We start from the raw sequence: 118652 nt of genomic DNA, 5'->3' as shown, positions 1-118652 counted from the left end.
CTTCTTGTGTTGAGGTTGCGTGGGAATACTCTGGGGGCTTGCACTACCTTTTCATTGTGAACCTGGCCAGACCCCTGACAATAGAGTAGAGGGTGATTGGAATTACCTAAGGAAAATTACAAAACTTTGATCAGGTGACAAGATAACAAAAGATTTATTTAGGGGATGTTTTAACACCTTGCCGCCAATGCTCTTTTCTGTTTCTGTGTTTACATTTTTTTTCCTCACCTTTAAAAATCCATAAAATTCTTTGAAATATAAGGGCTCGTTTTGTGCGTAGCAAATTATGTTTCCTGGTGTCAGTATTTTAGTAAACAACCAGTTAATTTGAAGAGGGATCCGCCCATGAACCCTCTTCAAACATCCTTGACGACATATGACACCCCATTACGATACTTATCATTAACGTTTTAAAGGAAATTGGTCATTTAATTTAACCTCTACAATTCACCACTACTGCTTTGTAGAGGTTAACATCCTTTCCCCCAGCACTGCGCAGCCGCAGAGAGTTGCAGGTGGGGGATTTGGGGCGGTAGAAAGCAGGGTAGTGGTTTCCCCCATCATAATACTTCAGCCTCATTTAAATAAATATTTAATTAATTTTTAAAATGAAGGAGCCTGTTAATCCAAATAATAGAGGTATGCTTGCATTAAGGATGCTAATCTCTAAATCACTGATGGCGAACCTTTTAGACATTAAGTGCCCAAACTGCAACCAAAACCCACGTATGTTTTGCAAAGTCCCAATGCGACAATTTAAGCAGTAACTTAAGCAGATTTAAATTGAATAGGCACCTTAGGATATCAATACAGTAGAAAGAAGGAGAAGAAGTTTGGATTATCATTGTAGCTTCCTTTTAGGGTTGCGTGGGACTGCATGAGGCCTTGAGTCCTGTCTGAAAATATCTGTGCTGGGGTGATGGCGTGGGTGCCCATAGAGAGGGCTCTGAATGCCACCTCTGGCACCCGCACCTCAGGTTCGCCACCACTGCTCTAAACAGTTCATGTTTGGTATTAATTCTATGTTCCTGGGTAGAACATGATGGGAACGAATGCAGCTTGAGGTAATTCTAGGATCTAAATCTAAAATTGTTGCCAGAATGTTGAGTAAGGTAGTCAGGAAAAGGACCAGGCATTTGCCATGGGCAAATATGGATTGTCATCCTCAAAAATAATTCAATATATAATAAAAGTGTTAGGAACTTGATATAGAATTCATGCTGCCCTAATAACATTTTAACACTAAAATGTTTCTGGAAAACAAAAAAAGTTTTACAAAACAGGCAAGTGGAGAGTCCACTGGTTTGCTTCCCTCTGACTTCTCCATGGCCAAAAGAGCATTTTGAATCAGGCAAATTTATTTTGGGTGGTTTTATTTGCATGACATCATTCACTTTAAAGGAAATCTACCATATGATTTTATGCATTATGAAACAAACATACCTTGAGAATGCTGTAGCTACACTCATGCAGAAAAATATCTTGTTTAATCCCTGAGTTGAACGGTTTTGCTGAAAAAACTATTATAAAATTCAGGACCTTGAAAGCTGAATTGTATTCAGCCTGCTGGTAATAAACACATTACATGAAGCTTCCTGAACTGTCTAGACAGGATTAATCAACCTGAGCTGGATCACTCATATCCAGCAGCTGGGGGATGGTGCAGCAAATACTTCTGCCTGTTAGGCACAACACAGTGATTACATCATTCTCTGGAGCAGTGCATACTTAATGTACGAGGAGAAGCGCCGGAGCCAGGCACAGCAGCGATAGAGCCTCATTATCATAATTTTATAATAGTTTTTTCAGCAAAAGCACTTGGCTCAGGGATTAAACAATATATGTTTCTGCATCAGTGTAGCTACAGCATTCTCAAGGTATGTTTGGTTCATTATGTCAAATCAAATGGCAGATTTCCTTTAAATGGGTTTGCCCTTGAAGAGAAATTAAAGAAAGTTCTGAAATTTGAACCCCCTAGTGATGTTTACACAATTATGTTTTTGGTCACATCACTCAGTGTAAAATTCAGCAGTGTGGGCAGGGACTCTCTGAACAGACATTTTATGGTCCCTCAATGCTGTGTGCTGACAATGTGCTTAGATTATCAGGGTACAGGGTTTAGCTACACTTTCATTTAGCTTATGAACAGTCTGCTAGTATTTGACACATAGAAAAGAGAGATGAGACAGATCATGAGATGGATATAGGACACAATGAAACACTCAGCTCTCTTATCTCACCTATAACACTCAGCTCTACTATGCCTCAACCTCCCCAAGGATAAAGACCTTATCTTGTCTGTAGTTTGTAGTGTAAACTTTGCACACTGCAGCTTGCTAGCAGGAAGTGCCCGTTTCTGTAGTTTGTCTGAGCTGGTCTTGGAATGCAGGGGGAGGGCAGGAGGCAGAAAGAACTGCAGGACCGATAAAGACAGGTTGAAATATATGTAAAATGTATTTTAGTGTTAACAGTGAATGAGAGAATGTGTTATATTATTGTCTTCCGTAAGAATCTTGTCTTCATGGAAATACCCCTTTAAGCACCAGGATTGTAATAGCTTTACAGGAACTTGGGCCCAGGCACTGGTGCAGACCAGTATCATATTCCTAATGTCCCCACATGCCAGGCTTACAGAACGTCAAACAATGATTTATCTTGTGTATGTACAGAATATTAAGACATTATCTGTCACATATAAATATGCTTACTGTTCCGGATACACCTAATGCAAGGAAATACACACGAGGTCACACACTATATAAAGCATGTTCCTAGGCATCCGAAAGTTATGTAGAGACAGGTAGGTGTCAGTAAGTCAAAATAGATGCCATCACATGATCTAGAATATATCCTGATATTGTATAATTTACACAACGTCTTGCTGGTAAATTGATGTAAAACATGAAGAAACATGAATTTAGGTGCTCTGGACTGTTTTACATATGAAATTAAACTTATTTTCAACAAAGTATCTGATTTGGGGATGTTTGTGGTCCTTGACTAAAAGGTATTTACGTTATCAAATGTGTCAAAAAGTAGAGTAGCGCTCCTTTTAAGTGTATCCACAATTTACACCCAAGTGCTGATCAGTTTAACCCTTTCACGACCCGTGACGTAATAGCACGTCACGGGTCGGCCGCGGGTGCATGGAGAGGGCTCACGCGCTGAGCCCTCTCCATAGCCGGTAAGTCTTTGCTGCATATTGCAGCAAAGGCTTACCGGTAACACCCGCGATCGGTGCTAGCACCGATCACGGGTGTTTTCACCTCGATCGCCGCCGGCGGCTTCAAAAGCATGGCGGCGCGTGGGCGCCGCCATCTTTTCGAGGATCGCCGCTCCCCGTGACGTCACCGGGGAGTGGCGATCCGTCGCCATGGTAACCTCGGGTCTCGCGAAGACCCGAGGCTACTTCTGGTTAACCCATGCATTACAATGTGCTATCAGCACATTGTAATGTATGAGGAGTAAAATCCCCATATACTGCCATACTGTAGTATGGCAGTATATGATAGGATCGTGCAGACCCCCTAGGGTTAAAGTACCCTAGGGAGTCTGAAAAGTACTAAAAATAAAAATAAAAAAAAGTTAAAAAAAAAAGAAATTATAATAAAAAACCCTAAAAACTCAAATCACCCCCCTTTCCCTAGAACTGATATAAATATAAATAAACAGTAAAAATCATAAACACATTAGGTATCGCCGCGTCCGAAAATGCCCGATCTATCAAAATATGATAACGTTTTTTCACTGTGTTTAATCCCGTAACGGAAAATCGCGCCCAAATTCGAAAATGGCACTTTTTTTGTCATTTAAAAAAATTAAAAAATTCTATAAAAAGTGATCACAAGGTCGTACAGTCCTAAAATTGATAACATTGTAAACGTCATCAAAATCCGCAAAAAATGACACCACCCACAGCTCAGTACACCAAAGTATAAAAAAGTTATTAGCGCCAGAAGATGGCAAAATCCCCCAAAAATTTTTTGTACAGGAGGTTTAAATTTTTTTAAATGTATGAAAACATTATAAAACCTATACAAATTTGGTATCCCCGTAATCGTACCGACCCAAAGAATAAAGTAGACATGTCATTTGGGGCGCACAGTGAAATCCGTAAGATCCAAGCCCACAAGAAGGTGGCACAAATGCGTTTTTTTTACCAATTTCACTGCATTTGGAATTTTTTTCCCGCTTCCTAGTACACGGCATGGAATATTCAATACCATCTCTATGAAGTGCAATTTGTTACGCAGAAAATAAGCCGTCACACAGCTCTGTACATGGAAAAATAAAAAAGTTATGGATTTTTGATCATGGGGAGTAAAAAATGAAAATGAAAAAACAAAAAAGGGCCAGGTCCTGAAAGGGTTAAAAAAAAAAAAAAATCTTTATAGTGGTTAAAGCTCTATTTTTATTCTTCAAAGTCCACCCTAAAAACATGATGAAAAATTATTTAAAAAATAAATTACCTGCAGCACCCGAAATGTTTACCACATCCTCTTCACACACAATATAAAGAATTATCTCAAATGACAGTTACAATGTAAAGAAAGATCTCTAGCATAGGAAAGTACATACGTATCGACTTGTGCTGACCTGCAAATAGCATAAGTCTACGGGACTATGGTGGTTTAAAGTGTCCAGTGCATTGTGGCTGTTGGTCCCCATTCTTACTGGACAACTTGGAGAGGTGAGATTTGGCACGGCTCCCTTCATAAAGCTGCTGTCAAATGTCTTGCTGGTCCTCCAGTAACCCCAATAGGCTCCTGGGGGAACTCAGCCAAGAACTGCAGATGTCACCAAGTTCATTAAAGGTCCTAGGCAGAATTCTGCTCTGAATCAGAAAAATCTAACGCTTAACAGCTACAATTATGTATTTGGAAAATTAAGACCAAAATAATTTACCTATTTAGAGAAACAAAGTGGTTATTTAGATTGACATTTCAGTAAATGTCCTTCACCCATGTGAAGCAATGGAATTGCAGGAATGACACCTCCCTAAGAAGCACATGTATGAGCTGTATACTTGACTGTGGCAGTGACTTGGTAATCTTTCTTTGAATGCAAGCGCAGAGGTGATATCATTGACCTGGAAGCTCCAATAAGGGTGTGTAGTAGTTTACGTTTGTGCAATTAAAATAGAAAATTTTTAATGTACAGTGGCATTATTTACTAAGCTTTAAAGGAAATCTACCACCAAAAGCAAGCATGATAAGCCAGGGACACTTACACTAGATACCATGACTGTAGAACTTTTCTTAGTTTTGTTATTCATGGCCTCCTTTCTTCTAAAATCTACTTTTGTGCTGAGAAAGCACAAGGGAGGGTGAGATCTACTCCTGTACAGTTTAACAATCTGTAAAGCCAGGGATCTTCTAGAATGATTTTAAAAGATGATTTTGTATGGAAGGAGGCCATGGATAACAAAGAAGATTACTAAAGTCACAGTGCCTGGATCTATGAGTAAGTGATCCTGGTTTATCATGCTTGATTTTGATGGTAGATTTCCTTTAATCGATCCGATTTCTTATCTATCAGACACCTGGAAGGTTAATATAAGCCCCTCCTCATATTATTGTTACTAACCTTGCATGCTTCTTTATCCTCTGTAAACTATACAATGGATGAAACTAGAAGCAGAAAGCTCTGTCCATTGCATTGCAGTCCATCTAGAGAATCAAGAAATCCCTTTATAGAGACATAAATATACAATGATAGTATGCAATAAGGCAACATATCCTTAAATTATGTTGTAGGGAGGGGTCCTTCCATGCTTGTATATTAAATAAATAAAAATTAGCATGCTATTAAGAGTGTGTAGAGTTCAAGGAATACAGGACAAAGTTAAAGGGGTTGTCCGAGAGTTCTTAAAAAATATAAGCCAGGCTTGGGCGGGCTTTTTAAAAAAAAAATAAACATGTACTTGCCTCCTCCATCGCTCTCGATATTCCGTGTCACGTTCATATGCCCCTGTTATTTTACAGGGGCATAGAAGCTCTGCTCAGGGAGCTTCCGGCCGGCCAAGTTGACCAGCCACGCTGACTGTCCCTATCTATAAATTACAACAAGGGATCTATGTATAGGCAAAAAATATATATGAGAGAATTTTATTATTAGATTCAGACATAACATGCAATGATTAAAAATGTTTGCGCGCGCAAACAACAAAATATACATTCCTATAAATACCCCTATCTCCCCTTCAGCCTCTCAACTTTTATCACTAACTTCCTCTTTAGCACTCTCACAACACTCTGATTCTCCTACTCAACAGAAGGGAAACATCCTAGAACTGGTCTTTGTTCAACCCTCTTCAGTCCCCAACTTCACTAATACTGCCTTTCTATTCTCAGACCACAAAAACTCCTCTCTTTTACTGTTAATAGTTGCTCTCCTTTACAGAACCTGCCCACCTATTGCACTTACCGGAACACATGTGCCATTGATGCTCAATGTCTCACAGAAACTTTGAGGTCATCACTGTCCCCCATCTCCTCTCTCTCCTGTCCTAACCTAGCTACTAACCATTATAATCACATCTTATAATTGAGCTGGATGAGGTGACACCTCCCTCAGTCCGAACATTTCATCACAGTCGTCAGCAACCTTGGCATACGCCCCAAACACGTTTCCTTCAGCAGTGCTCCAGGAGTCCCGAACATCTGAGGAGAAAATTGTGCACATCTGAAGACTTTCCGCAGTTTAAATTCTTACTTACAGCTTATAACACCTCCCTCCATCTCACAAAACAGGTCTATTTCACTAATATAATATCCTCTATCTCTAACAATCCTTAAAGGCCCTTTGATGCTCTTCATTCCTTACTAATACCAAAGGTTAGACCACCTGTTACAAACCTTGGGGCTGAAGATCTGGTCACCTACTTTAAAGATAAAATTGACTGTATTCGCCAGGAAATATCCCAATCCACCAACTCCATTAATCCACTTCCCTTTGCTACTTCATCCTGTTCACGCTCTTCCTTTGAGCCAGTCACAGAGGAAGAAGTGTCCAGGCTCCTCTCCTCAGCGCGCCCCTAGTGACCCCATCCCCTCACATCCCATACAGTCTCCATCCCCAGTGGTCACTTCTCATCTCACTAAAATCTTCAACCTCTCTCTTCTGGTGTCTATACCTCTTCCTTCAAGCATGCTGTTGTTACCCCATTTCTAAAGAAAGCTTCTCTGTACCCATCCAATGCTACTAACTTCAGACCAGTCTCTAATCTCCCTTTCATCTACAAACTCCTGGAAAACCTGGTCTATTCTCGACTAAACCACTCCCTCTCATCTAATTCCCTCCTTGACCCCCTACAATCTGGTTCCCGCTCTATGCACTCTACTGAAACAGCTGTTTCTAAAGTTTCCAACGATCTTGTCACTGCTAAATCCAAAGGACAATATTCTCTCCTCGTTCTACTGGATCTATTGGCAACGTTTGAAAATGTGGATCACCAGCTCCTCCTCAGGATGCTTCACTTCATTAGACTGAAGGACACTGCACTCTCTTGGTTTTCTTCCTATCTCTCTGACCGCACCTTCAGTGTCTTCTTTTCTGGATCTTTCTCTTCTCCTCTTCCTCTCACTGTCGGGTTTCCTAAGGGCTCAGTCCTAGGTCCTCTTCTCTTTTCCATCTATACTGCCCCCATTGGACAAACCATCAGCAAATTTGGTTTTTCCTTTAATAATTTTTATTGAGTCAAAGTAATATTGTTAAATGCATAAAGTGATACAAGAAATAGACTCCTCTTTATTTAGGGTACACATTTTTCTTTCCTGGGTGTTGACAGGATCATTACAGACAATTACCTTTTTAAAACATTATTACAATGTAAAACAACATGAAAAATTAACTCCTGAAAAGATTCACACAGGACCTTTAATACTTCTCTCAGTTATCGATCACTGGTAAGTCTTGAGGGCAGTATGTTGGGATATTATGAACACATTTTTATTGTACAAAGGAACATAACCTTATGTTTAGTTTAAAAGGTTTTGTTGATTTTTTTCTACAATTTGGTACCAGGGGTCCCCCATGATGTAGCGGGCACTAAGAGATCTGTTTCTGAGAGCTAGGGTTCTTTCCATATGGGGCAGCATTTCTTGTAGGTTTTTTTATAGTTGGTGGTTGGGGTGATTTCCATGCTCTTGCTAGGAGGAGTTTTGCAGTTTGGGTGATGTGTCCTATTAATTTACGAAATTTATGGGGAATTTTCTCTAAGCCTAATTTGGTTTTTAGTATCTTCTTTATGCTGATGATACCCAGCTATGTATTACTAATATTACTCCTACCTTCCTGCAGAACACCAGTGACTGTCTCTCTGCCATCTCTAAAATCATGGCCTCTCTCTTCTTGAAACTTAATGCTTCCAAAACGGGACTTCTTGTCTTTCCACTGTCTACTAACCAACCTAACTCTGATCTCTCCATTTCTGTCTGTGATGTCATTATAACCCCGAGGCAGCAGGCCAGCTGGACTCTGTGGACTCTGACCTCGCCTTTGCACCGTATATTCAATCTGTTGCTCGCTCTACAGCTTAAAAATATTTCTTACAACTGAAACCTCTAAAACATTAATTGTCACTCTTGACTAGACTACTGTAATTCCCTACTAATCGGTCTTCCACTTACTAAACTCTCTCCTCTACAATCTATCCTCAATGCACAGACGCCTCCAGTCTGGGCAAGTCACTGTACTTGTTGCTCGTCTCCTTCTGAATACAGTTTAAGTTAATAACCCTCATCCACAAAGCTCTTCATAATGCTGCACCCCCTCCTCTCTCACCTCAGTCTATCGTCCAACCCGTTCTCTTCAATCAGCTAGTTATCTTAGATTATTCTCTTCCTCAATTTGAACTTGCCACTCACGTCTCCAGGACTTCTCCAGAGCTGCACCAATTCTCTGGAATGCCCCACCATGGCCTATCAGACTAATACCCAATGGTTCAAACGTTCTCTTAATACGCATTTATTTAGGCAGGCCCCTCACAAACTCGCTAACTCCATGCAACTTTAACTCTTTATTAACCAATTCTGGGTACTCCCCCTGTCATGCAGAAAATGCTTCTCTGCAGTACCACTGACTATGGATTTTGTATATAAGATGGCAGCTGATGACTGGTTCAAGCAGCAGAATTTATTATTTATTAAATTATTTTTATTCCATCCCCTTATAAAAATGACTGGACCATTATGCAAGCTCTTATACCTCTTTTGTCACCCCCTCACCTTCATAGACTGTAAGCTCTTGCGAACAGAGCCCTCACTCCTGTTGTTTCACATAACTATTACTGTTACTCTGTAATGTCTTATTTTATTTGTATGTTGCCCAGAATCTGTAAAGAAGTATATAATTTGATGGAGCTATATAAATAAATAAAGATTATTATTACTATGTGTATGGAGGAAGAAGAATTTATCAGACAAGATAAACTATTGCGCCAAGATGTTACAGGGATCTAAGATAATAAAGCAGACAGGGTACCAGGGATGTAACTACCACAGTAGCAGGTGCTACGGAGCCCGCAGTATCAGGGAGCCTGACCCAGAGGCATTTATAGGTGGTGGTAAGTGGACATATTTGATTTTAGGAGTAGGTGAAATTTAGGCTGGTTTCACACCAATGTTGGAAAACCTGATTTTTTACCACCCTATACCACTCCATACCTGATGATGTTCTGCATCAATCCAGCACTGTCTGCCCCATGTCTGAAGCATGCTGGTTTTTACTTCACCCCCAAATTTCAACTTACATCGCCATGGCCACTGTACATGCCTAATGGTATACATGTTATTGTCAGATACTATAGAAAAGCAAGGTGGTGGTTTGCAGTGGTGAAATGGCCTGACCCGTAATATATTATAATTTTTTATTTAAGAAAAGCCCCAAACACAGTTAAATCTTATGGCAGAGACGCACCAAGGTTCTCGGTTCTCAGAGAGCCTAGCTACACCTCCTTGGCAGTTACTGTGCCCTTTATGAAGGTTGCCAAGGGGCCCACACTATTCTAATTACATCCCTGTACGATACTCACATAACCACTCTTAACATGTTGGGGGACTCCCTTTGAGACAGCAACCATTTAATATGCCCTAACTATTAATATCGTTCTAGGTGAAGTTCCAGACACCACCTAGTACACCTTTCATTGTGTGACAGGAACATAAAGATTAAATGGGAATTACATAGTTAGAATGGTTGAAACATTACATATGTTCATCAAGTTCAAAGTAGTGAGGTGTCTAGCTTAAAATAATAGTGGTAGGTTGATTAGATTGTAAGCCCCATTGGGGACAGGGACCGATTTGGCAAGCTCTGTGTAGCGCTGCGTAATATGTGTGCGATATATAAATATAGCAATTATTAATTATTAAAGTTATGTTTTAACTGACTTGGAGTATTTAACTATTTAACTACTTAAATAATAAACAAAATATTAAAGAATATTAGAAAGATAAAAAGATAACGTGCCTTATGGGAAATATAGTCTATTAGCAAGATGTTCTATTTAAATATTAGATGTGATTCCTTAAATCTAAGTCATTTGCTTTGTTTGTCATATACAATGACCTTTACACTGTATCTACATTATGATGTTCATGAATCATTCTCCAATTATAGCTTAGTTTTGAAGGATAAGCTAAATTATGTGCTACAACTCCTGATGTCATGGTGCAATAAACTGTGGGCAGGACAGTACAATCTAGATATTGTTCAGATATTGTTCAGATATTTTCTAAGGTAAAAGCTATGACATTCTTGTCAATAGCTTTATTACCGCTTTATTTCTAATCCTTCCATCAAGCAAATTCAGTGTGTTTGGTGTTTCAAGTGATTTTTTAGAGCTGTACACTACTGAGGTACAACTATTGTCCTCTTCAGGGGTATCCAAATGTGGCTCCTGTATTCCAGACGAGTACTACGGCTCCGCTTGCTTCTCTGCTTGATCCAAACAAAAATGCCTACCATTATAAAAACTTTAAAGGAAATCTACCATTTTTTTATGCATTATGAACCGAACATACCTTGAGAATAGCTACACTGATACGGAAACATATCTTGTTTAATCCCTATAAATGTAATTATGTACAGCAGCCAGCAGTCCTGAATTTTATAATAGTTTTTAGAGCAAAACCACTTGGATCTGGGATTAAACAAGATGAGGCTCATTTACTAAGGGTGCGGGGAGCGCATTTTCGTCGGGTTTCCTGACTATTTCCGTTTCGCATTTAACAGGGGATTTTGGTGCACGCGATTGGATTTTGGCGCCTCGGCCCAGGCTTGCTCGCGACAATCGGGGGGCAGGTTATCGGACAACCCAACGGATTCGGACTACAAGCGAACATTTTGACTAGGCCAGACGTGTATCCACTCCCTGAACCAACAAAAACAAGGCTGGCACTGGTAGTCCAAAGTGTAATAGAGATTGGTCATGCATCAAAAATACATATCAAAAAATATATAAAGAACAAAGGGATGCAATAGTGACCCAAATATACAAAAATCTTTATTTGAATAGAAACAACATACATAAGATAAAAGCATCTAAAAATGCAACCAGATGCGTTGCATAATCCACCGTGCTCCTGAAAGTACTGAGCAGGGCTACAGTGACAATCCCCTCCAAACACTGCCTATAAATATATAGGTACACAGAGAACAAGCCAATTCAAAAAAGTCAAACAATATACACAAATCCAAAAAAGATCCCTGTAAAGACCTTGACACAGTATATGAATGTACACATCACATCAATATCCAATGCTGAATATTCAAACAAATTCTAGATAAAGTGCAACAGTATAGCAGCAAAAGAGGGTCAAGGCATGTGGAAAAGAGGAAATTGCTTTCCACATGCATCTGGTTGCATTTTTAGATGCTTTTATCTTATGTATGTTGTTTCTATTCAAATAAAGATTTTTGTATATTTGGTCACTATTGCATCCCTTTGTTCTTTATATATTTTTGAGATGTATCCACTCACTAGGGCGCGCGCTGGCTCTTCTGGATTTAAAGGGCCAGCATCCTTCTTATTGGCACTGCCATTTTCGGCTCTACTATATAATCCGGCAGCTCCCAGCATCCCCTTTTGGATCTTCAAGTCATTATCCCTGAAGTGAAAGCCCTCCTGTGTGTATCCAGAGGTCCCGTTCATCTGCGTTACCCAAGGTCCCGTTTCCTGTGTGTTTCCAGATGCCCCCTTGTGTGATCCGTGTCCAGTGGTCCGTATCCTATGGTCTGTGTCCGGTGGTCCGTTCCTCTGTGTTCCTGGGTTTCCTGTGGTGGTGCTGTATTCCTGTGGCGGTCCTGTATTCCAGTGGCGGTCCTGTATACCAGTGCCAGTCCTGTATCCCAGTGCTCTTCCCGAGGTCCTGCCGTCTGGAGGTCCTGCCTTCCTGCCATACTGAGGTCCTGCCATCCTGAGGTCCTGCCTTCCTGAGGTCCTGCCATCCCTGTGTGCCCTATGGTCATTCCTGTGGTCCGTTCCTGCCCAGCGCTGTCTTCAGCCTGAACCACCGTTACCAGTATTTCCCTGTGTTCCTGCTATCATTCCAGGCTCGGACTGTTACCTTAGCTGCCGCGGCTCTGATACCAACCCCCGCGGTGGTCCAGAGGGTCCACAGACTCTTTCTACAGAGACTCTCTGACAGTTCACCCCTCTGAATTGTGACGATGGTAAATTGTCTTTAAAACTTACAATTGTATTGTACAACGAAAACTTTACTCCAATTTTTTCTTGCCTACTAATTAGAGATGGGCGAATCGATTCTAACGAAGGGGAATTCATTAAGAATTTCAGGAAAACTTTGGTTCGGCACAAATCCGGAGTTTACAGTGATTCATGGGAACAAATTTTTTTTCCCCTTTATTACTGTCACGGGTGTTCCCGCTATCCATTTTGCGGATCGCGAGTACACCCGTGCTCCGCTGGCTGCCTGTCCCCATCCCCCTGCCCTCACTTACCTCTCCTGACTCCTGGCTGTGCTCTGGGTCCCAGCGTGCAGGCCTCCAGCCTCCATGCTCCTGCTGCTAGGGCACGCGCACGCTCACTTCTCTGAACTCAAAGGGCCAGCATCCTTCCCATTGGCGCTGGTTACTTCCGGGTTTCCTATATAACCTGGCGGCTCCCTTCACTCCCCGCCGGATCTTCAAGTCTTCCCACTGAAGTGAAAGCCTCCTGTGTGTATCCAGAGGTCCCGTTCATCTGCGTTACCCAAGGTCCCGTTTCCTGTGTGTTTCCAGATGCCCCCTTGTGTGATCCGTGTCCAGTGGAACTCTGGGAAGGGGAAACGAACACTCTCGATCACATGTGCAGACATGTAAGCCAATCAGCGACTGGCAGGCATATGTGACGTCACAGCCCTATAAAAACAGACGGGCATTTGCAATCCCGTCATTTCACACTGCATGTGCTGTCTCTAGCGTCTAGCTGCTTGTACTCATTAGCTGATGGAGTGATTTTTGCTCAAAATACAGGGTGTCCATTTTGGGAGATCTGTTTACCCCAAATTTCAATTCTTTTTTGTTGCTAAAGTTGATATCAAGAAATCTGTGTCAAATCAACATAGTTGCTGGAGTGATTTTTGCTCAAAGTCCAGATTGTCAGTTTTTGGGGTTCTGTATTTCAAAATACAGTATTTCAAAATTTCAATTCTTTTTTGTTGCTAAAGTGCCGCCACCTCCACACTTTGTCATTGTGCAACTCTGTGGCCTACCACATTGCTGCCACCTCCTGCTGCTGCTGCTGCTGCCGCCACCTCCTCGCTCTGTCAATGTGCCAGACTGTGGCCTACCATGTTGCTGCCACCTCCAGAATTTGTCACTGTGCCACTCTCTGGCCTCATGCTGCTGCCGCCACCTCCACCCTCTCTCATTGTGCCACACTGTGGCCTACCATGTTGCTGCCAACTCTAGAATTTATCATTGTGCCCCTCTCTGACCTCATGATGCTGCTGCCACTACCTCCACCCCGACATTCTGCCACTCTGTGGCCTTCAATGTTGCGGCCACTTCCATAATTTGTCATTGTGCCACTCTGCGGCCTACTCATGCTGCTTCCCGCTGTCTCCCTGGAACACCATGTGATTTCCATAATCCTGTTTTCACCCTCCATCGCTCTATGACGTTACCATTATGTTTGGTTTTACCCTTCATTTCATCAGAAGGAATGAAAAGCTTCAGGATTGATAACCAAAAGTAGGAGTGGATACAGAACACAGAGGACATGCAAATATCCCATTTACTGGCCATCTCTGTTTTGGATCAACTCCTGTTTGTTTTTGTCTTTAGCAATACTGATGGATTATTGACCCATTGAAAGCGGACACTGACGGATGAAAAGAAATGATCAGTGACGTTAATGAAAAATTACTGCAGACACCCTCTGCACTCTTTTGGGGGGTTTCTACATGTATCACTGTTTAACAGAACAAGTCGTAATCTATGGAATCATCTGATGTCAGTGTAAAAAGAGTGCACTCTTTGATGTTATAGTGGGATCTTGGCCTTCAGCTCAGTCCTTTTGAGCTGGCACAGACGTTACCTTGTCAGGCTGCGTTCCCGCTTCGCTTACTTGGTCAAGTTGGCCTCTGTAAGTACCCATGGAATTGAAGAGTGAAGCGATTCTAAGAGTGGTGCCTGTCATGTGCGTGTCATACTAAAACACAGCATTGTTTGAATACCAAACCACGCTCCCTATGCATATTTAAGCATGGCACAACGTTCTACAACACCCTACAGGCTCTCTGCAGCCAGGAAATACCTGTTTTTTTTAACGTGATTCGCCATGATTCGATTTGGGCCAAATTGAATTTGGCAGAGAATTTGGGGAACTCAGCGAATCAAATTTTAGAAAAATTTGCCCATCTCTACTTTTAATAAATTTGCTCTGAGAGAAATATAGTGAAGTCTGTATTATGATGGCAATAACTTTCAGATCTACTAAACCAAATTTATGTTCTTACAAACTTATTTGGCTTTCTTCTTTATCTCATTTTTTTAAGAATAAAAAAGAGAACCACAACATTACAGTTTAGACTCTGCACCTTAAACAAACAATGTGTGCATTCACCTAAAGACGTTCAGGTCAAGACTTATAACAAGCTTCACACGCTGAGTAAGCTGACAAAACAAGCAATGGCCAACTTTAGGAAACAGGAAACACAATCCATCTGATCAGTGGAGTGGTAATTAGCAGTGTCATCACTAAATGTTGCATGAAGAGTCACTCTAAATCACATTGCTCTGTATCAAGTGATTAATCACATGTTCACATACCTCTACAAGAAACAGCCGCCCAATCAGGATTCATAACAGCTGTCTATAGAGCTATTATTCATGAGTCACATCTGCCATGTGAAGGTATAGTTGCTGCCACATTATATCTGGACTATAGCTATTTTGGCACACTGGCATATTTTTAATGTACTGTGTGTCATTAAAGCCCCAACCCTTTATTTTCATGTGAATTATCAAAATGTCCAAAAAAAAGTTTAAAATACTAGATGCTGCAGAAGAGCATTGTAAACAGGTTTTGGGTACGCATTGCTCTAAAATTATGGATTGTAGATAATTGTTTTATTAAACAATAAAATCTAAAAATATCACATGGTAAGTATTCAGATCCTTTGCTGACTTTCATATGTTTTCCACTGAAGAGCGGTTTCTGTCAGCACACTCTGCCATAAAGCCCCAACTAGTGGATGGATGCAGTGATAATTGACTTTGTCAAACTTTCACCCTACTGCATCACTGGAGCTCAGCCACAGTGATCTTTGGGGTTCTTCATTACCCATCTCACAAGGTTCTTCTCCCACCATTACTGAGTTTGGCTGGACTTCTATTTAAGGATTATGGAGGCCACTGTGTTCTTAGGAACCTTGAGTGCTGTAGAAATTCTTCTTTAACATTGGCCAGATTTGTGTCTTGCCACTATTCTGTCTCTGAGGTCCTTGGGCAGTTCCTTAGACCTCATGATTCTCGTGTGCTCTGACATGCACTGTGAGGTCTTATATAGATGGTGCGTTCCTTCCCTAATTAAGTTCAATCAGTTTTATTAAGCACTGCTTGAATTTTAGTCTTGTTTAATAAATTAGCAAAAATATCTACATTTCATTTTTTTCTGTCAATATGGGGTGCAGAGGGTACATTAATGAGCAAAAATAAAAAACTTTTAGAGTTTACCAATTGGCTGCAAAGAAACAAAGAGTGGAAAACTTATAGGGGTCTGAATACTTTCTGTACCCACTGTATATGTAATGTAATTTGGACATTTCCCAAGTATCTAGTAATGTCAAGAGCCAGACCTTCTTTTAATAAAATGTACATTTTCCCTACTCTGTAGGTTGCAGAAAATGCACATAATTAACATTTTGTAACAAAACAAGTACCGTATGTACTGAAAACCCCTAACTCGGCTTATACTCGAGTCAAAAGAAAACCAGAAAGTGTACTCACCGACGCCCCCCAGCAGGTCCTCTTCCATACATAGCGGCTCTGGCATCAATTCTGTGTCCCGGTCCGTCGCAGGCATCGCGACGTCAGCCGCATGCTGACATTCTAATGTGTGCACCGGCATTGGTACACACTATGATGTCAGCAAGTGGCTGATGTCAAGGTGCCTGTGATGGGACCACGCGGGGACACGGAGCAGATGCTAGAGCTGCGATGGATAGAAGAGGACCTGCTGGGCGGGCGTCGGAAGGTGAGTACACTTTTTGTTTCCTACAGGCTCTTGGAAAGTTGGAGGCTGGAGCGGCTCTTGGAAATCCGGAGGGTGGAGCGGTAGCAGCCCTGGAAAGCTGCAGAGGCTGGAATGTTTCTTGGAAGGCCAGAACAGCTGCACTGGGAAACAAACCTTCTGCACAATTTGGGGTTGCCAACAAATTTGGATACAGGACCACCACAGGAACACAGGACCGCCACAGGAATACGGGATTGCCACAGGAATACAGGACAGCCGCAGGAATACATGACACACAGGAAACTCAGGAACATGGATAAACACTGGAGTACAGGCTCACAGAGGAATCCTGGAAACACTGGAACATGAAGGAACACTTGGATACACAGGAGGGCTTTTACTTCAGGGATAAAGACTTGAAGATCCGGCGGTGAGTGAAGGGAGGTAAGGGTGAGCCGGAATAGCCAGCGCCGATCAGGGGGACGCTGGCCCTTTAAATCTTAGGGAGCTGGTGAGCGCCCTAGTGAACCGGGACGCGCGTGGCCCAGTCATGGAGCCAGTGGCGTAACTAGGAATGAGTGGGCCCCATAGCAAACTTTTGCCTGGGCCCCCTGTCCCCTCGCCGACCACAGCACTTCCTCCCACCCCCTGCCCATTTTAAACATATACAATATATATAGGGTTTTTGAATTGTAATTATACAGTTTTAAAAGTAATTACAATAAGGGATTAGAAATGATGCAACAAACACCTAAAAGGACCTACTTCACAAATAAAATGCCCCAGCAGCCTCCATTTTTCAAATAAAATGCCCCAGCAGCCTCCATTTTCAAATAAAATGTCCCAGCAGTCTCCATTTTCTAAATAAAATGCCCAAGCAGCCTCCATTTTCAAATAAAATGCCCCAGCAGCCTCCGTTTTCAAATAAAATGCCCCAGCAGCCTCCATTTTTTAAATAAAATGCCCCAGCAGCCTTGCCTAACAAGTAAAATGCCCCAGCAGAAGCCTCCCTTTACAAATAATAAACTTATATACTCACCCTCCGGTGATCGAGTCTTCTTACTTGTGTCTTCACGACCAAAATAGCGACTCGGCTCCTCAAGCTCCTCCATGCTAAACCGCACGCCTCTGGTCACGTGAGTGACATCAGGTGGCTTCAATCACATGACAAGGGGCGCGCAGTGCATTCCGGGGTGAGCCGAGCCGCCATTTATATACTACAGGGGGCTGGCAGGCTATACACTACAGGGGCTGGCAGGCTATATACTATAGGGGCTGGCTATATACTAAGGGGGCTGGCAGGCTATATACTACAGGGAGCTGGCTGGTTATATACTACAGGGGGCTGGCTGGCTATATACTACAGGGGGCTGGCTGGCTATATACTGAGGCGGCTGTGACCAATGCATTCCCCACCCTTGGCTAATACTCGAGTCAATAGGTTTTTCCAATTTTTTGTGTTAAAATTAGGGGTTTCGGCTTATACTCGGGTCGACTTATACTCGAGTATGTACGGTAGCTTTTATCATGACAGTCCGTTTGTTCCATCTCAAGTGACACAAGAATTTCTGGTGTCAGCTTTCCACACACTGGGGGGAATTTATCATTATGCCAGCTCCTTGGGACTGTTCAATGGGGGAGATGCATTCTTTTCTTTTTGTCTACGTTTGGGGTTGTTTTGGCGCAGTTGTGGTGCAGTTGCTGTTTTGTGACTTCCCATTGCGCCAAATGAACAAAGGACAATGCAAGCTACCTTTGACATAGACGCTGCTTACACCAAATTCATTCTACTTTCATAGCCAAGTTTTCACAGTAGGACTAAATTCATACATTGCAACTTTCCGTATAAGCACCAGTTTTGACATAGATTGACAGCAGTCGCCCCCACTGGTCTTTGTGCTGTCACTTGTGATGTTTTTTGTGAGTTTTTATGTGACTTTTGCAAACAATCCCCATAACGTAAGACACTGCCAACAGATTTATTAAGGGACAAATTCCACTTTGATGAACCTGATGCGCAGCGGAACTCCAAAGACAGACTTAGAACTGATGCAAAGCGCTGCCTAATGATGACTGTGATAGTTCTCTGTCTGTCTTTATAGCTACCCTGCTCTTCAGATTTATTTAAGTGGTGTTGGCCCTTTAGTTAATCTTTTAGGGCAGCACGGTGACTGAGTGAGTAGCACTTCTGCCTTGCAGCACTGGGGTTCTGGGTTCGAATCCCACCCAGGTCAACATCTGTAAAGAGTTTGTATGTTCTCTCCGTGTTTGCGTGGGTTTCCTCCGTGTACTCCGGTTTCTTACCACACTCTAAAAACATACTGTTAGGTTGTTTAGAGCCCCATGGGGACAGGGACCAATTTGACATGCTTTGTTCAGTGCTGCGTAATCTGTGTGAGCTATATAAATAAAATAATTATTATTATAATTTATTATTAGAAGTGTCTGGGATTTTTTTTTAATAATTGCTAAATAATAGTAACAACAGTTGGGTGACCTTGTGATTGTTGAGCTTAATTTGCGATTATTAAAAAAAATTGCAAGCAATAAATTCGGTTTACACTGCGTTGCATTAGCAGTGGTTCTAAGGGGTGGAAAAAGTCCCAGCACATACTGGGATTAATCAAACCATGATAAACCAGGGACGCTTACTCATAAATACAGGTACAGTGGCTGTGGAAATCTTCTTACATGTGTTAACCATGGCCTCCTTCCTTCTAAAATCAACTTTTAAAATGATACTAATGAGCCTGAGGGGCTCTGGGGGTGTTTTCAGAACCCCTCAGTGATGTCTTTTCACATATATAGATTTAAAGATTATATAATATTCATCCCATATAGACCATGAGCCTTTTTCACTTGTGCAAGTTAAGTTTATAGTTGTGCCTTTCATACTTAATTTTTTTCATCTTTATGTAATGTATGTGAATCCCTTTACAATTGCTACAACACCCCTTTTGTGGCGCAGCTGCGCTGACCTCCATGCAACACAAACTAGGGGACGTGCTGTCGGTCGGTCCGACTGATTCAGACCCAGCGCCGTTTTTAACTTGCAAATTGTGTCGCATGCCCTATGTTAAAGGTGCACCACAAAAAAGATGGTGTACTCTGTCGGGTCAGTGCAGGGAAGCGACATATTCATGATTTCTGGCGTACGATCTTAGTGAATTGCCGCACATTATACACGGAAATAGCACTCTTAGTGCATTTTCCAATTTTCTAAGTAAATGTGCCCCAATGAATACATTATCACATATTCTAAATGCATTAAGTAAACAAGTAAAAGGTTTCCATCAGTTCACACATTTATTTTATCATGTTTATGCACCTGTTATTGTGATCCAAAACCCAAAGTGGAGAGTATACAAATATTAGAAACGTTGCAGCATTAAACAGTTGCACTGTATGGAATTTATCCAAATGTTTTTCTGTTGATCCATAGCATGTCATTTATCTGCTTTGCAAATCTCCCTCTCCTGTACAGCAAAATTGTGACATAAAAAGGAATCACAAACCAATCAAGGAATGGGCAAATTACTGCTGGTTAAATGGCCGTTTTGTAGAAAATAGTTACATATTGCTTTAATCTAATGACCTTCTAGGGATCTTGATTCCTAACATTTCTATAAGCTTCGTACAAAGGTCCTAAAGAGTATTTTACTAAATATATCATGGTTATCACTAGGCTTGTACAACCCCTAAACTTCAGATGACCCAAGCTAAGGTTTCTGAACATGTGTTGATTTTGGGTAAACATTGCAATTAAAAATAAAAAATAGATACCGTAATACTATATGTATATGTGCCATATGTATGTACCTATATTTAGATGGTTAATGATTAGGGAGCATGAGTATTTATGGCTTCACCTGTTAAAGTCTAGACAAACCAGTCTTTTAACAAGAAATCAACATTACCTCACTAAGTTCAAAGGTCAACCATTTATACAAGGATTTGGGAGGATTTGACCATTTGCTGCAATATCATGAGGACTAAATTATATAACCATGCTATGGATTGTAATCTCCGGACCTGATCTGTCCAGCATTTTGATAATAATCAGGATTTACGTGACAAAATGAGCATGCAGACTCCGATATCTCAGATGAGAAGAATTGTGTAATTAACACCATGACAAATATAAGTAATGATTATTGTCTCACAACAAGGATTAAGATACCTTTAATGTGTACTTTAAGTGGAAACCTGACCTCAGCAACTGGGACATTAAACTAAGGTCAGGTGAGCTTCACAGTTATTTGATAGGCAGCCAAACTTTAGGAAAACAAAAACATACTTTTCTTCTGAAGTGCGCTGAGGCTGAGCAGCAATACTATACACAAACTATGGGCAAGAAGGACGCTTTACTTTTAAAGCGTTGGGGAAGTGTTGGGGAAAGGGTGCTTTCACAAAGTGCTTTGTGTTACTTGTACACTGATTTTTAATCATTGCTAATTTGGCTTCTGAGTTCAATGAATTACCCACTATCCAAGATTCAATCCTGCATGGCCCTCCTTATACGTAGAACAGTATTAGGACAGATTCACAGCTCCAGTGACCAGTCCATTTTTGTGTCCTATTAGTGAAACAGAAAACACTGATACAAAAGGTTAACAGATCCATTACAGATTCCTTTCACAATATGTTTGCCTATGGTTTCTAAAATAATACAGTAGTTACTATCATTATTCAATGATCATATGGTAATTTCTACACTACAGCCACACACTATCTGCACGTGAACGAGTGCTGTTCTTGAGCCGCAATGGATTCATGGTCTTTTTTTTGGGTCCATTGTATAATCTATTGCTGAACTGTAACTCCACAAAGACGATCCTGCTTGTCATCCATATGATTATCTGTTTATCCATGTGGATCTGCTAAAATAAACTGGCAAATGATGTCACTAGCATAAACCAACATCTTGAATGGTCACATGATTGTGTTAACTGTAAAGTGATCCGCAAATACAGACTGCACCTAAATGTCATCCGTATGGTGTCTGTATATTTAAAATTACCATAGACTTCAATGAGAAAGATCACACCACAAGCAAGGGCAGGAAGTGGGCCTGATCTAAGTTTTCTGCAGCCTCCAGTTAAAGAACATCTATCACCAGGATCAAGGATTGTAAACCAAGAAGACTGACATACTGGTGTGTGCCCCGTCTGGCAGGATCCACTTTGCTTTTAGCTTCTTTTGCACTTGTTTTCCAAAATAAAAGGCTTTAAAAATGAGACTAAAGGGCTACAGGTTCCATTAAAACCTATGGAGCCCAGAGCCCTTTAGGCTCAATGCATAATTGTAAAATCCTTTTTTTTGCAAAGACCAGGAAATAAGAAGCTAAGAGAATACTGGATCCTACCAGAGCGAACACACCCTAGCATTATATGTAGCATTAAAACCATTAACTTCTTGCCATTAACTAGCATCTGAATAATAACACATCTGAATAATAACCCATTTTTCGGAGTAAAAAATAATAAGAGATCCCGTCTCATTTTTGCAGAAACACAACAACATCTCAAAAGGGCAGCGAGTGGAGACTGTGATAGATAATAAAAAACCTTAACCAACCACTATAACTTCCTAGCTGTTTTCAGTATATCTGTTTTACTGCTTTGTCTACATTTAAACCTGCCTGTGCCTGACTCTTCCACCTCGGTTGCTGCACTTGTTTTTTACATTAAAATATTTACAAAAAGTTTTATTCCCATATGATGTTATATTATTGCTCTCCAGAAAGGCATTCAGGCCATGTCGAATCATCAGCCATTACAACATCCTGCGGCAAAGAGTTCCATAGTCTCACTGCTCACAGAGTAAAGAATCCCCGTCTATGGAGATGGTAGGCGTAGAGGATGCCCCATCTCCTAGCCACAGGCCTAGGTATAAAAATATCTTTAGAAAGTGCCCATTCAGATATTTGTACATTGTAATAACATTTCCCCTTAAAAAAGAAAGTGCTTCAGCACACAGAGATCCCGGATTAAAGATACAAATAGTACCTACAACTAGACTGCGCAAATCACATAATGAAAATATCAAAGGATCAAAACTTTAGATGAAATCCAAAAATATAAACATTATTAGATACACAAAAACAATTCCATTATCACTATGTCATAATTTGATATCAAATAGGTGATCAATAGATACATCCAAGAATAATCCCTTTAGTTTTGATTTTATGTTTAAATTAAAGGATTTTGCGGAAGTGAAGTCTGCATCTACATTCACTGTCCATTTTGCATATTTTACAGACAACCATTTGTTGTCCAAACAAGTCTTTTAATGTTATTTAAGCAGAGCTGCCAGCAGGAGGTCGCCAGAAACAAATGGCCCTCTCTATTTTACACTTTATTTTGTATACAGTAAATGGTTTGCATACATATATGTATCTGCATAGCAAAGAAAGTTGTAGGATGTTGTTATTCTTTTCATATGCTACATCTGCGTCAGACACACAGGCAATAGTCTGCTACTCTTGCACTTCATTTACTGTACTTAATTCCTTAAGTTTATTTTACAACATTTTTCAAAAAACCCAACAACAAGCCATTGATAAAAAAAACATAACAAGAAGCTAATGAACAGAAGGGGCAAGACACAAAGAAAGAGTGAGGGAATCAGGTGGTGTTATAACAAAACGGATTAAAAACGTGGATGAAGGTAACCATGCACAGGCAGACAGCAGAGGTGTCATAAGGAGTCCCTAGAGCAAAGAGTGCCAAGATGCCAGTACAGAATCAAAGTCAACAATTTTATTATGGAGCAGTGCCATTAAATATGCCATGGTGCCTCCTGTATCCTAGTGCACAAATCATAAATGGAGGGTTGGCTGTTTGTTTTCACCTAGCTGAAATGAGACATCTAGTAGCCATAATGAGACGGAATCACAGTTTAGTTGAGTTCTTGAGCATAAGGGACATTTAATAGCCAAATCAAGGATCTAATTGCACATCTATGTCAAGTTCGATGTAGAGTTCTCATCCTCTTCCTGAAGGGCACAATGATGGAGCAAGACCAAAAAGCATGTGGTAGCATTGGCCCCCTGAGCCACACCATCAGCACACATTATGGGTAGTGGGTTAATTTTATGTAACTGGGCAGTTGCATGGTACCAAAACATAAGCAACTTATACGGGTTTCTTTGCACACATGAAGATGTCTTATTGATACCAGATCAAGAATCCTCCAGACTCCTATATATCACCAATATATGACTAGTAGACACTCAAATGCTGTGGGCATAGCCATAGAGAGAATGAAGAAAGAACTTAAACTCTAGATCGCCAAAGATGGAACAGGGAGGGCGGTTAAATTTATTACTCCATTCCTCAAACTGTAGAGGCCCTAGACCTATAGTCAGCAGTCTCACCAATGCAAAATAAACCACTGGCGTGACAGGGTCTGGTTATACTTCCTGTTAGGCTTCAAGGTAACAACTCTTGTAAGTTCCATAGGCCTAATAATGGTGAAGCCACTGGGATATGGGGCATAACTCATAGCTACACATTAGGGTGGGTTGGAGCACTCCAAAGCTTTTTTATCTCCATAGGCAGGCATAAATAATGTGCAGTCCTACAATATATAAATATCCAAGAATGGCAGGGTCTCAAAATAACAGAGCTTTGGCAAAGCAGTCACTAGCTGCTTTGCTGCCAAAAAGGGAATATGTATACCATTTGCTTCCGTGGTCTAAGGGAGTGGAACAAGTGCATTCAATTCTGGGAGTAGAAATATTCATATAAAAGTTGGTATTGAGTTTTCCCCTAAATAGCACAAGATCAGGTCCTGTCATTGATAATTATAGTTAGAGTAAGGAAGAGTCACTGGATTACAGATATATGAATGGAGGGGGCTTTATATGTACACGTATTGACCTTGTAACCAGTCTACCAAACTTATTAAATATTCTATGGGGATTGGGGAAAATAATGAATACGAAGCCAGAGTCTGAAACAAAAAGGGCCATCCTAGGCAATCTCAGAATCTAAGCTCAGTAGGAGGGCTTCCCCACCCATCCTGTTTTCAATGGGCTTTTTCACACTTCAGTTTTTTTCACTTAGAACCTGTTCTTTTTGTGTTCACTGACAACATTGATGACCTGATCAGTGGAAAAAAACTGAAGTGTGGAAAAGCCCGTTGAAAAGTATGGTTCAGTAAGGCATCAGTGAAAATCACTGTAGTCAGGAAGAGAAAACCAATCTGTATGTGTCCATAAGCCAAAATGGGTTCAGTGAGAAATCAATGACGTGAAAAAAAACATCAATGAGAAACCACCCTTACTCCTACCAACTTCTAAAGAGTCAAATCTGAGAGGGTAGCTAAATGCTTCCAGGGAACTCAATCGTAGCTCCTGTTACTTCCTTTCAGTCAGAGAGTCATGTGTGTCAGAGAGGACCAAAAATAGTTCGTCCAGTTGGATCTACTAACATGTCCAAGGACCTGAATATTCCCCAAAAAAGTCTATTCAAGTCCGAGTACCATGGGGCAAGGAGAAAAACTATATGGAGGTTATCAACATGCTACAAGTTGAACAAAGCATGTTTCCTAATGAGCATCCAAAATTATCTGGAGATTTGGAGGAGCACAAAGCATAAAATACATTCATTAGTTCTGAAAAGTAGACTTTGAAGACCCCGCAGTAGCAGGGCAGCAGGAGGAAATCTGGACAGTTGCTGTAAATTGTTGAAGACATTTTGGTCCAAATAATGTGCATTAGACATTGAACAAGGCAATTAAGGTACCCTGTAGGAAACCATGGACTATCACACATCTCCCCCTGGTATAAGACAACATATGTAGTGGGCATGTAGACACAATAAACCAACCCCTTGTCTCCTCTACCCCATAGTCATATAGGAAGTTGAAACAGAACCTCTTGTGAAATCTGATGCTGGATCATAACAACTGACACCTCATCTCTAAGGCCGCAGTCACATGTTGCGCTAGCATTGTGTCCATAACGGACGCTAGCGCACAGGGGGGCGGGCCTCGGCCCGTTTGCATATGCGTTTCCTGGGAAACGCATGCAATCGATAACCCGATGCACACGTTGCGTTTACATTGTGTTTTGAAACATATTACAACAGCTGAGGAGAGGTGAATTACATTGCTGTTAACATTGTGTTTACATTGCATTTTGTGAACACAAATTGTAACAGTAATGTATTGAGGCAAATCACCTCTCCTGTTGCAATGTGTTCCAAAACTCAATGTAAACGCAATCAAAACGCAACATGTGAATGCGGCCTAATCTGCAACTAGGAAAAGCGGATCCTGATTCGAGGTTTCCCCAAAAAAGTACGGTTGTGCCAATACAGATATAATTTATCATAAATCCAGTACAGAATTAGAAAAGACTTTGTTGTTCCAGAAACAAAGCTACACCTGTCTAGAGGTTGTGTGTGATACTGGAGCTCAACTTCATTAAAGTAAATTGCATTGAGAAAAATTTGTGCTATTTTGAGTGTGAATACGATTCTAATGATGTGAATTTGAATAAAATTGGATTTTATTTTCCAACATGGGGTCCTAGTGATGAATAGCTTAAGGAGGGCCTAAAAACAATAAATATCGGCCCACTGATTAGTTATCCAATAGTTATCATATGTGTAGAACAATCTGTAACATATTATAGTGATCAAATAATAATCTTGGCATAGGTATAAGCAAAGATGACTTTAGTCAAGCTATGACCTGTTGGAGCAGTTTACATCAGCTAGGGCTAAGTACTCATTAACATTTATTTACATTTCACTCATACGTGCATTCACAGTCATGAGCAATCTCCATAGAGTGTAAGATAGGTGGGCCTAGCACCCAGTGTAAGGTTTCACAGATAGTGGATGGGGGAAGGGTACTCTTACAAAACAACTACATAGACATGCTAACTAGCTCGTCTCATTCAACTTTCTTTTAAGAAGAAATGTTTGAAATGTATATCAAAACAAAAGCAGACAAAAAATATAGATTTAAACATAGGTTAATCCTCTTTTTTCTGGATATGTGATTTCTATTGAATATTTATAATTTTATAATTGTATAATTTTACATTCGCATACATCTATTGTGACATAAGGGCTGCGATCCTATATAACAATGGTGTGTATGTGTACAAGAGGACATTACCTCATATGCAGACTCTATTCATACATTAACCAACAGTTATAGGGTCTCAAATATAACAGTTCAAACTTTTACCTGATTATCATTTAGTGGTCAAAATTAGGTGAATTGTCAAAAACTCATAGTGTACCCAAACAGCATAGCACGTGGTGCCAAAGTGTCATAGTCATAGTCATTCTAGACTTGTAAGCAGAAAGATTTACCACAGAAGTTACACAATAGGAAAGTGGAAATTCAGATCCTGGCTCCATTCCTGCACGTGTCTAGCTTTTTGCTTATTTACAATAGACGCAGCAGATTTATCTGAAAATTTGGCTTGTTTCTGGAGCACTGTCTGCATGATAGCGGCAAGATGCAATGTCAGCATATAGAGTTCTGTAGGACTGTATGGCTAGCATGATAGGTTACATAAGACCTGACATAACATATGGATATATATATATATATATTAACAATAATATATATAACATTACAGAGGTTCATACACAACTTATTATTTTTATTTGTTAACTCCACCGCTGTTTTTGATGCAGTCTTTTGAGTCAAAGCTACTTGTTGCTTTAAAAGGAAAGATGAAGGGGTTAAAGGGGTATTCCCCCTTTAAATCTCTTTATATGGATCCACTTATGGCTTTGGATCACAAAGAAAACTGTAGAATTCCTGTTGTCCACCATGTGCTTGTGGGATTTACTGGACCGAACCTCATCATTTAAGAGAACTCAGCAAGTCACTTCAGTTGGTTGATTCTAGGTTCTGAAGCATGAACCCAGCAAGAGTATGGAGCTAGATTGTGCAACCATACTTGCTTGTTAGGTAACAGTCTTAAAACTGTTTTGGAAAAAAAACACCCAAAATGAATAATTTACCCAAAAGAAAGTCAATAATACTGAAATTAATTTTTTATTTCAATCTTATTTTATTTGTCCTAACACTGAAGGGGAATGAGTTCCAAAACAAGTCATATAATAAGGCCAGTGACAGGCTCGGTGTATATAATCTATAGTATAATATATATAAACATTCATATCGTACAGCGCTGGCCCCGCCCCTCGTCTGCACACCACAACAACAAGGCGAGTCACGCGCTGCTCAGTCACATGAGCCCCGCGGGCAAAGCATTGACCAATCATGGAATTGATGGGCGGTGCCAGGACCTCACTATATAAGAACGCCGGGCCGGTCAATGCCTGTATTCCCAGAAAGTGATCCTGCATCGAGGTAAGTCAGCTGGGGGGTCTGGGCGGGGGAAATAGGGCCGCTGCTTCGTGGTGGTTTTTGGAATATGTTTTGTTGGTTGTTGTGTCCCTGCGGTAGCGCTGCCCCGTTACATGCCTGTATGGTATGGAGGCGCCCTGCGTTCTTCATCTCTGCTGCCCGATGGCTGTTAACCCTTAGCTGCCTGGGATATGGCTCAGTAACCCCCTCGCCCGCCATAAATTTGTCAGGATGTCCCAGTTTCCCGGTGCCGCCTGAGTGCGCCCCCCTCCTCTCAGGATGAGTCAGCTCTTATCCGCCTGGATGTACATACAGCTGATATAACATGGAGCTTCCTGTCCCGTGCAGGTGGGGGCTGGGTGCTGTTTGTGTACTCATGGTGGGTGCTGGGGGAGGGGGCCGGACTGTCCCACACATCCTCTCCTCCTTGTGCTCCATGTTTTATTACTGTCTGGGATAGTCATGGCGTCTGCATTTAATGTTGGCCTTGAGTGAAGTGACCAAGAAGCTTGGCTAATAAACAATTCATTATAGATAACTGCATTATTATGGTTTCTAATGTAAGTTTCTTACCTCTCCAGCAACCATGACGCTATACATACTCGCTGCTGTAGGGCTTTGTTTCGCCTCTGTTCTGGCTGCTCCTATGATTGACCCGGCGCTGGATTCCCACTGGCAGCAGTTCTTGAGTTATTATTCCAAAACCTATGAGCCAGTAAGTATCCAAGTCTTACAAGTTGTGAGGTTATTTGCTACTATATGCAGGCAGTAAACTTACTAAACATGTAACATATTGTAGTAGGAATGTATAATTCTCCGCAAGCTTTGGTGGATTAGCCTTGAGGCCTATAAATGGGGTAACTATTGACTGTGAACTGTATTCAGTCCACTTTAGTGGCAGTTAAATACTGATCTTTGCTTCTTGAAATACATTAAAAGCAATGTCATCCAGTGTAAAGAATCCAATGTTTTATTAAAACATTTTCAGGTGATTGTTTGCATTAAACCCCAATACCTAGAAAGAGTAGACATGACCTCTGCATCCCTGTATAAACTCTTTTATGAATGGATTAAAAAAGCATTAACATGTTCTGTTACTTGCCCTATTTAGTAGCAAATATTGCCACAGGGGGGCGGGGGGGATTGCCTTATCACGAGAATAGAGGTCCTGTTATTACTATCTGAATGAAGTGGTAGGTCAAGCTGCAGTTCTATTTAATGCCATGGGTGTATTGGAAATGGCTAAGTGCTTGGCCATCTGTCACTCAAACTGTAAACTACCTGAGCTCTCTGGCAATTTTAAGGCTCCCACAGTGTATTGCCGTGGCAGGGTGCATGCCCAACCTGCATCTTCACTCAGTTGGTGAGAGCAGGACCCCTGTTCTTGTAACTGGTGGTATATTATCTCCTCTCCAGTGTATAGTCAATCAGATCTGGTACATGTTATTTAAGGGAATATGTTTGAGTATCATACCACCATTGCAGTACAAATAATCCCTTTACAATGTACTATTGTGGCTAAGGTATGCAGATTTTTTTTTTTCTGTAGGGAAAACTTGATCATGTTTAGTAAAGTTAATTTTTTTTTTTTTTTTTTAATCCAAATATAAAGTTCAATCCTTTAGATTCAAAGATGCTAGGCCTTAGCTGGACTAGTTTAATGTACCATGCATAGGATACACTTGATATTTGGGTTTTCTGGCTTGTAGTCAAAGACATGATGTGTACTTTATTTAATACTTTGAAACATTTTGTTAGGTTTCATTAGCAATCGAGTGCTCATTCATACCTGTCTCTTACAGAGGGAAGCCAGCTGGAGGCGAATTATATGGGAGAAAAATCTGAAGGCTATTGAGATGCACAACATAGAATTTTCATTGGGCAAACATACTTACAGGCTTGGCATGAATCACTTTGCTGATATGGTGAGTACCCCTGCTTCTTGGGATAAACATGTAGTTGAGTGTTGTTGGACTCTCTGCACCAGCAGAAACTGGAAGCTGTGTTTTGCCCCTACAATAAGCCGCACATGGTCTGTGATAAATCTCCTTTATGTCCACTTGTAATATTTGGAATGTTATAAATATTGTGGTTTCTGTATGGTAAAATCTAACTCTCGCCTTTCAGACCTCAGAAGAGTTTGGACAGCTGATGAATGGCTATAAACACAAGCCTGACAGGAAAAGAGGATCAACATTTATGTCTCCAAATAACTATGAACCCCCCAGGAGTGTTGACTGGCGCAAAGAAGGATATGTAACACCTGTTAAAGATCAGGTATATTGATGGCCTCTACTAGTGAACTTTAGACTTCAGACTGCATGAATGCAAGCTGCTTTTATGCAGATTGTTGCAAAGTCTGTCAGCTATGTCTTTCTAGATTAGTTTGGTATTTGTAGGGAGCTGATGTGTTGGGCACACTTTAAGGCATTTTTTTTGTCTTGTTTTTTAGGGTCAGTGTGGCTCATGCTGGGCTTTCAGTTCTACTGGAGCTCTTGAAGGCCAACACTTCAGACAGACTGGAAAACTAGTGTCCTTAAGTGAGCAAAATCTTGTTGACTGCTCTAGACCAGAAGGTAATGAAGGTTGCAATGGTGGTCTTATGGATCAAGCTTTCCAATATGTTCTGGACAACAAGGGCATTGATTCTGAGGAGTATTACCCATACATTGGCAAGGTAAGCCCGCTCTAGCCATTGCATGCAAGAACTGATCTTTCAGCACTTTCACACTGAGCAGTACTGACTTTGTCTGTCTAATTCAGGATGACCAAGAATGTAAATACAATGCAAACTACACTGCTGCAAATGATACTGGCTTCATGGATGTACAGTCTGGAAGTGAAAAGGAATTGATGAAAGCCGTGGCATCAGTAGGTCCTGTGTCTGTGGCAATCGATGCTGGACATCAGTCATTCCAGTTCTATCAAAGTGGTGAGTATCCTACCAGGCTTGTATACATACATCTGGAGAGAAATGAATGTTGTATCCACTTTTACTGAAAATACTTTGTTTATAGGTATCTACTATGAGCCTGCCTGTAGCAGCACAGATCTAGATCATGGTGTCCTTGTTGTTGGCTATGGATTTGAAGGAGAGGATGTTGATGGAAAGAAATACTGGATAGTTAAAAACAGGTAGGTGGTTTCCTTATATTGACAACAGGGCAGCTAGCACTGACAACCCATTGTGTGGTTTTTAAGGTGACTGAAAAAATGTACTCTGAATAGGACTTGATGTAGCTATACCTGGAATACTGTTTTCAACTAGTTTCTAAAATTAACATGTGTCTTTCTTTTTCTCCTAGCTGGAGTGAAAAATGGGGCAACCAAGGTTACGTTTACATAGCCAAAGACAAAGGAAACCACTGCGGAGTTGCCACTGCTGCTAGCTATCCTCTAGTGTAATTTTACAGACTTTATTTTAAGACACTAGGCACCTGTTTCCTTTTTACTTTGAGTTTTAACAGTTGTGACTTCTGCAGGATCACAACTTTGTGCTGGGAACCTCACCTTTAAAGCTGCATTGTTTTAGTACTGTTTTTTTTATTTTGTGATTAATGTTTTTATATTGTAAAATAAAATGGTTTAAACCCTGTACATATTGTCTGCTATTTGCAACTTGGCTTACAGATGACAAAACTAATACATAGGATGTATATAGTTGTAGAGGGCTAAAATTACAACCTGCAGTAATTTACAACTAAATTTCACTTCCCACCTAACTGATGTCATGAGGATGCCATTAACTCCTATATATCTGTATCAGAACAGTAGGTCTGTCATCTTAAAATGGACTCTTCCCTTTAAAATATTATGAATGGTTTAATGCCACTGAAATAAGTCATGAACTGTACATTTCTGAACCAACTTTAATAATGGAGATCTGTTTCTGTAGCTCCTAAAAATCTAAGATTTAAAGGAGACCTAGTTTTGAGAGTTTATAACTTCTTAAATGCTCTATTCCTAATCGCAGGATTTCAGCCAGGGGTAAGCATTGGTGCAAGGGCTACATTTTATTGCTCAAAGTTGAGTAGCACTAGTAACCAGCACTGCAAAAGAGAATAACAGTACAGCAATAAATACTGCATTATGAGCAGACAACTATTAATGGAAACCCCATAGCAGACAATCTTTACTTTTTTTTTTCCTGGCTACTTCTGTTCCCTGATCTGTCCTGCACTGGTTGTATACATTCACAACTACTTGGCAGTTGTGCAAGTACTTGTTGGCATATCTAAGTAGGCTGCCTGTAAACTGGGTTGTCTTCTAAGTGTCTGCGCTCTGTATGTACATGACGCTTCTCTGCTACAGAGGGAAAACCACTGGGAGGGATTGCCCTTGAAAACAGGGTTGTGAAGTCGGAAGTTTAGCTTCTAACTCCGCAGCCCTACCGCTACCACACAGGTCCACAGAACAATGCCCATGCTGTGTTCCTTTCTTTGCGGCGTTATGGCTTCTGTTTTGAAACCGATTGTCAAAACACTCATTGGTGAAGTGGGGTCAGATAATGGGTGTTCTCAAGGAGACATTGCCAATTAAGGCCACCTTAAAGCCATAGATGCTCCACAAGGGAATTCTGGGAAGAATGCAAATAAGTTTTCCAAGGTGTTAAATGGAAAACAATGCCTCCTTTTGCTACCTTGAAACATTGGTGTGGACAGGCTAACCTCTTCCTGAAGCAGAGTTGAATTGAGGTTGCCCTCACTTCCCATGATGCCTTATGTTCTCACATTCAGTAATTTAGCAGTGAAACCAGCAAGATTCCTACAATTAAATCTAATAACCACTGCATGATATACTTACAAGATGTATCAAGTGAATAGCCAGTTCACTTTTAATACATGGAGAATCATGTAAGGGCATTGTCTGTGCTGTCAGCACTAAGGGTTAATAGTTTCTCCACACTGCAGAAAGTTCCAAGAGTAGAAGGTTGGGGAGGGGGCAGAAGAGTCTGACACATGAGGTGCAAGAGTTAAAGTTGCAAAGGACTGTGATTTGGGGTGGGGGTGATTGATTTCTGGTAGATAAGGCATACCCTCTATGTAAACATAAGATTCCAGCTCACCTCAAGCCCTCTTGTACATGGAACCGGCACGGCACCCACCTTGTCTGAGAAGGTACTGGCAACAATAATTCACATATTCAAAATGATCTTCCTCCCAAAATTTCTATACCTTTTCCATGCTTGTCCTATACTGCTTCCTAAGAGCCTGTTTAAATGCATAGATGGCATTCTCAGGTCTTCCTATTGGCAGGGTGGCGCCCCGCGCTGATGCTTCAGGCGTTCAAGTCTAGGGGTGGGCTGGCTGCCCTGGATCTGTATCTTTATTACTTGGCTTCCCAGCTTGTATATGCCCGGTGGTGGATAGATATAGACATGGGTAATGCAGCTGCTGCACTGACTGGAGCCCTGGTAGGTTCCTACGAGGCCCTTACAAACCTGCTGTACAGATATAAGTCCCCATCTGATACCCCACTTCCCCTATGTACGGTAGCGGTGTGCTGGCGTAGGGCGCAATCCCTGGTAGAACCGAGCAGCTCTCCCCCGCTCTCGCCTAGGACTCCATTGTGGCTCAATCCGTGGCTTTCTCACTTCCTCTCCCACCCAGGCTGCGCAATGTGGGGGGCAGCGGGGGTGAAATTTGTAGGCCAGCTCTTATCCCCGGATGCAGAATTACTCAGCTTTAACAAGATAAGGGAGAGACATACTGTCCCCAATACGGCCAGCTTCCACTACACGCAACTGCGACATGCATTCAAAGCCCAATTCGGCTCCTTCAGCCTGACAGTGAAATTCTCCAAACTAGAGACTCTGATGAGTACCCCGAACCTCCCTAAGCCACTACTCAGTGCTATGCTCTCCTACAAAAGTCCAGACTGTTTGATAGAGCCCGTGAATGCTGGAGACAGGATATCCCTGACCTGTCGGATGATGACTGGAGGGAGGTCGAACTGTCCTACTTCACATCTGTAGTGACTGCGAGGGACTTCCTAATCCAGACTAAATCCTGCATCGAGTATATTTTACCCCTGCTAGACTATTCCGCATGGGAGCTATGCCCAATGATCTTTGCTTTCGCTGTCAGGCAGAAGTCGGATCCTTTCTGCACTGTCTGGTCCTGCCCTAGGGTTCATGTCTTCTGGTCCAAAGTGCTGGAGTTCCTAAATCTACACTTTGATTTCCCACGATTAACCGGTTAAGGACCGGGCCCTTTCCTGTTTTTTCATGTCCATTTTTCACTCCCCACCTTCAAAAATCTATAACTTTTTTATTTTTACACGTAAAGAGCTGTGTGACGGCTTGTTTTCTGCGTAACAAATTGCACTTCATAATGATGGTATTAAATATTCCCTGCCATGTACTCGGAAGCGGGAAAAAAATTCCAAATACAATGAAAATGGTGAAAAAACGCATTTGCGCCATTTTCTTGTGGGCTTGGATATTACGTCTTTCACTGAGCGCCCCAAATGACATGTCTACTTTATTCTTTGGGTCGGTACGATTAAGGGGATACCAAATTTGTATAGGTTTTATAATGTTTTCATACATTTACAAAAATTAAAACCTCCTATACAAAAATAATTTTTTTGATTTTGCCAACTTCTGGCGCTAATAACTTTTTTATACTTTGGTGTACGGAGCTGTGGGTGGTGTCATTTTTTGCGAAATTTTATAATATTTTCAATGATATCATTTTTAGGACTGTAGGACCTTTTGATCACTTTTTATAGATTTTTTTAGATTTTTTAAAATGGCAAAAAAGTGCCATTTTCGACTTTGGGCGCTATTTTCCGTTACGGGGTTAAACGCATTGAAAAACCGTTATCATATTTTGATAGATCGTGCATTTTTGGACGCGTCGATACCTGATGTGTTTATGATTTTTACTGTTTATTTATATTTATGTCAGTTCTAGGGAAAGGGGGGTGATTTGAAATTTTAGTTTTTTTTATTATAATTTTTTTATTTTAAACTTTTTTTTATTTTTATTTATACTATTTTTCAGACTCCCTAGGGTACTTTAACCCTAGGTTGTCTGATCGATCCTATCATATACTGCCATACTACAGTATGGCAGTATATGGGGATTTTCTTCCTCATTCATTACAATGTGCTATCAGCACATTGTAATGAAGGGGTTAAAACTAAATAGCCTCGGGTCTTCGGAAGACCCGAGGCTACCATGGAGACGGATCGCCGCCCCCCGATGACGTCACGGGGAGCGGCGATCCCAGGTAAGATGGCGGCGCCCATGCGCCGCTATCTGTTTGAGGCTGCCGGCAGCTTTGCCGGCAGCCCACGCTGTAAAAACACCCGCGATCGGTGCTAGCACCGATCGCGGATGTTACCGGTAAGCCTTTGCTGCAATATGCAGCAAAGACTTACCGGCTATGGAGAGGGCTCAGCCCGTAAGCCCTCTCCATGCAGCGCGACGCGACCGCCGCCGTGAATACACGGCGGGCGGTCGCGAACCGGTTAATGTCTCCCTCTGTGTGTCTCCTTAGCATCATAAATGAAGTTGTAAATGGCCACTATGACAAAATTTTCTTTAGGTTTGTCTTATACTATGCCCGGAAAGTGGTGATGATGACCTGGAAGGACCAGGAGCCCAGATGGATACTACTTCTTAACAGTGTCATTCCACACTATCGGTCCCTGTATATCAACAGGAAGTGTCCCCAGAAGTTTGATCGCATCTGGTTCAGAGGGTGCGTGACTCCCCATACAGCCATATAATCACATGTGGTATCTACTTCTCTCCATAATGAAGGAGACTGAGTGTGCTGGTATGTGTGTGTGCGTGTGTGACTGATTGTCTATGTGTCAATAGTTATTTGTGTCGTAACAAGACGTCTGGCTACATTATTTGCTGTCAATTATTGCGCAATATCCCTTAGTTAATATTGGAACGCAGTAAGACCCTGATTGTTACCATGGATGTTATTTAATACTTCTGCATTGTGGGGAAGAAAGTATGTAACAGACAATCTTGTTCTTTGGTTTATTGCAAAAATAAATACTTAAAAAAAACCCAATGAATAATTTGATGGTCCAGCCAGATTCCAAATAACTTCAATCTTTATTCTGATGCGTTTCAAACGGTCACACCGTTCTTGGTCATGGTCTTGATCATCAGACCATGACTAAGAACGGCGTGACTGTTTGAAATGCGTTGGTGGAAACAGGAATTACACTGTGGATGTAAGAATTTCATCAGAATAAAGATTGAAGTTATTTGGAATCTGGCTGGACCATCAAATTATTTATTATAGCCTCCCCATCTCTGCCAGTTATGAACACACGAACACACGAACACACGAACACACACACACACACACACACACGAACACACGAACACACGAACACACGAACACACACACACGAACACACACACACACACACGAACACACACACACACACACACACACACACACACACACACACACACACACACACACACACACACACACACACACACACACACACACACACACACACACACACACACACACACACACACACACACACACACACACACACGACAATCTAGAAATTAAGATGATGGGCAAACATTGTTCTACATCCCAAGAGCTATTGATTTGTAAAAAAAAAAAAAAGTGGGAGTTGCACTTTTTTTAAAGCTGAAAATTACAAGTGGGTTTTCACCTAATTTAAAGTTTTGCATCAGTGTAAAAATTGATCTCAACATTTAGATAACATTTTTTTTTTCTAGGTTAAAGATACAATGTAATTTTTTACCAAGGTGCTCCCAGCTCAAATGAGTCTCCCATATCACTTGACCAGCACAAGTGTCTCCTGAGGTCAGTGACTGAGGTGCAGATGTTCATGGCTTCTAGCCAAAATAGAAACCCAATAGCATTTCAAATGAGTCTTGTGATCGTACAAGGTAATGGACTCTAGCAGCCAGCATCTATGAAGCATCTGCCTTTATGGCTGAGTGTTTGGGAGTTTAGCTGTGTAATTCCAGGATCTATGTACCTTTATGCAGAAGTCCTTCAAATTGACCTATAAAGCGCTGCTTTATGGCACTACTGTATATAACTATTTATTGCTGTTTGCAGAGCTCCTTCCCCTGTTCCTTCTTTGGGGTAGTATGACTGAAGGTGCTGACAAGTTGCCTTGTCCTATAAATAGCAGCGGTAAACTATTGTAGTGCTAGTTTTTCCTGTACTGCAGGAATGCCATGATATTTCTGGTGTGAATCACATGAATGCAGAGCTGTCTGTTTTAAAATTTGGTTTTCATGTCTGCATCCAGTGCTGCAGCAGTGAGTCTGGGATAGGGTAAGTCTGATTTAGCAGTTTGCAAATGTTAGGAGGCAAAAGGACCTTAGATGATGTCACCCTGGTCACATGACATGACACAATGCTCAGAAGACTACGGGAGGATCTGCTGCATTCAGTCCAAGGAGGCATGCAAGATTATTAACTCCTTAAGGACGCCAGTTTATAGCTTAAAGGGGTTATCCGGGTTTAAAAATTTTTCATGGCCGGGCTGGGGAGGGCTAGTTAAACATAATAAACATGGACTTACCTCCTCCGGCGCCGGCGATGTCCCGCGCCGCGGTCACTTCGATCCGTGCCCCTGTAAACAAACAGGGGCACGGAAGCCGAGCACAGGGAGCTTCCGGTCCGCGTTGTGGACGGCTCCTCCCATCCGTCCCTATCTCTCAGCGTTGTAAACGCTGGGAGATGGTGCGCATGGGAGCTTCCGGCCGGCCGGAAGCTCCCTGTGCGCCCTTGTACTGAAACCGGCGCACGGAGAGGACGGGCCGCGGTGCGTGACATCGGCAGCACCGGAGGAGGTAAGTACATGTTTATTATGTTTAAATAGCCCTCCCCAGCCCGGCCATAAAAAAATTTTTAAACCCGGATTACCCCTTTAAGGCTCAGTCCCATTTTTTGGATTCTGACCTGCGTCGCTTTGAATGGTTATAACTTTTGAACACTGTTACTTATCAAAACGATTCTGAGAGTTTTTTCCTCACATGTTGTACTTCATTTTAGTGGCATATGTTGGCTGATAAGTTTTGTGTTTATTTAAGAAAAAAAAGAAAAAGAAAAAATAATGAATTTTAGGAAAAAATTGCCATTTTTGAAATTCGAAATCACGCTTTCAGATAGATTTACCACCTAAATAAATTGCTGAATAACATTTCCCATATGTCTACTTTACATTTTCATCATTTTTGAAATGTCTGGATAATTTATTTTGATGTCAAACGGCTTACAAATCGAATATCGCTTTTCCGTATTTTCAGAATTGACTATTTTGGGGATAAATACTGTTTTGAATGAAATTTTACATATTTAACATCAATAACCCCCTATGTATCAACCCATTTTCAAATCTGCACCCCTGTCACAGCCTGTCTGCCAGCCCCTGTCACAGCCTGTCTGTCAGCCCCTGTCACAGCCTGTCTGTCAGCCCCTGTCACAGCCTGTCTGTCAGTCGCTGTCACAGCCTGTCAGTCAGCCCCTGTCACAGCCTGTCTGTCAGCCCCTGTCACAGCCTGTCTGTCAGCCCCTGTCACAGCCTGTCTGTCAGCCCCTGTCACAGCCTGTCTGTCAGTCGCTGTCACAGCCTGTCAGCCAGTCGCTGTCACAGCCTGTCAGTCAGCCCCTGTCACAACCTGTCTGCCAGCCCCTGTCACAGCCTGTCAGTCTGCCCCTGTCACAGCCTGTCTGTCAGCCCCTGTCACAGCCTGTCTGTCAGCCCCTGTCACAGCCTGTCTGTCAGCCCCTGTCACAGCCTGTCTGTCAGCCCCTGTCACAGCCTGTCTGCCAGCCCCTGTCACAACCTGTCTGCCAGCCCCTGTCACAGCCTGTGGCATATGTTGGCTGATAAGTTTTGTGTTTATTTAAGAAAAAAAAGAAAAAGAAAAAATAATGAATTTTAGGAAAAAATTGCCATTTTTGAAATTCGAAATCACGCTTTCAGATAGATTTACCACCTAAATAAATTGCTGAATAACATTTCCCATATGTCTACTTTACATTTTCATCATTTTTGAAATGTCTGGATAATTTATTTTGATGTCAAACGGCTTACAAATCGAATATCGCTTTTCCGTATTTTCAGAATTGACTATTTTGGGGATAAATACTGTTTTGAATGAAATTTTACATATTTAACATCAATAACCCCCTATGTATCAACCCATTTTCAAATCTGCACCCCTGTCACAGCCTGTCTGCCAGCCCCTGTCACAGCCTGTCAGTCAGCCCCTGTCACAGCCTGTCTGTCAGCCCCTGTCACAGCCTGTCTGTCAGCCCCTGTCACAGCCTGTCTGCCAGCCCCTGTCACAGCCTGTCAGTCAGCCCCTGTCACAGCCTGTCTGTCAGCCCCTGTCACAGCCTGTCTGTCAGCCGCTGTCACAGCCTGTCTGTCAGTCGCTGTCACAGCCTGTCAGTCAGTCGCTGTCACAGCCTGTCAGTCAGCCCCTGTCACTGCCTGTCAGTCAGCCCCTGTCACAGCCTGTCAGTCAGCCCCTGTCACAGCCTGTCAGTCAGCCCCTGTCACAGTCTGTCAGTCAGTCACTGTCACAGCCTGTCTGCCAGCCCCTGTCACAGCCTGTCTGTCAGTCAGGGGCGTAACTAGGAGAGGCTGGGCCCCATAGCAGATTTCTGCATGGGGCCCCCCTTCCCCTTAAAATATATATATGGCAGGCACACGTCGGGCGTGCTGGAGAGGAGGAGAGGTGAGCGCAGCTCACCTCTCCCCTCTCCATAGAGAATAGAGCCGCATGGTCGTTCTTACGGCCATAGATAGAGCACGCTCTCTCTCTCTTTTGCTCAAAACAGTGAGTACTCGTTGTGCTCACCGTGCCGAGCCCTGGCGTATAGAAGCCTATGGGGGAAGTATATCCGGCAGCAAATCTGTGGCCAGATATACATCCCCAATATGTTCTTGGGAAGGTACCCCTATACAGTCGTGTTTATACAATTACAAATATTTATACACTGATATATACACACCTTTATATACACACATAAAGTTCTACTCTCGTATACTCACACCCTTATACATACAAGCATTCACTTATACACACATTTATGCACTAATACACAGAGTATATACAAACTCATACAGTATACACATTATATACATATAATACATTTACAATACACACACATATATATATATATATATACATACATACACAAATACAGTATACACTGACCATATATACACATACATGCAGGATAAAAACACCATATACACACATGCTGCATATACATACAGAATATACACATACATTCAGTATATACAGCATACATACTTACCACATACAAAAACACACATCATATATATATATATATATATATATATATATATATATATATATATGCTAATATAAATACATGCATGTAAAAATACAGTATTTGCTTCAATGCATTTATACACAGTATATACATGTATACATAGTAGATGCATATATACACATATACATAGGATTTATATATATATATATATATACGGAATATGCATAAACAGTATATATATATATATATATATATATATATATATATTTTGTATACACAGTATATATACAATATATACACATATACACAGTATATACACACATATTCACAGTATATATACAATATGTACACATATACACAGTATATACACACATATTCACAGTATATATACAATATATACACATATACACAGTATATACACAGTATATATACAATATATACACATATACACAGTATATACACACATATACACAGTATATATACAATATATACACATATACACAGTATATATACACATATACACAGTATATACACACATATACACAGTATATACACACATATACACAGTATATATACAATATATACACATATACACAGTATATACACACATATACACAGTATATATACAATATATACACATATACACAGTATATACACACATATACACAGTATATATACAATATATACACATATACACAGTATATACACACATATACACAGTATATATACAATATATACACATATACACAGTATATACACACATATACACAGTATATACACACATATACACAGTATATATACAATATATACACATATACACTGTATATACACATATACACTGTATATATACACATATACACAGTATATATACAATATATACACATATACACAGTATATACACATATACACTGTATATACACTGTATATACACATACACTGTATATACACTGTATATACACATACACTGTATATACATATGTACACAGTATATGCATATAAATACATATATACATACAGATAAATACATATATACATACAGATAAATACATCTGTATATACTTACCTTTTAGGAAGTTTGGGGGCTGTATGGGCATTCAGACGGCGGGGAGGGGGGCGCGAGCGGGGGGGGCCGAGCGGGGGAAGGGGGGGCGCGAGCGGGGGGGGTGCGAGCAGGGGAAGGGGGGGCCGAGCAGGGGAAGGGGGGGCCGAGCGGGGGAAGGGGGGGCCGAGCGGGGGAAGGGGGGGGCAGAGAATCAACTGTGCCGCCCTGCAGGCTGATGAGCGGGCAGGTCAGGGAGATGAGGGGGGCGGGTCAGAGAGGTGGCTGGGGGGGCGGGTCAAGGATATGAGCAGGCAGGGATCCCGGAAAGAGGTGCGTGGGCGGGCGGGCTCAGGAGACGTGTAGATGCATAGAGAGGGAGGGGCCCGGGGGCACGATCTGGCACTGCAGCCCCGGACCACTTACCCCAGGCCGTGGCAAAGCACTGCAAGGAGCGTGCATCCCCGGGCCCCTGAACCTCACGGGCCCCGTAGCAACCGCTACGGCTGCTACGGCGGTAGTTACGCCACTGCTGTCAGTCCTGTCACAGCCTTTCTCACTCCCTGTCACAGCCTGTCTGTCAGTCTCTGTCACAGCCTGTCTGTCTGTATCCATCTTACCTCACACATAAGCGTCTTTTACTCATTTCCTATAGTAACCAATCACAGCTCAGAGCTCATGTTAATACCTTTGTTCCTACAACAAGATTAGAATAAAATATAACTTTTATTAGTATTTATAATAATAAGAACAAGAGTCTTTCAGTGAAATTAAAAATACAAGCAGAATGGGTTGAAGATACAAGTGAGTAGGAATTCACTTTTCCAACCTTTGATTCCCTCTAATATCTTTCTTTCACCTAACCCTTAAAACAATGAACAGGGGAGGTTATTAGGAGTGGCATATCACACTATTAGGACACCTGTTCCACCAAACTTCCAATCCCTCTCCCTTACAGAGTCTGTAACTGTACACAACACTAATGGGACATTGTCCCTGATTGGGTACTACAATATGGCACTAGGTAACGCTGTTAGTACACCCTCAGTTCTGTGACGCTCTACAGCATCACTTACTACATAGAATTTTTTCTGTCTACCATTTTAGGTTAAGTAGTATAGTACTACTATAGTATAGTACACATATTTTTGCATAACACTGGTGGGTGTCAAATCATACGAAAGAGCAAGAATCCCTAAAGAACTTACTAAACATCTGCACTTGATACTTTCCTTCTATTCAGCATATATTTCCTGTAATAACAGAAAGTACACAAGTTGACAAACACTTACTGGAAGACATAAATTATTCAAATTCTTAATACAAGAAGTCAGAATCTGAATCCAGTCTTGGTAAAACGCATTCAGTTATTTCCCTTTTTCTATAAAATATGTACTGTACATTTTTATTTCTTAAGAATAGAAAAACTTTACACTTTCTTTTCCTATTTCTGTGGATGAAAGATGCATGACTTAAGTCGTACATGGTGCTGCCTGCATTGGGTGTTAAATATCCATTCCCTCTTTAATAAATTCAACTACACCCAGATACCACCCTTTAGTATTAGTAGTGCCCTGCTCTAATGGACTTGAGTAATGAAATCAGTGAGGGAATATTCTAAACTGGGATAGCAATGACTATATTCTGGAGCACAATGTGGCACATACATTTTTAAGGCAGCTCAGTGGGCACATTGGGGAAAATTTATTGATTTGTCTATGACCGAATTCTGTCATAGTTTTTAACTGGCTCTCCTACAACTAGCTCGGCAAAAGGGATGTGGTGTGTGAAAAGGGGTGTGGTCTTTCGCCAAAAAGGTCTGTGAACCAAAAATACTCCTGACCCAGGAGAATTTTGTCTTAACTTCCTGGCCTAAAGTAAGCCAACTAATGGGAGGTGCAGAGTACGACTAGACAGTCTTATACTAGTACACAGGGCCGGTTCTAGACAAAGTGGGGCCCTGGGCAAAACTAAAAGTGGGGCCCCAAAATAAAACTATTTTATGACCAGTCACAGTCAGCAAGAGGCTCCTTTAGTATGATAAAACAAACTGTAATATGGGAGAATTTTATAGGAGATGATAAATGATAGGGAGATTTATGGGCAGCATGGTGGCTCCGTGATTAGCACTACAGCCTTGCAGCGCTGGTCAACATCTGCCCACACTCCAAAAAATTACTGGTAGGTTGATTAAACTGTGAGGCCCATTGGGGAGAGGGACCGATATTTTCTGAAAGCAGACACTTGCCCCATTTTCAAAATTGCATCAAAGATTTTATAGACATAGGCGCCTTCATGCAATTTTGATTCAAATTGAAACATTTTATTTAAAATACTTAAAATTTGACTTTGATGGCAAAAAATTTGATCCAAACATGGACATTTGTAGAGTTCACAAATGTGCCCTATTGATATGTTCACATGAATAAATCCACATAATATCACTAAAACTGTAATAACTAGAGATCTGCTTTTTAGCTAGACATTTTTAGACAGTCACAACCTGCAAAATATATCAATAAAACAGAATAAAAAGTAAAGGCGCCATAAAACCTATAGAATTGAATGAAAGCAGACAACCAGGCGATGCATTTGGCAATTAACATTCAAAATTTCCTCTAAAATATCTACAAATCCAGATACTTATATAAAGAAAATCTACTTTCCTAAAACAGTAAGATGTGAGGAGAGCATACCTACCCCACATGTGTATATTCACCAAATCTATCACAGATCACAGATCACAGATCTATCATTGTCTGTTCCTTACACAATGGTAACCCAAATAAATAACTATATATCAATAAACCTCTCTAATGAGATAATAAAAGTCACGTTTAGATGTGGCCATTGTATTAGCTGCACAATAACAGAACCCTCCGCGGATCATAAGAATGAGAGTGAGAACGTCATAACATCGGTGGAAATAATGGAGGATGATGGGAAATAAAAACTTTATTCCAGGACATGTGTGTGTTTTTAGTGTTACATATCACTTTATGGACATGTTCTGGTCGCGGTGTAGTCACATTAGGCGAAGAGGATTGAATGTTCATCATATCAGTCAATTTTCCCAACAAAAAAAACCTCACAAAATAAAAGGGAATAAGAGAGAAAGGGCCACATTTATCACTTTTGTGCGCCTAAGAGTAGTAGTTGCGCCTAAATTCTGGCGCACTGTTTTCCAGAATTATCACAAGCTACAACCATCTGTGATAAGTATATTTTCTGCCTCTTATTAATCACTTTACTTTAACACAGTTTAGGCGCAATGTTAGATTCGGGCACTTACATGTCATCCTGCTACAAGCTCCTCTCTGCTTCTCCCACATCCCAGAATGAAGATAACACTCACAGCAGCACCCAGGTGTGTGACACCTAGCACCCAGTGACCTCCTCAGCAGTGGCTTCTCCTGGAGGGGATCCCCCAGTGCTGGTCTCCTGCTGCACCCCTGTAATCCTGCACAGTATCCCCCTCAGACACACTGGTGATACTGTGCAGAATTACATGGGGGACACTTGTCAGTACTATGTGCAACATTCTGTAACGTTCTCTCCTGTCTTGCTCTGAGCTCAGGATTCTGCAGAATGTTTTGTAAATAGAAGGTGATGAACTGTAAATAGAGTCTGCAGCTCCTGTCTGCAGAGTATCTAATGTATCTATTATATGTTCTAGTGTCTGCAGAGTATCTCATGTTTGTATGATCTGTTCTAGTGTCTGGCTGAGCTTTGCTGCTAGAAATGAGCTGTTCTGCAAAGGGGCTCAGTGCTTTCTTCTCAGTTAACGCCAGCTTCGGGCTGGAGTATATTTCCGCCCGTTTTTGCGCCTAAATGAAAAGTCGCAAGTGATGAATATCATTAGGCGCATCAAAACATCTGGATTGCTAGGATAAATGAGGGAAAGCTGGTTATTTTTGCTGCGCAGCTAGTTTGGCATTTAGTTGCAAAAATGGCACAAAACGGTGCGCCTGAATGAAAAGGCGCAAAAACAACAGAAAAAAATGATTGATACGTGTGGCCCAAAGTGTGTTCTTAGATTTGCATAGAGAAGGGTTAAAAACATGAATATTAGTTGATATTATCCCTTCTCAAAATGTAGTACTAGTAACATATAAAGTGAATATTTCCATTATCTGTGAGGTGCAGCAGCTCCTGTGTGCAGTACATTCTCCCTGCAGCCTGATGGCTAAGAATCTGGAGATGGGGGAGACACTTCAGGGGGCTGTATCTCTGGTTCTGTGACTCATAGAACCTTACTTCTTTTTTCCTATGAAAGAAGAGAGTATCCTCTTTTATATGAATCTAAATTATGTGTTTCTAAAATGTAGGAAAACGGAGATATTTATATATAAAAATGGCACCTGATATTCTCACTTTAAACCTGAATATCTCTGGATCCATAGCACCTAGAAACACAATTCAAGATTCATTTGAAAGAAGAGATTCTCCCCTTTCTCCCTGGGGGCCCTGGGCAATTGCCACCTTTGCCTACCCATAGCGCCGGCCCTGCTAGTACAGATTTATCATCCAGCAGCAGACACTTACTGTATATGAATCTGGTGCAGAATAAGACTGTCTAGTCTAACTCTGCACTAACTTTAGGACACTTTTTATAAATCTGCCTCTGTTTTTTTTTTTCAAAATCAGAGGCACAATGGGGAACACAATGAGATAGATCTTCAGGTTGAATATATCCTGTTTTTTTAATGATTGTAAGACAGTGAAAATGGATTCTACATTAGGTAACTATATGCACATTTTGCACATAGTAGTATCTGTTATAGTGCTGACATGTTGCAAATGGCTGGATAACACATCAGACCTTTGGAAGCTTCAGAGGTTTGTTTCCTTTTTCATGACCAAGCAGAAAGGAAATGTTTGTGACAGTTTTGGAATGTATACAGTGTCACAGGATACTCTGAAGAACAGCTCATGAAAGAGAGATTACCAGAAACTATTATAAATGTGTGCAGTTACCCATAGAAACCATTACATAACAGAATATAAGGAGAAAAGAAAAAAGTCGAAAATGCTTGTGTAGTGCTGCTCCTGTTATTGGGTAAATTCACCAATACAGACTGTGGTACGAAAACAATACGTGTGAAAGAGATCTCTAAAATCTGCAGCTTATATTTCTTCCTGATGTAATTTTCACAAAACTCAAGAGACTAAAATGATAGCATTTTTTTCTATTCTAATTTTAAAAGTATTTCTTGTAAAGAACAATTATACAGATCTTATTGAAGAAATTTGCTAAGATTCTGAAATATTAATGAATGGCAAAGTTTGCATTCATCTTATAGCTCTTGTGTCACCCCCTCATCCTCATAGACTGTAAGCTCTTGCGTATAGGACCCTCACTACTATTGTTTCATATGACTATTACTCTGTCTTATTTTATTTGTATATGTCCCCTATGATTTGTAAAGCACTATGGAATATGATGGCGCTGAATAAATAAAGATTATTATTCATACTCTTAGTCCTCTTATTTCTTTAAAGGGGATCAGTCATCTCCCTGGTCACACATAAACTGTATAAAAATATTGGCATATGGATTTTCTTATTATTTTCTTATGGATCTGTGGCCTAAATGCAGAGAAATATTTATTTATATGCAAATTAAGATTTTGGTGCTTCACCGCATCGAATTTTGCATCAGGAAAAGTACACTGTAAATCAAGGCTGAGCAGGAGTTCACCAAAATGAATATTAGCATAATAATAATAATAATATAATAATAAATTTCTCTGCATGTTACAAGAACAAGCACATCACATACAAGATTAAGGGAGTCATTTATGTGGCAAGGTCTTTTTTTGTGTGGTTTATTAGACTATGTTGCAAGGGCTTAATGAATTGGTGCACGACCGAAAGTGTCTGAAATAACTCCACATTCATGAGGATGGTGGGTCCGGCGTCAGTGAAATTTCAAAAGCAGGGATTGAAGTGTTGGGATTCACAAGTTGCAGCCAAATTGAAAGAAAAAAAAACTGGTGGGAGTGTCAGAAATTATGGCGCTGAAACATACCATATATATTCGAGTATAACCCGAGGCCCCTAATTTTAACACAAAAAACTGGGAAAAACCTGTTGACTTGAGTATCAGCCGAGGGTGGGAAATGCATTGGTCACATGCCCCCCAGTATATAGCCAGCCCCTGTCACCTAGTCTACAGTAAAGCCAGTAGCCTTCTCCCTAGCTAGTGCCTTCACCCTTGTATATAGCCACAACCCCGTGCCCCCTAGTATATAGCCAGTGCCTGCACCCTCGTATATAGCCAGTGCCTTCCCCCTCTTGCCGTATATAGCCAACAGCCCCCTGCCCAGCCTAAAAAAAACCCTCTGTAGTCACCTTTCCGATGCCCCATCCCTCCGATGACCCTCTTCTGTCTTCAGCTCTGTCTTCGGCTCCCGCACGGTCTGGTTGCATACACCATGAAGTCAGCCGCCTGACATATTGTATGCAGATGGTGGCGCACACACTGTGATGTCGGCAAGTGGCTGATGTCATGGTGTGTGCAATGGGACCACACGGGGCCAAAGACGGAGCTAAAGGCGAGTACAGAGTTGTTTTTTTTTAATTGACCCTAGTATAAGCTGAGTTGTGGATTTTCAGTACATTTTTTGTGCTGAAAAACTCAGCTTATACTTGAGTATATACAGTAATGGGGCAGATTTATCACATTTTTGAAAAGTAAGAATGTTCTTAGTTGCCCATGGCAACTAATTACAGCTTAGCTTTCATTTTACCAGTGCTCATGAATATTTTAAAGGGGAGCTGTAATTGGTTGCCATGGGCAACTAAGAACATTCTTAATTTTAGACAGCTTGATAAATCTGCCCCAATAAATAAGGTTCACATGGTGCAGCAGCAAAAAAAAGGTGTCTGAAAAAGAAAACTGGTGGAAATCCGAAAACAAATTACCTCCTATATGTTTAGTTTAATTGTGACCTGTGAGCTGACAAATTCACTTTACATATAAAGAAATAGTGTAGTGTGGGCGTTTCAGAAATGATACTTTCAGATAAGAATATACTTCATGAAATATGCTAAGTCTACAATATTTAATGCAAAGAAAAGAAAAAAGATTAAACATTTTGTTCTGCAAGGTAGTACAACAAAAGTGAGAAATGCTGACACGATTTTATAACCACATCCCGAATCTGTCCTCATGCAAGGTGTAGTCATCTTAGTGTTGCGCGCTAGAATTTTTTTGTGGAGGATTCTTACAATCTAAAGTATTTTGTTCAAAACCTGCATTTTGACCCAGTCAAAACCTGTGGAATTACTAAAAATGAATCTCCAGGACCACAATGCAAAGTCTGTAATAAACCTCCGAACCATAATGTATCATGTATTATTGCTCTCTATAGAGTGATGGATTTTTTATTATTATTAGTATCTGGTATCACAACGACTCTGCTTCTGTGTGAGGGAGGCTTGATGGGACATGTTCACAAACTGCAGGTTTATTGCAATACTGTAGACATTCAATTCATTTGAATAGATTTTTAGATAAAGGATTCACAGAAAGTTATCTTCAGTGCAGTAATTGTCTCTTTTAGATTATTTATACATTTTTCAATAGGATTGAGATATGGGCTTTATGGCCACTCCTAAATATTGACGGTGTCATTCTTAAGCCACTTTGTAACCAGTTTGGCAGTATGCCACGGTCATTGGGGACCCATTTGTGGCCAAGATTTAACTTCCGGGCTGATGTCTTGAGATGCTGATTCAGTATTTCCACATAATGTTCTTTTATCATTATGCATCTATTTTGTGAAGTGCACTAGCCCTCCTGCAGCAATACAACATGGTACAGACACCACCCGTGTTCCACAGATCGGATGGTGTTCACAGGCTTGTGAATTTCTTCCTATTTCATCCAAACGTAACAATGGTAATTATGGCCAAACAGTTCAACTTTAGTTTTGTCACCCCACAGGACATGTCTCCAAAAATTAAGGAATTTGTCCATTTGTTGTACACAAAGAAGCAGTGTGTTTCAGGTGTACTTTAAAATACATCCACAGGTGTGTCTCTAATTAACTCAGATGTTGGCAATAAACCCTTCAGAAGCTATCAAATACATCATATGGGCTGTCCCAGATTATTTGAAGATTCAGTAATTTTAGGATTTACGGTATATACTTTTGACTTGTTTAATATAATAAAAATGCATTAAAAATTCTCACGGCCTCAGAGTGAGAAAAACATGTATATGTGTATTTTTATATAGTATATGGAAACTTCTGGTTTAAACTGTAGAAGTCTAATATTCCGAATATTACGATCACAAATATTGTGCTTTATTTTTACTAATACGACTAAGTATTGTGAGAGCCTATACATGAACACAGAGGCCTATCAAGTTGTGTTAAGCTATACATTCTAAATAATTTATAACACATTTTTCAGGTTAGCTGGTTCATTCTCTAATAACAGTGCCAAGTGTTGTGAACCATCATCATGTGATATGTATGTGATAACATTACTACATACTGCTGAGTCAGAACTTCCTTGTATGTGGGACAAGATTAACCCTTCTACACCAGACAGGTCTTTCCTTCCCATAAACATTTCTCACGTGATTCCTACGCATTGCTACACAGAGGGAAGGCACAATTCTTGCCAGCACTGGAAGTCCGGGAGGTTAATGGTAACAGCAGCTGACAGGGAAGTGATGCATGAAGGGATCATCAGAGCACTGCTCCCTTTTTCTCAGCTTCTTCTGTTCAGTGCCTATTATAGAATAAAGTATACTCAAGTAGCTCAATGTTTGCCATTATAAAATCAGTTTTGTAGTTATGTGAAACATATGAACAAACATTCAAATTGGCAAAAGTAACATGTTTATGTGGAGTTTTGACATGTATAATAAAAATTTTGACTAGTAGAACAGAATTCTATCACTTGAATATAATTATGTCCTTGCTGCAAACACACAGTTAAATTGAAATAACCCATAGTATTTCAAATTGTGGGGTTGGGGGCGATAGGAGTATTAAGTTATTGAGTCCAGTTAGATACAACTAGATGAGGGAATTACATAGAGCTAAATCCCCCCTTCTCCTTCAGCACTCAATTGCTGTTTGATTTTACAGGTAAGGACAACTTCACAGGGGTGTATTAAGTGTGCAAAATTTGTCATCTCTGATTCTACAAGTTTGTACTGAAGTCATATGTTCAGTATGCAATAGTATTCCCGTGGGGAAGCAGTGACTAACAGAATCATGGCTCTAATCAGGGCCGGGACAAGGCATTTATTGCCCTAGGCAGTCATGCTAAATTGTGCCCCCAATCCTAACATTAAAATGAAATGCCTCCCCCATTAAAAATAATAAGAAAGAAATCAAGTGGTAAACTACTATGAAAACATCTACAATAAGGCCTCCCAGCCGTGAAAATATGCCCCTCCAGTGAAAATACCTGCAATGCTTATAATATAAACCTGCCAAGAATGTAGTAAACAAATAAATATGTTCCAGCAATGAATATACCAAACACATAGATACCAATGACTAGGCTGCACATATAAATATTTACCAGCAAAGAATAAACAGCACAGATTATCCTGCACTTATAAGTATAGACCAAAAATGTATTTACTATATATATTGATGTATTTACTACACACATCAATATACACTCAGCGGCCACTTTATTAGGTACACCATGCTAGTAACGGGTTGGACCCCCTTTTGCCTTCAGAACTGCCTCAATTCTTCGTGGCATAGATTCAACAAGGTGCTGGAAGCATTCCTCAGAGATTTTGGTCCATATTGACATGATAGCATCACACAGTTGCTGCAGATTTGTCGGCTGCACATCCATGATGCGAATCTCCCGTTCCACCACATCCCAAAGATGCTCTATTGGATTGAGATCTAGTGACTGTGGAGGCCATTTGAGTACAGTGAACTCATTGTCATGTTCAAGAAACCAGTCTGAGATGATTCCAGCTTTATGACATGGCGCATTATCCTGCTGAAAGTAGCCATCAGATGTTGGGTACATTGTGGTCATAAAGGGATGAACATGGTCAGCAACAATACTCAGGTAGGCTGTGGCGTTGCAACGATGCTCAATTGGTACCAAGGGGCCCAAAGAGTGCCAAGAAAATATTCCCCACACCATGACACCACCACCACCAGCCTGAACCGTTGATACAAGGCAGGATGGATCCATGCTTTCATGTTGTTGACGCCAAATTCTGACCCTACCATCCGAATGTCGCAGCACAAATCGAGACTCATCAGACCAGGCAATGTTTTTCCAATCTTCTACTGTCCAATTTCGATGAGCTTGTGCAAATTGTAGCCTCAGTTTCCTGTTCTTAGCTGAAAGGAGTGGCACCCGGTGTGGTCTTCTGCTGCTGTAGCCCATCTGCCTCAAAGTTCGACGTACTGTGCGTTCAGAGATGCTCTTCTACCTACCTTGGTTGTAACGGGTGGCGATTTAAGTCACTGTTGCCTTTCTATCAGCTCGAACCAGTCTGCCCATTCTCCTCTGACCTCTGGTATCAACAAGGCATTTCCGCCCACAGAACTGCAGCTCACTGGATGTTTTTTCTTTTTCGGACCATTCTCTGTAAACCCTAGAGATGGTTGTGCGTGAAAATCCCAGTAGATTAGCAGTTTCTGAAATACTCAGACCAGCCCTTCTGGCACCAACAACCATGCCACGTTCAAAGGCACTCAAATCACCTTTCTTCCCCATACTGATGCTCGGTTTGAACTGCAGGAGATTGTCTTGACCATGTCTACATGCCTAAATGCACTGAGTTGTCGCCATGTGATTGGCTGATTAGAAATTGAGTGTTAACGAGCAGTTGGACAGTTGTACCTAATAAAGTGGCCGTTGAGTGTATATCAGCATTGCATGTACTGCACATCTGGGCTGTACTTGGGCACAGACATCACTTACTATTAGGCTGCAGCCGTTTCCTTCTATATTTGTGTTGGTCTCGTCCATCCTGCTCTTCTTCCTGTACTCTCCTCATAGTTGCCAGTCCTTCTCTATCAGGTAAAGAACGTCATGGAAACTTCTCCAATTTGTGACTTATCTCTGCAGAATTTGCCACCTGGGTGACTGTGGCCTCTGGAGAATCTCTCCACACTCCGTCCCTAAAAAAATCATAACCTATGCCCTCAGTATATAGCCAGCAAGCTCCCCACTGTAGCGTATATAGCCAGCCTGCCCCCCCCCCTGTAGTGTATATAGGCAGCCTCTGCAAAAATAATAAAATAATACTTACCTACCTGCGCTCCCTGATACCGCATGTTCCGTCCATTCTCTCACTCTATGACCCAGGCGGTGCCGATGCCTGAGCAATGACGTTGGCAGCTGCACTTCTGGGTCCAAGAGGGCGCCAGCTGCTAACAGCAACCAGCAATATGTGTATCTTATAGATACACATATCGCTGATCGCTACTGAAGGCTGGGACACCGCCCCAGGATAGGAGGCGAGGGTAGCGCCCTAGGTGAGACTACCCCTAGTCCCTGGCCTGGCTCTAATGGCAGCAGTTGTGTTCCTTGGGCAGTGCAAGTGACACATTTTTTAACTCCATCATTTTCAGACTGAACAGTTTAGAGGAGCAATTTCCATCTTATTCATCTAATTACATGGACAAACCACCAATGAATATAAGATTTCAGGTTCCTAAAGCTTTCCACGTGAGCCTTTTAAGAAAAGAATTCGTATGCTACCTGCACACAAATGTTGCCAAAATCGGCTGTGAAAAAACAATGTTAACATTGATTTACTACAGTCTGTTAAACTATAGTCTATGAATGCTACATGAAAAGTGCTTTGATAGAGTATTCTTTTAGCGGATGGGTTTGCGTGGTGCATTGTAATAATGACCACATCACTGATCCATAAAAATGTAAGGCGTATGGTGCTATCCATTTGAAAAAACAGCACATGGCAAATTTTCATTGTGCATCTGTACAACACTCCTCTTATACAAACTATTAATATATTGTATTATAAGGGATTGAATTCAACCTGTCTGATTTATCAATGATGTACTCATTGAGTAGGTTGTTCATAACTTCCTTTATACACAAGAAACACAGGTACATAAATAAAAAAAACAAAGTTAAACACAATTAGCTGCTCTTCTGGTGTTTCTTCACACAAGCCAAGTACTCTTCAACATCATCTGGCGAGCCAAGAATCAGTGGCACCCTCTGATGGATGGACTCTGGCTGAACATCCAGCACTGGCTTAGCTCCAGTGGTTGCCATTCCGCCTGCTTGCTCAATAATAAAGGCCATTGGATTGCACTCATACAAAAGGCGTAGCTTAAAAAGACAGAGAAAAGAAACAGTTACATCATTCTGCCTCTGTTCTTCTTTAATTAAACATAATAAAGACCTAAAGAATTAAATATAGATTACAGATTACTGCCCACTGTGACCTTTAGGGAAGCTTTCTAAATGCTTTCCATTAGTCCCAGACTGCAATGATCAGCTGTAAGGTTACTGTAATGAAGCTTTATTGATAATCCTTGGTCCCATTACAGGAAAAAAATTTTGAAACTCCAATTGTCACTTGGGCAAAAAAATTATTTTTGTCTAGAACTACAGCAATAAAATATACAGTTCCAACTTACATACAAATTCAATTTAAGAAGAAACGTATGGAACCTATATTGTACGCAACCAGGGGACTGCCTGTACATAAAACGGTTTGCAAAGTTTCTTAGTGTCCAAGCCTAATAGCTTCTACTAAGATCACCATGTCATCATTTACAGTATGTTGCCTATATTTACAGTTAGGGTCATCAGAAACACCCATGGCCATTAATTTACACCTGATTTAGTTTCCTAATAAATAAATTTCACTTCACAGTTTGACACATAACGTTATATATTATATAGCATTCTCTGCTTGTTTCAGGTGTGAACAAACCGTTTTATTTCCCGCTTCCCAGTACATGGCATGGAATATTAAATACCGTAATTATGAAATACAATTTGTTACGCAGAAAACAAGCCCTCACACAGATCTTTTCATGGAAAAATAAAAATGTTATGGATTTTTGAAGGTGGGGAGCGAAAAATTAAAACGCAAAAATGAAAAGGGCCTGGTTGTTAAGGGATTCAATGTTCCCACTAATAGCGATGAACGGAACCACCCACACAATGTTCAGATCTGTTCCAAACATTGTGGGTTCGGGTCTCCAATCTGTAACTTCAGTCAGAAGTTGGGGTTTAGGTATGGGCAGCACGGAGTCTCAGTGGTTAGCACTATAGCCTTGCAGCGCTGGGATCCTGTGTTCAAGTCCTATCCAGGTCAACATCTGCAAAGAGTTTGTATTTTCTCTCCGTGTTTGCGTGCGTTTCCCCCAGGTCCTACAGTTTCTTTCCACACTCCATAACATACAGGTAGGTTGATTAGATTGTGAGAAAGGGACTGATTTGGCAAACTCTGTGTAGAACATTCTGGGGCAGATTTATCAAGCAGTCTGAAAGTCAGAATATTTCCAGTTGCCCATGGCAACCAATCACAGCTCAGCTTTCATTTCACCAGTGCTCATGAATATTTTAAAGGGGAGCTGTGATTGGTTGCCATGGGCAATTGGAAATATTCTGACTTTCAGACTGCTTGATAAATCTGCCCCTCTGTGTCTGGATGCCGCTAGGGAGAGAGCTGCTGCTGGTCAGGGAAAGCGTTAGGGTGTTCTATTAGCTTACTGTTAGGCAGGAGTGATTCTACAAGAACCCAACAGCCCTTCTTAGGGCTACAATAACGTTATACTTTTTTTTTTTTTATTTGCAGCTAGTACCATATTGTGAGGAATTTGCAGGGGGACTTGCTACCGTTGTGTTTAGCTCTTAGTGACACACATATCCACCTCAAACACCAAAGTGGGAAAATTTATTAGGGGTTTGATTTCAATTAGGCACAGTCTGCCATTTACTTTTTATTTTACGTTTATTTTTTTAATAACTCAGCGTCATCTCATCTGGCATAGTAGTGTGCTTTCATACTTGGCTAGAAAATAGCCATAGGAGAATCCAAACGGCTTACTTACGCCTACAGTAGCGTTATATATATTTGATTTCTGGTTGATCTGCTGGTGGCTGTACTTGCTGCAGTGCATCTACTAGCAAATTGTGAGCAATTTGTAGTGAGACTTGCGACCGCTGTGTTTTGCGCTTAGTGACGCACATATCCATCGCAAAAACCGAAGTGGGAAAATTTATTAGGGGTTGGATTTCAATTAGGCACAGTCTGCCATTTCCTTTTTTATTTTACGTTTATTTTTTTAATAACTCAGCGTCATCTCATCTGGCATAGTAGTGTGCTTTCATACTTGGCTAGAAAATAGCCATAGGAGAATCCAAACGGCTTACTTACGCCTACAGTAGCGTTATATATATTTGATTTCTGGTTGATCTGCTGGTGGCTGTACTTGCTGCAGTGCATATACTAGCAAATTGTGAGCAATTTGTAGTGAGACTTGCGACCACTGTGTTTTGCGCTTAGTGACGCACATATCCATCGCAAAGACCGAAGTGGGAAAATTTATTAGGGGTTGGATTTCAATTAGGCACAGTCTGCCATTTCCTTTTTTATTTTACGTTTATTTTTTTAATAACTCAGCGTCATCTCATCTGGCATAGCAGTGTGCTTTCATACTTGGCTAGAAAATAGCCATAGCAATAGGATAGCATCGTTTGGTTTTAAAAACTAAAAAACACAAAAAAAAACAAAAAAAAAAAAAAAAGTTAAAAAAAAAATTAAAGTTATAACTCTCATTTTCAAAATGTTTAACCCGAGGGCTAGGGGTAGAGGACGAGGGCGGGGACGTGGGCGTCCAACTACTGCAGGGGTCAGAGGCCGTGGTCCTGGGCGGGGTGAGACACCACCTGCTTATGAGGGAGCAGGGGAGCTACACTCCCTAGGTTCATGTCTGAAGTTACTGGGACTCGTGGTAGAGCACTGTTGAGGCCAGAACAGTGCAAACAGGTGATGTCGTGGATTGCCGACAATGCTTCGAGCAATTTGTCCACCAGTCAGTCTTCCACGCAGTCCACCCATGTCACCGAAATCGGCACTCCTCCAGCTCCTGCACCTCAGCCTCCTCCCCCCCAGTCTGCCCCCTCCCAGGAAAATTTGGCATTTGAACCGGCATACTCTGAGGAACTGTTTTCTGGACCCTTCCCACACTCACAAACCACTTGTCCGGTTGCTGCTGAGCAATTTTCCGATGCCCAGGTTTTCCACCAGTCACAGTCTATGGGTGATGATGACCTTCTTGACGTAGTGGAAGAAGTGTGTAAAGAGGTGTCCGACGATGAGGAGACACGGTTGTCAGACAGTGGGGAAGTTGTTGTCAGGGCAGGAAGTCCGAGGGGGGAGCAGACTGAGGGATCGGAGGATGATGAGGTGACAGACCCAAGCTGGGTTGATAGGCCGGGTGAACACAGTGCTTCTGAGACGGAGGAGAGTCCTCGACCAGAACAGGTTGGAAGAGGCAGTGGTGGGGCCAGACGGAGAGGCAGGGCCAGAGCTGGTGCATCAGCGCCAAATGTGTCAACTAGTGAAGCTCCCGTGGCGAGGGCTCCTGCGGCGAGGGGTAGATTTTCAGAAGTCTGGAGGTTCTTTAAGGAAACACCGGATGACCGACGGACTGTGGTGTGCAACATTTGCCAAACCAGGATCAGCAGGGGTTCCACCACTAATAGCTTAACTACCACCAGTATGCGCAGGCATATGAATGCTAAACACCCCACTCAGTGGCAACAAGCCCGTTCACCTCCGGCCGTGCACACCACTGCTCCTTCCCCTGTGTCAGCTGATAGTCAGCCCCCTGCCCAGGACCCTGCCACAAAAACCCCATCGTCGCCTCCACGATCCTCCACCAGCGATCAGCTCTCCATACCCCAGACGCTGGAGCGGAAACGCAAATATAGTGCAACCCACCCGCACGCCCAAGCCCTTAATGTCCACATCTCCAGATTGCTTAGCCTGGAGATGCTGCCCTATAGGCTAGTAGAGACCGAGGCCTTTCGCAACCTCATGGCGGCGGCCGCCCCTCGGTATTCGGTCCCCAGCCGCCACTACTTTTCCCGATGTGCCGTCCCAGCCCTGCACCAGCACGTGTCAGACAACATCATCCGTGCCCTGACCAACGCCGTTTCTGACAAGGTCCACCTGACCACGGACACGTGGACGAGTGCTGCCGGGCAGGGCCACTATATATCGCTGACGGCACATTGGGTTAACTTGGTGGAGGCTGGGACCGAGTCTGACCCTGCGGCTGGTCATATACTGCCGACGCCGAGGATTGCGGGGCCTACCTCGGTCCAGGTGTTTCAGGCCTACTATGCCTCCTCCTCCTCCCACCCCTCCTCCACCTCCTCCTCCGAACTACCATCCGTGGGCATGGCGCCATCAGTCGGTAGCTCTAGGCACAGCAGCAGTGCCGTCGCTAAGCGACAGCAGGCGGTGCTCAAACTGCTGAGCCTAGGCGATAAAAGGCACACCGCCCAAGAACTATTACAGGGCATCACGGCGCAGACTGATCTGTGGCTGGCACCGCTGAACCTGAAGCCAGGCATGGTTGTGTGCGACAACGGCCATAACCTGGTGGCGGCTCTGCAACTCGGCAGACTGACACATGTGCCATGCCTGGCCCATGTGTTAAATCTGATAGTTCAGCGTTTCCTCAAGACATACCCCAATCTGTCTGATTTGCTCACGAAGGTGCGCCGCATCTGTGCGCATTTCAGGAAGTCCAGCACAGATGCTGCCACTCTCAGGGCAGCGCAGCGCCGCCTCCAACTGCCCGCTCACCGACTGTTGTGCGACGTGCCCACGAGGTGGAATTCAACACTGACCATGTTATCCAGAGTTTACCAGCAGCGCCGAGCGATTGTAGACTGCCAGATGTCAACTTCCACCAGAACTGGTAGTCAGGTCAGTCAGCTTCCTCAAGTCTACAATGAGGAGTGGACGTGGATGTCTGATATCTGTCAGGTGCTGAGTAACTTTGAGGAGTCAACACAGATGGTCAGTGGCGATGCCGCCATCATCAGCCTCACCATCCCGCTGCTTGGCCTGTTGAAAAACTCTCTGATCAGCATGAAGTCGGAAGCTTTGCGCTCGTCACAAGAGACGGGGGAAGAAGATTCCCTTGTTGATAGCCAAAGCACCCTTAGGTCTGTTTCTCAGCGCATATCAGAGGAGGTGGAGGTGGAGGAGGATGAGGAGGAAGAGGAGGAGAATGTTGGCGAGACACAAGAGGGGACCATTGCTGAGTCCTTCACTGTTCAGCGTGTATGGGCAGAAGAAGAGGAGTTGGAGGAGTTGGAGGAGGAGGAAATGGACAGTCAGGCCAGTGAGGGGAGTGAATTCTTACGCGTTGGTACTCTGGCGCATATGGCAGATTTCATGCTAGGCTGCCTATCCCGTGACCCTCGCGTTCAAAGAATTTATTCCAGCACCGATTACTGGGTGTTCACTCTCCTGGACCCACGGTACAAGCAAAATCTTTCCACTCTCATCCCTGGAGAGGAAAGGAGTGTGAGAATGCATGAATACCAGCAGGCCCTGGTGCACAAGCTGAAACAGTATTTCCCTTCTGACAGCGCTAGCGGCAGAGTGCGTAGTTCTGCGGGACAAGTAGCGAGGGAGAGTAGGCGAGCAGGCAGCTTGTCCAGCACTGGCAAGGGTACGCTTTACAAGGCTTTTGCCAGCTTTATGTCACCCCAGCAAGACACTGTCACCTGTCCCCAGTCTCGACAGAGTAGGGCTGATCTTTACAGAAAGATGGTGAGGGAGTACGTAGCTGACCATACCATCGTCCTAAATGATCACACAGCTCCCTACAACTACTGGGTTTCAAAGCTGGACATGTGGCACGAACTGGCGCTGTACGCCTTGGAGGTTCTTGCCTGCCCTGCCGCTAGCGTCTTGTCCGAGCGGGTTTTCAGTGCAGCTGGTGGCATCATCACCGATAAGCGTACACGCCTGTCGACTGACAGCGCTGACAGGCTGACGCTTATTAAGATGAATAAAGCCTGGATTTCTCCTAATTTCCAATCTCCACCAGGTGAAGGAAGCTCAACCTGAATAATTTATCCACTCCTCCTCCTCCTCATTTTCCTCCTTCTCCTCCTCTTTGTACAGTAAAGCAGAGGAAACTGGCTATTTTTTGACAGGGCCCACTGACTCTAGCTATAGTACTTTATGCATTTAATTTTTCTGGAGGGCCACCGACCCGGTCCTCTGTTTTAAACAATTTTTGGGAGTGCCACATACAGGCACTCAATCTATTTCATTTTTCTGGAGGGCCACCTAGCTGCTCCTCTGGTTTGAAAACTTTTTTGGACTGCCACATACAGGCACTCAATCTATTCCATTTTTCTGGAGGGCCACCTACCTGCTCCTCTGGTTTGAAAACTTTTTTGGACTGCCACATACAGGCACTCAATCTATTCCATTTTTCTGGAGGGCCACCTACCTGCTCCTCTGGTTTGAAAACTTTTTTGGACTGCCACATACAGGCACTCAATCTATTTCATTTGTCTGGAGGGCCACCTACCTGCTCCTCTGGTTTGAAAACTTTTTTGGACTGCCACATACAGGCACTATCCAAATTAAATTGTCTCCATAGCAGCCTCCACACGTTGTCTCCATTGCTACCTCCAAAAGTCGTCCATATAGCTGCCTCCATACATCGTCCCTTTATCAAACGAGGTGTGTCAGGCAGAAATTTGGGTTGTTTTCATGGATTCCACATCAAAGTTGTTAACTTTGTCGCCACCCAGCTGTGTTATCCACAAAATATACTGGCAAACTTTTATCATTTACCAATATTATTTCAGCGCTTCTTGCGCTTCTGTTTACATTCCCCTCACCCGCCATATCCTAAACTTATAAGAACGCTACTACACTTGATCTTATACAAAAGGTTCTTAGAAGTGCTGTTTGGGGAGTAGCCTAGAGACACGGGCTTGGATTGGCGAAAGCTCGCCTGGCAGCGGAGCGCCAGCTCCATGCCAAGATCCAACTAACATAGTTTTAACTGCAGCACCTTTAATCTACTACTAGTTCACTGCCTCCATACATGGTCCCCTTATCAAACGAGCTGTGTCAGGCAGAATTTTGTGTTGTTTTCATGGCTTCCATGTTAACTTTGTCGCCACCCTGCTGTGTAATCCACAAAATATACTGGCAAACTTTTATCATGTACCGATATTATTTGAGCGCTTCTTGCTCACCTCCTTTGGTTCCTCTCTGCCACCCATTGGTTTGAAGCCTGACTCCATTTAGGGTATGTCGCCATGCCACTCTCTAGCCTGCCGCTGCCTCTGCATGCCGTCCCCTATAGTGTCAGGGTCAATTATTGGATGTTTTAGATGCTATCTAGCTTCATTCTGTCACTCTGTCATGGCCATGCTGTTGCCCATAGTTTTGGCATAATGGTGCGATTAAGCAGCCTCAGAGGCATCCATGCATGCTGCCCCTGCTGTTTCCTGTCCATTTCCGTGGTGTTTCCATCCTTTTCTGAGGTTCCCAGGTGTTTGGCCAAGCTTCCCTGTGCAGAGCCTTGGTCCCCTTGAAAAATGCTCGAGTCTCCCATTGACTTCAATGGGGCTCGTTATTCGAGACGAGCACTCGAGCATCGGGAAAAGTTTGTCTCGAATAACGAGTACCCGAGCATTTTAGTGCTCGCTCATCTCTAATCATAAGTAATTTTCAGTACCAATTCAGTATAAAATAACTTTGGGAAAATTGACCAGAAGCCAAGACCGGAACAGAATCTTAGCAACTTATTCAATGGAAAAGCCTGAATTACAAATTGTAAAAAAAACAGTGTCATATGTTCTCATGGCAGGGAGGGCCAAGTGTATAAACACAAGGTAGCTCTATTCTTTAACAACAGGTGACTGTGTGCCAAGTGACTTGTGTTTCAGGTGAACTGCGTTGACTGAGTTCAGTAAACAGGAACATTGTGTGATAAAGTAGTAACGTCAAAGAGAGAAACTCACAGAGTAGGCGGATCAAGAAAACAACAGATTTTTCTCAGAAGCTGTTTTTTGGAATAAAAAAGTAAAGCATTTTAAAACTAATCAGAGGAACAAAGTTCAGTCCCACAGTTGAAAAGCAGCTTGATGTGCCAATATTCACTGGTTAATGTAGTGGTAGTAGATTTCATGAAGATTGTTTGAATACATTTTAAAAATCATAGTATCATAGAATATAAGGCTGGAAAAAGACGCAAGACCATCAAGTCCAACCTTTAAAAATTAAACAAATGTTTTCCCCATAACCCGTGATATTTTTTCTCTCCAGAAAGGAATCCAGGCCTTTTTTGAACATGTACATAGAGTCCGCCATAACAACCTCCTGTGGCAGAGAGTTCCATAGTCTAACTGCTCTTACAGTAAAGAACCTTTGTCTTTGTTGATGGTAGAATCGCCTCTTCTCTAGGCGTAGAGGATGCCCTTTGTCCTGGTCACAGGCCTAGGTATAAAAAGATCTTTGGAGAAATCCTTGTACTGGTATTTGTACATTGTTAGGAGGTCTATGCTCAGCCATCTTTTTTCTAAATTGAATAATCCCAAATTTTGTAATATGTCATTGTATTCTAGTCCCCCCCCATTCCTTTAATAATATGGGTTGCTTTCCTCTGCACCCGTTCCAGTTCTAATATGTCCTTTTTCTACACTGTTGCCCAAAACTGTACACAATATTCCATGTGTGGCCTGACCAGTGATTTATATAAGGGTAAAACTATTTCCTTATCATGAGAATATATTCCTCTCTTGATTTGCTATGGCAGTAGCTGCCTGGCTATGGTCACTAAAATTTAGTTTACCATCCACCAATACCCCCAAGTCTTTTTCAACATTGACTGTAATTGACTGTTTAGAACATAATTACCGTATATACTCGCGTATAAGCCGAGTTTTTCAGCACAAAAAATGTGCTGAAAAACCTCACTTCGGCTTATACACGAGTCAATTAAAAAAAATAAATTTTAATACTCACCCTCCGGTGCCCGGATCCACCGGCGGCGGCTCCCGATGCCCGGCGGCGGCTCCCGATACCCGGCGGCGGCTCCCCAAGTTCAGCACATTAAATAAATAAACTTAGTTCTCACCTTCCGGCGATACTCACCCCCGATCCACGGCGCCGGCTTCCGATCCTCGTTGGTGGCTTTCGATCCCCGGCTGCGGATGTCTTCTTTCTTCTTTTGCCGACGGAGTCTCGTCCATGCGATCTCCCCGCCGGCGCTTACTATGATGCAGCGGTGTGACGTCATCAGCAGCGACACCGCTGCATCATAGTGAGCGCCGCCGGGGAGATCGCATGGACGCGACTCCGCCAGCAAGAGAAGACAGAAGACGCTGCCGGGGATCGAGAGCCACCGCAGAGGATCGGGGGTGAGTATCGCCGGAAGGTGAGAATTAAGTTTATTTTTTTAAATGTGCCCAACATACATGGGGGCAGGCTGGCTGTATATGTGAGGGGCAGGCTGTATACATGAGGGGGCAGGCTGGCAGGCTGTATACATGAGGGGGCAGGCTGTATACATGAGGGGGCAGGCTGTATACATGAGGGGGCAGGCTGTATACATGAGGGGGCAGGCTGGCAGGCTGTATACATGAGGGGGCAGGCTGGCAGGCTGTATACATGAGGGGGCAGGCTGTATACATGAGGGGGCAGGCTGTATACATGAGGGGGCAGGCTGGCAGGCTGTATACATGAGGGGGCAGGCTGTATACATGAGGGGGCAGGCTGTATACATGAGGGGGCAGGCTGTATACATTAGGGGGGCAGGCTGTATACCACTTGGGGCTGGCTGTATACTACACCCTCGGCTTATACTCGAGTCAATAGGTTTTCCCAGTTTTTGGTGGTAAAATTAGGGGTCTCGGCTTATACTCGGGTCGGCTTATACTCGAGTATATACGGTATACTTTGTTTCCATGGCCCAAGTGTAAAACTTAACATAAATCTACATTAAACCTCATCAACCATTCCTCTGCCCACTGCCCAAGCTTCCACAAATCCCTCTGTAATGCTAAACTATCAACCTCAGTATTTATTACTTTAGGCCGCATGTACGTCCCCATAGACGGCAATAGCGGCACGGCGGGGATCCGGTGCCACACATGTGTGGCACCGATCCGGGCCGCACACCGCAAAAAGATAGAGCAAGCTCTATCTTTCGGCGGATGTGCGGCCGTGTGCCGCTATTTCCTATGGAGGGAGGAGGGGTCACCTCCTCCTCACCTCCAGCACACGACGGTATGCCCGCACGGCGGGCATACCGCGTGTGAATGTACCCTTACACAGTTTAATATCATCTGAAAATATTGAAACATGACTGTGTAAACCTATTGATTTCCCAGGTTCCACCCAGCATGTAATTTTGATACCCAGTCAGGTCTGTTGGTTAGGATAAGGTCCAGCAGTGCCCCCATCTTGTGGCTCCAGGACTAGTTGCAACAGGCAATTGTCTTTTGTTGTTGACAAAAACCTGCTGCCTTTGTAGGAGCTGCAGGTTTCTGCGCCCCAGTCAATATCTGGGTAATTGAAGTCCCCCATGATAAGTACTTTGAAGCCGCATCAATTTGACTTTTCAGCATTTCCACTGCTGCCTCCATTATATTTGGAGCCTTATAACAAATAAACAATACAAACCCCTAGTAATATTTTATTATTATTTTCCCCTCCCATATCTTCACCCATGGGGACCCCACATTTTCATTTGTGTCACCGATGTCATCTTGCAGGACAGGATTGAGGCAAGAATTCACATTTAAAACAAACCCATCCCCCTTTTTTATTTATATGATCCTTTCTAAAAAAGACTATAACCTATAGTATCTATAGTAACAGCCCACTCATAGCTACTGTCCAGCCATGTCTCGCTGCTTCCCATCATATCATATTTGCGCTCCAGTTTCTCCAACTCTGCCCTTTTCTTTTATCCACAACTTATGCCCCCTTTTTTGTAGCTTCTATATATTTGTTACCCCACTTATAATACCCCTTTTCTTTTTCCCTTTCTACTTATAATGCCCAGTATTCTGTTGGTCCCCACTTATACTGCCCCATTTCCCTACCCAGTCTTTGTAATGTTCTCTTTTCTATAGCCCTTTAGCCTTTTTTGTTGCCACCACTTATAATGTCCCCTTATAATGTACCCTTTTCGGTACACCTATAATACCCACGTTTTTCTGTAGCAACGCCACACTGTAAAAAAAATCTGGAAAATCACATCTGAAATTGGGGAGGTATGAAATAGACATAAACCCTAGTAGACCCACTAATAACAGAGAAGTGAATTTATAATGCCTTGTTTCATTGCACCTCTTTACCAATTATATATGTATTATATTGACTCTACTATTGTATTGTATTGGAGCTACAAGTGTTCCTGTCCATGAACTTCCTTGCTTAAATTTTTGGAATTTAAGAATTGTATAAAAATTATTCAGGTCCGTTGTAATTTTATGCACCAAATAAATGCATTTTTGTACTATATCTGTGATATGTCTCGGTTTAGTTTAGATTTCTTTTGACATTAGGTCATCATATAGTCCGTCATACTTATTCATAGCTTCAGCAGTAATAGGATACGGTGTTCCACATTTTTTACATTAAAACAGAGAATGTGTCTCTGACTGCAGCCAAGGGCTTACAATTTTAGGTTCTCATGTGTAAACTCTGTTCCTTATATCTTATACTTATTATCAGAAGTTGTCAGCTGCCCAGGGTGGATGACTAAAAATACTGACTCATGGCCAGTTAAGACACTATGTACAAGCAAAGTAACTTTTCCTCTGACTCAATTAATTCTATTTTACAGAGTGTGGCAATATTTCATTCCCATTGCATGGGCACAAACCCGTATGCTTGCAGAAGCATGATAAAGAGGCTTCTTATTTTTTCCTTTATTCAGTTTTCCTAGAGTAGTGTTTACAGCTGACGAGGAAGGACCCATTCAATGTCAGGAAGCATTGGTGATGTACCAAGCTGACTCTATTAAGGATGGCTGTTACTTTATCAAATAAAATGGAAGCATGATGTGCTATTTTACTGCTTTTTGGTATACTCTGCAATAAAGGTCATTTTATGATACTATTGTATACTGTAGATAACATAGTAATAAACAAATTATATTTATGCACAGGCATATCAGCGGTGTTATCCACTTAATTTCCCACTGATGATACCTATCCACTATAGGTTCAAATGTGGTTAGTTACCTTTCCTTTTGGACTCTTCTCATTTGCTGGATACATGAAAATTCCACCATACACAAGAGTTCTGTGAACATCAGCAACCATTGACCCAACATACCGGGAGCTGTATGGAGCACTGCCATCCTGAAGAAGAAAGGGAATCATTTTATCAACTCATTGCTGTCTCCTTTCTTTGGACAGAAGGTAAGAGTTCTACTTATGGAGAGTTTGCCCATTAAGGCCGATCTTATAGGCGTGTGGAGACTTAAAGCCATAGATGCTTCACTAGGGAATTCTGGGAAGTATTCAAATACGTTTTCCAAGGTGTTAAATGGAAAACAATGCCTCCTTTTGCTATCTTGAAAAAAGTGCATGTTGGGAGTCTGTTCCTTCTGGAATAGATATACTGGTTTGGCTTAATCCCACGTCATGTTATTAGACTTCTTGTAGGTCATACTTGGTGTTAAGGGGACTGCCTTTCAAGGTAGCAGAAGGCATTGTTTTCCATTTAACACCCTGGAAAACGTAATTTGCATCTTTTCTTTGGATACATTTATCTGAACTAAATATTGATATGGTCTGCGACAATCTGCCACATCCAAACTGTATAATGTGTTCTTGTTAGTTATAACCTCTCATATACCATTGTTTTTATGCACCCTTTTGCTAAAAGTGTCACACTACCATAGGTAAGCCTTATAGTGTGTTTTACAATTCAGCTATATTAGTATTACTATTAGTATTACTATACTGTCACAATAGTATAGTAAATGTTGTCATTTAGCAAAGGGAGTATACAGAATACAGACCCCTTTAAAATTTTCATTCTTTCATTGCAGCCAATTAGTAAGATCAAAAATTGATTAACACTTTGCGCTGCATCTTAACAGAATTGTTAAAAAATTTGCAAAAATATCTACAGGAAAAAAACTAAATATAACACGGTCATTAGTATTAAGACCCATTGTTCAGTTTTGAGTAGAAACCACCTTTGAGCTAGTACAGCCATTAGTCTTCTTGGGAATGATGTAATAAGTTCTTCACACTTGGATTTGGGGTTCCTCTGCCATTCTTCCTTGCAGATCTTCTCCAGTTCCCTCAGGTTTGATATTGAACGTTGGTGAACAGCCATTTTCAGGTCTCTCCAGAGATGCTCAGTTAGCTTTAGGTCAGGGTTCTGGCTGGGCCAGTCAAGAATGGTCACAGCAACCAGCTAAAATAACAAAGCAGTGGCTTCAGAACAATTCTAAGGGTCATTTTTATGTTGGAAGGTGAACCTTCGGCCCAGTCTGAGGCCTAAAGTACTCTGGAAGAAGTGTACATCCAGGATATCTCTTTACTTGGCCACAGTCTTCTTTCCTTCAATTGCAACCAGTTGTCCTATCCCTGCAACTGAAAAACACCAACACAGGATGATGGTGTCATCATGTGTCACTGCTGGGATTGTATTTGGCAGAAGATAAGTAGTGCCTGGTTTTCTCCACACATACCACTTAGAATTAACACCAAAAAGTTCAATCTTCATCTCATCAGACTAGAGAACCTTATTTCTCAAAGTCTGGGAGTACTTAATGTGGTTTTTTGCAAACTGTATGCAGGCTTTCGTATGTCTTGCAAATAGAGGCTTCTGTCAGCACACTCTACCTTATATCCCCGACTGGTGGAGAGTTGCAGTGATAGTTGACTTTGTAGAACTTTTTCCCATCTCCCTACTGCATCTCTGGAGCTCAGACATAGTGATCTTGGGGTTGTTTTTTACCTCTCTCACCAAGGCTCTTCTCCCACGATCACTTAGTTTGGCTGGACAGCCCAGTCAAGGCAGATTTGTGGTCGTCCCAAACATCTTCCATTTATGGATTATAGCTGTGCCCTTAGGATCCTTGACTGCTGAAGAAATTCTTTTGTAACCTTAGCCAGATCTGCACCATGCCACAATTCTGTCTCTGTGTTCCTTGGGCAGTTCCTTAGACCTCATGATTTTCATGTGCTCTGACATTGTGCATTGTAAGCCTTGAGGTCTTATATTGATCTATTATTATATAGAGTGTCACAGGAAAGGGTCTGAATACTTATGACAATTATGTTTAATAAATTAGCATACATATCTACATTTCTGTTTTTTCCTGTAAAGATGGGGTGCAAGGTGTACATTAATGAGAAAAAATAACTTTTTAGATCTTACCAATTGGCTGCAATGAAAAGAGTGAAAAATACTTTCTGTACCCAATGTTGATACCATAGATTATCACAATGGTAGATGTTATCATAGCAAAGGGAATATATTATAAAGTAGAAGCTTTAGGAAGAGGATAGCAGCTAACTGGAAAAGTTGTCAACCTCTTTCTTTACATGCATACTGTATGTAGATAGGATGAACACTGTCACTGACTTGGAATATGGGACATACGTGAAGTGCAATAGTATTTTAAAATTTGGTAGTGGTAGAATTTAGTTCAATACTTTTGGTTTCTTGCTCTTATCCCGCAGCCATGACTTTCACTTTGTGGACAAAGCCTGGCAGAGAGCCTAGGATTCCCTCTGACATAATAAGATAAGCTTTGGTTTGGGATTTCCCCTTATCATTTATTCAGTGTAGTACTTCATCCACATATATAAATATGTATTAGGCGGCTTTATTCCAATACTGGTCAGCACAACATGTAGAGGATTGTAAGAAAATCCTAGTGGCCAATACACTTGTCATATATTTTCAGTGTACTAAAGAGAAGCAGTTACTCGGTCTTTACTCCATCATGTTAGTTGTACAAAGTACATGAAGAATATAATTTTGCTTACTGGAGGAAACTTTTTGCTTTGTATGTACTCTGTTATTGCAGGGTCAAAGTATTTTGCATATCCCTCATTAAGACTGTAAATCTTTCCTTTCTTCTTTATTTTAACATTTCTGTCAACCAAAACAAATTCTCCCAGTGCCTGCAATAATAAAAAAATGCATATATTTATTTATAAAAATCCATTTTCAGGATCATTATCTACAAGAACACATGTTGCCATACTTACAGGATCTAACATGAAGCAGTCCACTCCCTGGCCAGTAGAGAGTGCCACAAGAGTTGCACTTCCATACAGAGCATAGCCCGCTGCTACAATGTTTCGTCCGGGCTGCAGTGCATCTTGCTCACAGGGCTCAGTATCTGTTGTCTGAGAAATAAACCATAAATACAGTGTATACAATAGTACTATCTACATGTGCAATATACATATGACAGCCAACAGGCGTATTTATGCTATATTCACACTTCTTCTGAGTCTTCCATAATTCTAAAGAACAGAAGAAAGCAGCATCTCCAGCCTCCTGATAGATATGTGGTGTCATGGGCGAATTGCCAGGCACTTTGTGCACCTGGCTCTGTTCTATGCCAGGTCCTGCATAGGGCTTCCCTGGCCCTCGTTGGCCTACTGCACGGTGCAGCCCTGCCCCCTCCCAGCCCAACTAGCGTAGAGGGAAGAATAGCCGTGACAAATCCCCCACAAATTGAAAGTGGTGGATGTTATATGAAAAGGTCAATGGCCCATTCAGACCCTTTTGTCCACAATGGGGTCTATCATTTTCATGGTTGGTGAAGTCAAAAAATTGTAACTTTTTAGCAAAAATTCTCAAAACCAATGCAGACATCAACTCCATATAGTCCAAATTTATAAAGCAACCTAAACCTCTATGATATATCTGATAAACAAAAAGCTCCAAAGACCATCTGAAAACAGTTTAATTTTCTTTGGTGTCGCTTTAGAGAGGAGCACATTGCTACTGTGTCACATTTCACTACACTTACACTACTGCTCTACTACTCCCATCATCTCCCATTATCTGATTCCCTCCTGCATCATGTATTCTCTGCGTAATCACCTTGCGTGATCACATTGTCATCCGTTACTCCCACAACACTTATTGTACAAGGAAAGCGCTTTCCAGGAGAAGTTCCCCAAACTACCAACAAGGGAAGGACACAAAAATGTTACAAGGTATGTTATAAAAGGGTCATTAGGAGGGATATAATATATCAATGCCACACATGCCCTGATAAACCTGGACTATGTATGACTAATGTTTTAAAATATATCACTTTCCTTGTTTTTTTTTTTTTTTTTTTTAAATATACCCTGATGTACACTGCACTGCTTATACATAATGTTGCATGCCGCACCTTCCCTTCTGAGACCTGCCGTGAGCCCACTCTGTAGATTATTGCTACATATGGGGTATTACCATACCTGTTAGAACCCGCACAATGATTTTTGGGGTGTTTGTCGCCAGTGGGAAGAGCTCGGCAAAAGATGTCAGAAATTTTTACCATGCACTATCCATTATGCATTATCTTTTGGGTTCATCTATGGCAGTGATGGCGAACCTTTTGGAGACAGAGTGCCCAAACTACAATGAAAATCCACTTATTTACCATGAAGTGCCAACATGGCATATTAAGCAGTAACTTATTGCTACCTGTTGTTCCACATCTTTCAATCGTATCGGCCCCCTGAGGCCATCAATACAGTTGAAAGAAGGAGGGCAAATTCAGACTCTCGTTATAGCTTCTCTCCAGGGTCTCTGTGCAGAGGAAGAATGGTGGGTCCAGAACGAGGACCTTGAGAGGTATTGCATCTCTGTCAACACCTTCTCACTTTCCCAGCAGTTCCAAACAGCCAATGAAGTGTCACTTTAAAATAGCGCCGAGAGCAGTATCTCTTGCCTGGGACTGCCGGAAGATTTGGTGGATTTGGTCCTATTTGGGGTTTCGGTCTCTAGTGGCATGCGTTGGGCAAAATACATTTTGCACTAAAATGGTGCATTTCAGAAAAAAAAATTTAAGTTTTACTCTACACCAATCCCTTTGCATTACATTTGAGCCAGAATATTGGGGTTTAAAATGCTCATTATAACCATAGATAAATTCTATGGGGTGCTGGGGTTCTTTGAGTGCTGTTTCTAAAATAGGACTACTTCTTAAGGTTTTCTATGGTACTGGTACCTCAGGGGTACCCCAAAACCAATCTAGTGAAAACTGAGCTCCAAAAACTAAAATCCCTTCCCTTATGAGCCCTACCACAAAGAATAAGCATAATGATGCCCATTACAACCCTCAATAATTTGGTGTCATCTTTGGGGGTTTTCTAGTAGCCAAATCCGCCTCTAAAAACCCAACAGCACTAATTCCCTTCTGCACATTGCTGTGCGCCAAAACAGCAGTTGACACCCACATGTGAGTTACTGTTGTATTTGGGAGAAACAGCACAAAAATTTAGGGGTGTATTTTTACCTCTAGTACCTTCTGAAAGTGTACATTTTAGGGCTAAATGGGAATATGAAAAAATGAAATGTAAAAATTTCCACTCCATACGGTATTTATTTGATTCCAGAGAAAAGTATTAAAGGGCTAACACACTTGCCAAATGTTGATTTAAATAGTTTGAGATGTTTTAGTTCATAAATTGGCACTTCCAAACTAAAATTGCTCACCAAAAAGTCATACCACCATTTTTTTAACTTTGAAAATTTTAACTTTTTAAAGTTCTTCTTATTTTGTTGAATTTTTATCCCCCAAGAACTAACTGATCAGCGAAATTAGACTACAAACATTAACTACAATTTATCACAAGAAAACATTCTCAAAATCACTTAGATTAGTTAAAGTGTTTAAAAGTTATTACCGCAGGATGAGATACTGGTCAGATTTTAAATAAAGGGCTTAACTTATTGTACAACCTAGCTGCGACACTGAATAAGTGATCTGCTAAACCTCAGTGCTGTATTCACAGCTACACTTCATACTACTGTTTATGAGATTATCAGCAGCAGGATTTGTCTTATATATTTGTGCTTAAATAAACACATTCCAGTTCCTTATTCCAGGATATGTAAATAACTAAAGACACACAGATATGTTTCTGTATGTTCCATAGGTTACATTGGAGAGTAACTATACAGGAGTGGTCACTCTATGTGGAAGCAGTGACTTTTGGGGGTACTGGTACACAAACCTTGGTAAAGTTACAATTCCTGGTGTGCCAGAGCTTAATACATTCCCATCATTGAGGTGAAGCCATTAATGTAGTTTTAGCCCCTTTTAAAGCAATGGTGATAGAATGGCCACAACTGAAACCACATGTCAATAGGTTTAACACATAACCCCAGCTATGTACCCCAATGTTATTCAGCCTTTTCAAATGTTCTGGGTATAAGCGGCAACAGAATATAAATAACTACAACATAATATTCATTGACATATAAACAATTTATGATGGGCACGACAGTACCTACACTTTGTAAGTAAACTACATGATCAATAACAACACCTAAAATATTGTGCATGTAAGATTATCATTCCTTTTCTGAATTCTTTATTCCACTCTTTATTTTTTGTTTTATAAAACAGAAATTCTAGATACAAAAACCGATAAACAGTACAAAACTCCACCTCAGCAGAACATAATAAACAAGGAAGGAAAAAAGTAACAGTTGTCCCATATACAGTAGCCCATGGCACTGCTGCTCACAAATAACTTCTTGCCAGTCCCTCATGAATTGTTAGTCTGCCATATTCACACCCAGAACATTCCACTATGGCAAACACAGGTTATTTCTGCATCACAACCCCTAGTAAATGTTTAACCTCTCTTTTTCCATGACAATGCAATTCAGTGCAAACACAGCAACTTAAGATTTTCATTAAAAGGTTGCTTACTATAGAAAAAAACATTGTTATTATCCAAGGGTACAAAGGTATGATGAGCCCGTAGCATAAGCAGCTTGGTATTTTATGCGATATGGCAACACAAAATGTCAAGTATTTGAGAAATATAAAGAAAATTATATAGGCTTATGCAAATTTTTGCTGATTAAAAATACTGAAAAGTGTGACCTGCATACAGGGCCGTCATCATGGGGGGTCTAATGGGACTGTGTTCAAGCCCCCCCCCCCATTTTCCAATCAAGTGGGGGACCAGAGGAGCTCACAATACCTACAAACCCCCCCCCCATACTCAGGCCTCCTCCTCTTCTGGCCTGGGCGAAATGCTATGACACCATGGGCCATTACACTATGACGTCACACGGTCGTGACACAGCCGCGTCACAGTGCTGCACCCAGGCTGGAAGTGAAGGGGTGTATAGATTTTTTTCTTCTTTCAAGAGGGCCCTGCTGTGGACATTTAATTAATGATGGGGGGAAATTTATGTAAAGGGTTCCTTAACCACAGACCAGCAGTATATAGTGACTTTAAGCATATACAGTCACAATATGATTCAAAATGCAGATGCAAGTGCAACTATCCTTTAGGCATGCATGTGTATGGTTTGGAATAGACAACAAAGCCAAATGAACATGCATTCAGCCAACAGCTATCTCAGTTATGTTACCACAATCTGTACGTTATCTGCTACAGGGCAATACATTTATAGTCAAAGTTCGATAATCCTTAAAGAGAACCTGTCATGCAAAATAACCCCCCTAAACTAAATATATTTTCATAAACTGCCATTAGAGAGCATTGCCTCTATCCCTTCATTGTCCCTCTACATGCCTGTAAACCTAAGCAATGAGGTCCTAAAGCTGTATGCAAATGACCTGTGAAATGTCCAATGAAGCATTAGCATATTCAAGCTGTCCACTCTACTCATGAGTGGGAGGCACAGCCACACCCCCAGTGCTTAACTGACAGCCTGTATAATGGTGTGAGGCTGTATAATGATGTGCTTCCTGGTGCTGGTGGCCACACCCCCTGTGTGTGCATGTGTGTGTGTGTATAGGAGAGATACAACAGCTCCAGGCAGCCATGTTACAGCAGAACATGTCAGATTCATGTGTAGCTGATGTCTGTGTCTCTCACCTGTATATTAGGAGGATGCAGCATGTCAGCAGATGCAGCACACACTAGCAATACTTTACTATACATTACACACAGACATGGGCAGGGGGAGGAGAGGGGAGGGGGAACAGGGGTGACATCACTGCCTCTGACCATGTGACCAGCCTCATTTACATGATAAAGAATAGATGATTTTACAATGAATAATGTATGAAATAACTAGATAAAAGGCTGGGATGGGATCCTTGTGAGCTGCTCCAACAGGTAGAGGTGACAGGACTAGTGGCAGAGACCTGATGACAGGTGTCCTTTAAAGCTATTCACTCTTTTTTGTTGGGATTTCCAGTTTTCTGAAAATTATGCTAAGGAGCATGAAGGGCTCTTTGGGGGGCGTTACCAGAGCCCCTCAGAGCTGTAAATTAACATGCTGCTACAATGAGAAGAGCAGGTCTCACTCTACTCTTGCTTTCTGCCTCCCCTCTTGCCTGTGTAATCTCGCGCAGCAGGAAGTGCAGGAAGAGGGGAGACCTGCTCTGCTCATTGTAACAGCCTGTAAAGCTACAACACTGAGGGACTGTATCTAGAACCCTTCAGGCTCATTAGCATGATTTTAAAAGTTGGTTTTAGATGTAAGAAACCCATGGCTAACAAATATAAGAGGATTACCACCGTCACAGTGCCTGGATTTATGAGTAAGTGCCCTGGTTTATCATGTTGGATTTTGATGATAAATTTCATTTCAGTTTGATAACAATCTTACCTTTCTGTAAATGGCAAATATTGTTCCAATCGATGCTAAGCAGTCTATGTTGGAAGAGCCATCAAGAGGATCAAAACACACAACGTATTTACCCTAAAAAGAATTATATTATTAGTCAGTTGTCACTTTGGTGAAAATATATAAACAGCTGCATCACTACAGTTCTATAAAAGTAAGTGTAAAGTGGGAAAAAGACAAGTCAAATTGATTCACTTTTCATAATTTACAAGACCTGTCCTTCAATATATATAACTAAGTGCAATAGGGATTTTGAGCTGCAGTGCCACCTGCTGTCATTAATTATACTACATCCTGGTACATGTAAATAAACAAAAAAATGTCTCGGTTAACGCTGATGCCGTTAGTTTTATGGAATCATAATATATAGGTAAAACCGGTTAAATAAATCTCTTGTTAAATTAAACAAATTGCACCAATGAACATATCAAAACTGAATGAATGCAGTGTCAACTGAAATGTGTTTTTACGTGAGATGTTTGCATTGGAAGGAACGGATCACAAGACACAAATGCTTTCTCACCAAAATGCATGCTTTTTTCTAGGTAGCCATTTTACCATTAATAGTAATGATTATCAAAGCAAAACACACTTTGCAACTTATTAACAGAAGCGTAACGACAGGGGTAGCAGCCATAACAGCTACTATGTGGCCCGCACTGTCAGGTGGCCCCAACATCTGGGTGTTGGATGTGTATTGGGTGTGTCTATGCTGTATGTGTGGTGTATATACTGTAGGTGTGTGCATATTATGTTTCTCTGTATATGGTTTTGTATTTATTTGTTTATGTGCTGTATTTGTGCGTTTATCTTATGTGTATATATGTGTTTGCGTATGTGATGAGCATATGCTGTATATCTGTGTATATATATGGTGTGTATATATTGTGTTTGATTGTAACTCACATGTGTGAGTATACAAATTTTTAAGGGGGAAGGTGGACCTCATTCAGAAATCTTTTCTTCTAGAAATCTGCCTCTTCTAGTTACAACCGTGCTTACAAATGCGTACCAAAGCTGATCATTTTTATGGGACAAAGTGGAAGAACCCTTTAAAGAAGACACGCTGCAGTACCTGTACCACTGCTACTAAGTGTCCTTCAAACAGCTGAATGGTGAAGTTACCAATCATTTGACCTTCCCCAATTCAATATTTTGGGCCTTACAATCAACCAATAATATACTGATTTTTTAAAAACCTTTTTAAGGCCCTATTAGAGTACCACACAAGGCAAAATGATACCTGCGTAAATATTTTCTTATTAAATTTATTTGCTCAGTTTTTTCTCAAAACTAATCAGTTTTAGTGAAAACGGAAATCATTAACCAAAATGACAATAAGCCTAGAAAACATGGAAAAATGAACTTTAACCTAAGCAAAAACCAACCATAAATATTCCACAAATGGTAGTTTAATGATGTCATTGGGACAGGCACATGACTTGTAAATGATTCATAACAACCCAGGCTTCTTTAGTTATACTTGGATATGTATGAATAGATAAGGGCTACAATAATACGACTTGCAGTGCGAACCAAAAGGGGACTGATTAGCGATTGAACCGAATAAGACAGCTCGATGAATTATCAAATCATCGGTGATATGTAGAAAGTGGAAACCTCTCTGCTACTGCTATATGTCACAGTTAACAAGAACGCCCAAGATAATAGTGCCCATTCAGACATTTGGGCACGTTTTTATATTACGGGGTTCACCACAAATAACTGTTTTTTATAGAACAGTAATTTTGGGGCACAGTAATACCAAATATGTTGTACTTTCTTTTAATAATATTGTTTTGTGGGCATTTATTTTTTAACAATTTTTTATTTGCTCTCTAAGGGCCACTTGAGCAAGTGATCATTTGATCATTTGTTCACACTAATTCTCTGCAAGAACCATGACCGGCATTGCATTTGTACGGTCAGTCAGATTGCTCAAGATTCCGATCTTGTTAGAGCAGGTGCGTGGCCATCATAAGACAACAGAGCAACTGCTCTTCCCTGCACAGGAAACTTTTGAAGCACTTATAGGAGACCGAAGAAGAAACCTGTTAGCCTAGCCAAAGGCCCCTTATTGACCGACATCGAAGGCTGTATGGGTGGTCACTTAGGGGTTAATAAGGAAAAACCACTAGGATGCATCTGACTAGCAGAAAAGAAAAACAAAAGTCAGACTTAAAGAAAACCTACCATTTCATTTGATGCATTATGAAGCAAACATACCTTGAGAATGCTGTAGCTACACTGATACAGGATAATATCTTGGTTAATCCCTGTGCTGAGTGGTTTTGCTGATAAAACAGATATAACATTATGATAATGAGGTTCAGGGCTTCTCCTAACACATGAGTTATTCTCTGCAGGAGAGGATGATGTAATCCCTGCCTGAAGGCAGAATAATCAAATGCTGCACCATCCCCCAGCTGCTGTGTATGAGTGATCCAGCTCAGGTTGATTAGTCATGCCTTGAATAACCTCTATTTGTAATTACAAGCTCCGTTGTGTAATGTGTTTATGTCAGCTAGCCTGCCCCGGCTTTCCCAAGGTCCTGAATGTTATAATTGTTTTTACAGCAAAACCACTCAGCTCAGGGATTAACCAAGATATGATGCTGCATCAGTGTAGCTACAGCATTCTCAAGGTATATTTGCTTCATAAAGCATCAAATGAAATGGTAGATTTCCTTTAAAATACATGCCCCCATAAATAATGAGTCATGTGCTGTTGTTTGCAGCCAATAGGGCATCAGCAGGTGAGTGCTGCCCAGCTTGCTGATGTCCATCAAAAATGCCTGGTCAAAATGCAAATTCAGACGGGACGTTAGGACGTGCTTTATAATTTGACTCACAGCACTGCGACCGTGCACTATAGAAGTTAATGGGGCCGTGAATTAACAGTCTAAAATCAGAATTTTACATTTCAAAAGTTGAATTCTGTACAGGTATCCTCACCAATAAAATTACATACTGTGGATACTAAATCCACAGCAGGAAGCCATTTCAGATGCAGATATTTTTATTTCAATGTTTGTAAAGGGTGTTTATACACCCCAAACATTACACTGTCACTGCATTATAGCTGCAGATTTACCACACGGAAATTCTGCACACAATTGACTCACATTTCTTAAAGGCTTTGCGTTTTTTTTGTCAGACTTTGCACTAGAAAGAAAGTGCAAACTGCTTGCCCATGTATTTAAGAAGTGTCTGTACGTAAAGGGACGTTCCGGAGATGAGTCTGCAATATATTTATTATGCACTCTGCCCGAGCAGAGCAGGGGGCGCCAGATTCATGAAGAAGTTTCCACTACTTTTGATGTGGGCCAATGTGTAAGATTGTAATGTATATAGTAGAATATTAAACTACAAATAATTACTGCAGATCATAATAATTGTTGTACAATGATCACATACCCTCATGTCCTTTGGTATGATGATGATTTCCTTGTTTTCCTCAGAAACCAATGCACAAGTCGAATAAGAGGATTTCAGCATATTAATCACAAGATCATTAGATAAGACATCCAATTTCTTCACTTCGTCTCCAGTTACATTCACACTACCGGCAATGCCGAACCTAAATGTAAAAAAGGTAAAGTATGTCAGGTGATAGATAATCTACTGCACAGTAAGAACGATCACAAGCTTTAACGGAGTTTTGTCCAACTCAAAACATTTTGCAACATGAAAGCAGAGGTTTATGTAAACTAATGGGGCATCTTTAATAAAATGTCTAAAAATGACAGTTACAGTATATTAGACCATACAGTATAAAACTCCTTCAGATTTATCAGTACAGTATCTGATAATGTATAATAAATATGTTGAATTATTAGACTGTCTAACGTTATATCTCCCACTATTGGCTCTAAAAATTGTCCTCTTATAAAGCCATTTTCTTTTTTGTTTGGAAGCTGCAAAAATGTCTAAAAATTGTTATTAAATGTGCACACGTCCCAAAAAAATGTTTGGGTCCTTGGTATTTTGTCATTATTTTGCATCACTATTTTGAAGCCAAAACCAGGAGTGGGTCCAAAAATCAGAGTCTGTAGACATTTGTAGAAGAAGTCTAGAGCTGAAACTTGGATGGGCTAGCAAATCAGGGCCGGATTATAGGCGGGGCTCCCGGGGCTCGAGCCCCGGGGCCCCCACCATCTTGCCCCCCCAGGGGGCCCCCACCAGATCGCGCCCCCCGGGCCCTGACTCCTGAGCTGCCACCTTCCTGAGCCATCTGCCGGACCCCGGCACAGGTGACCGCCTCCCCGCATATCCCCCTGCATGGCCGAGCCGTCCGCCCCCCGGCAAAGGTTCCCGCCTCCCTGCCCTCTTATCCCGCTGCATGGCTTAACTTCCCCGCCCGCTCGTAACCCCGCTCGCGCTACCTCCTCCCCTGCCCGAACAAGCGGCCGTCCTCCGCTCCCCAACCCCGCCTGAAAAGCGGCTGTCCTCCGCTCCCCAACCCCCCACCGGCTGAACAATCGCCCGTCCTCCGCTCAACCCCCTCCTCCCCCGCCCGAACAAGCGGCCGTGCTCCGCTCCCCAACCCCGACCGAAAAGCGGCAGTCCTCCGCTGCCCCCCCCCCTCCCCACAATGGCGGAACAAGCGTCTCTCCTCCGCTCCAACCCCCCCCCGGCGGAACTAGCGGGTGTCCTACGCTCGTTCTCCCCGCCGGAACAGGTGTCCGTCCTCCGCTGAGCACAGCGCCCACCCCGCCCCCCCAAAGCCGAAAGAAGCGTCAATCCTCTGCTCCTCCCGCCCCCCCCCCCCCCCGAAACATGTGGCCGTCCTCCGCTCCTAACGCCCCCCCCCCCCCCCCCGCCGGAACAAGCGCCGTCCTCCGTCCCCCCTGCTCTCCCCGGCCTAACCGGTGATTCCCCCCTCCCGTCCAAACCAGCAACCGACCGACCCCACGCCGAACAAGATCCATCCTGAACACCCGCCTGACGCGACTGTTGGTCATCCAAAAAGGGTAAGTATACACTACATATGTATTTATCTGTGTGCATATATGATGTATATTCTATGTATATACAGTGTATGTACAGTGTATATATATGCATCTACTGTCTATATATTTATATACTGTTTATATATGCATTTACTGTGTATATACTGTGTATATATGTATAGACTGTGTATATATGCATCTACTGTGTATATATGTATAGACTGTGTATATATGCATCTACTGTGTATATGTGTATAAACTGTGTATATGTGTATATATGCATCTACTGTGTATATATGTATATACTGTTTATTTATGCATCCACTGTGTATATATGCATCTACTGTCTATATATATATAATTTATATACTGTGTATATATTCATTTACTGTGTATATTTGTATATACCGTATATATGCATTTACTGTATTTATACACACATATATTTGTATAAGTATATATATATATATATATATATATATATATATATATATATATATATGATGTATGTTTATGTTTATATGCTGTGTATGTGGTATGTATGTATATGTTCTGTATACTGAATGTGTGTGTATTTCCCGTATGTGTGTGAACATGCTGTATATACTGAACGTGTGTGTATTCTGTATGTATATGCAGCATGTGTATATATGTTCAGTCTATACTGTATATATATATATATATATATTGTATATAATGTGTATGCCGTATGTGTTATGTATATACACTGTATGTGTGTATATACTTTATGAGTTTGTGTTTTAGTGTATAAATGTATATGGGTACATAAATGTGTGTGTATACTTGTATATATATGGGTGCAAGCATACGAGTGTAGAACTTTATGTGTGTATATAAAGGTGTGTATATATCAGTGTATAAATGAGTGTAATTGTATAAACTGTGGGACTGCACGTCTGGTGTGGGCTGAGGTGTATGTTAAATGGGACTGCATATCTGTTAGGAGAGAAGGTAGATACAAAGATGTGTTACTGGGGGTGAGGCGACTGTATGTAGCTGTGTTACTGGGGGTGAGGCGATTGTATGTAGCTGTGTTACTGGGAGCGAGGCAGCTGTATGTAGCTGTGTTACTGGGGGTGAGGCGGCTGTATGTAGATGTGTTACTGGGAGTGAGGCGACTGTATGTAGCTGTGTTACTGGGAGTGAGGCGACTGTATGTAGCTGTGTTACTGGGGGTGAGGCGACTGTATGTAGATGTGTTACTGGGAGTGAGGCGACTGTATGTAGATGTGTTACTGGGGGTGAGGCGACTGTATGTAGATGTGTTACTGGGGGTGAGGCGACTGTATGTAGATGTGTTACTGGGGGTGAGGCGACTGTATGTAGATGTGTTACTGGGGGTGAGGCGACTGTATGTAGATGTGTTACTGGGGGTGAGGCGACTGTATGTAGATGTGTTACTGGGGGTGAGGCGACTGTATGTAGATGTGTTACTGGGGGCGAGGCGACTGTATGTAGATGTGTTACTGGGAGCGAGGCGGCTGTATGTAGCTGTGTTACTGGGAGCGAGGCGGCTGTATGTAGCTGTGTTACTGGGGGTGAGGCGGCTGTATGTAGATGTGTTACTGGGAGCGAGGCGGCTGTATGTAGCTGTGTTACTGGGGGTGAGGCGGCTGTATGTAGATGTGTTACTGGGAGTGAGGCGACTGTATGTAGCTGTGTTACTGGGGATGAGGCTCTGTATGTAGCTGTGTTACTGGGGATGAGGCTCTGTATGTAGCTGTGTTACTGGGGGTGAGTCGGCTGTATGTAGATGTGTTACTGGGGGTGAGTCGGCTGTATGTAGATGTGTTACTGGGGGCGAGGCAGCTGTATGTAGCTGTGTTACTGAGGGTGATGCGGCTGTATGTAGATATGCTACTGCGGGTGAGGTGGCTGTATGTAGATGTGTTACTGCGGGTGAGGCGGCTGTATCTAGAAGTGTTACTGGGGGTGAGGCGGCTGTATGTAGATGTGTTACTGGGGGTGAGGCGGCTGTATGTAGATGTGTTACTGGGGGTGAGGCGGCTGTATGTAGCTGTGTTACTGGGGGTGAGGCGGCTGTATGTAGCTGTGTTACTACGGATGAAGCGGCTGTATGTAGCTGTGTTACTACGGATGAAGCGGCTGCATGTAGCTGTGTTAATACGGATGAGGCGGCTGTATGTAGCTGTGTTAATATGGATGAGGTGGCTGTATGTAGCTGTGTTACTGGGGATGAGGCGGCTGTATGTAGCAGTGTTACTGGGGATGAGGCGGCTATGTGTAGCTGTGTTACTGGGGGTGAGGCTGCTGTATGGAGCTGTGTTACTGGGGTTGAGGCGGCTGTATGGAGCTGTGTTACTGGGGATGAGGTGGCTGTATGTAGCTGTGTTACTAGGGATAAGGTGGCTGTATGTATCTGTGTTACTGGGGGGCGAGGCGGCTGTATGTAGTTGTGTTACGGAGGATGAGGCGGCTGTATGTAGCTGTGTTACTGGGGGTGAGGCGGCTGTATGTAGCTGTGTTACTGGGGGTGAGGCGGCTGTATGTAGCTGTGTTACTGGGGGCCAGGCGGCTGTATGTAGCTGTGTTACTGCGGGTGAGGCGGGTGTATGTAGCGGTGTTACTGGGGGGATAGTGGATAGTGAGCAGGAGGACGTGTATGCATGCTACATTTACTGTATTTGTACACACATATATTTGTATAAGTATATATATATATATATATATATATATATATGATGTATGTTTATGTTTATATGCTGTGTATGTGGTATGTATGTATATGTTCTGTATACTGAATGTGTGTGTATTTCCCGTATGTGTGTGAACATGCTGTATATACTGAACGTGTGTGTATTCTGTATGTATATGCAGCATGTGTATATATGTTCAGTCTATACTGTATATATATATATATATATATATATATTGTATATAATGTGTATGCCGTATGTGTTATGTATATACACTGTATGTGTGTATATACTTTATGAGTTTTATGAGTTTATTTCGGAAAAACGGACAAAAACGCATGCGTTTTCAAAAACCGCATGCGTTTTTAAAAAACGGATGCATTTTTTAACGCATGCGTTTTTAACAATCTTAGTAAAAACGGCCCAAAAATGCCATGTGTGTCTTCACCCTTGGGGTGTGCAGCCACACGTTCAGTTTTTCGGATGAAGTTTATTGATGTGTTTTTGACGCATTCAAAAGGCTTAAGCCTTAATCATGTTGAAGTTACATTGCATTTTAGCATATGCAATGGAAACGCAATTTTATTACAATATGTGAACAAGGTTGAAGCCTTTGGAATGCGTCAAAAATGCATCAAAAGACGCAACGCATCTTGTGAATGCGCCCTGAGGGTGATGCCACGCGTGGCGTTTTGAACACGTTTTTGGCCCGTTTTTAAGCAGTCCGTCAAAAAACGTGTGCTTTAAAAACGCATGTGTTTTTTGAAAATGCATCAGTTTTTGACAGGTTTGACCAATTATCTTAAATTCAAAACATGCGTTTTTTAACAGTGTTTAAAAACAGCCAAAAACGCGTTCAAAATGCCATGTGTGGCATAACCCTAAGGCCGGCGCCACACGTGGCGCTTTTGTCTGCGCTTGCAAACGCAAACAAAGTCGCGCCCACCGGGGCGGGCCTCGGCCCGATCGCATCGGCGTTTCTATGGAAACGCCTGCGATCGGGAATGAGCCGCCGGTGTTTCGCGTTAATTATGCGTTTCAAACGCAATGAAAACGCAACGTGTGAACGCGCCCTCAGGGCGTGTTGACACATTGTGCTTTGGTTGCATTTTCATTACGTTTTAAAACGCATTACAACAGCTGAGGAGAGGGGATTTGCCGAATTACATACTGTTAACATTTGCATTTACAAAACGCATTGTAAACACAATGTTAATGCATGCGTTTTGTTAACACACGCGTTAACATTGTGTTAACAAATGTAAATAGTAATGTAATTAGGCAAATCACCTCTCCTCAGTTGTTGTAATGCGTTTTAAACGTAATGAAAACACAACCAAAGCGCAATGTGTGAACGCATCAATCACAGCTCCAGCAAAGAAGCCCAGGGTTTGGTTAACAAGTTCAGAACCCTGCAGCCACAATCCATTCAAAAGGTTCTGACATAATTTTTAAAAGGTTTTTTTAGAAAATAAAAGCAGCAATCATTGGCTGCCATTTGAAACTATTATTTACTTTTATATAATGTTCTCGACTGTGTATAGAAGCCATTATAGTTTTATAACAAGCCACATTACAGTAACAAATGTAGTTTAATTTAGACACAATTTAATGTCATGCTTGTAGGTGAGAGACTCACATTTGAGCAATGCCTGCTTTCCTCACAGCGGAAGAGATGGCTTTTATAGCAGTCAGCATGGAGTTTAGGAGTTGTGTCAGTTCCCCTGTACCCTTGGCTTGTCTTCCCCTTTCCATGACAAATCGAGTAAGGGTTAACATATCCGTTTCAAATGGGCTTCTGTCAGACATTTTGCTGAAAAGTATTGTTCCTGTGCCCAGGAGAAAACAATAAACGAAACGCTAGTTGTTCCACTCCTGGAGATGCTTCAACTCTCGGCTGCTTCTAAATGCTTCACCAGTGGCCTTTAAGAAATGCTACAGAGGACATGTGACCCTGGGTATTAAATATCACAGCAGCAATCCACAGGCTGGAAGAGGAGTGAATATCCTGCCTGCTATTTAATGTTATCGGAATAGTCAACAGTAACTAACCGTGATTCCCCAAAAATAAGACAATGTCTTACATTAATTTTTGCTGTCTTATTTTTCCCATGAACAGCAAAACAACAACTTCCTTATAACTCTCCAAACCATAATTTAATGCAGAATTTCTGTTAGAATCACTTACCCAAATCTCTTAGGCCGCGGTCACACGTACCGCTAGGCGTCCGTCATAACGCGATGCTAGCGCACAGGGGGAGGTCCTCGGCCCGAACGCACATGCGTTTCTAGGGAAACGCATGCGATTGTTAAGCCGATCGCATGCGTTTCAGCTGATGAGAGGTAATTTGCCTAATTACATTACCGTTTACGTTTGTAAACGCAATGTTAACACATGCGTTAACAAAACACATGTGTTTACAAGTTGTTAACGCATGTGTTTACATCACGTTTACAATGCGTTTTGTAAACGGAAATGTTAACAGTGGTGTAATTAGGCAAATAACCTCTCCTCAGCTGTTGTATATGCGTTTCAAACGCAATGAAAACGCAGGTCAAAACGCGACGTGTGAACGTGTGTGGGGGGGGGAGCTGTTGCAATGACTGCTGCTAGGTCTTATTTTCAGGGTAGGCCTTATATTTCTAAGCTTGAAAAAATTAGCACTAGGTCCTATTTCTGTTTTTTTTTTTAACATGGTTACATGTTAACAAATTAACAATATATGACAAACAATACTACATTTATTGTGTAATGTATACTGCAGTAATTTTTTTAGAGTTGTTCTTCTTTCCACCAAGGTCTATATTGTCTGTCCAGGTCAGAACTGCACAGAAACTTTCGGCAAGTAATTTATGTTATTTAGTGACAGCTGCAGTTCAGACTGATTCAAATCTGCATGTATTTCTCAAGTTGTGATGCAGATCTTCATGCAGTTTCTCCACATGATCAGCAATTTAAGCAGCTGGTCTTAAACTTGGGACACACATGATTTGGGAATTTATCAAGAGAAAATGGTTTCTGCTCCAGCTCTTTATGTTCCCTCCGTCTGGCATGTTGCACTGGATATACTAAGAGCTTCCAGTCTCTTATATATCCAGTATACAATCATTAAAGGAAACCTACCACTTCTGATGGTAGGTATGAGATGTAAACACCGGGCACCAGCTCAGGGTGAGCTGGTGCCGGAGCTTACCTTAGCGAGTGTTTTAAACCGCTATATCGCGGTTTAAACACATTTTGATTTACCTCTCCGAGTTAGCTTCGGCGCGTGACGCCTCCGGCACTCCGTATGGAGGCGCGCGCGCACGGCTGCGCGCAGCGCCGAAGCTACCTCGGAGAGGTAAATCAAAATGTGTTTAAACCGCGATATAGCGGTTTAAAACACTCGCTAAGGTAAGCTCCGGCACCAGCTCACCCTGAGCTGGTGACCGGTGTTTACATCTCATACCTACCATCAGAAGTGGTAGGTTTCCTTTAATCCTATGCCAGGCAAGGTCTGGTGTAGAACTGCACTATAGTCAATGGGGGACATTTACTATGGTGTTTCCGCCAGTTTTGTGGCGCTTTCACCGCATCTTCTGCTCTCCTACCTATTTATTAGCTGTCGGGGACAGAAAAAATGACTTTTTCCGGCTGCTCCGACTGTTCTCCGAAAAGGGGCGTGGCTTTGGCGGAGTGGAAACTCAGACACAATTACTATGTGTCGCAGCCCTTTTTGGGCGCTGTAAACTGGCGGAAAGTAGACCAAAAGAAAACTGGTCTAGCAGGGACTGTTGGACACATTTCTGGTGCTCGGGACAGATTTTGGTCCCAGGGACAGAAAATGGTCTCAGCGCCAGAAATGTCTCTGCACAGCTCTACAATATTAAATGTGTATCTTCTTTCCGAGAGCAGGTCGGTAACAAAGCCAGTGCAGACACTGACACTTTAAGTAAATGTCCCCCAATGTGCCAGTTGCCAATGCACTATAGTCAATAAGTGAGGCGTCCACTGCTTGTCCTACTACCAGCCCCATGCACGCCCCTCCCTGCCTACTTGGAGTGACGATGAGTTAGGGTGATGCCACACATGGCGTTTTGAAACCGTTTTTGGTCTGTTTTTAAGCAAGGCCTCTTCCACACTTGCGTTGCAGATCACGTCAGAGTCGGATCAGGATGCGATCAGGGTCTGGTGAGTGTAAAACTGACATTTTTCATAAGAGTTCAATCATTTTCAGTCAGAGTTTGTTCTGTGTCTGAGTTTTTCATGCGTATTTTCAATGCATTTTTGATGCAATTTCAATGCGTTTTTCACACGCATTATCAAAAATGCATTGAAAAGGACTCAGGACAGAGATCTATCTTTTCTATGGCAATTGATGCGTGAAAAACGCATTGCACTTGCATTGCACATGTATCTCAGAGTGCAATGCGTTTTTGATGCATCTCCATAGACTCGTATGGTGCGGTTTTGACGCGCGCAACTTGCAAAAGTAGAGCATGCCGAGAATTAAACGTAAGTTAAAAAAAACGTGTGTTTGCGCGTGAGAAAAATGCAGGTCAAGTTCTGGGCAAAATCGCGCCTAGTCATTCATTATCCTCTGGCGCTCCTTCATTATTCGTGTCATAGCACAACCTTCCCTCCCTTTCTACATTCCCAAGAGCCGGGAGCTAAAGCTCTTGCACACTAGGGCTACTCTCACAGTGTAATAATACTGTAAGGGGAGGCATTGCTTCCATGTAGGACAGAGGAGGGCTCTCCTTAGTCCTCACACACATGCAGGCCACTGTTTTAGCAGAGGAAGAGGCTTGTCCTGACTTTAGAGTGCATGAGCAGTGCACAGCAGACTTAAAGGGGTATTCTCGTCTGGACATTCACATTCAGTTTGATTAATCTGCCATTAATAAACATTTCTTCAATTAGATGTTATTAAAAAAATATTCCTGTGTGAAGATAATTTTCCATAGATGTAGGGATTTGGTCCTTTAGAAACGAGATAGCTTCCTCGGATACGGCCACCTCTGCTGAAGGGATTGCACAAATAAACAAAAAGGTTTTGTATATGAAATATCTGAGAATTACTACATATCCCACAGCCGTCCTGTAGTAATGATCGCTGAATCCAGGTGGTCAGGCAGAGCTCTATAGCGCATGTCTGGCCACTGCTGCCTAAATGTGACGTGGTCGTAACCGAGGAAGCTATCTCGTTTCTAAGGGACAACATGGCTATGTTTATGGGAAATTATCTTCACACAGAAGAACATCCAATTGAAGAAATGTTTATATATGGAAGATTAATGAAACTGAATGTGAATGCCGAGACGAGAATACCCCTTTTTCCGGGCTGCAGACCATGGCAAGGTTCTGGCCTGTGCAGCCACCGACGGCTTCCAAGAGCATCAAGGTCAGTGTCCCATCTCGGTTGTGAGACATTTGTAGAAAGTTGTGCCTATTTTTTTGCGTGACAAGGCTCTCGGGAATGAGGAAGGGAGGGCAGTGCTATGCGTGCTATGACACGCATGCTGGAGGCGTGCATATTTAGGATAATACCAGACCGCTCAGCCATTTGCGTGACGGCACGAGGAGCGCCAGAGGATAATTTGCATAATATTAGAATAGATTTTTTATTTTTTTTTTGCAGAAAAGCCTTATTTACAGTACAAGCCAATATAGTTCTGTTATCAGCATAACAAATGCTGTCTAAAGGTATACTTGGATAAAGAAGCCCCTTACCAAGTGGTAGATTACCTTTAAAATCTCTCTGTTATTTTGAGAGTAAACATGATGTTGTTTGATTCCCCTGCATTTGCCCTTAGCTTTACTAAACCCCTTAGATTCTGTAGAAGAATACAGTTTGAGGAGCCCTATTCAAAACCACTAAACTTAGGCCCCTTCCACACTTGCGTTGCAGATCACGTCAGAGTCGGATCAGGATGCGATCAGTGTTTGGTCAGTGAAAAACTGACATTTTGCATCAGAGTGCAATCAGCTTTCAGTCAGAGTTTGTTCAGTGTCTCAGTTTTTCACGCGCGTTTTCAATGCATTTTCACTTCAATTTCAATGCGTTTTTCACACGCAGGTAATGAGCGTGAAAGGACTCAGGGCTGAGGTCTATCTTTTCTATGGCAATTGATGCGTGAAAAACGCATTGTACTTGCACTGCACTTGCATGTGTCTCAGAGTGCATCTACATAGACCTGTATGGTGCATTTTTCACGCGCGTGACTTGCAAAAGTAGAGCATGCCGAGATTTAAACGTGCGTTAAAAAAAATGCTAGCCTGAAAAAGCCCATTGATTACAATGGGTCAGAGTGCAATGCAAGTTCTGTGCGTCAAAAGCACGCACAGAACACGCACGTGAAAAAGGCAAGTGTGAAAGGGGCCTTACTTTATAAAACAATGCTCATTCTAGGCTTAGGTAATTTATAAATCCCACTAAAATGATTCTAATGATTCCAGAATAATAGCAAATATATATATATATATATATATATACACACACACACAAAACCTGTAATATTTACAGATAAACATAACTTTATCAGATTATGAAATGAAGCCTTTAACAGTCTTTCACTTATGCCAAGTAAGACAGAGTTATATTTTTAGCATAGTGATATGGACACATGGTCATTGACATTTGGTTAAAGGTCGGTCAACAGCTTCCAATTACAAGTAAAAGGTGTATATAAAGTTTACACTACAATCAACCACATGGATTTATTGGTTTTAACCCAAGCAAACTCACACACTGGCATGTGCTCTCTGAAACCAGATCCGTTCTTTATTTAGCTGTTATTGTCTTTTTTTTTTTTTGTGAAAATAGAAATTTTAAAATATGCAAATGGCCCTCATGGGCTTCTGTCCCCATTGGCTGCTAATTATGTATGCCTTCCTTCAGTGCTTATGCCCACGTCCTCCCTATGTTCCCATATCAAAAGGAACTTCTACAACCACACCAGACCCCTAGTATGTCTATGTGTGATAACCGGTGTAGGAAGAGGGTTCACAGACAGAGCCCTCTTCGCCAGGTCTCTGCTGCATATTTAACATAATAGTACGGCACAGGCTGAGGACGCTCTGCATACTTGTCAGGAAGCTGGGGTAGTGGACCCCCTGGACCACCGCGGATGATGATGTAAGCTGACACCTGGGATCGGAGTCTAAGTGGTGCCCAGTTTCCACCAGAGTCCGCCACAAAGCAGGTTGGACTTGTTGCGGCATGGCCCTTTAAATCTTTGTGAGCTGGCGCGCGTGCCAGACCGCGGGAGCCAGGGAAGATAAGTTTTCATGCAGGCTCGGTCCGGGGGCACAGGAAAGAACATGGTGCGTCTGCGACCTAGGATATGGGTCACAGGAGCACCTGTGCCCGTGACAATGCTTAGTGGATTACATAATGTAGTGCAATATATTTGCTCTAGGGTACTTTAACCCTAGATCAGTGATGGCAAACCTTTTAGAGATTAAGTGTCCAAATGACAACCAAAACCCACTTATTTATTATAAGGAGCCAACATGACAATTTAAGCTGTAACTTTTTTTCTCCTTGCTTTGCCACGACTTTCAATTGTATCAGTGTCCTGAGGAGACCAATACATTAGAAAGAAAGTGGAGAAATTTGGTGTATCATTGTAGCTGCCCTCCAAGGTCCCCTGAACAAAAGAAATTGTGGAGCCCCTAGCAAATGTTCCAATTGTTATTCAGTCTTGTCACGGGTGGTCCTGTGACCCACATTGCGGGTCGCGGGCTCACCCGTGCCCCTCTTCCCCCGCTGGAGCGTACCTGACTCCTAGGGCGCAGGACCTTTTAAATATAGTGAAGCAGGCGTGCGCAGTTAATTGGCGCTGGCCATTTTCAGAAGAACATTTAAGCCTATAAGCCTCTTCCTGCGCACCCTGCCACATCTTCATGCTATTGCCGATGAGAAAGCTGTTCCCTGACCTCACATCATTGTCCAGAAAGTTTTCAGAATGTGTAGACAACCCTATAATGACTTTCCTCAGTTCTCTTGTGTATTTTTGAGGTGAAAATACTCAATTTGGTGTAGTATTGGCTGTCAGTGAGCTATAGGCTTCTGTCATGTAGCTAGATGTATTCATGAGGACTACAGCACAACCCTTAACTGCAGGTTTGACTGTAATTCCATTGTTTCTTAGGGAGTTGATGGACCTTCTTTCCTGCACACTGAAGTTTCTCTGTCTTGTTTCTCTAGTATTGAAGTTTGGACAACATGTCTAAAAGAGTCAATGTAATGGTCCAAAGTGTTGTTGCGGACAGGTGAGGGAGTTCAATCAGATTTCTTTTTGTTTTTCAGCCAGTCTTTTTGTTCTTTCAGTCTTAATCTCCTAAAATATTCCTCTATGTCACTAGAGAGTTCTGTTTTATCTAGAGGTTGCGAGAAAGTAAGACAGAATTTGAGATCTCTAGATAATACATCCAGTTCAGTTTGTGGGTTTGTAAGATGACAAATTAATCACATAAGGACACGTGTCCTTATGATAGTTCTGTTTCACATTGTCTGGACAGGGCTGTGATTGATTGATGTTTGTATAAAGTCCTGAGTTTATGTAGAGTTTCTTTTTCTTGTTGTCTATTAAAGCCAACTTCAAAGATGTATAAAATAGGTCCATTTGCTGATTTAAGGTCTCTGGGAGTCTGCTCTTTATGGCTTGCATGTCTGTTTAGGTCTTTGCATTGGTGTTGTTGAAAACATGAATAAGGTGGCTCTGGAGTCTCTTAGAGGTTCTGTGAGTTGTAGGTGGACATTGTGAGATTCCTTAGTTGAAGCCCTTTGGGTATTAGATGTTCTTTCTTGTATCTTGCCGAAACTAAAACAAATGAGATTTCCTCTATATTAGCTTTCTTCAGTAAAATTCTAAAAATATATTTTAAAAAACTATATAAATTAATTATCACCATAATAATTGTTTTACATACATTGAGGGGTATAGTTTCTAAAATGTTAATGTTATTTATGAGGTTTTACTATTATCTAGGCCTCTTAAAGTGGCTTGAAAGCTGAGCGTGTCCCTCAAAAGTATGATTTTGTGTTATTTACGAGAATGTGAAATATCAAACCTAAAGTTGTAACCTTCATAACATTTTACAAAAATGGAAGGACCTGTAAAAAAAGCTAGTCAACATTAAGCAGACATTCAGTAGATGTTAGTTATCAATTTATTTTGGTGTAATGACTATGTGTCAGAAAATTAGAAAAATTTGAATTTCAAATATTGAGAATTTTTCCAAATTTTTGCCAAATATCTGTTATTCGTAAATATAAATGCAAAACATATCACCCATAAAGTGCAATGTGACACAAGAAAACAATATCAAAATCACCTGAATATGTTAGAGTTCCAAAGTTATAACCATGGGCAGAGAAATGGTTGATGAGGTTTAATTTGGATAAATGTAAAGTTATGTAAAGAAAGCAAAAAGTTACAAAAAATTACTTGTAAAACCGCTACTGTGAAAGACTTGGGGGTATTGGTGGATGGTAAACTTAATTTTAGTGACCAGGGCCAGGCATCTGCTGATGAAGCAAATACAATTATGAGATGTATCAAGAGAGGAATAGATTTTCATGATAAGGACATCGTTTTGGCCTTATACAAATCACTGGTCAGACTGCACATGGAATATTGTGTACAGTTTCCGGAACCATTGTATAAAAAGGACATAGTAGAACTGGAATGGATTCAGGGGAGAGCAACCAAGATTATTAGGGGAATGTGGGGACTAGAATACAATGACAGATTACAAAATTTGGGGTTATTCAGTTTAGAAAAAAGACCACTGAGGAGAGACCTCTCCAAGGATCTTTTTATACCTAGACCTGTGACCAGGACCGTAGTCTAAGTGGCACCTCGTCTTCAAGAAAGCCTGCCACAAAGCGGGTTGGACTTGCTGCGGCAGGGTACCACTAGGTCGTTCCACAGGTGCGACTAGCCCGCGGTGACAGCCGAGGTCAAGGTACCTTAACAGAAGACAGTCTTGTGGTTGGGTCCAGACACAGGGTCAAGGCAGGCAGCAGAGATGCAGGGTCAAGTCCATTCCAGGGTCAGCAACAGGAGGTCCAGGCAGATGGGAACACAGGCACACGGGACACAGCAACACAGAGGAACTCTGGAGCAGGAATAAACAGGAATGCAGGAATACTCACTAGGAAGCTTTCTCTCAGGCTGTGAGGCACAAAGATCTGGCAAGGGTCACAGGAAGGGGCAGGAACTTATGGCAGACCAGCGGCAATTATCGCTGACCCTTTAAATCTTTGTGAGCCGGCGTGCACCCCCTAGGAGACGGGGACGCGCACGCCGAGCCGCGGGACCCAGAGAGGCGGCCGCTGGAGCCAGGGGAGGTAAGTTCTGCCGGGATCCGGGGGGACACGCAGGGACACATGTGCGCCCGCAATCTGAGACAGGGATCATGGGAGCTCCCGTGACAGTACACCCCCCCCCCCTTCGGCATCCCCCTCTTCTTCTTGGACACAAGAAACCTCTGGAGGAGAGTCCGATCCAAAATGTTCTCTTTGGGCTCCCAGGATCTCTCAACAGTCCCGAACCCCTTTCAGTCTACAAGAAACAACCGCTTACCCGTCATGATCTCTCCAGAATCTGCTTAACTTCATAGACATCTGGGGAATCCGCCTCAGGAGCAGGAGGAGTGGATTGCTGGGATAAGCGGTTCAAGATGACTGGCTTCAGGAGGGAGACATGGAAGGAGTTTGGGATGCGCATAGATGGAGGAGGACGGAGCTTGTAGGCCACTTGATGCGCTTGATTACCTCAAAGGGACCAAGGAACCGGGGACCAAGCTTGTAGCTGGGGATCTTGAGTCGGATGTATCTGGAGGACAACCATACTTTTTCACCAGGAGAAAAAACAGGAGGAGCTTGATGTCTCTTATCAGCCTGGGTTTTGGTATGGTCTGTAGCTCGTAGAAGAGACTGCCGGGTCTGGTCCCAAATAGACTTGCAACAACAAGCTGGTCCGGATAAATTATGTGTCGAGGTGCTGGTTTTTCTCCAACCACATCCGAAGTGGGACAGGGCATCAGCCTTGACATTCTTGTCAGCCGGACGAAAATGGATAGCAGGTCGAAACGGGAAATGAACAATGACCACCGGGCTTGCCTAGGAATCAGGCGCTGGGCTGCCTGTAGGTATAGCAAGTGTGTACACACACTCACAGGATGAAGACCACCCTCCAGAAGATACTGCCATTCTATCAGAGCAAGTTTGATGGCCAACAGCTCTCTGTCTCCAATCGAATAATTTCTTTCAGCTGGGGAAAAGGAAAAGAAGCCGCATGTGGAAGTTCGGCTCTTGGGCCCTCTCTGGGTGAGCACGGCTCCAGCTCCTACGGAGGACGCATCCACCTCAAGAAGAAAAGGTTTGTTTGTATCAGGCCTAGAGATTATTGGAGCCGAGGCAAAAGCGGATTTCAACTTGGAGAAGGCCTCTTCAGCTGTAGGAGACCAGGAACATGGATTGGCACCCTTCTTAGTGAGTGACACGATGTAAGAAACCACAGTGGAGAAATAGGGAATAAACTGTTCAATAATAATTCACAAACCCCAGGATCCTCTCTATGGCTCGGAGGCCATTTGGGCTTGGCCACTGAAGAACTGCAGACAGTTCAGACAGTCCAGATCCATCTGGAGGCCTCTGTCAGAAATTATGTAACCGAGGAATGGAAGGCTGTGCTGGTGAAAAAAAAAACTGGTGTTCCAGTTTGGCGTAGAGATGATTGGCACGAAGTCAACCAAGAACTTGACGTACGTGTGTCTGGTGGGATTCAAGGACTGGAGAGTATACCAAGATGTCATCCAGGTAGACCACGACACACGTATAGAGAAGGTCCCGTAAAATGTAGTTAACAAATTCCTCAAAGACAGCAGGGGCATTACACAGTCCAAAGGGCATTACTAAATATTCAAAATGCCCGTCATGGGTATTAAACGCCGTCTTCCACTCGTCACCTTTGCGGATCCGGATGAGATTGTAAGCACCCCGAAGATACAGCTTAGAAAACACCCTGGAACTGTGTAGGCGATCAAAGAGTTCCATGATCAACGGCAGGGCGTTTTTAACCGTGAACTTGTTCAGCCCTCGATAGTCTATACAGGGACGTAAGGAGCCATCCTTCTTGGTGACAAAGAAGAAACCTGCGCCAACCAGAGAGGAGGACTTGCGTATGAAACCCCTCTTCAGGTTCTCTTTGATGTATTCAGACATGGCAGCCATCTCGGGAACAGAAAGCGGAGAGACCCAACCTCTGGGAAGATTGGCTCCCGGAAGGAGATCCACGGGGCATTCATAGGAACGATGTGGAGCTAGAGTCTCAGCTTGTCTCTTGGAAAATACATCCGCGAAATCCTGGTATGGTGCGGGAAGTCCCTCCAGAGGCTTGGGAGACAACATAGAAGCCCTGACAGGTAGTGGATGAAGGATCTCCATACAGTGTGAGGAACAACCAGGGGAGACCCAGCAGAAGAGCAGAAGTGCTTTGGGGTTGCACAAAAAAAGAAAGGCTCTCTTGATGTAAGGCACCAACTTGTAGAAGCAGGGGTTCTGTTTGAAACCAGATGGCCACGGACAGAATCTGGCCATTGACCGAGGCAATGGACAATGGCTTCTCGAGACGAACCACCGGGAAGTGATGCTGAGAGACCAGGGCAGCATCCACAAAGTTCACTGTAGAGCCCGAATCCAGGAAAGCAGAAACCTGGATCTGGGTACCGGTACCAATGCTGAGGAGCACAGGAAGAGTCAGACGTGGAGAAGCTTTACTTACACCTAAGGACGCCTCTCCCAAGAACCCTAGGTGCTGGCATTTCCCGGACATTGAGGACGTACAGGACAAGTACTGATGAAGTGCTCTGGGATGGCACAATACAGACAGAGGTTCTCCCGTCGTCGCCTGGAATGCTCCTGTAGAGAGAGAGATGGATTCTGTCCACCTGCATAGGTTCCTCAGCAGACAATTCAGGCGGAGGCTGGAGGGGTCTTTGAAAGGCAGGTGCCAGGTGAGGAAAACGTCTTACACGGGCTTGAGGGTGCTCGGTGCGTAGTTCCTCGGCGCGCTCCTTAACCGAACATCAATCCGAGTGTCCAGTGTGATGAAACCACTCAGAGTTGATGGCAGGTCCGGAGCTGCCAGAGCGTCTTTGACCTGTGCAGAGGGTCCTTTCTTATCGGTGGCAATGAGGGCTGCATCGTTCCAGGCAAGTACAGAGGCCAGGGTGCTAAACTGAACTGCAAATTCTCTCACAGATGAGTTGCCTTGGCGTAGGTACAACAAAGCAGTCTAGGCAGAAGAGGCCCATGCAGGTTTTTCAATTACGGCCTGGAACTCCGTCAGAAAAGCCATGAGAGTAGCTGTGACTGGGTCGCCTCAGTCCCAAAGAGGGGTAGCCCAGGCCATGGCTTTCCCGGAGAAAAGACTGACAAAGAATGCCACCTTGGATCGCTCTGAGACAAATTGCGAAGGCATGAGTTCTATTTGCAGAGGGCACTGAGTTATAAAGCCCCTGCACTGTTTGGGATCTCCGTCATACTTGCTGGCCATAGACAGCCGTAGCCTGGGTTCAGCGGCGGGAAGACAGACCGGGGTGGCAGGAGCCATGGGAGCAGACTCAGGAACCTGTTGCTGGGCGGCTAGCAGCTGTTGCAGCATGGTGGTGACTTGATCCTGCTGTTCGAGTTGAGTGGCAATCTCCCAGGATTGCTGGACCACTATGGCGGCAAAGTTGGGTCGACTGGGAAGCGGAACCCCAGAGGGATCCATGGCTGGATCTTACTGTCAGGATTCGGGATGTGTGAATGCACTGGACCACCGCGGGAGTTGGTACTAGCCGACACCTGGGACTGGAGTCTAAGTGGCACCTCGTCTTCACCAGAGCCTGTCGCAAAGCGGGTTGGACTTGCTGCGGCAGGGTACCACCAAGTCATTCCACAGGTGCGACTAGCCCGCGGTGGCAGCCAGGGTCAAGGTACCTTAACAGATGACATTCTCGTGGTTGGGTCCAGGCACAGGGTTAAGGCAGGCTGCAGAGATGCAGAGTCAAGTCCAATCCGGGGTCAGCAACAGGAGGTCCAGGCAGATGGGAACGCGAACACAGGCGCACGGGACACAGCAACACAGAGAAACTCAGGTAACATGTCAACACAGGACTCAGGAACAGGAATACACAGGAGGGCAGGAATACACAGGATGGCAGGAATACACAGGAACGCAGGAATAATCACAAGAAAGCTTTCTTTTAGGCTGTGAGGCACAAAGATCCGGCAAGGTTCACAGGAAGGGGCAGAAACTTATGGCAGGTCGGGCAATTATTGGCCCGTGCTGGCCCTTTAAATCTTTGTGAGCCAGCGTGCGTGCGCCCTATGAGACGGGGACGTGTGTGCCAAGCCGCGGGAGCCAGAGAGGCCGCCGCTAGAGCCAGGGGAGTTAAGTTCTGCCGGGATCCGGGGACACAGGTGCATGACAAGGGGGCATTCTCTACGCCCTTTACTGTAAGAGCAGTGAGACTATGTAATTCTCTGCCACTGGAGATTGTTATGGCGGACGCAGGTACATGTTCAAGGGAGGCCTGGATGACTTTCTGGAGAGTAAAAATATCACGGGTTATGGGGAAAAAACATTTGTTTAATTCTTACAGGTTGGACTTGATGACTTTTTCCAGCCTTTTGTACTATGATACTATGATAGTGACACATGTCAGATTTTTAAAATTGGCTGTTACAGGGAGATGCAAAATGGCCATGTAATTAAGGGGGTTAAACAATTTGAGACCATATGATGATGTCATGTCTTTGGAAACTTCTGATTCATTGACAACATCTGAGTAAATTAGAGATATTACTTTGGATGGATTTGAAGGCAAACTGGAAAAAAACTGCATCTTTGTTTGTTATCGTGGTAAAGTCTGACGATGTGTTCACACGTGGCATTAACGCATGCATTCTCAAACATATCACATCAGCTTAGAAGAGGAGATTTGCCCAATTACACTGCCCGCAACATTGCGTTTACAAAATGCATGTGTTAATAATGTTGATAGCAATGTAATTAGCCAAAGCATGTGAATGCACTCTAAACCTGAAGCTATTTATACACACCTCAGCTCCCTCAGACCTCATTATATGCCCCTCAACTGCAGCAGAACCACTCCTCAGCTGCCATGGAACCTCATAATACACTCTTCACCTGCCATGGAACCTCATAATACACTCCTCAGCTACCATGGAACCTCTTTAGACGCACACCTCAGCTGCCACAGAACCTCTTCAGACGCACCTCAGCTGCCATGAAACCTCTTCAGATGCACGTCAGCTGCCATGAAACCTCTTCAGACACATCTCAGCTGCCATGGAACCTAAAGCTGTTTATACACCCCTCAGTTCCCTCAAACCTAAATATATACCCCTCAACTGCAGCATAACCACTCCTCAGCTGCCATGGAACCTCATAATACACTCCTCAGCTGCCATGGAACCTCTTCAAACGCACCTCAGCTGCCGTAGTACCTCTTCAGACGCACCTCAGCTGCCATGGAACCTCTTCAGATGCACCTCAGCTACCACAGAACCTCATCAAACACACCTTATCTGGCCACAGAACCTCTTCTGTATGTGTGCTTAGGTCTGTACAAAGTATATATGGTATATGTTTATTCTGAAGAATAACAGGCGGTATGAAGCCGGCAGCGTGGGTTTAGGTATATGGGGGGCCCCATTTCTAAGTTCGCACCAGGGCCCACTGGGGTCTTGTTACGCCACTGCTCTCTGCCACCTTGACTTTATACAACCAATTTACATCTCACTTCAAAGTTGATTTTATGGATGAGGCCATCACACTGGGCTATTAAAGAAACATAATATGGAAGGTGTTACACTGCCTGACAACATACTTGTAGTGGTTTATTCATTGCTGATGACAGGTTCCCTTTAAGGACTAGGATCAGGAACTGTAAGCAGGGTCACAGTCACTAGGAACAGAACAGGAGATATAACCAGAACAGACGTTGGGAACAGACCAGGTGTTGGACCAAAAGCACACACTTAGTATTAAACAGAAGTTGAAACTAGGCACACAGATAATTTGTAGTATGGAGCCAGGACTAGAACATTGACACAGAAGCAAGACTGGGACGTAGACATAGGATCGTGGAATCAAGTGTCTTACACAGGAGAACAGGTCAGGGACCAGTTATGGTTCTATGCCATTTTCCTTGCCTGTAGGGTATGCTGGCTTTTTAAGAGACTCTAAACATTAGCCTACTACCAGTCACACCCCTTCAACAAGAATTCACCATTGCCTTCACGATTGATCTATTGTTTTGTGCCAGATTTAAGATTTTCCGTTTAGGCAAACAATTTGTCTTAGGCGCTACATTCACACAACGATGTGCCCGCTGTACTGTAGCATGGCAGGCACACGGCTGCGGCGGGGAGAGAAGGGGGGGTGAGCGCTGCGATGAATGGAGCACAACGCCATATTCCGGGGAAAGATAGGACATGTCCTATCTTTCTCCTGGGTACAGAATGGTACAGTGCCACACGCGTGTGTGGCACTGTACTGCTCCCATACAGCGCCTTGAGTCCATTGCAGTCTATGTGGGTTGTCTATACGGCTGAGAATGTAGCCTTAGAACAACTCCAGCACCATTCTGGTCATTTTTAAAAAATATTTTTGCAGCTTTTTAAAAACAAGTCTCAGACAACAAACATAGCATAAGAAAACTGCAAACAGATTTATTAAAGAGAACCCGTCATGCAAAATAACCCCCCTAAACTAAATATATTTTCATAAACTGCCATTAGAGAGCATTGCCTCTATCCCTTCATTGTCCCTCTACATGCCTGTAAACCTAAGCAATGAGGTCCTAAAGCTGTATGCAAATGACCTGTGAAATGTCCAATGAAGCATTAGCATATTCAAGCTGTCCACTCTATTCATGAGTGGGAGGCACAGCCACACCCCCAGTGCATGACTGCATTTTCTGTCTTGTTGGACACAGTGCATGCAATATCACAAAACTGGTGTCGACACTTCTTAAATACATGTGCAAGCTCCAAAGCTCCAAAGTGCTTAGTACAAAGTCAGACAGAGAACTGGCACAGCCAGAATAATAGAGCTGGCCCACAGAGTTGTCCCAAGAGAAAAACTCCCTCAGTGTCTGTTTTACAGTATAAGTGGGTCTTATCAGAGTCATCTCTCCAACACCACATATCACCCAAATTATTCCCAACTCTCTATTTGCATCCCAGCATCAGAGTATTGATGAGTATTGTTAAGTTGCTTCACGGAAGACAACCATCATATTAAAAGAAATCTACTCCAGGGTCTGACATTTATTAACCATCCAAGCTGCACCCAGCAACGTGAATATGGGGGAAGTATCGAAGGAGCTGGATGGTGAACACAAGTGCTTCAGGAGGCGTGTAAAAGCCAGAGCCTTGGAGACCAGGGGGGCTCTGGTGACGCCCCTGAAGCATTTGTGCTTCATTTACATAATATTATAGTTTTATTTTTTAAATAAACTATATAATATAGGTTCCGCGTCCGATATATCGGACGCAGAGCTGATGCCGGTTCAGCTCAAGATCTGAGCCGAACCGGCATTGGGAAACATGGGGTGCCGACTATAACTAATAGCTGACACCCCAGTGTAACACCAGTGGTCGGCGTGTGCTCCAATCACAGGTGTTTAACCCGTTAAATTCCGCAGTCAGTGCGACCGCTGCATTTAACTTGCCTTTGGGGAGTCTTTCCCCCACGATTAACCCCCCCCCCCCGCACCGTTTTCGGGGGCACCGTTCATTGCTATGTCAACTCAGGACCCCAGAGTTTTCTGTAAGAACTGCATGAAAGATGGCGTCTCTGACGTCATCTTAATGGCACAGTGTCAGCCTATGCATGTGCATGATGAACGCCGTTGAAAAAAACCTGTTATAAACCCTCCAAAAATTATGATTTTTACCTATTCAATCCCACAAAAAATGCTAGAAAAAGTGATCATAAAAACATATGTACTCCAGAATGATACAAAGTACAAAGTACAACATGTTCCGCAAAAAAAAAAAAGCCATTAACCAGCTCCGTAGCCAAAAAAGTAAAAATGTTGTTACTTGGAAGACGGCAATGCAAAAATTATAGATTTTATCCACATTAGGGTTTTATTTGACAAATTCAGTAAAATGTAAGAAAAAATATTCATGTATAGTATCCACGTAATTGTATCGACCCATAGAATAAAGATAACATAATTAATGGTATATACGGTGAACCAAAAAAAAAAGTAAAAAATCCAGTAGAGAATTGATGCTTTTCTACTCCTGCCCTCAAAAAAAAGTTCAACAATAGGGGACACCAACCCCAAAATGGTAACACTGGACAAAGCATCTCATTGCGCAAAAAAAATGCTGTCACATGGCCCCAATAACCCAAAAGCTAAAATGTTATAGCCTACAAAAGAGGCCAATGAGGAAACTAAAATCCTGGCAGCTGCGGGGCGCTCCTTCACTTCTGCGCCTCGCTGTGCGCCCATAAAACAAGTAACGGCCACATGTGGGGGGGGTCTCTGTACTCGGGATAAATTGTAGAACAAATTGTATGGTGAATTTTCTCTTTTTATCTTTTGAAAATGTGTAAATTTTAGGGCTAAATGAATGTATAACCGTCAAAATTTGACCATTCTAAATTTCACCTCCATTTTGATTCATAGTATCATAGTATATAAGGCTGGAAGGAGACGCAAGTCCATCAAGTCCAACCTTTAAGAATTAAATAAATGTTTTATCCCCATAACCCGTGATATTTTTTCTCTCCAGAAAGTCATCCAGGCCTCTCTTGAACATGTACATAGAGTCCACCATAACAACCTCCTGCGGAAGAGAGTTCCATAGTCTCACTGCTCTTACAGTAAAGAACCTTTGTCTATGGTGATGGTAAAATCGCCTCTCCTCTAGGCGTAGAGGATGCCCCCTTGTCCTGGTCACAGGTCTAGGTATAAAAAGATCTTTGGAGAGATCCTTGTACTGTCCGTTCAGGTATTTGTACATTGTAATGAGGTCTCCCCTCAGTCGTCTTTTTTCTAAACTGAATAATCCCAAATTTTGTAATCTGTCATTGTATTCTAATCCCCCCATTCCCCTAATAATCCTGGTTGCTCTCCTCTGCACCCGTTCCAGCTCTACTATATCCTTTTTATACACTGGTGCCCAAAACTGTACACAATATTCCAAGTGTGGTCTGACCAGGGATTTGTATAAGGGCAAAACTATGTCTTTATCATGAGAATCTATTCCTCTCTTGATACATCCCATTATTTTATTTGCTTTAGCAGCAGCCGCCTGGCTCTGGTCACTAAAATTAAGTTTACCATCCACCAATACCCCCAAGTCCTTTTCAGCTTCAGTTTTACTAAGTAATTGACCGTTTAGAACATAATTATACTTTTTGTTTCCATGGCCCAAGTGCATAACTTTACATTTATCTACATTTAACCTCATCAACCATTTCTCTGCCCATCCCTCAAGCTTCCACAAATCCCTCTGTAATGCTAAACTATCGACCTCAGTATTTAGTACTTTACACAGCTTAGGCCTCTTGCACACTAGCGTTGCGTTTCACGTCAGGGTGCAATGCGTGAAAAACTGACGTTTTGGCTGCGTTTTTGTTCCATTTTTCCTTGGAGTAATTTGCGTTTTTTTTGCGTTTTCGGCGCATTTTTGACGCGCGATTCAATGGGAGACTCGAGCATTTTTCAAAGGGACCATGGTTTGGGATTAAAATGTGTTATTTAATTGAAAAATAATGTCTTCTGATAATTTGCAAACATCTGCGATCTATTCTTCACTGTTCCGCGCGTATATTATCTCCCGACAATTTAGCAGATGTGAAGAACAGTGAAGAATAGAATAAAAACAGTGAACACAGTGAACACAGGATCATTTAAGTGAAAAACACAGTGCAGAACACAGTGCAGAATAGATTACAGATGTTCGGCACATCTGCTTACTTGTCGGGAGATACGCGCGGAACGCCGCGAACAAAATAGCATGTGAAGAACAATATATATGTGTGTGAAGAACAAATTGCAGATGTTTAAATACATCTGCAATGTGTTCTTCACACATATATATTGTTCTTCACATGCTATTTTGTTCGCGCCGTTCCGCGCGTATCTCCCGACAAGTAAGCAGATGTGCCGAACATCTGTAATCTATTCTGCACTGTGTTCTGCACTGTGTTTTTATCTTAAATGATCCTGTGTTCACTGTGTTCACTGTGTTCACTGTTTTTATTCTATTCTTCACTGTTCTTCACTGTGTTTTTTTAATTAAATGATCGTTCGCGAGCAGGGGAAATACTGTTATTCTGGTCACCTAGCAACCCTTACGTTTAAAACGCATTGCACTCGCATTGCACTTGCAATGATTGCGAGTGCAATGCGTTCTTGATGCATCTCCATAGACTTGAATGGGGCGTGAAAATTGCGCGTGACTCGCAAAAATAGAGCATGCTGCGATTTTGACGCGCGTGCAAACGAACGCAAGCACGCGCGTTGAAAACCACGCAAATGGAGAAAGACCCATTGAATACAATGGGACAGAGTGCAATGCGAGTTCTGAGCGTCAAATGCACGCGCAGAACTCGCGCGTGAAAAACGCCAGTGGAGAAGGGGCCTTAGTATCATCTGCAAATATTGAAACTTGACTGTGTAAACCCACTACAAGGTCATTAATAAAAATATTAAAAAGAAGTGGACCCAATACTGACCCCTGTGGCACTCCATCAACCCAATCTGAGAATGTGCCATTAATGACCACCCTCTGTTTTCTATCACTAAGCCAATTACTTACCCAAATAGACAGATTTTCTCCTATTCCCAGCAGTCTCATTTTATATACCAACCTTTTATGTGGCACTGTGTCAAATGCCTTTGAAAAGTCCAGATTCAATCACTATGAAGATCCCAAGGGGTTAACAATCTTCCTAAAAGCTGTTTCTGACAGTTTGAGGGGTGCAGATTTGAAATGGGTTGATTATATAGGGGTTTTGATGCTAAATATGTAAAATTTCATTCAAAACTGTATTTATCCCCAAAATAGTCAACTCTGGCAATCTGGAAAGGCGATATTCGATTTGTAAGCCGCGCAACATCCAAATAAATTATCCAGACATTCAAAAAATGATGAAAAAGTAAAGTAGACATATGGGAAATCTTATTCAGCAATTTAGGTGGTAAATCTATCTGCCTGAAAACGCAATGATCTCAAATTTCGAAAATGGCAAATTTTTCAAAAGATTCAGAATTTTTTCTTTTTTTTTTGGTAAATAAACGTAAAACTTATCAGCCAAAACTTACCACTAAAATGAAGTACAACACGTGGGGAAAAACAATCTCAGAATTGCTTTGATAAGTAACAGTGTTCAAAAGTACCATATAAAGTGACGCAAGTCAGAATCCAAAAAATGGGGCTGAGCCTTAAGCTACAAAATGGCTGCGTCCTTAAGGGGTTAATAAACTTCAAGACTTGTTTTCCCTTTACATGTCAACAAAGATGTTATAATAAGACATATGCACATATAAGCTAAATATAAAAATTTATTCATGTTTCTTAATCAGGCACATTGTGTATAAAAGTATGAAAGTTGTTGTCCTGAATATGCTTGAAATATTGCAGGTATGGAATATTGTTTTTGGTCCACTTGCAGCAGTCTGGTCCAGCATCTTTTTATTTCTTGGCATGTTTTTTGTAAATCTCAATGTATTCTTTAACATCCTCTGGAGATCCCAAAGCTATAGGCATCCGTTCATGTATGCTGTCTGGCACGATATCCAAAATGTTCTCCAGTCCATTGGTGGCTAGGCCTCCAGCCTTCTCCATAATGTATGCCATGGGGTTGCACTCATACAAAAGCCTTAACTGTAATATTGGAGATAAATTATATGGTGAATCAACACTTAAGTAAATACTATATTAATTTATTCAAATTCTATCAATCAGGAGATAATGAAGGGCATTTATTATTGACTTTCCAACAGTTTTTGTCAGTTTTTTTTTTAAAAATTAATTCATTAACCCTTTACGCTACAATCTAATCAAACATCCCAGTGTAATTCATAGTACTTTTTGTGCGCCAAGAACACAGACCCTGCGCCACAATAAATCCAAATAATCAATAAAAGTCCATACTGCACATACTATACATCCTTTACACCGACCAGTTTCGACTAAATGTAGTCTTACATTAAGTTGAAACGACTCGGTGTAAAGAATGTATAGTATGTGCAGTATGGACTTTTATTGACTATAATAAAGAAGAAACTTTTTATTCGATTGAGTACTGGAGCGCAATTTCCTTTTCTACATGTTTGGCAACTGCTTCAGGGAGGAGATCCGTGCACCAGTCGTAAAAGTGAGGGCCAGGTGAGCTGGGTTAGTGGATTTGTTCACAATTGAAAAATGCCCTCCAATGTCTCTCATAATGTCTAAGCCATGCATGCATATAAATTTAGAGCCTTCAGATATCTACATTTTTAGTTTCAATTACAAAAAAATGGAAAACTTATTGAATCGAGTATAAGCCTAGGGTGGGAAATGCAGCCACTACTCCATAATAAAATGTCCAGTAGTTTCCCCTCATCAATAAAATGTCCCCTTTATGTCCACAACAGAGATCCCCCTTTATGTCCACAACACAGTGCTCCCTTAATGTCCACAGCAAAGCACCCCCTAAAAGTTACGTCCACAGCAGAGTACCCAATAAAAAAATAAAATAAATACTCACCCTCCGGCGCTGTCCTCCGGCGTCTTCTTCTCCACACAAAAATTGTGCAGAAAAAGTCAGCTTATAATCAAATTTATATGGTATCTAAAATATTTTAACTGTAATATTAGAAGATATAACTTACCTTTCCTTTTGGACTTTTTGTGTTTGCAGGGTACAAAAAGATCCCTCCATAGACCAATGTTCTATGAACATCTGCCACCATTGAACCAACATATCTTCCTCCGTATGGGGAACTACCATCCTGTCAGGAAAATAAATGCAATGATATGACAAGATAAAAACATTAAAAAAAATAAATTATAAAGTACACATCAAAGTTCAACTCCTAACCTGTACAGGATGTGGTATTTCAAATGTGCCATCAGGACCATCAAAGTGTTAAACCAGAAAAATGGAAACATTTCCAGCTGCTCTTACACTCCTCCTGAAGCACCTGTGTCTGCCATCCTGCTCCTTTGATGTGCCAGAGTTCAATCCCCCTTTTCATCTACGCAAATATATCCAGGGGAATGGATCTCTCATAAGGGATGTAAACCTATCTGTTACCTATGCTCTGTGTTGTCTGTGTTTTATTGCAGTTAGGGTCCCAGTGATTAAATCGGCAACTCTGTGCCATACCATAATGTTATTTGAATAAGTAAAGAAACGTCACATGTGTCTATATCAGCATGGTATTATGATAAATGCACAAAATCATGAAAATGTCAGGATTATTCTAGGAAAGTAGGTTGTACAGTAATTCAAGTATATACTATATACTCGAGTATAAGCCGACCTGAATATAAGCCGAGGTACCTCATTTTACCACCAAAAACTGGGAAAACCTATTGACTTGAGTATAAACCGAGGGTGGGAAATGCATTGGTCACAGCGTCCCCAGTATATAGCTCGCCAGCCCCCTGTAGTGTATAGCTCACCAGCCCCCGTAATAAATAGCCTGCCAGCCCCTTGTAGTATATAGCCTGCCAGCCCCTTGTAGTATATACCCTGCCAGCCCCCTCTAGTATATAGCCAGCCCGTAAAATAAAATATAAACTGAGTACTCACCATTCCGACGGTCAGGGCTGCTCTTCTATTTTCATGTGCGCAGTGCCGCTGCTGTCATCACAGAGTGCGCCAGCCAGGCCGCGCACATGGAGCTGTCGCAGACCTGGTGCCAGCATGAAGAAAGAAGAGGAGCTGCCCTTGCCGTCGGAGTACTCAGTTTATTGAATTTTTTTGTATACCCGTGTACAAGCCGAGTGGGGAATTTTCAGCACAAAAATCGTGCTGAAAAACTCGACTTATACTCGAGTATATACAGTATATTAGTTTTAGAAAGGGTACACAATGAAGATTTTTTTCATGCAGAAATTGAGAAGAGGTACAGATTTTTAAATCTGCAACATTTCAAGTTTTTTCTGGGAATCTTAACAGGAATTCTGTTAAAGTGAACTGAAGATCCACAAAATCCACAAGCATATCTGCACTTAACACATGCAGGATCTGATGCAGATCTGGTCACAGAGTGTAATGCAAACAAATATCTTGTGCATTTACCATTAATGTGCCTTTTTTTTCTTCTATGTAAAATAGGGTCAATGTGAGTGACAAAATGGTCAAGTGTGTGCTCTTCAGGCAAGGTCGGCTCCAGGTTTTAGTAGGCCCCTGGTCGACAGAGCCTCAGTGGGTCCCTTTGAAGTGAACTCACGTGGAAGCATTAGAAATGCTGAATGAAATTCATGAAATACAGCCCCTTACCCCCAAGGATTCCTTACTTACAGCCTTATGTGGGCCCCCCCAGCAGCTCGGGCCCCCAGCACTTGCCCAGCTATGCCCAGTGCTGACACCGGCCCTGTCTTCAGGTAAAAAGTAGCCATTGACTTACTTCTGGGAACTTCTTTTTCTGAAGATATTCTGTAACTGCTGCATCAAAGTATTTAGCGTAGCCTTCATTTAGACTGTAGATATTGCCTCTTGGCTTAATTTTCACATTTTTATTAACCAAGATGAATTCTCCAATAGCCTAAAAAAAACAAAACATGCATTTTTATTAAATAAGTTGTCCAGGCTTTAAAATCCAGGCTAGAAGGAGGGGGTATAAAAACATGAAAAAACATAATCGCCACCACTGGTGCAGCCTGTTTCTTCCGTGCCCCTGTTTGCTCCAGTCCATCCACTGCCGCGTGTCTGTTACAGCATCACTTTTTTAATGTGTATCAGCCGTGCGGAGGTAGTTGTACATGAGCACCGTCTTCTGTAAACAAACAGGGACACATCAGTGACATGTGGCGTCACAGGACCATAAGCGCACCGGAGGAGAAAAGTGTACCTTTTTTATTGTTTGTATAGCCCCCCTTCTCCATACCTGATATGCCTGGGCAATCCTGTATCTTTATTGTGAGAAATGATTAATCTATAACCATTATCCATGGCTCAGTCATCAAGCACCAGATGAGACCTTAATGTAACAACAGTTACTACACAGACTGAAATTGTTACTCACAGGGTCCAGCATGAAACAATTGACACCGCATTCAGTGGCTAAGACAAGCATTGTGGCACTCCCATACAAAGCATATCCTGCAGCAATGAGATTACGTCCTGGCTGCAATGCATCTTGTTCATTGGGCTCCCCATCGGTTGCCTACACAATACAGAGGTATACATTGTCTTCACAAAAATACATAGCATTGTAAATTGAAAGGTTTGCTGTAATTAAAAAGAATCTGTCACCAGAAAATTACCCTCTTTTTAAACCAAGTTTTTATGTCACACATATTGAGCAGGATATTCCACTACAGTTGAATCAGTTTTTTGTCTTTAAAATTTATCAAATTTGTTGCATCTACTGATTTAATCTAGCTAGCCCACTTCATTTTTGGCTTCAGACAACTTACTCCAGATTTATCATATCCAAATACCAAATAGTCTCTCGATATCTTAAAGAGAACCCGTCATGCAAAATAACCCCCCTAAACTAAATATATTTTCATATACTGCCATTAGAGAGCATTGCCTCTATCCCTTCATTGTCCCTCTACATGCCTGTAAACCTAAGCAATGAGGTCCTAAATCTGTATGCAAATGACCTGTGAAATGTCCAATGAAGCATTAGAATATTCAAGCTGTCCACTCTATTCATGAGTGGGAGGCACAGCCACACCCCCAGTGCTTGACTGACAGCCTGTATAATGATGTGAGGCTGTATAATGATGTGCTTCCTGGTGCTGGTGGCCATGCCCCCTGCAGCCTGTGTGTGCATGTGTGTGTGTTTAGGAGAGATACAGCAGCTCCAGGCTACAGCCATGTTACAGCAGAACATGTCAGATTCATGTGTAGCTGATGTCTGTATCTCTCACCTGTATATTAGGAGGATGCAGCATGTCAGCAGATGACATACACACACTAGCAATACTTTACTATACATTACACACAGACATGAGCAGGGGGAGGAGAGGGGAGGGGTAACAGGGGTGACATCACTGCCTCTGACCATGTGACCAGCCTCATTTACATGATAAAAAATAGATGATTTTACAATGAATAATGTATGAAATAACTAGATAAAGGCTGGGATGGGATCCTTGTGAGCTGCTCCAACAGGTAGAGGTGACAGGACAAGTCACACAGACCTGATGACAGGTGTCCTTTAAACTTCATGTTTCACAAAGCATGGCATCAAATTATCCTACAGACCTGAATGGAGGACATTTATCCCTTAAATGTGCAAGAGTTCTTAGACTGTTTTCAGTGCTCCGCTGCTTGCAGATTTATTTAAGTGGCTTTGCCCTTTAATAAATCTGTTAGCAATACTCTGCTGTGCTTTTTGCTCATGTAAGTGGCAAATCATGTACCCAGCAACATTTTGATGGTAAAAAGTTCCTAAAGGACAATTTTTTCCTAAAAAGGCCATTAGAAAGGAGAAGAAGAACGGATTCTGTTTCACAGGACACACAAGTGTTTAAGTCTGCGTGGTGTACAATGCATTCATGTCCTTGATTTCTTTAGAAAATAACACAGAGCCATCATCTGGCTGTGGCAGTTACGTATTAAAGGGGCTGTCTCTTATTATAACATTTTTAATGTATAATAAGTCTCTAAAAATAAAAAGAGAGCTCACTCTTACCTCTTCCTCCGATTCCATTTCTATTCTGAGGCCAGCAGCAACGCACGTCTACATTTTATGTGTAGCAGAGGCCAGCGGTGACGCACATATACAGCCGCGCTCCTGCTTCTGCATTCATTGCAATTCAGTGCAGGAGCGTGGCTGTATATGCACATCACCGCTGGCTTCTGCTTGTAAACAGATGCTGTAGATGTGCGTTGCTGTCAGCCTCTGTATACAATCGGTGGCCAGCAGTGACCGGCACAGCTACGGGAGAACGTGGGCAAAGGAAAGAATGAGGTGTTTTTTAGAGACCCCCAGCCATAGAATAAAAATGTCATAATCCCAGACAACCACTTTAACTTCAGACATGAAGGGACTCTGTCAATGCACCTGTTGTTTCACATTTTGCTTTCTGCAAGCAGTTTTCAGACTATAGATTTAAAATAGAAGTAATTTATGCTTTTAAACTAATAAACAGATTTATTCATGTACATTGTCAGATTATTTGCCACATGTTGCTTCAAATACACTTGCTTAGGCTTCCACATAAAAATGTAGCTACTCAGAAAAATAATATTTATGCTTTAAAGTCATGTTTTTTATTACAGGAGTTTAAAAATAAATAGATGTTACCTTTTTGTATATTGCAAAAATTGTGCCAATAGATGCAAGACAGTCTATGTTTGAAGAACCATCCAATGGGTCAAAGCAGACAACATATTTCCCCTAAAATAAAAAAAATATATTTTTAGTTTAACTCAATAGTAAAGTATAGTGGCTACTGTGTATTATCTGGCAGGATATAATAGAAGCATGCTGTTAGAAGACCTGCATTAGGCCCCTCGCTGCCCTGTAAAGAGCATGGCATACTGGAATTGAGATGCAGAATACTGGCAGAGGTAATAAAAATACTTAGAATTTGCGTTTTGAGGCAGTGGTAACTCTATGGGCATCTACAGGGTCACTGGCCACTGGCAGATAGAGAGCAATTTAGGAGAAGATGGTGATCTTTGGGTGAATTCAACACGTTCTTACGTTATCTTCTTACGTTATTACACAAGTTAACACATGTAAAGGAAATTGCATGGTTAAGGTTTGTGATAAGTTTAGGCATCTTGCATGGATTAATTTAGGGAGCCGGTCTGGGGTGATCTGGTGTGCGTATATTTGTTTGTAGATACAAAGTCTTCTTTGTATAAGGAAAACAAATTACAGACAATAGTTAAAAGTTTTAGAATAGAGCAGCATTGTTTATACAAGCTCTATGCGAAAGGGCTGACTGTTACAGATATGACTTGATTTTCTATTGAAACTATTCAAGATGGAATTTATGTGGAAAAGTTATTGTACGCCTTTACTAGGTGTACTAGTGTATGATGGCTGGTCTACAGCTGAAAAACTTTATTTTTCAATACATAGCAGTGCTGCCTTATTGTTTTTATATAAATTTATAAAGATATCCTGCGACTTTCTGCACTGGCATTCTTTTGTGTGTCAGGCCCACCTGGCGTAGAATTGTGCTTTCACCTTTGCTGCTTCAGGCCTGAATGGCCACAGACTATAGCTAATGTGCAGGCAGGGAGCAGGAGCGCCCACTTCGATGTCGGGCATGCCCTCCTTCGCTACCCTCCACGCCCACTTGACATTTTTTCCTCAATGTCTTTTATGAATAATAAGGATGTCGTTCTTCAAGGCCATGTAACAGTCCAGCTTGAGAACTACAGATGCAGATATCTACTCTCGTGCCTATGGTGCCACTCTAAAATTGTAATGCCCCAAAATAAATGATCTTACATTCCCTTACATCTAAATCCATGTGCCACACAGGTTTTAGTTTGCAATCCCAAACTACCGGTGACTATTTTTTTCATCACATTTTCTTATCCTAGCCCATACTACATATTTTAGGATGTAATACCCCCTTTGCGGAAAGCTATAGTACAATCCATGACTTATGATATTGCTGAAATACTGTATATCATATTTTGGGAACAAAGTTTTGCCCACCCAGGTCAACATCTGCAAAGAGTTTGTATGTTCTCTCCGTGTTTGCGTGGGTTTCCTCCGGGTACTCCGGTTTCCTCCCACACTTCAAAACATACTGTTGTTTAGATTGTGAGCCCCATGGGGACAGGAACCAATTTGACATGCTCTGTGTAGTGCTGCGTAATCTGTGTGTGCTATATAAATAAAGAATTATTATAGAATTATTATTTTTGTGAGCAAAGATCTTGTCCCTTCAATATACATATACTTCCTAAATATTCATGTGTCTCAAGTGCTGCAAGTGATGTAAAACCTTCTTTCTAAATAATTAGTTACACCAGGGGAGTGTTGTCATTACAGGAAGCAAGAACATTATGCAGATGAATTGGTCATGAAGCAATGAAAACATAATAATTGTACAAACCCGCTTATCAGCTTCCACAATAAGAGCATGTGGGTCTTCTTCTGATACCAGGACACAGGAACTGAATGACGACTTCAGCATGTTGATAACTAGGTCATTTGAAAGAACATCCAGCTTTTTCACTTGATCTCCGGTTACATTGGTGGATCCTGCAATTCCGTATCTAAGGAAAGAATATTTTTTATATGTTAAAGGTAGACAATATTTTGTACGTCATAAATTACATGTTTTAAAGAATCACATCAGCTGTTGCATTTACATAAATTTCCTTTACACAAAATTTATATTTAGAATGTTTGAACATATGGAGGAAAGTTGGGATCCCTGGACTCATGCAAATGTTTTGCAGGGCTTAGAAATAAAATATTTGGCATCTAGGAACTGAACCATGCTTGTTTGTTATTTATTAACACTGCTAATATCAGTAATTGCTACTACATACACCCATCATTATCAGTGCAGATCCATAAAATCATCTGCTAATCCAATATTTTGTCATCCTTTATTCATTTCTAGTATTTACAAGGCAATAAGCATACTTTTATACACTTTTCTTTCTTAATCATTTTGGTGAACATTTGAAGTTTCTGAAACTTGAGCGAAAATGTCATTCAAGTCAGGAAAATTAAATAAAGTATGTAAGTAGTCACACCCTTCTCATTATGCAGCATTCATCTACATGAGAGCTATGCAATGTCAAAGCCGGAGCTCTGTTCCGGGTTCATCTGACGTTTGGGAACAGAAATCTCTGACAAACAAGAGCAGGACAGAAATTATAAAAAAGAGCATTGACAAATCAAAGACAACGCCCCAGCCATATACACACCTAACAGCACATGTACCTTGGGTTTTAGTCACAATTCCTAATTGTCTGTGGATTATTAGATGAATCACTTCATGTTTGTATCAGGGGTTAATATACTAGTTTAAGACCAAATCATTTAAGGATATATGCATGTGCCCCACTGTCTTTTTTCACAGACTCTCATACTTTACCTGCTTTAGAACATTATAGAAACACCCTACTACGTCACAAATTATAGAAATATGTCTATGAAGGAACATCTGCCAGGACTACAATAATCAGTCTAAATTGAAAATATATCTAGTTTTCCCATTGTGATGACTAAACTAGCATAAAGCCTAGATATTTTTGATTGGCATTGGCAGGTATGGATGAAGATGTTGTCTATATGATCCTTAAATCATCTGTCAATGCCACCCTAGATTAAGCAGGCTACAAATTTATATTTGTGTGAGGGGTGAGAAGGAACTATAGACCATATTATCTATCACACAGTTAAAGACAATTCCATAACCTTCAAACATTGTCCCACTTCCAGGGATCAGAAGAAATTGTATAATTACATACCGTACCTTTGCAGTAAAACTATTTTGGAAGTGTGAAAAATAACACTGATATCATTACTATTTTTTTGGATGGCTTGCAATCTTGTTAATTGAATGGCATTTTGTTTATGTGGTCATTGCTCAGGAGTATTTTGTACAAAGAACTTTCTTAATGCTAGCAAAAATGGTAAACTTTATTTGAGACACTTATTTTAAATAATGTTCTCTTTTCTGTCTTCCTATCTACCCATACAGTATCTTTGGTAAATTAGTCCAGTTTTATTATGAAATTCTTCCTAAAAATAATAGTACTGAATACATAATCTTGAAGTCTTGTTTTGTTGCCTATAAATTCCATCCATTGTCAGGCTACATGTGAAACTTGTTATCTGTGTGTTTTTCTTCTTTTGCTTGCCTGTGTAAGGTTAAAGGTTAATAGGTAAACAGTTTTTCTTCTGAGGTCTATTTTGCACCAGGAGAGTACAGACATGGTAAATAACACGTAGTTTAGTTTCCCAACCCCCATCTCTATAAGATTAATGTCTAAAGGGTGCCCAAACTGGTATATAGGTGACCTTACATGTAAGGCAAAAGTTGTCCAAACCTGCTGATTTTGGCTATGCTGTCCAATTATCTGAATTATATAGTACATGTCATATGGAAGTATCATGCATGTTGGATATCCACATCAACATATAACTATCTGCGTCATAGATTTTAAGCTCTTACAAGCAAGGCCCTCACTCCCATTGTTTCATCAGACAATGTTATTGCTCGGTAATGTCTTATTTTGTGTATACACCTCATGAAAGGCGCTGCAGAATATGAAAAATACACACACACTTGACTTAAGTGTAAAATGGGGAGCGGGTAGTATTTTGATTCACTCCTTTACTTGTTGCAAGTAATAGAGAGTGCAGGGAGCATAAGTCTTTAGGTCTCTCACAACGGATGGATAACTATAAAGAAGTAGATATGCATGTGTGTGGATCTTTCACTTAAAGTCATTGGTTTAGCGGTCTTCAAATTTTCTATACACAGTTCTATAACTCCTATATGTGGCTACAATAAGGGATCACATTGGATTACATAAGTGCATCACTATATTTCAAATTCTGTACCAGAAGCAATGATTTAGCTCTTATAAAAAATACAGCACAGCTACATTTGTTTTGAAGCACTCTACTAGGAGATAGGTGTCAGTAACATGTTTAGAAGCAGATTTGAACACATTCAATTAAAATGGTTCCAAAGAAAAAAAACAATTTCATTGTAGTGTTATTATTTATAGAGAATCATTAATTCCATGGTGCTGTACAATCAATAAGGGATTCACAGACATTACATTAAGATAAGAACAAATGCAAGTACAAATACAAGGCTACAGTGATCAGGAGACAAGTGATAGGAGGACCCTAGCAGTAAGAGCTAGCAATCTATATGAGAGGGTGATGGAAACAGGAGGTGAGGGAACAGTGCAGTTATTGTGTATAATCCTAATCAAGAGGATTTTCAGATTACCGGTATGTTTCAAGATTTTGAAGGTGGGGGACAGTCTGACACATTTTGGTAGAGAGTTCCAGAGTATGGGAGATGCACGGGAGAAGCGTGGATGGTAATAGAGTAAAGATTTATTATTATATTATTATTATTAAAGATGAAAGTCCTGTGAGGAGCGGAGAATACGTGTGGGACGGTATTAGCTTACTAGTTCTGAGTTATATGGAGGGAACGGGTTGTGGTCTGCTTTGTAAGTCATGGTTGTATTTTAAATTGAATTCTGGAGAAGCAAGGAGACAAATGGATTAGCTGGGGAGCAGTGTTAAGGATAGATTGTAGGGGCATTAGAGAGTTAGCTGGGAAACCACAGAGAAGAATGTTGCAGTAGTCCAAGTGGAAGATGATAAGGGCATGGCACAACAACATTCTAGTAAGCATTATTTGTGTGTTATTAATGTTTTCAATGGGTCTTTGTGAAGCACTATTGCTGTATTTGAGGGATAGTATTAGAAGTATCAGCATAACATTGTTAGGGGACCAAGATGTAAGGACAATGAAAAACATAAGATGTATGTGTGGTGAACTCCACAGGGATGATGTGGCTGGATGAGGAGACAGTGATGCAGGACCTTATGAAGAAGATAGAGAACTAAAATCCAATTTCTCTTGCATTGCTTGTACAGTTGTCTTTGCCGCAAGCACTAATGAGGGGGTTATACAAAGGAGTAAACCGTAATGAAAATGCTGTATATATGCATTGGGGCTCGTGCCACAGATCTTTTACACCCCTCTCAACACCCCCGGTTGCTGCACTTTTTTCTGTTGCGTAAAAGTGTGGGGAAACATGTTGCACATAAGTTGCATTTCATTCCTGATGTTACAATGGCTTATTTGTAAAGGATGTGTGGTCAGATAAGAGTTAGATTCCAACTGCCTTTAGAAGAAAAAATATATACATATTATAGATATAATGGTGACATTGTATTTAGAAGCTCTTAGTATCCTAGTAGCCTACATAAAATAACATAACAAACTACAGGCATGAATGTGTTGATGTTCATATGTACAGGTCTTGTGTGCAGTAAATAATGCAGTATTCGTTTTGGGATACATAGACATGTACCTTTTTCTTCACAGCCCTGGGAATAAATAGCAAATATGCTCAAACTACAAAGACAGAAGTAATCCTGCTAATTCCCCTGTACCTGGTAGATCAAAGTTATATATTAACCAATACTGATGTGATGCGCATTGCTCCTTGTCTGGTAGAGTCAGACACATGCTGATATAATGATAAGAGGTTGTTGTCCCATGTGTCCAGATTAGAAACTGAACAGTAGGAAACTGTTAAATAATTATTGTACATTATAAATTATTATTTAACCCATAGAAATATGATACAGGCCAATGGATAAACGATTTACTGAAGTTTGAGCCTGTGAAGGTCAGCAAACACACCTGATAAAAATCATTTGTTTTAGGATTGGAGGCAGACAATTTATTTAAAGTGTAACTGTAAAGTAATAATGATTTTACCAAATTATTGTTTTTCCCTTGTTAAAATAAAACAGAACGATGCCCATACTTTGCTGCTCGCCTTTTTCTTTCCAAAGTTATGGCATTTTTGGTTCTGAAAATGTTTGACAAAAATCCACAGGATAGGGCCTAACTTGCTTGGGGGAAAAATCACTTTAAAAGGAACCCTTTTGTTTCAGAAAGTAAAGGGGAAATGCCATATATTATTTGGATGTTTTGCTGATTTTAAAAATGTCTTTGTCAGCATTCTGAATCTTTCCAGTATTTTATATAAAAGTTTAATTCACATTACCTGGCTCCCTGGCAGCAGCATGTGGCGAGTCCCGGGGAGAGGGCAGTTGCACCCTGTGTCTTCTCATAATAATAATAATAATAATAATAATTCCTTCCTTTTTATAATAATTCCTTTATTTATATAGCGCACACAGATTACGCAGCGCTACACAGAGCTTGCTAAATCGGTCCCTCTCCCAAATGGGGTTCACAATCTAAACAACCTACCAGTATGTTTTTTGAGTGTGGGAGGAAACCCACGCAAACACAGAGAGAACATACAAACTCTTTGCAGATGTTGACCCTAGGACATGAACCCCAGCACTGCAAGGCTGGAGTGCTAACCACTGAGCCTCAGTGCTCATGCATTCTTCCTCTCTCCAAGACCATTCCCCTCCCTCAGTGCACATGACAGGAGGCGGGGAAGGGTGAAGTAGCTGCATGAGTGTGAAGGAGAGGCTGCAGCTGCCCTTCCCCGAACTCACCACATGCTGCTGGCAGGATGACAGGAAATAATAATTAAACTTATATAATGTACTGAAATGATTCAGGATGCTGACAAAGGCATTGTTAATATCAGAATAGCAAAGACTATTGGAACCTGTAACTAGCTAAAAATAAGCTTTTCTTGGTGAAAAGTTACCTTTAAAGCAGGGGTCGGGAACCCATGACTCGCGAGCCAGATGTGGCTCTTTTGATGGCTGCATCTGGCTCGCAGTCAGGGCACCTATACAAGGACGGACTGGCCGCTAGTTGAAAAATAAAAAAAGATATGTGCGTCGCACAGACTATGGTGCGGGACTGGCTGGCGATATATATACGGGGGGGGGTTGCTGGCTATATACCTGGGGGGCGGGTTGGCTATATACTGGGGTGGGCTGGCTGGCTATATACTGGGGGGCTGGCTGGCTGGCTATATACTGGGGGGGCTGGCCCGCTATATACTGGGGGGGGGGGTGGCTGGCTATATACGGGGAGGGGGGGGTTGGCTGGCTATATACTGGGAGGCTGGCTGGCTATATTCTGTACATATTCTACGGCTCTCACAGAATTATATTTTAAAATATGCGGTGCTTATGGTCTCTCAGCCAAAAAAGGCTGAGCGCTGCTTTAAAGTATTCTCAACCTGAGATTTGGTACCATTAGATGAACAAGAAAAATAATCACATATAGAAACTATAGTTTGCAAACTACATAACTTAAATAAGATGTGCATGTCAGTTGTAAATCAGTTACATTAACAAAACATGCATCTATAACAAATAGGAAAAAATATTGATTGGCCAATTAAGAGACAAGAGCTAGGTGTCCCCTTAAACTAACAACATATACAAAACTAACATCATATACAATGACATCATCATCTGTGGTTAGGACGCCAATGTCTATTTCGCTGGTGTTGGTACTGATAGACTCTGGGGGAAATTTATCTCTCCAAAACGACCACATGATAAGAGCAGGGAAAGCTCTAGTGAGGTATTTCATCACAGGGACAGAAGGAAAAGGGAAAAAACATGCACACTGGCTTATTGCATACAGACAGAGCCAATGCTCAGATGATCACAAAGTCTTCTTCTGATAAGGGAATAGTGCTCTGGAGTGGGAGCTGAAGGAGGACTTCTCACAGTTTAGACAGCTGATAGCTGACAATATTAGCATTGATCTGCAGGCATCTGGGGGGAATCATCAGGGATTGTACGCCAGTTTTATGGTGTAAAAACTCTGAAATGATCACAATTCCTAGCACATAGCTAGGGGTTGCGATTTTTTTACCCCTTTACGTCACCTTCACGTCAAGTCTATGCAGAGGGTATGAAGGGGGGCGTACCTGGCAGCAGAGTGGACTTTGAACAGGCTCTGGCAGGGCCTGGCATAGAATTGCATGCCAGTGTAGCCGGCCACCAGGGAGTTCAGGAGACCAAATCCTGTTGCGGTGGAGGGGCAGGGATTTCATCACATATAATGGTGCAAAATGAAATTTAAATCCCCCCATAGAATATAAGGAGAGGTGAGGTCTCAGTTTCTCTCCTTCTTCTAGCAGCCACATAATTATTATATTAATCCTGCAAGCATATCCTGACAGTATATTTCAACGATTCATGGCTTTAGAGGGACATGCACAGTTAAAAACAAACATATCAAGGAGTTTATATTAAGTTAAATCAAGTAGCAAATTATTTTTAGCAATAAAAAGTTTGTTTTAACTTTGGTAATGTTTCCCTTCTCAGTCCCCTCATCCAGGAAAGCTAAATACACACAGTCCCAGCACTGCCCAGAGAATGAAGTGTGTGACACTACTCACAGGTTGGCCAGTCCTGCCTTGCGCACAGCAGAGGAGATGGCTTTGATGGCAGTGCACATGGAGTTCAGGAGCTGGGTCATCTCTCCGGTGCCTTTGGCTTTAATGCCCTCTTCCATCACAAATCGGGTCATGGTGATCACATTGGTGTCGAAGGGGGCCTGGTCCGTCATGGTGGCGATTGTGGTGAGGGTGACACTGAGGTAAAGTGTAGCCGGCTGCTGGGTGGACAGGGCAGCTGAGACCTCTCACTGTGCCACCTTTATAAGGAGGCGCCCTCCCATCCAGGAACTGGCAGGAGGTGGGTGTGCGGGAGGCAGACACCTCAGTCTTACATCTCTCCAATCACTACAGTATAGTGGAGGAGGCAGGGCTCAGCCTCGGGTGTGTGAGGAAATCCCTGAGCAGTGGGCTCAGCCCTCCCTGTACTCTGCACATGTGGCCGAAGTCCCAGAGAAGTGTAAACAGGCGCAGCCTTGTAAAAGCTTCTATCCTGCACATGGGCTGCTCAGGGCTGGACTGTCTCTTCCATAAAGGCTTTTGCCCATGTTCAACCCTGGTTTGCCTTATCCCATTTTTTTACACATACT

The 118652-nt window shown here is 42.0% G+C and overlaps 3 protein-coding genes across 3 annotated transcripts; 1 reads left to right on the top strand and 2 right to left on the bottom strand.

The window, feature by feature from the left end:
* The first annotated feature begins 27893 nt into the window (after nucleotides 1-27893).
* Nucleotides 27894-31627, top strand: CTSL (cathepsin L). Its single transcript, XM_072150849.1, has 8 exons — nucleotides 27894-28033; nucleotides 28612-28745; nucleotides 29833-29955; nucleotides 30158-30307; nucleotides 30483-30707; nucleotides 30794-30962; nucleotides 31048-31165; nucleotides 31336-31627. The coding sequence occupies exons 2-8, from the start codon at nucleotides 28617-28619 to the stop codon at nucleotides 31433-31435; spliced, it is 1014 nt and encodes a 337-aa protein (XP_072006950.1). The 5' UTR covers nucleotides 27894-28033; nucleotides 28612-28616; the 3' UTR covers nucleotides 31436-31627.
* Nucleotides 31628-53405: 21778 nt separating this feature from the next.
* LOC140130876 (fructose-1,6-bisphosphatase isozyme 2) lies at nucleotides 53406-83763 on the bottom strand. Its single transcript, XM_072150848.1, has 7 exons — nucleotides 83456-83763; nucleotides 77604-77766; nucleotides 74170-74262; nucleotides 68607-68747; nucleotides 68382-68519; nucleotides 65610-65729; nucleotides 53406-53672 (listed from the first exon to the last, which is right to left on the bottom strand). Exons 1-7 carry the CDS (start codon nucleotides 83623-83625, stop codon nucleotides 53478-53480), a joined length of 1020 nt encoding a protein of 339 aa, XP_072006949.1. The 5' UTR covers nucleotides 83626-83763; the 3' UTR covers nucleotides 53406-53477.
* A 19633-nt stretch (nucleotides 83764-103396) lies between these two features.
* On the bottom strand, nucleotides 103397-118356 carry LOC140130860 (fructose-1,6-bisphosphatase 1-like). Its single transcript, XM_072150847.1, has 7 exons — nucleotides 118066-118356; nucleotides 111105-111267; nucleotides 109328-109420; nucleotides 107090-107230; nucleotides 106472-106609; nucleotides 104726-104845; nucleotides 103397-103736 (listed from the first exon to the last, which is right to left on the bottom strand). The coding sequence occupies exons 1-7, from the start codon at nucleotides 118233-118235 to the stop codon at nucleotides 103545-103547; spliced, it is 1017 nt and encodes a 338-aa protein (XP_072006948.1). The 5' UTR covers nucleotides 118236-118356; the 3' UTR covers nucleotides 103397-103544.
* Between the last annotated feature and the right edge of the window lie 296 nt (nucleotides 118357-118652).

Source organism: Engystomops pustulosus, chromosome 1 (assembly GCF_040894005.1).
Source record: "Engystomops pustulosus chromosome 1, aEngPut4.maternal, whole genome shotgun sequence".
Classification (NCBI taxonomy): domain Eukaryota; kingdom Metazoa; phylum Chordata; class Amphibia; order Anura; family Leptodactylidae; genus Engystomops; species Engystomops pustulosus.
Note: the sequence above shows the minus strand (reverse complement) of the source record. Positions and strands in the feature narration are given on the sequence as shown.

Coding starts and splice junctions, on each gene's coding strand:
- LOC140130860 (XM_072150847.1), bottom strand. CDS start 118,235: ATGACGGACCAGGCCCCCTTCGACACCAATGTGATCACCATGACCCGA. Junction 109,421..111,104: donor TTGTGGAAGCTGATAAGCGG/GTTTGTACAATT, acceptor TTTTTATTTTAG/GGGAAATATGTTGTCTGCTT. Junction 104,846..106,471: donor AGAAAAAGAAGTTCCCAGAA/GTAAGTCAATGG, acceptor TTTTCCTGACAG/GATGGTAGTTCCCCATACGG.
- CTSL (XM_072150849.1), top strand. CDS start 28,617: ATGACGCTATACATACTCGCTGCTGTAGGGCTTTGTTTCGCCTCTGTT. Junction 29,956..30,157: donor TGAATCACTTTGCTGATATG/GTGAGTACCCCT, acceptor CTCGCCTTTCAG/ACCTCAGAAGAGTTTGGACA. Junction 30,308..30,482: donor TAACACCTGTTAAAGATCAG/GTATATTGATGG, acceptor CTTGTTTTTTAG/GGTCAGTGTGGCTCATGCTG.
- LOC140130876 (XM_072150848.1), bottom strand. CDS start 83,625: ATGTCTGACAGAAGCCCATTTGAAACGGATATGTTAACCCTTACTCGA. Junction 68,748..74,169: donor TATTTGCCATTTACAGAAAG/GTAAGATTGTTA, acceptor TTTATTTCTCAG/ACAACAGATACTGAGCCCTG. Junction 53,673..65,609: donor AGAAGAGTCCAAAAGGAAAG/GTAACTAACCAC, acceptor TGTCTTTTTAAG/CTACGCCTTTTGTATGAGTG.